The following is a 139184-nucleotide window of genomic DNA, read 5'->3' as shown; positions in this document are numbered from 1 at the left end:
TCCAGTTTCCCTGGACCTCAGTGTCCTCATCTGGAGAATGGGGTGAATGATAACTGTGATCCCATAGGGTAGTAGGAGTTAAGGAACATTACAGAGAGCAGCAGGCAGGTGCTGGCCAGTGTCTCCTCCCAGGAAGAAGCCACTAAGTGAGTAAACTGTTAGCCAGGAAATACTTGAGGGGCACATGGGAGAGAAACACGTGATCATTCATCTTTACATAGATGCCTTGGTGCTTTGGAGAGATGGCCCTGGGTTTGAAAGCATCAGGACCTGAATTTGAGCCCCAGCACCTGGGTAAAGAGCTGGGTATAGCTGGCATGTGCCTGAAAATGTTGGAGGAGGCTGCTTATTGGTTCCCAGCTGCTCAGCCCTGAAATAATCACACAGAAACTTTATTAATTAGATTACTGCTTAACCCATTAGCTCTAGCTTCTTATTGACTAACTCTTACATCTTAATTTAATCCATTTCTATTAATCTGTGTATGGCCACGTGGCTGTGGTTTGCCAGCTAAAGTTTCAGCGTCTGTCTCCAGCAGGGCTACCTGGCTTCTCTCATTCGGTGCTCATCTGGGCTCGCAGATGTCCCCCATTAAGCCCCCATTAAGCCACAGTTACTGTTTTGGCCTCCAGAAAATCTCATCGATGCTGGGTGTTTAATAACAGTGAGCAGAGAGGATGATGAGGTCTGGTGGTGCTGTGCCCAGATGGAAACACAAGGCTCCGCCGAGCGAGGCCCAGCAGGATGCTGGAAGGAGAGGCACCGAAACGGCCCCCCCAAGTGCCATCCTCACCAACTGAATCCATGACTAATGGACCATGTCCTACTAGAGCCGTAGTGAGCTGTTTCTGTAATTTCAGATAGCTTAAGTGTCCTCATTGATACCATAGAACCCAATTTTCTTTCTCATCATATCTACAAATAGTTATTTCTCAGGGTTTTGTTGTTGTTGTTGTTTTGTTTTTAGGGTTTTTTTTGTTTTTTTGGTTTTTTTTTTTTTGCTTTTGGTTTTGTTTTGTTTTGGAGGTTTTTTTTTTCCTGTTTTGTTTTGTTTTGTTTTTTTTTTTTTTTTGGTTTTTCGAAACAGGATTTCTCTGTAGCTTTGGTGCCTGTCCTAGAACTAGATCTTGTAGACCAGGCTGGCCTTGAACTCACAGAGATCCCCCTTCCTCTGCCTCCTGAGTGCTGGAATTAAAGGCGTGCGCCACCACCACCCGGCTTATTTCTCAGTCTTAAATAGATGCAATGGTCATAGGAACATTGAGTCACAGAGAGCCCCGGGGACTGATTTCTCCAGGAACAAATACATCTTTCTATCCCAATAGTACCCTGGGGAAGGGACATAGATATGGGTTCAAATCTCTATGTATGCCTCTTGAAGCTGAGTTACCCTAGGCGAGGCACCCAACCTCTCTGTGCCTAGGTTTCCTTACGTACAGAGCTGGAATGACACGTCTGAGTCAAGGTGCGCCAGTCAGAACACCTGACAGAGATAAGCCCCTGCTCATTTGTCATATATGAAGAAGAGCTTGCTACTGGTAATTGGCAATTTAGACTTCTTGGTTTTTAACCGAAGTTCAGTTTGCCCCACTTCAAATGTGTGTCTTTAAATAATTAACTTCCTTTCATGCTTTAATCTTCAAAGCCCTCTGTGCCTGCAGACTTAGCAAGGTGCTGAGTAGGAAAGCAATTAAATTCTCCCCAGAGCGGATGGTGGCTGGTGGCTGGGGGTGGGTAGCCTGGAGGTCAGACTCTTGGAGAACTGTGCCGACTAGTTTGACGTCAGCTTGACACAAGCTAGAGTCCTTTTGGAGGAGACAGCCTCAATTGAGAAAAGCCCCCGCCAGACCGGTTGTAGGCAAGCCTGTGGAGCATTCTTCTTGATTGATGGTTGACACAGAAAGGCCTATCACTGTGAGCAGTGTTCCCCTGACCCAGGTTGGCAATCCTGGATGACCAAGAAAGCAGGCTGACCAAGCAGTGAGCAACACTCCTCCATGACCTTTGCTTCAGTTTCTACTTCCTGACTTCCCTGGATGATGAACTACAAGTTGTTAGATGCAATAAACCCTTTCCTCAAGTTGCTTTTGGTCATGGTGTTTTATCACAGCAACACGGACAGGAGCCAAGAGGCCTCTGGCACAGGAATTCCAAACGACAGAGACAAGCTTTGTGGTCCAGAACTGAACAGTGGCCATGGACCTTAGGGTTAGGCAGGGTCTTATTATGCAGACAGCAGTTCTTGAACACGTTAATGTAGTTCAAAGATGGTCTTGAACTCACAGAGATTTACCTGCATCTACTCTCAAGTTCTGGGAGTGAAGGCGTGTGCTACCACACCAAGCCTGATATCTGTACTGTGTGAAGACTCTATGTGCGGGGGTGGAGGTGGGAGGTCTTTTGGATTGACCATAGCACCCTGCTGCAGGGACCCTAGAAGTCTCCCTTCCAGAGTGTCCAGAGGGCCAGACAGGGGTGTCACCCCATCATCTTCCCAGACACCAGGAATAAGCCAGCCAGGAGTGACAAGTCGGCGGGCACCCGTCAGCAAGCTGTCATCGCTACCTTGGAAAGGGAGTTAGTCCACTTTGCGAATCAGCAAATACATCCACAAATTAATTCTTCTCTCATGAAAGGATGGGACGGCAAGGCTATCTTTAAGCTACCAGTTCAGGATTGCCTGTATTCAGACTCAACACTGGATATGAAGTGTCATCTTCCCCAAAGACTCAAATGACAGAGCCTGGCCCTCAGCTGGTAGGTCAATCACTGGTAAGAGAGTGGAGGCTCAGACCTAACGAATGGGTTCACGATTTGATGATGGTACTGGAAGGGGGGCCTGGCTAAAAGCGCTAGGACAGTGAGTGGGTGAGGAGGTGGGAGCATGTCTTTGTAGGGTGTGTCTGTCCCCGAATCTCTGTCTCGGCAGCCCAGAGAACAACATTGTCGTCTGTCCCCACAGCACTCCTATGCTGTCCCCACAGCCTGCTGGTTCTGCTGGAACCACTTCCTCCAGCACCGAATCCTGAGTCAGGCTTGCTTTAAATCTACACCAGACTGTCCCCGTGTGTCCTTCCAATTTATTTCACTAGGAGGGACGTTGGGTGCAAAAGCCAACATTCTCATTGCCAGCAGAACAAGCGGGGCAAAGCATTGCCTTTTATGATAAAGAGCTCCATGTCTCCACAGAGCACGAGGCTTCAGGACGAGAAAGAGAATCAGGTCAATTATTTTACTGCTCTGGTGTCTCCGTCTTGTCCGAGTAAGTCCTCGATCTAGAACACTGAGGACAAGGACAGCAGATGTTCCCTGTGACCTTCCCCCTCCCTCTGAGGAAAAGCTCTGTCCTAGATTTTAAACCTTCAGGAAGGCAGACTCTGTCCAGAGCAAACAGCTCTCAAAAGAAAAAAAAAAAAGTACGAAAGCAAGTCAGGAGGTTTTTTTCCCAGCAAGAAAATGAGATTTGTACTCTTGGGGAGGTGAATACAAATGCACCCACATGCACAGATTCACACACACACACACACACACACACATGCACAGGCACACACGCACACACGCACACACATGCACACACGCACGCACACAATCCTGTGATCAAATATCAGAAACACCTAACATGCATTTATCTTCTTTAAGAATTATTAATAAAATGCCTAAAAATAAAAAAGAGCCTCAGGCTGCTTATCTCAAGCCCAACAGGATGCTTTGTTTACACACATGTCCTCATTCATCATTCTTCCAAAGCCCCCCAGGCGGATACTATCTGCTATCACCTTACGGATGAGGAGGCAGCTCCAGAGAAGCAGAGGAACTTGGTCCGGGTTGCAAAGGCAGAAATTACAACCTGGACATTGATCCGGGGTAAGAGGGTCCAGAGCTGAGCTCTCAATCTCCAGGAGACGCCTGAACGATAAAAAGGAGAGATGACTTGGAGAAAGCCACCTAGCGCCTGGCCCACCGTGTTCCTGCTTTCTTTGCTTACCAGACGTAGTTTGGACATTCTCTCGTGGCAACAGGTACTGGCTTGCGTTGTATTTTGAATTCTCTCGGCAGGTTTGGTACAAAAGCAAGCGTTCCTGTTATAGGAAATCAAGCCAGGCAAAGAGCTACAGTTTGCAACAGTTTGATGTCATCTGGCCTTGGGTAACCCAGCAGGGGCCTCAGGCACCACAGAGCTGAGCCAAAGCCCCTTGAAGCCCTGAGTTCTGACCCCAGAACCCAAGGCCTTCTCTTCCTAATCCGTGTGGTATGATGTTGGGTGACATTCCTGGGGACATGCGAGCAAACATTTATTCACCCCAGGTAGGGTACCAGCAACAAATAAAGGATTTTACCCAAGTCCAGCTTAGGTAAAGGGCCCCTCACAGGACCTTGGGTGACTCAAAGGCAGCTACCCCACCATGAAGAACTGAAAAGGAGTCTGGCTTTGGACACAGGGACCGAGCGCTCAGGGTAGCCGCATCCACCTCCCGGGCACCATCCACACCATGCAGCCGTGAGTTCCCTAGCACCCCACGGCCCCGTTGGTCTCCATGTGCCCTCTCTACATCTCCATGAGGCAGCTGGAGCTGGCAGAGGACATCTACCTGGTGTGGTTGTGTACACGAATAATGTCAGTACCTGAGAGGTAGAGCAGGGGGGATCAGGAAATTCAAGTCTTGACCACCTAGCAAGATGAAGGCCACCCTGGGCTATGCCAAACCATATCCTGAAAATTTAATGGAAATATTTACAAAAAGACTTTTTAAGTGCTTCTCATAACAATAAAGATGAAACACATGTCAAAATTCCATTGTACTCCTCACTGAGGGAACCCAGGGTGGTAAGCTGCTTCCAGAAGCAACTATGAATTGGACCGTTGACAGGCCCTGGAACAGAACCACGCTTTGGGGAGTGAGACAAATCTGGGCAGTGACATGTGAGTTTGGGTAGTTTGGCTGGCAAAGACAGACCAGTTTTATCTCTACCAAGGAAAGTCTGCAAAGAACCTGCTAACTGAGGAACCCAGGACTACTGGGCCACCTAAAGAACACTGGGAAACCACCATCTCCAGAGAACCCTGTAACATGAGGGGCCGGCTTGTTGGGATTTCCGTCCCGCCCGGTACCCCAACAGCCGGCAAATCCCAAAGAGAAATTACACACAGGACTCCATAGGATTATAAACTGATTGGCCCATTAGGTCAGGCTACTTATTAGCTCTTATAACTTATGTTAACCCATTATTCTCATCTATGTTAGCCATAATGGCTCCGTACCTTTCTCAGCTGGGCAAGTTACATGCTGCCTCTTCGGTGGCCTGCACAGGAGTGGCTGAGAGAGAGCTTCTGCTTCCAGAATACTCCCAGTCTCTTTGCTCCACCCCTACTTCCTGTCTGGCTTTCCCGCCTATACTGCCTGCCTGGCCAATCAGCGTTTTATTAAAATATGATTGACAGAATACAGATAATTCTCCCGCACCAGAACCCCCAAGCCGGTGGGGGAATTGTGGTAGTGTAAGCGAAAATGCCCCCCCCCCCCGCCCAGGCTCACTGGGAGTGGTACTATTAGGAGGTGTGGCCTTGTTGGAGTAGTGTGGTCTTATTGGAAGAAGTGTGTCTGTCACTGGGGGGCGGGCTTTGAGGTTTCTGTAGCTCATGCCAGGCACAATGCCATTCTCCCTGCTGCTTGCCAGTCTGGATGTAGAACCAACTCTCAGCTCCTTCTCCAGCGCCATGTCTGCCCGCATGCCACCATGCTTCTCACCATGATGACATCGGACTAAACCTCTGAACCATAAGACAATCCCAGTGAAATGTTTTCCTTTATAAGAGTTGCCATGGTCAGAGAAAATAGAAAACCTAAGACAGGAACGTGGGGAGGTGGAGGCACACGGGTACTTCCCACTTCAGTCCTGGTTTACATATCTTTTCTCTGGAGAGTTCTAGATGTGACCGCTCACTGTTTAACCCACACCAGTCAGACAAACGTTGGATGTTAGTTCCCTGAGCCACGCCGTTTGCTCCCTTCCGGTAGCTGAATGTGCACACCAGGTTTTGCCCTTCCTGCTTCTTATTCTCCACCACTGTCATCCCTTAGAGACCTTAGGCTCTGCCCCTTATAGCTCTCAATCCTCCCCGTCCCTCGTCTGCCTGCCTCTTTCATGCACTGGTGACCACTGAACCAAGACCAAGTATTAATAAAAGATACATAGAGCTGGATATGGAGCAGACACCTTTAATCCCAGTACCCGGGAGGCAAAGGTAAGCAGATCTCTGAATTTGATTGAGGCCAGCCTGGTCTACAGAGTGAGTTCCAGGACAGCCAAGGTTACACAGAGAGAACCTGTCTTAAAAAGAAAAACCAAAACGACCAGAACAAAACAAAAGGTAGAAAGCTTCCCCCAAAGCTTCCAAAGAATGAGGAAAAAGCCATTTGATCCTTACAGACAGGTGCTTAACATATCCGTGCTCTCTCAGGCCAAGTTCGCAGAGGCGGTAATTGACTGCACTATAGCTCTCTGCCACTGCGGCTGCCTCTCTGGGCAGGTACTGCTGCTCCAGAGCTGGTGCCAATTGCAGATTAAATGAACACCTCGTGGCCAAGATTCCCCAGGCAAGATGATAAATACGTCCCCGCAGCTTTACAAAGCAAAATACTTCTTGACGCGCTGCGGAGGGGTATAGGAAAAGTTAAACCGGATATGAGAAATGCCGGAACTCAAACCCCACAAGAGTTGAGTCCCTGGTTGCCATGATCACTAGGAGGCGCCTTGCTGTTCACAACACTGGGCTCCTGGTATGACAGTCTGGCACCCCTACCCTCACACTACCACCATTATCACCTCCAACCCTGAGCCAACTCCTCTCCTGGAGTCTGACACTGACTCCAAATTTCCTGTCACCACGTTAAGGGCACCCCCGAAACCCTTCTTTATTCCCTGGTGAGGCAAATGCTGCCTGGTAGACCGTGTTCCACAAACTGCTGAAGCTCAGAACCCAATACACTGAAGACAGTGCCCAATACAGAACCCAGCTGGACTGCTCAAGAGACCACAGTGTACCTGCTCAATGTGGCCTGGGAGAGGCACTTTGTGTATCAGCTGCTGGAAGGGACAGTCAGTCCAGGAAGGGAGCCTGCTTGGCTGTGCTCACCCCAAACCAGGCAGAACAGGCTCTGCCACCACTGAGGGCAGCCATGAGAGGGGTCAATGGATCCTGGGGAGATGGGAAGGTGTAAAGAATAAACCTGCCTAGCACTCTAAGGTGTGGCTAAACACCACCAATCCTTTCTGAATATTGCTGTCAAGATCATATTATCACCCCAGCTGCCCATCAGAATCCCAGTCAAGGCTTGAGAGCTGTTGCACAGTCAGGGTTTAACCAAGAATCCTGTCTTGGGGAGCCTTTCCTTGTCCATGCTGGAAAGCCACATCAGTGATGCCCAGAACCCTTTAGCACAGGAGTGCAAGAGTCTGCCCTGCACCTGCCTTCCCAGCCCTCCGCAGAGCAATGCGTCCCCTTGATATGGCCGGAGTATTTACACTAGAGTAATTGGCAAGCACCATGTTTGAGGAGGTTTTTCTCCCTACAAAACCAGCCGTGGTCAGGGTATCATATACTGCCGATCAACAGTAGCCTCGGCCTGGCTGCCCCTCTACACCCACGCTCTGTTAGCGATGATCGCACTGCTGTAAGAAGGGACAGAGACGATGCTAAAGAGAAAACTGGATCAAAACTTCTGCACCTGTATGGTGCTGTGCCAAATAATTCACTTGCTACTCGCAAAGACCAGGGAGCTCCAAAGCTAAGTCACCCAGCTGCCCTGATGCCTAGAGAAAAAAGAAAACCTGCCTTGGGGTCATATAGCTATGGCACAGCAGACCTGGCTGGACAGTCAGGGAGCACCTAATCCTAACCCTGACGGGGAACCCCATGCATGGATCACGCCCACCAAGTCTTCTCACTGGCCTAGAAATTCCCAAGCAAGTCAAGCTGGCTGACCAGCAAGACTAAGGGAGAACCCTACACACACACACACACACACACACACACACACACACACACACACTCCCACACTCCCACCCTTCACCCCTGTCTTTGCCTCCCCAACACAGGACTATCAGGCATGTATTACCATATGGGATTTAAGGGATCAAATTTAGATCTGCACGCATGTGCACGCTTGAGCCCTGATTAGCACTGAGCCTTGATTAGCATCTGGACCTCGCACGCCCAGAGAGAACTAGGAGAGGAAGATAGACTCTAAGGAGGGTGGTTAACTTAAGGAACTTGTGCTGACTTGTTTTATGTCAACCTGACACAAGCTAGAGTCACCGGAGCGGAGGGAGCCTCAGTGGAGGAAATGCCTCCCTAAGACTGGGTCATAGGCAAACCTGTAGAGCATTTTCTTAATTAGTGACTGATGGAGGAGGGCCCAGGCCATAGTAGGTGAGGCTAACCCCCACCCTGAACTGGTGGTCCTGGGTTCTGTAAGAAAGCAGGCTGAGCAAGCCATGAGGAAGAAGCCAATAAGCAGCGCTCCTCCGTGGCCTCTGCATCATTTCCAGCCTCCAGGTTCCTGCCCTGTTTGAGTTTCTGCCTTGACTTACTCAGGATAGGTAAAGCAAATAAACCCTTTCCTCCCCAAGTTGCTTTGGTTATGGTGTTTCATCACAGCAATAGTAACCCTGACTAAGACAGGACTAAATCCGATGAAGAAAAGAGAGCCCGCTCCGGGGAGGGGGAAGAGACAGGACCTCGGCATCCCTCACAAAGATGCTCATCTCTGCCTGAGGCCCCAGCAGTGACTGTGGCACAGGCAGCGGGGGATGGGGGGGGAGGGCAGTGGGAAGGCGGAGAAAACAGGCTGAGTCTCCAGTTCTTGCCCTGCCATCAGACAGGCCCCCTCACCATTTCTGCAGAGCCCTAAGGTTCCCATAATACCCTCTGAGAATCCCTGCCCCCTGCCAGCTTCTTTCTCCTGCTTCCATCCCTCCACCCCTCTGCCAGGCCACAGGGAAACTCAGTTGCTCCTTCCAGAGAACTGAGGACTGCCAGGCTCTGATCCCTCTTGCTCCTGAACCCCCACATCAGATTCTGTCTGACTTCAGTGATGGTCCTAAGCTATCGCAGCGGCTAATTAGCATGATGACCTTGAATAAGCCTCTGGGGCCCTCAGAGACAGAATGGAGTCCTGAAGGTCACTTGGCTGCAAAACCTTTTAAGAAACCGAAGGACCAAGGGACAGCAAGTCCTACATTAACATGCTTCCGCAATTTCAACCTTCGCGGTTCCCGCTGTCCTCATTTGACGGGTGAGAAAACTGAGGCCCAGAGAGGTGAGGTGACTCACCAAGGACACACAGCAAGAAACTCGCTTGTGGAATCTCCCTACCTATACACGGAGCTGAGCTCATAGGAAACGTTTGTGGATTTTATATCCTGGCAGCCACCCTCCCTCCCCCTGTCACTCATGCACCTTCTACAGATAAGGAGGCTGAGTAGGAAGGCACTAACCCAGCCATTGGAGGCTGGCCTCTGGCTTCAAGCCTCTCCATTCCTAACCCTTTATACCATTTCCCTGATACCCACCATAGGCTCTGAGGCCAGGTCAGTCTGTCTCAATCTGCAAACTTCCCTGGCATCTCCCCCACCTTAGTGCACGAGGAGGCTGCAATAGCCTGGTCCTCAGGTCCCTAGCTGCCCCAGCTCCTCCTGAGCTCAGCTCCTCCTCACAGAGAAGAGAGGACAGACACTCTCCTTGCCTCCCGGGTGCTTGGCAGAGCAGCCACAGCTCCCGCCCGCTGCCTGGCTGATGGAGAGATTAATCCTAAGCCCTTCCCGTCAGCACCCCCACCCCCCACCCTGGGCAGGACCATGCTGGCTGTTCCTGTGGGACTTGGAGCACCAAGTCCGTTGCTGAGGCAGGACGGCTGGCCCAGCTCCCTGCAGCATTCGGACCTTCAGCTCTCAGGAGGAAGGAGGGCTTCAGAGTCCTTCTAGAAAGCCACCTTGCGCCCCTGCTCTTCTGCAGAATCAGAATGAATAAACTTCTGGTCTATAGAGGAGGCCGGAGAAACTGACGCTGCCAGGGATGCTATGTTGCCAGCTGGTTTGGTTTGTGTGCCCCCCCCCCACCTCTCTGACACAAAACTGTCTCTTTCCTGGTCACTGAGAGAGACATGGGCTCCCCATGTCCGGCAGAGAACTGGCTGGGAACGGACTTCCTAAGACTAGCGGTGAGTTAACTTGGGAGGAACTTGTTTGTCCTGGGGTGGGATGTTTTAGAGCAGTGGCTGGGCTAAACAGCTTGGCAGAAGGGACTTTTGGAGAGAATTACTTTCCCCGGGGCTCTGGAGGAGTTCTGCTGGCCAGCTGTTAGGGGAGCAAAGACGGCAAAATCAGATCTGTTCAGTGGAAGGAGATGGAGCAAGATTCTGGCTCTGGGCTAACCGAACCCCAGACCAGGAAGACCAATGTTGGGTTGGATTCAGATTTGCTGTGTGACCTTGGACGAGTCCCTTCAGCTCTCTAGGACTTAGTTTTTGCTCTGGAAATTGAGAAAGCTTGGAAAGAACTCCCTAGACTCTTTGCAGGCTGCTCTCCTCCCACTGGCTGTGTGCTGTGAACCAAGGAACGCATGCAAAATAACAGAGGGTACTGCAGCGCATGTGAAACACGGCAGCCCAGCTCGCTCCTCACCGGCCGCCACAATCCAGCAGGCTCTGAAATTGGAAAGCACTTTTATTTCCATCGGCTCCTGATTGGAGTGCCTCTCTCAATGTACAGTTATAGGTGCCTGGAGACAGCTCTGGCTGGAATGAATAGCGGAAGAAATGGTCGCACAATAGGGAGGTTGAGACATAGCACGGAAATAATTTTTAAAAATATGCGAGCAAGCAAACATCAAAAACACTTGTCTTAGTGAAGCCCCTAAATAGGTCTGTGATGGAGAGAGCATTAGAAGCCGCTTCACTCCACAGATAGGAAATGACATCCCAGTGAGGGGAGTAACCACTTCAAGGTCACACAGCAAGGGTGGCTGAGGCAAACACAAAATGCATGTCTGAGTAGGAAAAAGTTGTCCAAAGTGGGAGGTGTCCTCCACCCTCATACCAGGGTCCTCTGAATGAGAGAGAAAACCAGGGGGTGAATCTTTTGTGGGGAGCTTCTGAGAAGTCGGGTGCCTCGCAATGCCGCCACGGTTCTCAGTCCCTGTGCGTTTGGTGGCTGACCCTCACTGAGCCTTACTGAACTGTATTTGCTAAACAGTGGTCAAGATGCTGGGCCTGGGTTTCCTCATCTGCCAAGGTAAACTGGGCCTGACTCCCTCATGGGACGGTTGGTATGAGTCTGCTAAAGGAACTAGCTGTGTTAGAGCACCTAGAAGTGACGGTTATGGGTGCTGCATGTGTGCATTGCTCACTGGCCTGGCCCACAGAGTGGGAACTCGAGCTTCTCCACTCACACAGACCAAGCAGAGGGTCCAGAGAGATTGAGTCACTCCTCAGAACACAGCCACACGGGGCCCCTGCAGGGATGACCCAAGGGTCAACATTAGAGAAGAGAGAAAGGAAGCCACATGTTCAAGACCCCATAGTCTGGGATGGGTTCAGGATCCATTCCATCTCCATTCTCAAAATGTCTGTGTCAGGGAGAAGGAGATGAACATGAAGTACCTCTCTCCTTAGTGTAGTGGGCAGCACACCTGTATCATGGATGTACATGCTTCCACAGGGGTAGGGACGTGTCCAGTGGCATGACCCAAGCACATAGTAACTGCCCGGTAACCAAGAAGTAAACAGGAGGTTCAGAGATGGCTGAAGCAGCTGCAGGTATAACGCACAAATGCAGCAATGTTTGTACTACCAAGACTCATGCTCCCTTTCTTCTTTTGTTCTTCTTCTTCTGGAGGCCGGCAGGTGAGCCCTGGCCCCACAGTCTGTGGCAATGCCCACGTCTTCCAGAGACAGGGACCTGCTTCCAGGACACCATCACTTTGGCTCCTGCAGCCCCTTGAGCCAGCTCTGGCCTGATCCAGAGCCTCAGTCAGTGAAGGGCCTTTACTACCGCAGGGCCCGGAAGGTGGGCTCCCTGGACGCCTCTCCAGAGGCCGACCTGAAGAAGGAGATCCTGGTGAACGTGGGTGGCCGGCGATATCTGCTGCCCTGGAGCACCCTGGATGCTTTCCCGCTAAGCCGCCTAAGCAGACTCCGGCTGTGCCGCAGCTACGAGGAGATCACACAGCTCTGTGATGACTATGACGAGAGCAGCCAGGAGTTCTTCTTTGACAGGAGCCCCAATGCCTTCGGGGTGATCGTGAGCTTTCTAGCCGCGGGAAAGCTGGTGCTTCTGCGGGAGATGTGCGCGCTGTCGTTCCGGGAAGAGTTGAGCTACTGGGGCATCGAGGAAGCCAACCTGGAACGCTGCTGCCTGCGCAAACTCATGAAGAAGCTGGAGGAGGCAGCGGAGCTGCGCCGGGAGGAGGCTATGCAGCGCCAGCAGCAGCGCCAGGCCTGCCACTCTGAAGTACAGTCCTCGCGATGGGCACGCAGCATGAACCAGCTGCGTGAGATGGTGGAGGACCCACAGTCGGGGCTGCCCGGGAAAGTCTTTGCCTGCCTCTCCATTCTCTTCGTGGCCACCACGGCTGTCAGTCTGTGTGTGAGCACCATGCCCGACTTCAGGGCTGAGGAGGACAAGGTGAGTGGTTGCCCATCAGGGACCATGGGACAGCTCAGGGACATTTAGGAAACCATTGGAGACAGGGTCTCATGTAGCCAGGCTTGTCTCAACTTGCCCAGTGAGGCCTTAAACCTTTGATCTTCCTGTCTATACCGCCTGACTGCTGGGACTACAGGTGTATGTACATCACCAAACCCTGTTTTATGCTGTACTGGGAATTGAACCCAGGGCTTCCTGCATGCTAGGCAAGCTCTCCAATTACTGAGCTATAGCTCTAGTCCTTTTTTGTTGTTGTTGTTGTTTTAAGATTGGGTCTCATGCAGTCCAGACTGGCCGAGAGCTCTCTGTCCAGTCAAGGCTAGCCTCCAATTCATCATCCTACTGCTGCCATCCTCTGAGTGCTGGGAGGACAAACATGTGTCCCCACACCCAACTAAATGTCTTCATTTAAATAAGCAGGGGAATATGAATACTATCCTAAGTGAAATATATACAGTTTTATTTTTTTTAAATATTTATTTATTTTTATTATGTATACAATATTCTGTCTGCATGTATGCCCGAAGGCCAGAAGAGGACATCAGACTTCATTACAGATGGTTGTGAGCCACCATGTGGTTGCTGGGAATTAAACTCAGGACCTTTGGAAGAGCAGGCAATGCTCTTAACCACTGAGCCATCTCTCCAGCCCTTGTATATAGTTTTAGACACCCCAGCCACAAGTATAAGTCTTTCACCTTTATTGTTAGGATGGGGACCTTTGAAGTCATTGTGTGTTCCTGGCTCTGTAGGGAACCCTGGATATTGACAAAGTCATGTCTGGTTTGGGATGGTGGGAAGAACCATCATCCACTTCCCAGGTCCTGTGATGGGGATGGAGAGTGCTGGTCCTCACTGATCTTAGTTACCTCCTCAGTAAAATGGGAGACATTTCTCTGAACGTTCCCATATTTATTGCCTTTAGTGTTTATTGAGCAACTACTTCATGTTAAGTATTGGCCCAGAACCCAGATCCCTGCACAGGAGCCAACCCTACCCCAGACGGAGACTCAACAATGCTGCATGTATTTCCTCTGGCTGAGGGATAGTTTGTAGCAGAAACACTCGGCCCTTTTTTTTCTGGTTGCCACCTCCCACAAAGTCTCTTAGTATCTCTGGGGAAGAACTCAGAGACTGGTTCTTGGCAGCCCCAACAAGCTAGGCTTGGCCGCCCATCCTCAACAGACCAAGTAAACAATAGTGAAAATCAGAGAGGTAATTAATCAATGTGACCACATTGTGGGAAGAGAAATTAATGGAGATGTCCAGTGGTCCCCAAGTCATCTTCGGGTTCCGATGTGAAGTCTGTATTTAAATTACATTGTAATTATAATTCTAAAGGGTATGTGTTTAGGCACATGTGCCTCAACATGCTTATGGTCTAGAGGACATGCATGGGGAGGTCAGAGGACAACCTGCAAGAGTCGATTCTCTCCTACCATGTGGGACCTGGGCCATCAGGCCTGGGATAATTTAAGTTAAGAAAAGCTGGCAAGAAATAAGCCAAGCTAAGGTCAGGCATTTATAGAAACGAATAAGACTCTGTGTGATTATTTGGGAACTGGGTGGCAGGCCCCACAAAGAGTAAAAACAACAAAAACAAACAAACAAACAAACAACTACACGTAGGCAGAATGTTTCCTCTGGGTCAAGGTCACTTTAGGTCTGCTAGGACCCAGGACCTAACCCTCAACAAGCCCAGTAACACTAGGGGGGAAAAGGCTTAAGCCTGGTGCCAGCCCTAGGTGGAACTTGTCTCCTGGAGAGAAATTCGCCTGCAGATCTTTCCAGCCCTCTACTTAACTCTCAGACCAGTGAGATGGCTCTGTGGGTAAACCATGGGTAAAGGTGCTTGCCAAGCCTAACAAGCTGACCCATCTACCTTCTGTCTCTGAGTTTTTACCTTTCTCTCTTCTATATTTCTTTCTTTCCTTCTTATTCTATGGCTGGTAGTGTGGCTGGGTGACTGACCCCTGGCATCCTGTTCTTCTCCTCCTTTTCTTGCTCCTTCCTCTCCTCTCTTTCTCCTTCTATTTATTCTCTCTGCCCAGCTATTGGCCATTCAGCTCTTTATTAGACCAATCAGGTGTCTTAGGCAGACAAAGTAACACAGCTTCACAGAGTTAAACAAATGCAACATAAAAGAATGCAACACTGGGGCTGGAGAGATGGCTCAGAGGTTAAGAGCATTGCCTGCTCTTCCAAAGGTCCTGAGTTCAATTCCCAGCAACCACATGGTGGCTCACAACCATCTGTAATGGGGTCTGGCGCCCTCTTCTGGCCTGTAGGCATACATGCAGACAGAATATTGTATGCATAATAAATAAATATTTAAAACAAAAGGAATGCAACACATCTTTAAATAAATATTAAACAAATGTTCCACGACATAAACAAATGTAACACGTCTTAAACTAATAATCCACCACACCTGTGCACCCCTACATTCTCTTCACAGACAGCTGTGAGACACCAAGGACCCCAGGAACCAGATGGTCTGTGTCCTGGTCTTCTTTCTGTTGCTCAGATAAGCATCCTGATTAAACACAAATTGGAGAGGAAAGGGTTTATTTGACTGGCCCTTCCAGATCACAGGTCATCAGTGAAGGAAGTTAGGGCAGGAACTCAAGCAAGGACCTGAAGCAGAAACCACAGAGGAGGAGGAAGACTACTTACTGGTTACTGTTCAGCTAGCTCTCTTACACAGCCCAGGCCCTCCTGTCTAGGGACAGTGCCACCCACAGTAGGCTGGACCCTCCTACATAAATGAGCATGCCAATAGGCCAATCTGATGAAGGCAGTTCCTCCATTGAGACTCTCTTAGAGTCTCTTGACTTTGTAAAGCCTACAGCTGAACTAACTAGAAGAATCTCAAAGCTGAAATAGGAGCCTGCATTTGTTCGGAAGGCAGATGAAAAGCTTGAAACTAGAACTAGACCTAAGGTAGAGCATGGCTTCTCTCCAACTTTACACTATAGCTCTCTTATCACCCAGGCCTCCATCTATATTAGATTATGATAAACAAGGAGGCAGATTAAAAGCACACACACATATGTTTGTATTCACATCACATGCATACACATGTACACACACACACACACACCCATCATTTCCTCACAGACTTGCCCCACACACAGTACAGCCGGACCAGAGAATCAGCATACACCTTACACAGGATAAGGTCTCCACAAATATTTGCTGTGTTTCATCTGATTGACCGTGGCGATATTCTGTTCATGATCTAACAAATAAAGCTTGCCTGGAGATCAGAGGGCAGAGCTAACCACTAGAGGCCAGGGAGTGGTGGCGCACACCTTTAATCTCAGGACTCCAGGAACAGACTCTATTAGTTCAAGATCACCCTGGGCTACACGAAATTGATCCAGTCTGAAAGAGAAACAGTTCACACAAGGATGATCCCAGCACTTACTTGGGATCACACGCCTTTCATCCTAGTACAAAGGAGGTGGAGACAGGAGTGATATGGTTGGGTGGAGAGAGGAACATAAGGCGGGAGGAGACAAGAGCTCAGTGCAGTCTGAGCAGGCAGTCTGAGGACAGGATCGCCCTTTAGGTCTGAGCACTGGTAGAGGTAAGGACTCTAGTGGCTGGCTGCTCTGCTTCTCTGATCCTATGGCTTTCACCCTCTGATAGCTGACTCTGAGATTTGTACTATAACTGACCAATGTTTTCTCCCAAAGAAAAAGATAAATAACACTCAAATCCTCAGTCTTTCCAATGGCTGAGCTCCACCCTGAGACTGGAGTTGCCACCAGGAGCATCCCCTAACCCCAAGAGTCTTTTAGCACAAAGCATGCCATGGGAAAATCTGCTTGCCCACGGGGATATCTACATGTCGATTTTGCTTCTGAAGATCAGGGTACATTATGCAATGTCCATATCCCAGTCAGGGATACCGGGTCGCAGCTGCTGAAGAATCACACATGTGTCCTCCACGTGCCTGCCCTCCTTTTGCAGGGAGAGAAGACAGTGTGGGGAGCTTCCCTGTGCAGAGGAGTGAGGGCATCGCAGGGCCTAAGGCTTTGAAAATGACTAAGAGTGCAAACCCAGGCCGGGCTTAACGCCATTGCCACTGGGAAAATCAAATTAGGGGCAGGTCACAAATTTGCAGTCCTAGGCAGCCCAGAGTTGTCCCTGAGAAACTGGCAGCTTGTCCCATGGGGTAAGAGGGATTCGTGTTCAGAGACAGCCACAGTGTCCTTGCGCTTACTCTCCGGTGGAGCCACCTTTGTACATGCTGCCCTTTCTCTGCTTTTTTGGGGATTATATTTCAGAGAGCCAGGGAGGCTGAAGCCAGGCAATCCTAAAATGTTTGTTCTTTCAAGACAGTGCCTCGACATTTACATAAAAAGCATTTGTTCTCTCTAGTATATGCCTTGTCTTTCTTATTTGTCCTCAGGGGACAGCAGGCAGGCAGAGAGAGGCTCTATTTAGTCAGTCAGCTGTTAAGGCTGGCCGGTTTCTCCTGAGGAAAGCCATAGGGCACGGGGATTTAATGACACCCTGAGGAACTCAGAGCCTGTGTTTGTGACCCATAGAAACCCAGATTCCTTTGCTTTGTCACCGCTGCCATCTGGCTGTGTCATGCTTGTTGTCCATTGGTGGATTGGTCGATGACCTTTGTGGGGTTTCCTCTTGTTGGCCAGGGTCTGGAGCTCAGTTGGAAGAGTGTTCGTCCAGCCTGTGAGAAGCTTTGATCCCTAGCAGAGCATAAACCAAGTGTGGTAGCTCACACCTATAATCCCAAAGGTGTAGGCAGGAGGATCAGAAGTTCAAGGTCATGTTCGGCTACCAGGAGACTGTGGAATGCTGTGTCTGTTCCCTTGTGCATAGTTCATTCCTCTTGTGTGTGCACATAGGCATGACCTTGCTGAGTCTTGAGTATGAGTTTAACCCCCGGAGGAGCTTCCACGTTGTTCCCTAAATTCAAGTTCCCTGTAACCCAGACCATCAGAGTCTCTCCCCGCCCCCCTCACCTTTCTCTCTCTCTCATTCTCTGTGCAGCTCAGACAACTTTCGGGAGCTGTTTTTTCCCCTTCCACCACATGGGTCCAGGCACATAGTCAAGCTTGCCTCGGCCGCAAGAGCTTTAACCGGCTGAGCCATCTTGTCAGCCCTCAGTCTTCTTTTAATCACGGTTTTCAGGCGCGCACATTGAAACTTCTTAAAAAAAAAAAACAAAAAAAAAAAAAACAGACAAAACAGACAAAAAACCACACCCCTGCAATCCCACCTTTGCCAATCTAGACTATTTTTCTCACCCCAAAATTTACTTTGGGCCCTCCCCAGTCAACCTAGGGTTCCCTGAGCAGTTGTTTGTTTGTTTATTTATTTATTTTACTTTTTTGGTTTTTCAAGACGGGGCTTCTCTTTGTAGCTTTGGAGCCTGTCCTGGAACTTGCTCTGTAAACCAGGTCAGGCTCGAACTCAGATTCGCCTGCCTCTGCCTCCCGAGTGCTGGGATTAAAGGCGTGCGCCGCCACTGCCTGACTGAGCAGTTATTTTGATGGTTGGAGTCCTGGAGGTGAGCCTCCCCTAGTCCCAACTGTTGCCTGTCTGTGGCCGCTGGCTTGCTAGGCCCTATAAGCCTGTGTGGTCTTTTCACTTCTACTGAAGCCTCCTCAGGCCTGGCTCATCTTGACTTTAGGAATAAGCAGCATTCTCCTCACTACCCCCAGAGACAAGGCATGCGCCATGGAGGCTGGTTCCCCCACTTGGCCTGGAATTAGGAGGAATCCCCAAACCAGAATTTTCTGTGCCTAATCCAGAAAGATGAGAACAGTGTAGACCAAAGTGCCCTGGCCCCAGTAGCCAGAGTCTTCCTCAGAGAGAAACAAGTGTTTTGTTTTTGTTTTGTTTTCTTCTTCTTCTCTCTTTCCTTTATATAGGCAGGGCTAGACTGAGCGTCACATCCTCAACTGGAGCCCTACATCCATCTCTTGTGTCCCAGCATGGCTGCAGAGATGCCAGCTCCTGCAGTCGGGCACCAGGCTGGTTAGCATGCAGGGCAGAGCCGGATGCAGGTGGAGTGACTAGGCAGAGCCAGTCTGCTGCAGTGCAGGGAGGGCCGACGGCCCAGACCAGGGGAGGGAGGACAGAGTGTACATGGCTTGAATAGCCAAACACCAGCACCAGAGGCAGAAGCTCAGCCTGCTGGGGCCTGCTGGGCCTCCAGAGTCACCTTCCCCAGCTGCTGGTCACTGAACCCAGCTTTCTCTACTTGCCTGTTTCATTCTCCCTTGGGGTGTTGGTCCTTTGTGGCAGGCCCCTTTACTGTCCTAGAGCCAAGAAGGGGGTCAGTGTGAGGAGCTCGCAGCCTTGATCGATGCCCTTGACCTAGCAATGCTGCTTCTATAGGTGACAAGATGTGGCCGTAGCTGTAACAGAGGCAGGAAATCCAGCTTTCCACCAGGTTGATCTACCATGTACAATAATGGACAACTCAGCCCACGGGACATAGCAAGATCAAACTGTGTCTCCGGGGCAGTGGTTTTCAACCTGTGGGTCACAACCCCTTTGGGGGGAGTTGCATATCAGACATTCTACATATGAGATATTTACATTATGATTCATAACAGGAGTAAAATAACAGTTAAGAAATAGCAACAAAAATAACTATGTTCGGGGGTCATCACAACATGAAGAACTATATTAAAGTCACAGCATCAGGAAGGTTGAGAACCACTGCTCTAGGACCTGGGAAGACGGCTTGGTGGGTTAGTCGTTTGATTGACATGCACAAGGACCTGAGTCAGAGCCCTGGAATGCACATGAAAAAGCTGGTGTCATGACATGCACCTGGAATCCCAGCACTGGGGAGGTAGACACAGGCAGATCCCTGGGGCTTGCCAGCCAGCCAGCCAGCCTAGCCTACTTGGCAAGCCCCAGGTCAGTAAGAGACCCTGTCCCAAAAGAAAAACCAAAAATCCCATAAAACAAAGTGGACAGAGCCCAGTAGGGGTGGCACACACGCCTTTAACCCCAGCACTCGGGAGGCAAAGGCAGGCAGATCTCTGTGAGTTCGAGGCCAGCCTGGTGTACAAGAGCTAGTTCCAGGACAGGCTCTAAAGCGACAGAAAAACCCTGTCTCAAAAAACAAAAAAAGAAAAAAACAAAACAACAACAACAAAAAAACCCAAAGAGGACAGAGCCTGAAGAATTACAGCCCCAATTGTTTTCTGGCCATCACACGTACGTGCGTGTGTGCCCCCCCACACACACACACAGCTAGCAAGGCTTTTCAGAGGGAAGCCCTCCTCACATACCCACAGAACCACCACGGAGATACTCACCATGCCTTCTCCACCATGACTGGCTGTTCCTCGGAAACCATGAACCGGTATAAATCCTTCCCCCTTTAAGCCGCTGTGCTGTGGTGCCAGGTTTTAAGGGCCGCTGACTAACCCGTGCTTCTGTGGCTCTCTCACCCCAGGGAGAATGCACGAGAAAGTGCTACTACATCTTCGTGGTGGAGACCATCTGTGTGGCCTGGTTCTCCCTGGAGTTCTGTCTGCGTTTTGCCCAGGCCCGGAACAAATGTCAGTTCTTCCGTGGGCCCCTGAATGTCATTGACATTCTAGCCATCTCCCCATACTACGTGTCGCTTGTGGTGTCCGAGGAGTCCCCGGAGGCCGGCGAGAGGCTGAGTGGCAGCTCCTACCTGGAGAAAGTCGGACTGGTGCTGCGTGTTTTGCGGGCGCTACGTATCCTCTACGTGATGCGGCTGGCCCGCCACTCGCTGGGACTGCAGACGCTGGGTCTCACGGTGCGTCGCTGCGCCAGGGAGTTTGGCCTTCTGCTGCTCTTCCTGGGTGTGGCAGTCACCCTCTTCTCCCCTCTAGTCTACGTGGCTGAGAATGAGTCTGGAAGGGTCCTAGAGTTCACCAGCATCCCCGCGTCCTACTGGTGGGCCATCATCTCCATGACCACGGTCGGTTATGGGGACATGGTCCCTCGCAGCGTTCCCGGTCAGATGGTGGCTCTGAGCAGCATTCTTAGTGGGATCCTCATCATGGCCTTCCCAGCCACATCCATCTTTCACACCTTCTCCCATTCCTACCTGGAGCTGAAGCGGGAGCAGGAGCAGGTCCAGGCCCGCCTCCGGCGTCTTCAGAACACAAACTCGGCCAGCGAAAGGGAGCTTCTGAGCGATGTGGATGACCTGGTCCCCGAGGGCCTGGTCTCCCCCATCCGCTATGTGTAGCTCCTACCACCTTAGGAATGCGCCATAATTTCAACTCATCCCACGGCTGAGACAAGCTTCTGCACCTCTCCGGTGGACCATATAGGGGTGTTCTCAGAATGCTGACTTCCAAAGCCATAACACCACTGGTGTGATCCTGGGCATAATCCTTGTCCTTTCCCAGCTCCCTGCCAGCTACTGGGCACAGTTCATCTTGGTAGGCTGAATCGGTGGCCTTGTGTTCTTTCCCCTCCCTTGCAGACTCTGCTATTCCATCCTGGGTCCTGGATGCTCACTAACTGACCACCGCTAATAGTGAAATACGGGGTCTGCAGATTTCCACCCTCTCCCCCAGACTCCCTGTCCTAGTTCATGTCACCCCAGAGGGCTCAGGCACTGAGACCTGTTCAAAGTTCCATGCAGCCTGCAAGGAACTTGGCTGGATCCCAGGCGGATCATGGGCTCTCTCACTTCCTGCCACCACCAGACGAGTTTTCAAATGCAGTGGAAGCACTCACTGTTCTAGATGCTCTTAGCCAAGAAGGCAGCCCTAGCCACTACAACAAATCCTGTCAGGGTCTCATGAAAGCGAGCCTACTGTCACCTCTGACACTGCTAGGGACTTGGGCTGTAGGGCCACCTGCAAATACCCAGCTGGCCAGCCTGACTCTTGGTGGACACTCTGGTTCTACAGCTCGTACTTTTGACAAGGAGACTCTGAGAACCGTACAACGTCCTTTCAGAGAACAGCAGCACCAGGAGGAGCCTCAGCTTTCCACAAGCAACTAAACATCACTGACCCAGCTCAGCAGTACAGCCTTAGGCCTGCCTGGTTCTAGCTCCCCACATCTGACCCCCACTGATGGAGGCTGGGCATTCCTGGTGACTGTGTGCGTCCACATATCTGTGTGCTCCTTTGTCAGCAGACTCGACCCTTGGATCCACAGAGGAGGTAGCGTGCTGTGAACATGACTTACAGAGATGGACCAGAAAGCAGCAGAGGCCCTGAGCAGCCGGTGCCCCCAGAGTTTCCCAAGACACCCCTGAGCAGCCAGTGCCCCCAGAGTTTCCCAAGACACAGGGTCTAATGCTGGAGGGGCGCCTGGGGGGGGCAGAGCAGACGGGGAGAAGGAGGTGCTGGATCTCAGAGCCTTACCGAAGACAGCACTGTGACTGTGCTAGGCATGAGGACAAGGACGACAGCCCAAGCCAAGGTGGGAGTGACATCCACCCAGGATGTCCCGTGGGTTCACCTCCCCCACATCACTACCAATCTGGCACAGCACACTCGGGAGACATCTCCGTGATACTTTTCAGCAGAGACACAGCTGTACTGTCATCCAGTATTGGCTGTAAGGCCACTGGAGAGAGGACACGGGGCACCAGTAAGTGGCAGTGAGATAGATGGGGCTCTGTGAGTCTGACATGGCTCAGAGGTGGCATGCAGTCAGTCCTGGAGCCCTGCTCTTACATGCCTGGCTATTGGTCCTTCTGCCGGTATTGAACTGAGCCCTTTTGGGTGCCAGGCTCACTTCCCCTGTCTGCAGCCCACAGCCAATGACTTTCCAGAGAAGCCACAACATCTAAGCTAAAGTGCGTCTTGCCCATGTGGGAACTCTCACATCCTCTGATTCCCCCAGCAGATACATACACGTCTCCATCTCTCTAGACCTCAAGGTCCGGAGAGCACCTTAGTTCTTACCAAGCTCACATGTCTCAAGCAAGCCCTTTGTATCACTCTAGGAGAGCTGATCCCCTGATGAGGCCTTGGGTATGCTGTTCTGTTCCAGGGATCAGCCAGCAGAGTCCTGGGGAGACCTGAATGTATTCTGGAAGTATATAAAAAGTAGCTATATTAATCTTTTGTACCAGTCTAATTTTTGTTTGTTTTGAGACAGGATCTCACAATATAGTCCAGGCTATCTTTGAACATGTAATCTTCGTGGTTCAGCCTCCTGGCTAGCACACTAATATTTTTATAGCTGTAATTAGACAAAACACTAAACAGTCAGTTTTTCCTTTATACTCTTAAGAACAGACAGCATGGGTACCATCTGAGGCCCAGGGGTTTCACTCTGTCTATGATTGTGAGCAGGTCCCTTTGCCTACCTGTAAACCACATGGTTAGACCAGATCTGTGGTTCTCTAGCTGAAGTTCTACAGGATACTTTTGGGGGCTGCTGTTGTTGCAGGAAGAACAGCCAAACTGACAGAGGACCCATTGACCAATGATGATCACACATTCACACAACACCTAAAAGAATACAGAAATGCCTAGACAGTTCCTCTCCTCCAAGACAGGGCTATCCACAGATCACAGACCTGAGGTATTGAGTTCACCCTGGAACCAGAGAAGAAGTCACTGGGGACCTGGCCCCCTGTCAGCTCGGCATCTGTCCCTCTCTTCTGGCTGAAGGCCTCGTCTGCATCACATGCTTGGTATGATGCTCCCCAGCACTGTGCCTAGCCCTCACCAGGCATCCCCACGGTTCTCTGTGCCACCAAAATGTACCAAGGCCAAAAGAAAAGTCAAAAGTCAGCATAAACCCATCAAAGACACTAAACGTCTCTGTTGTCTGCACACACATACCCAGTTAGAACTCCCACGACATAAGACTTGGAAAGTTGTAAGGGATGTCTTGCTGTGGGGTTTAATTTAACGCTTTGTTTGTTTGTTTGTTTGTTTTTCTTTCTCTTGGGTAACATCCTGGGAGATGGGTCTAAGTCATCCAGGTCTGGCTTTTGCATCTCTTTTGATGTGATTGGATGGGATGGAGCTACAAGTGTGTTGCTAGGTAGTGTTTTCATCCCCATTGATTGACAGGAGCCCAGTGATCCCCAGCTGCTGTGACTGTAGCCAAAGGGGACCTTTGATTTTGAGTCACCTTCCAGCTGTTATAGATGTGGCTCCTAGAGGAAGGAACAGTGTTGACTGAAGGTCTTTCCGGTCATGCAGAATTGAGCCCAGCAGTAGTATTGAGTTAGCTCTTCAATACAATGAAAGGGACTCAAAGAGGGCCCTGACTTGGGACTGTGCCAGGACTGCAGGCTACTTCCAGGGCTTCTAGGAGAGCACCATGGCCACCAGCAGTCCCATCAACAGATGATCAGCGTGCCTCTGCATGCACATGCACTTCCGAGGGTAGAGTGTCCACTGATTTCCTTTGTTTCTCAAAGGAAGACTCTCCAAACAGGATAAAGAGCTCTAATGTCAATCAACTCCCTTTTGGAAGATGGAGAGGCCAAGGTTCAGAGAGGGAAAACCACCTGCCTAAGGTCACGCACTGGCTTATCTCATTATATTCAAGTATCTTGATCCTCACTGAGTCCTTTCTAGTATATTCTGCCGCAACCCTGGGCTCGTGGGAAGCAGGGCCTGACCTTGGAGAATGGGCTCGAGAGGAAAAGAAAGCAGCAGTTTGCCACACTGTCCTGAGCTGAGGGGCAGAGACACTGTGGAGTGTCCTAGGCATATTGTACAGCAGTAGGCAGGGGGATGGGCTTGCTGGACCTGCTCTTCCTCAAATATCCCCTAGTGATCCTGCAGGAGGTTACCATAGTCCTTCCCAGCATGGGAAACTGGGCTTCTGGGAACTCACTGCAGCCGTTCCTAACCCGGAGGTGGCTGGGAAGGCCACACAGAAAGGGACACAGTAATCAGTGCGTGAATATGTCACCATCTACCAAACCTGGCCGCTCATTCCAGATTCACCTGCCCACAGAAGTCTTTTCCTACCACCCGATTTCCATCGCTCAGGTACCACACCTCACCCTTTCCCATGATGCACTGAATACCCCACTGTGGACATTCTGTATCTCCCTCCCACTCCTCCTGGAGGAATGTGACTGTGGACGCTTTCTGGGTGGTCACTGGTACCCAGCCTATGGGTTTGTAACAGTTTGTGTGGGGACCATGTCAGATGCCATGAGTCCCAGCAAATCTTCCCCACTCTCAGAAATAAAGAGAAAGGGGATTACTATCAATGAGGGGCAGTTCCTCTCTTTGGGAGGTGATCCCAGGACACACTATGAAGAGTAGAGGCTGAGAAAGGGGAGGAAGGGGCCAGGAGGGTTGGCCTGGCCCAAAGATTGAAATAAAGCAGTAACATTTGGACAGCTTACTGCTTGCCTGAGCAGGTCAGGTAGAATGTTCCAGCAAGGCTGGTCACACTGAGGGCCTCTGTGAGGAGAACGTATCCTTCTTACAGGTAAATGAGTCCCCAAGACGCAGCATCTCCAACCCTGGACAGCTTCACAGATTCTAAAGTAGGATCTTAATGGTCTCAAGGTCCCATCTTTGCCTTTGTAAGTGTGGACAGGAAGGACGAAGGAGGGGGTGTGACTTCGGAGGCAAACTGCCAGGGCTGGCACAGTCTGGCTCGGTCCAGGCTCTGGACTCCTAGCTCTAGAGCTTCCAGCCCTGGGCAGCCTGCTCTCTGCCCAGCGCCTGTCTTTATGCAGCTTTGACATCTAGCCAAGGGGCACCTCCCGGAATACAATGTCAGTTAAAAATAAAACTAAGGGCACCAGCCCTGCCCTGCAGCAGTCTGCTTCTGAGGACACTAGGGGACTCAGAGCTACCACTTAGGGACTTGCTGTAAGGAGGACACAGCCAAGGGGGGTACAGGTACCATGTGACACAACCCAGGACAGTGTAGGCCCCGAACTAAAACTAGCCTCCATTGTATTTGCACTTACCTGCCTGATGTGGACCCCTGTGAGGCCTGAGGTGCCTCCTGCTCTTACTGGGTGAGATCTGGGGACCCTGTACCCTTTTGAATTAAACATTAAATGACATTTTTTTTTAAAAAAAGACTTTATAAGTTCAAGACAAGACTGGGCTCTATAGAAAGTCTGACTAGCCTGGGCTACATAGAGACTCTGAGGCCAGCCTGGGCTATATCCAGAAGAATCCCAGCTGATCCTCCATGTTCCCAAAGGCAACCTGTGGAGCAGCCTTGAGCAAGAGTGTGTGCGACCCTGGCAACCACCCACCTCTGCAGAAAGTCGGGGCCAGGATCCCTTCGCAGTCTCTCAAGCCATCTGGGAGAGGTGTGACCACAGCGAAGGCAGCCCCCATGCACTGGTGTGATCCAGCCTGCTCGTCACTGGGCAACTGGAGCTGGAGACACTGGAGGTGCGGGGGGCGGGGGGAGGAGATCCTGATACAGAAAAGCCAAGGGCTCACTGGACAGAACTTTATTTCTCTTGTCTGCCACTCTCCTGACCCAGGAACGGGAACCGCTTTTGAAAGCACACCAGAAATCTCAGTTAGGGCAATCTGATTCCAGGTTGAAGAAGCTCCATTTGGACTTCATTAAACAAACAAGAGGATCAGTGTTAGTTCTTAGTACTGAAATCCTGGCGGACACCAGGAGTGGTTCGACCCAGGGCTTCAGGCAACCCCATCAGTATCAAACAAGCTCATTTTCGCTTCATCTTCTCCCTGTCTTTCTGGGTATATTACCTTCACCCCTAGGCTTTCCTCCTGACTACAAGGCGGCTGCACCAGCTCCAAATTTTACCCTTTCCTTCCACCAGGCCCTGAAGAGTGGAAGCTCCCTTTATCCTAGAATCCCAGGCAAGTCTTCTCTGACCACACACAGCCTAAACCTGGCTACTGTGGCACCAATTGGTTCATGAGGCTTTAGGCTCATCCAGGAGCAGAAGGTAGGCTCAGTCACACCCCTGACAACGGGGACAGTGACATCTCGGGAAAATGAGAGGGCTGCTGTTGTAATGAGAGAGTCGCTTGTTGGTTCTTGGCTGCTTAGCCCCAAAATAATCACACAGAAACCATATTATTTAAATCACTGCTTGGCCCATTAGCTCTAACTTCTTATTGACTAACTCTTACATATTAATTTAACCTATTTTCATTAATCTGTGTATAGCCACGTGGCAGTGGCTTACTGGGTAAAGTTCCCAGTATCTGTCTCTGGCGCCGGCTCCATGGCTTCTTTCCGACTCTGCCCTTCTTTCTCCCAGCATTCACTTTAAGTTTTCCCCGCATAGCTCTGTTCCCCTATAACTCTGCTATAGGCCCAAAGCAGTTCCTTTATTAACCAAGGTGTTCACAGCATACAGAGGGTCATCCCACATCAGGCTGCTCCACAAGAGAGGGGAAGAGTATGGAGTGGTATCCATGGGTGAGGAACACAGTGCCCACCAGGGATGCTGGGCTCCATGCCTTCACATGTAATCACTAGTTAATCTCACGACAGCCTCCTCCTGCTTTGTGAGAAAACTGAGGCACAAGGAGTTGAGGTAGAAATCCCAAGGTCATCAGATGGATTAGGGAATGAAGTCCAGCTTGCTTGACTCCAGTCTCTCGGCTCCTTACTGAGCCCCAGAGTCCCCTCCATCACATGTGTACCCCAGATGGTCCCCTCGCCATGGACACAGAGTCAGCGTCTAATTTCGTATGATGGACTGCAGAGCTAAGACTGCTTCTAACAATAACCAGTGTCTAGGGATGCAGCTCAATTGCTAGTTTGCCTGATGAGTATAAAGCCTGGGTTTGATTTCCCAGGACTGTGGGGACTATGTGTGGCGGTATATGACTGCAACCCCAGCACTAGGAGGCAGAGGCAGGAGAATCACCCCAAGTTTGAAGTCAGCCAGGAATATAGAGTGAGACCCTGCCCTAAAAAAACCAAAAACAAAACAACCCACAAAAACAAGATATCTGCCCAGGAATGAAAATTTAAGTTGACACAAAGTCCTGGTACAGATGCTTAAGCACTTTCTTCATAATTTCTGAGATGTCCTTTAGCAGGGAGTGGACACACACTGGTCCATGCTGGATGGAACACTCCATTCAGTACTTTGACATGGAGCTAGGGGTGGAGTTCTGGGAAGTCTACCTCTGCCTAGCTCTATTGTGAACTGGGGTCTCTTACTTGACTTGGCACTGACTGATTCCACTAGGCTGGAGTCCTGGGGATTTCCCTGCGTCTGCCTCCCCAGCACTGCGAGTGTTTTGCATATGGAGCTCTGTCCCAGCCCCACGGAGTCCTGTTTAGAACAGGTTCTGGTCTCACCCAGACACACTTCTGTGAAGAGAACCTACAAAGCTAGTTTTCTACTCACAGTTTGTCTGTGCCACACAGCACCCCCACCCCCAGTCCCAGTGCAGGAAACAATGACACGAACGGCCTCCCCTCCAGGACTGATGGCAGACACAAAGAAGCATTCAAGAGCCAGGAACAGGCCCATCTGCTCCTGGCTGAATCCCACTATCAGCTTGTAGCCAGGACCTCTGGGATTCACTTTCCCTTCCCTCGTTGGGACCCTGACAACTAGAAAGGCAGACCAGAGCCTTGGTCCCCCAAGTCCATGCTTCTACTATGTGCACACTCAGCCGCTGGAGTGAAGATGGAACCCAGAGACGGCACAGTGCAGAGACTACTGAGGTCCAGAAAAGTTCCCACAGGCCAGGCCTGCAGGAAGAGGGCTGGAAGCTGAAGGCACCCGAGAAGCCTTGCAGGAGTGTGCCAGGATATGCTGCATCAGCTCCCAATTTAAATATGCTGCTGACAGCAAAACTTCACCCAGGGGGATCAGGCCAAGAAGACTTCAACAGACTCCATCCCCCTGAGACGATAGAGTCGAGAGAAGGGAGCTGGGCAGATGGCTGTGGAGGGAAGGATCGGCAGGCCCATAGGTACAGCCAGAGGACGACAAGTACTTCTTGGCAGATCACAGCAGAGTTAATGTCATTTTGAATAACTTGTTTACTCAGTGATTATGTGATTAATGGGTCCTGCAGGCTCAGGGACATAAAACCGAAGCACAGTGGCTGATCCTGGCCACCGTCACCGCCGCGGTAAGAATAGTCAATCAACTTAAGTTGTCTCCTGGGGTAAATAGTGGGCAGTAAGTGGGCTAATGAATAGATGTGGGGTTTCTAGAACCCTCCCCTCTGGAAAATTATAAGCATGAGAAATGATTTCAAAAGCGACATGATAAAGGCTACCAGCTTCCTTGTGTCCCTTCTCTCAGCAAGGGGCCTTTGTGCTTCTGAGGACTCAGCTCTCCTCCATGGTAGCCCTTCCTATTCTTCTGCCTGTTCTATGACCTTTCCTTGCCCCATGGCCCTGGCTCTGTGACCTCTTCAAGCAGATGTGACTGGCAGGGGATGCTGATCTCCACAGCAGCCGGGAGCTGCAGAGCAAAGGCAGGGACAGCTGAGCCACGAGGAAACTAGCAATGACCTCCCCTGGTCCTCTTCTTCTAAGTCAGCAAAATAGGACTCAGAGAGGCTGAGTAATGGAATCTATGCATTAGATACACATGGATTTTCTACTATGGGTATTTTGATCTGCCGCCACTTGACTGCAGATGTGTGACCTGTGGACAAAGGGATTGGCGTCTCTCTCTGCAAGTCTACTAGTATAAACACAGGCTCAGCGACCAGCCTGGTCCTGAATAACAGCCCTGGCAGAAGTCATCTGTGTCCGTTAATGGTCAACAGAGAAACAGGACAAGAGGCCAACAGGACACACAGTCTCAGGGTTGTTGGAATGGGCAACACTGTTGTGGAGGCTGGGGAATCATCTAATTGGCTATCTGAATGCCTGGGCTGCTCCGTTTAACCCTAAAGCCCAGGAACCATGGGCTCAGGAACCAAAACACTTGTGCCCACGTCTGAGAAGAGTGCCATTCTGTCATGTACCACACATGTCCCTCTTCACCCACCCCGAGTCAAATGCCGGTTCCCAGAACTGCTTTAGATGCCCAGGATGTGTGCACCCCTTAGCCATTAGTGTTCCCACAGAACACTAGATATCAACACCACCCTTGACCAACTGCACTAGGACCCTCCATGACAGTACTCTGACCCAGGACCAGGAGAGGAGGGGGATGTGGAATGGGGGTATGGGACCAACACCAGCTCCCCAAACTTCAAAGCTGCAGCTCTCCTACCCAGGGTGGCAAGGCCCCTGGTTTGCTGATGCAGCATCTTCAGGCATATTTGCAGTGTGCGCCATCCTCCTTCTGCATCCACCGTGGCACCCTGGAGGTGAGGGAGGAAGCAGCATTCACCCTGCAACCGAAAAGTGCTGGTTTCTCCACAGTGGGCAGGGGGCTTCTGCAGCCAAGTGTCCCAGAAGAAGGACTCCTGGTGTCTGCTGCCACCCTGCACCCTTCAACATGGGCACTTAACCCACAGAACACAAGAGATGCCTCTGACTAGATGACAGGACCCATGTGTTCCTAGTTCCCTGCCTAAGCCTTGAAAGGGAAGGGATTCAGGCCTCACAGGCAAGAAAATGCTCCCACCCTGCCCTCCTGCCCTAGCATTTGGGCCCTACCAAGTCTGGTTTCGGGTGTGCAAACTGGATGACGAATTATGACAGAAAGTTCTGGAAGGCAGGGTCTAAGTGAGTACCCACCTGTGGTGGCATGAAAGGCGCCCCACAATGACCCACTACGTCAATACACCCAAACAACAGACCACAAGAAATCATTTCTTTATTCAAACTAGACATACAAGAACTTCCATTCTTCAACTATTGGGTGTTTTAGGGCCCCCCCCCGACCAATTAGCCTTGCCCTCACCCACCATGCTCTCCACCTCCCCTTGCTAGGCCCCCAGTACGTTGTCCCACTGAAGAGGTCCAAGTCCACTTGGGTCCTTTTCCCTCGAAGTCTGATCAGTGCCTGAATTTACCCACCAGTGGCTTTGAGGGCCAGGCCCCCAGCCCCTGCATGTCCAAAAGGAGAGAGAGCTGCTGACGAGCTTCCCTGTAGGGCACAGCCTGGGGACAGGGAGGAGACAGGGTGAGTGAGGTATCTGTTGAGAGGGTTGAGGGGAGAGGAAAGGGTTGGAGAGAAGAGACGTCCACCTTGGCAGCCTCATAGGTCTTCAGAGACAGGAGTTCGGGCTTCTCCAGAGCGCTGGCGACCTGGCGGAATGCGGCAAGAAAGGCCGCTTTGCAGAGGCGTGAGGGCGACCCCGTGCTGGCCCTGAGAAAGGACACACAGGAGTCACTGGGAAAGAGCAGGTAGGCCTACCCACGCCATTCACACACTCTCCCACTCAGGGTCTGTATTACCAGAGTCACAGGAGGCCCCAGTTACCGCGGTGCTCTTGCCCTGTGAGTCAGGGGACGGGGTTCCCTAGCCATGAGCTCCCTGCTAAGGCTCAGTCCCACAGGGCCCTCCTCACTCAGTCTTCACGCGTCCGGTGGCCACATCAACAACTTCGATGTCAGGATCCCCCAGGCTCCAGTTGAGGCTCAAACCACGGCAGGTGCTGGGCACCGGGTCAGAGGGGCCCACCAGGGGCCCAGCAAACAGGTGCAAGGTGGTACGGACATACGGAGAGGGAAGACAGGACCCCAAGTCACTGTCCAGTTTAGGCCGGGAATGAATGGCCCTGTTCAGAGTTGGGGGGTCATGGCAGGGGTCAGCTGTGGGCAGAAAGCACAGGACATGGCCTGAGTCACCACATCCTCCGCACCACCCAGAGTCCGTTCTCTGCCCTAGCACTTTGTGCCCCTTACCTAGGACAAGACTGGTGGCATAGAGTGGAGGTAGGAAGTGGGCCAGCAGCCCACCGCCCAGCCCAAGGACGGCCCAACGTGCCAGCTTGTCACTGGCAGAGAGGCAGCCCACATGGGTATCGCGGAGGGCAGGAGCCACATAGGATACAGGTTTCAGCTGCCCACAGACATGGGCCTGCAGGCGGAAGGCTGGTCTGTGCAGGACACTGTCTTCTGAGGACAGTGGGAGGCTGTGACGGGGAGAGGAAGGAGGCAGAAGCCTAGAATTAGGACACTCTTTACACCCCAATTCCCCCGCAATGAAACCAAGGGACTCCCAACCTAGGACACTTACTAGATATCGTGGGCTGCCCCTTTGGGGGTGTTGCTCACATACAGGTGCAGGAAGACCCCGGGCTTGAGGGCGAAGGGGGGCCCGGGCCCAGGTTGGGGAGCCAGCACTGACCGCTCCTTGCCCTTAGGACCCCCCTGTGTGGCCATCAGGAGCTGTCTGAAGAAGAACCTGGGAGTGACAGCCAGGGCGTGGGGTAGGATAATGACCCTAGGCAGCCTGCCCGCTGCAGAACCACCTGACCGCTCTGCTCCTCACCTCAGCAGGGCCCTGCGGGCAATGACCAAACCATGACAGTCGTGGAGCCTTCGACCTGAGAACTCCAGCCAGCCAGCACAGCTGCTGCTGCCTGTGCCCAGTGCCACCAGCTCGTAGGTCTCTTTGGAGTGACCATTGGTGCTTTGGACCTCTGTGCAGGAAGGGACAGAAAACTTAGGCCAGGATCCTGTGCTTGTTGGCAGAGCTGGGGTGGGGGCAGGGCAATTCCTACCCCTCTCCAGGATGACTGCTGCCACTGTCCCCTTACAGGTCTGGTACGGTGAGCTGTCACTCAGCAGGCGTTCCAAGCCGGCACTGACCACAGCTGCACAGCGCTGCTCATGGGTCAGGATACTCTCTGCACAATAACCAGAGGACAGTGCAGGACCCACAAGCCATGCGTCCCCCACTTTTCCCTCTTTCCTGAGAGCAGACACCAGGGTTCGAGCCAAGGGCCTACCTACCTATGCTGAGAGAGGTGAGCAGACACTGGCGGGGTGTCACAGGGGGCTCTGAAAAAGACAAGAGCAGCTAGTTGCATGGGTGCTGGATCTTATCCTTTGGGAAGCCAAAAAGAGGAGGCAAAGTCTCCACCAGCAGCTGCTCTTGTGCTCTCTGGCTCCAGTGTGGACCATCAGGGCAGAGGTGACACCTTTCTAGAACCATGCTGATGCCCAGATGTGACTGTAGATCCATATATGCCTCTCACGCCACATCACACATACACCCCACACACCCCAACCCCACACATCTCCAACCTCCACCATATACACACCCCACATACACACTGTACCATATACACCCCATCATACACCCCCACAAACATACCACAACACCCTGCCTACACTCCAAGCCCCAACCATATACCCCCCACATACACATCCCAACAGCCAACATCACACTTCAACCCCCCACCACAGTCACACACCCCCCACAACACCCCCCCCCCACACACACACACCATGCACCCAGTTGGGCCTTGGCTACCTGGTTTTTCCAGATGCTTCCGGATGTACTGAAGGGCAGAGAGCGCTGCCTGCTGTTTGGCTTCCAACTTGCTTCTCCCTGTTCCGGCAGGACAGACCAACCCATCCAGTTCTGCACACACGGAGAATGAGGAGCTCGTACCTGGGGAAGAAATCTTGAGGAAGGAGGAGTCTTCTGGCCTTCAGCCCCAGCTCAGCCATTTCTAGTAGGGATTTATCAACCTTAGCCTCCTCCTCTCGACACCTGACAACAGATGACAACCAGATCAATAAAGAGGTACTAGCACACTAAGGGGACTCTTCAGACAGCAGGTGGTGGATGTCTCTCCATGATATCCCCATTGCTAACTCAACCTGGCTTTCACAGGGCTTTCTGGAACAAGCATGGAAGGATTGGCACTTTGTGGGAGGTAGGATAGGACCTAGGAGGACGTTCTCCCATCCCATATGGAACAGCCACCAGACTCGGCCTTTTATTTTTCTCCACCAGGGACCCTCCTCTTAAAAGATCTTTCTGTTCAACACTATCATCTCAGGTGTAATAGCCCAAGAGCAGGTTAAAAAAAAAAATCTCATCTGATCCAAGGATAAGAGCACACTTAAGTTCCTTCAGGTGTGTGCAGCCCTTTGGGAAAGTAGCACTCCCCATGAGGAAGGCGCAGTCTCCGACACCGGCAACTGTGCCGGCACGAAACTGGCCCTTTTCACCTGGGGTAGCCAATGGAGATGTTTGCTTAGCTGTAGCCTTGAAGGCATCATATTGTTGAAGCTCTTTGCCTTGCTCCTTTGTACGGACCATACTGCATTAATTAGTAGCTCCTTCACCCTCTAACAAACACACTTGCCCCAGGTCCCACCTGTAGTCTGGTCCTCCAGGAAGGTCAGAGAGATGCCTAGGTTAGCCACGCACTGGGTGAGCAGGGCCACCGCCTGGCCTGGGGATGGGTCCTTGGGCAGAAGGCTGAGTACCTGGGCAGCCATAGGGAAGACGCCTGTGGGCCCTGCGCGCAGGACCGAGTCCCCCGGGGCCTTACGGGCCTCCCCGCGGGCCTCCTGCTCATTAGCCACCCCAGGCTCAGGGGTCTCAGGTGCCTCGTTCCCAGCCTCCGCGGGCTCCTGGCCTCCGGAGGGCTTCCAGGGTCCAGGACTGATCTGCAGCGACGCTGCCAGTCGAGGCTTCCTGCGCCCACCCTCGTCCACGCTCGCCATGGCCCGACCAGTACTCGTGCTGCGCCCTTTTTCACGTGGGGGCACGTGGCACGGAGCTGATCATAAACTCCGCCTCTGCCTGGAGCCGCCAATGACAGACTGCGGCGCTGTGATGGATGCTGCGATTAGCCAATGGAGAAGCCTGTTTCTAAGCGCTGCAGCTTGGACCTCCTACCCGCCACCCGCCAACTTGCCACACGAGGGCAGGTCTCGTGAGGGCTCGCACCATCAGCCTCTGCTCTTGACGCGTGGGAGTGGAAGGCTGAGGGTTTGCAGACTTACCACCCAGGCCACAACCTGTCCTTGCCCCCTCCCAGAAACGGGAATCCTTGTTCCTTGTACAGCCTGGATTGGAGCCTTAAAACTTCTGCTGGACCTTCTTGAAGTCAAACAGAAGTGTGAGCTAGCCCCAGATTAGCCCTTGCCCATCTCCACCTCCCAGAAGGGACTTGCGTTTGGGCTGGAAAATATCAAAAGATGTCAGTTATTTAAAACGAGTGGGAGAGGGCTGGCAATGCCCAGCAGGCATTTGCCTCTAAGTCCAGGGACCTGAGTTCAATTCCCAGGGGCCCACATGTTGAACCCAAAGACTCAGTTTGCCAGAAATTCACTGTGATCTCCACACACCTACCATGACATGTTCACTCACACACATACACACAAATGGAACTTTAAGTGAGGGGATTAAATAGAAGCAGGATGGAAAAAATAAAATGAAGGCAGAGGTGTGGGCAATTTACATAGTATCAGCTTTGGAAAGTGATGTCAATGGCTTAGAACTACATAAACATTTGACCAGGTTAGACATTGCAGGCTTGTGTGGTTTTCTGTTTGTTTGGAGACAGAATTTCTCTGTGATACGGTCCTTGCTATTCTGGAACTCACTCTATAGACCGGGCTGGCCTCAAATTCACTGAGATCCTCTTGCCTCTGTCTCTTAAGTGCTGGTGTGTACCACCACCACCCACCTAATCCATTGACTTTAAAAGAATATAGCTTGGATTACCCAGGCCAGCCCAGTGTAGCCACAACCATCCTTACTGGGAGAGAATTGTAGAGAGTATCATGAAGAGTCAAGCAGCCATTGTTAGCTTGAAGGTGGAGGGGACATGTGCCGTGAAATGCAGGAAGGTTCCAGAATCTGGAAAAGACAAAGCACAGGGCTCTCCCCCTTCTCCAGAAGCCCCTGCTCACAAGGTGGCTTGGGCCCAGTTGGGTCCGTGTTGGACCCCTGACCTCTGGAATTGTAAGGAATTGTATTGTGTTAAGATTCTCTGTGACAGCTGGGGCCCGGGGAACTGACTCGTGTGATCTTCAGGCTTTGTGTAGGCCTACACAGCTGATCCCAGCACTCAGAGGATTGAGGCCACCTGCGCTATACTGTAGGGCCTTGTCTCAAAATGAAGAGTCTGCAGTGTTTTTTTGCATATATGCACCCTAAAATAATTTTTAAACAATTCTGTAGCTCCAATTCTTAATCCCAAAGTTGTTGGCAAAATGCCTTGTTTTTTTTTTTATTATGTTATAATCACTCTTTTAAATCTGTGTCACCTAAACTATAGCAACACTGCCTTAGGTCATTTCACTTATGAAGAATGCATATTCAGATGACCTCATTGGCAAGGCTGTGCTTCAGGGGCAAACCAGTCCGCCAAGCCAGACTCGCATTCTCTCCGGAGCAGTCTGATGTCAGTTTTCAATTTGAGAAAGTGTGCAGACACTGCCCTGAGAGAACCACCTCATCTTTCTTCCCTTGTCTGACTCAGAGTTTGAGACATGTTGGGGGTTGTGCCAGACAGACGAATTCCGCCCGTGTCTTCTGATTTCTGTTTCTAAGTTTGAGAAATAAGAAAGCTGTGACCTAACCAATCGGTCAATGCGTCCATGAAATGGAGCAACAGGACTGATGGGATTTTCTTTCTTTCTTTTTTTTGAGAAGACTTGTGAAACTATAACATACCTGCAGAAGACGGTACAGACCGCGCATGCTGAATAGGCCCACGTATCATGGAATGCAGTATCAGTGTGTTAGTAATCAGGCGTCAGTACTGGCCTGGCCTTGGGGTCCTGATAAGATATGTCCTCAGCTGCAGCCACTAAGAGCACCCATGTGCACATTCACTACGTTCCCTTTTAAAATGTGGGTCTTGCCAGGTGGTGATGGCGCATGCCTTTAATCCCAGCACTTCGGAGGCAGAAGCAGGCAGATCTCTGTGAGTTCGGGGCCAGTCTACAAGAGCTAGTTCCAGGACAGGTTCTAAACCTACAAAGAAACCCTGTCTAGAAAAACAAAAACCAAAACCAACCAAACAAAAACAGTAGGCCTTGCCCACCTCCCATGTCTTTCTCCCTCCATTCCTCCCCTCCCCCTCCTCTCCCTCTCCCTCCCCCTCTAATTCTCTGCTTCTCTGTCTGCCTCTCTCTGTGTATCTATCTCTCTCCCCTCTTCTGCTGCTTCTGTCCCCAGAGGCTGCCCCCCCCCGCCTTTCTCCTTTTTATGTTCCCTTTCCCCTAATAAAAGACCCCCTCCACATGAGTTCTGTCGTAGGGCATCTTTCTCTCTCACACCCCGTTTTTAAAAACTATAATAGTATGACCATTTCCATCTTGAGGAGACCAGTTGTGATCACTTACATGCGACCCTCCCTAGATCAAGCCTGTTAAAGAGCCCTCATAGAAAGAGGCCCTCTTCTGACATTGTAGCCCTTCCCTCCCCTCTTATCCCAGCTGCACATAATCCTGCCCAGCTGCAGAGGGTCTTGGCAGGTGCTGGAGTGTCTATAGTCGATGGACGGATGACTAAAGGGTGGGGGGCTCCTATCTATGTGTCTATGCTTCAGTGGGGCTTTCGGGTAGCACGGCTGTTTAGGGGATCATTCACACACCTATAAATAACTCCAGTGAACTCACTGGTTCACTGAGCTGAACTTCAAGAGGATAATTTCTTTGGGCCTCCACTGCCTTCTTTATTGATGTGAATGGGTACAGACTCTTGGGGAGTGACCCACACCCCATGAGCGGCACTCAGTGAAGACACAGATCCCCCATCTCACGAAGCCCTTCCTCTTCCTCGTTCTCCTATTCTCCTCTCTCTCTCCTTTCTCTCTCTCTCTCTCTCTCTCTCTGGTTTTTCGGGCAGGGTTTCTCTGTAGCTAGCCTCGAACTCACAGAGATCCGTCTGCCTCTGCCTCCTGAGTGCTGGGATTAAAGGCGTGCGCCACCATCGCCCAGCCTATTCCAGCCTTCTCCCAGGGCCTCCTGCAGGGCACCCGCTGGCTCCTGGCTCCTTCCAGTTTGGCACCTGTTCTAGGGCAGCTCTCCATGAGGGACGGTACTGACTGTGCCCGTGAAAGGGAAGGTGGAAAGGGGCCATCTCATTCCAGGCACCTTCCAAACACAAACTGATAGCTGGGAGTTGACAATCCGCAAATTGATTAAAAAAAAAACAACAACAAAACAGGGCCTCATGTATTCCATTCTGGCCTCCCAACTTGTTAAGTAGCCAAGAATGACCTTGAACGTCTGGTCCTCCTGCCTCTTCTGCAGATTGCAGGAATTACAGGTATGGGCTACCACTCGCTGAAGTGGTGCTGGAACTCGAACCCCAGGGCTTTGTGCATGCTAAGCCATCATCCTCCCAACTGAGCTACCACCTCCCCACACCCCTTGCAAATTGGTAATTCTTTTTTGTTGCTGCTGTGTTTATTATTATTTTTTTTTGAGACAGGGTTTCTCTGTATAGCCCTGGTTGCTGTCCTCACTGGCTTTGTAGACCAGGCTGGCCTCAAACTCAGAGATCTGTCTGCCTCTGTCTTCCGTTGCTAGGATTAAAAGTGTGTGCCCGCACCTACCTGGTGCAAACTGACCCTGTAAAGCTGTGGCTCTCGGAGTGTGGGCTGTGGGTCAGCAGTGCTATCCCAGACCCACTAAGCTAAAAACTCCAGTGGGCCCAGCCAACTGTTTTAGCATGTCTCCAGGTGGCTCTGGTGTACACTTAAGCTGCAAGGAGAATGATGCTAGTTTTTGACTGGCCAGTGGTGTTAAAGCCACACGCGGGGAATTCCTGTATTACCTGGGAGTGGGAAAGACGTTGCCTCAAGCTCAGCCCTCACCTCTCTGACTTGGAGAAGAGATGATAGCTTACTCTTCAGATAAACATAAATGAGCACGGCCCCACGTGATGACTAAAATTGGTCGTCAACTGAATATTTGGAATTAATTGAGACCCAAACTGCTCGGCACTCCTGTGAGGGATTTTCTTAATCAGATTATTTGAGGAAGGGAGATCTACCCTAAATCTGGGCCACGCCTCCTGGCAACAGTCCAGATAAAAGGATGTGGAAAAAAAAGAAACTTTGATTTTTTTGCCTGCTCGCCCTCACTATCTCTGGCAAGACCACTTATTTATCTATGCCATTGCTGAGACATTCCTTTGCCAGCATTTGAACCAACTTCTTTGGGATTCCAGCAGAGAGTGACCACCAGCCCTCCAGGAATCAACCAGGACTCCAGCACCAGGTTGGGATTGCTGAGACATCCAGCTTCACGAACCGACCAGCTACCAGATTCTCACCTTTTTGGTCACGAGACAGCTATTTTTGGACTACCCAGATCACAGCTGTAAGCCAGTCGAATAAAATCTCCTCTATTCTATATTCATCAATCCGTTCTGTTAGAGAACCCTGACTAACACATCCAGAACCAGATTCCCCGGATAACCTGCTACACCGAGGAGACAGATTTATGAAGTTGTACTAGTTTCAGAACAAAGGAAATCATGACCCAAAGCAGTTTTCAAACACACTGGAGGGAACGCCAGGTGGGGAGGTTACAGTGAAGCAGGAGGGTCTATGTTAGGTCTCAAGCCGGGCAGTGGTGGTGCACGCCTTTAATCCCAGCACTCGAGAGGCAGGCAGAGATAGGCGAATCTGTGAGTTCGAGGTCTACAGCGTGCGTTCCAGGACAGGCTCCAAAGCTACAGAGAAACACTGTCTCGAACCTCCCCCCCCCCCAAAAAAAATCTCTCTGAAGACATTCTTGACTTCCGGGTGTGTGGACGAAAGTGGTCAGCAGAGTCAACGCATCCTAAATTTCACGTGAAAGGCAATTTACAGGCGGAGTCCATAACTCGGTGTCTCTGAGTTTGAACGTGTCCCCCAAAGCACCCAGGTACACACTGGAGTTTGAGAACTACAAGCCAATACTCCTTCCAGTCCAGGGGTATCTGTAAAAGCAGATTCTTAGAATTTACGGTCAATAAATACAGTGCGTGGCTTATCGGAGATTCTCGGTGCTTGCTGAGCGAGTCAGTTTAAGCTTCACAACACCTCTGTGAGATAGAAAGTTGATGAAGCACAGGCAGGCTCTTCCAACACCGGCATGATAAGAACTCCACACCTCAGGCGCCACGGCCACGCCTATTCCTTGTCCGCCCGGCAGGTGGCGCTGGAGGACGCTGGGAGGACTTGCTGAGGGCGGGATTTCCTGTGTCTCGGGAGCACTTCCGGCCTGGTCCGGAAAACAGTTATTTGCGGCCGTGGAGTCTCCAGCGTTTAGGGCTGAGGAACTGATGAGTGACCCTCCGGCTCCTTTCTGGCTCCCGAATCAGGTGAGACTGTCGCCGGGAACCTGCATGGTCTGCGCGCGGGGGTGATGTGAGCACGTGGAGCTTCCGCGTGGCTACAGAAACCCACGGCAGACGGGCTCAAAGCGTCCAGGACGTTTGCCATGAGGGAGGGAGGTCTCGGGACCGGGACTCCACTCTGGCACACGTGTGAGCGACTCAACCCCATACCGATTCCTCAGACGCCTCAAATTCCGGGCCATTATGCCGCACCCAGCAGGCGCTAGTGTTTAGGAGGTGCTCTTGTTGCTGGTGTTCGATTTAAGTTTTCTAAAAACGTGGGCTGAATAGCAGCTAATGCTTCTAGAGAGGTGGGTCTCAACTTCCCTGGTGCCGCGACCCTGCAGTACAGTTGTAGCGCACCCCCAGCCCTAAAGTTATTTTCGTTGCTACCCCATAACTGGAATTTCGCTGCTATGAATGGCAATGTAAATATCGGTGTTTTCTTACGGCCTTAGGCGGCCCCTGTGAAAGAGGGCTGAGAACTGCTGTTCTAGAGAGTTCCTTTTATTCGATCCACGGGCGTTTTCAGAGAAGCCTATGAGTGGGAAGACAGTAATAATGTGCAGCCCTTGTCCCTAGAGGGGTGGAGCCTAGTCTGGCGCGCCACTGGCGCGCGCACGGCGCTTATCCCAGGCCTTTCTTCACACTCTTATGTATGCTCCGTGGCTGTCTTTCTCTTTGGCGCTTTCCCTGCCTCAGAGCCTTTTGCGCTCACTGATCATTCTCCCTGGACCCTCCGCTCAGATGTGCAGAGCTCTCTTCCTGACCACCCTTAGGAAGATCTCACCTGTCCATCAACACTCCCCAGTGATGGGGGACTGAGCAGTTTTCTTGAGGCCCTTACTCCCTGGCATTAGGCTGCAGAGTCTGGTTTTTACCTCTCCTGAGGGCACCGTCGTGTGACGATTGATCCCTTCTCTCCAGGATGGATTTCCCCAGATCCCTGCGCCCCTCATTGTTTATGACTGGTCCTCTTGGCATGACTGACGGCCCTGACCTGTCCTTCATGTGCAGCTGGAGAGATGCACTCACCATGCCTGGGTCTCAGCCCCCGAACTGCGAGGTGAGAATTGAAATAGGGCCCTTCCTTTGATCGTTCCCCCACCCCTTTATCCTTCACACCCAGTGGCACAGGTGGTAGGGAAAGAGTGCCAGGCAGGTGCTGCTCCTGCTGTCCCCAGGCACCCTGCTATCCAGAGAGGGTCACTCAAGAGAGCCTGTGATTCCTCTTTTCTCCATCTCCTTCCCCAGGTTCAGCAGGTATTTATTGACCGGTGTTTCTGTGCCAGGGTCCTTACAGGCCCAGGAGCCCAGCGTGGGGAACTTAGGCAACCATTCTTCAGGAACTGTCAGTTCAGGTGGGAGAGCTTGTACCAACAGGCAGACCTGGTATAGTGTGGCCTTGGCTCTGCTAGACCAGTGGAATGGCAGGGACTGCTGGCATCTTGGGAGGGACATTGTTAGCTGCCCAGCTGCCTTGTCGAGTTGAGTACTTACAGAAGAGGGGGGTCATAGAGGGGATGTTAAGGGAGGGGGTGTTCTTGGACCTGTGTGACAAGGGAGCCTTGCTGGACCTGTGTGACAAGGGAGCCTTGCTGGTGCCTGCCGTGAGCCTCGCTAGCCTGCTGGATAGTGGGACTCCGAAGTGAGTAACGAAGTTAGAGCACAGTGGGCTCCAGGCAGGCAGTAACTCTTCCTTCTCTGGAAGCTGGTGCAAGTGGTATTCAGAATACAGATTCCGGAGGTGGCTGCCTAGGTTTAAGTCCATGCCTTCTCTTGACTGACTCTCACCTGGGGCAAGGGACGGCAACCTCGTGCTTCTATTTCTACATCAGTGAAGTGAGCAGCTTCGCAGAGCTGTCACGAGGACTGAGTGAGTTGTAGCCTGGAAGTGTACCCCTGCCGTGCTATAGCTGTTCTGTTCCCCTAGGACCCGACAGTGCCATTGGTCAGGAACCTGCTTTGGGAGCCAACGACACCAGGACCCCTCCCCCTGCTGCCTCCTGATCCTGGTAAGGGCCTCTTTCTGGGCTCCCTCCAAGGACCTCAACCCTCTCTGTCTGTCTGTCTGTCTGTCTCCAAGGACCTCAACCCTCTCTGTCTGTCTGTCTGTCTGTCTGTCTGTCTCTCTCTCTCTGTGTGTGTGTGTGTATCCACACACACACAGGCATTCCAGGCCCTGGATACCTGCAGATACTATTGTGTTTCCATGCCTCCTCAGATTCTTCTCTGACCTCTCTCTTCCCTTAGATCCCTGGGAACCTGGCATGACCCCTCAGGACCTCCTTTTCCGGGGAGGTCACCGCTACCAGTTCCGACCTCAAGTTGGGCTGGATGTCACTGAGCAGGTGAGTGGTCCCCGGGTGGGATTGTGCTGCACAGCCTGGGCTGTGCTAAGTGACACAGCCATTCCCCCACAGCTCAGCCGCTTCCTGTGGGACCATGGGGACATAGCCTTTGCACCCCTGGGAAGGCTCATGCTGGAGAACTTCAGGTTGGAGGGAAACAAGGTAAGCAAGTGCCATTGGCTGGGTAAAGGGTCGGCCGCTTCCCTGGTGGGTCCCGGGGTTGCAAACCTGACAGGCCTTCCCCGCAGGGCTACTCGAAAAAGATGACCATAGTCAGCGTGAAGAGGCTGCTTCAGGACCTCGGTGGACACCAGCCCTGGGGGCAAGTAGCCAGTGAGAAAGCAGCCATGGATAGGCCTGGCTGGTGGTGGGAATGTGGAAGGACCTAGGACACAGACCAAGGTCATGAGCCAGGAGTTCACACAGTCTCCGGCTCCAGGCTGCTTGTGGATCTTAGGCACAGCCACATCCAGGTGTTCAGAATGCTGTCAGGGCTCTCTGTTTTCCCATCCACTTCCCTCTGACTGACTTAATTCAGGTAGCAAAAGGATGGCTTCTTATACCAAGCAGTCAGTGCCTGAAGTAGCACAAATCGTAGAAAAGACTCATTGGCCTGGCTGGAGCCTCTCAGCTGTCTGTGGGCCACTCGCTAGGAGGGTTTGGGTTCCAGGAACTGGGTAGGGTGTATTCTAAGTAGTTATGACAGAGACTGTCTGCTTGTCCTTCACTGTCCCAGTGCCATCCTCTGCTGCTCTGCCCTAGGTGTCCTTGGGCTTTCCTTAGCCGCCGGCTCCGTCGCTTCTCCATCCTTGGGGGTCCTGTCCTGAGCAGGTCGGTGTCCATGCTTCTGGGCAGGCTGCTGCATGAAGAGCTGGCTCTGCGGTGGGAGCAGTTGCTGCTGGATGAGGCCTTCACTGGGGGAGCCTTGGCCTGGCTCCCTGGAAGAACAGCACGGGTTGGCCAGCTGGTCTACCCTAGTGGAGGTGCCCTGGACAAGCTGTGTATCCTTTCTCATTTGGTGGGGATCCTGAGGCCGTCCACAGTGGTCCAGGGGAAGTGTGAGATGAGTGACCAGAGCCTGATCCTTAACCAGGGGCTCAGATTTCCAGGAGGTCAGTGTGAACTCAGGTGGCAATCCCCGGGTCTTTGAGGACCCTGGGCATATCCAGCTGCGGGGACCTGTACGGCAAGTGGTGACCAGCACTGTCCAGGGAGAAAGTAAGATTCCTTCCTCTTTTTCCTTCCTCCCCTTCTTCCCTCTTGTCTAGCTGGTTACCCCCCCGCCATACACACACTGCAAGCCTGACCTTTCTGTCCTCCCCAGCACTCCTGGCCGTCCGCTCTGACTACCACTGTGCCATGTGGAAGACTGATAAGCAAGGGCCACCAGCACCCCTGAAGGTGCTGCAGGTGGAAAAGGGGGCCACTGGTGTTAGCCTCAGGTGAGAGATGTTGGCCTCTTGACAAGGACAAGGTACTGGAGGAAGGACTGGGTTGCTGGATCTTAACACAGCACCCTGTGTCCTGCAGCCCTCACCTGCCAGGAGAGATGGCTATCTGCAGCCGTTCTGGGACTGTATGTCTGTGGACCCCACAAGATGGGTAACTTCCCTTTCCCCTGAAGCCTTCCGCCCCAAAGCAGTACCATGACCTTCTGCTCCGTGACTCAGTCCTCTTTCCTGCCATCCCCCCTCAACACCCTGTAACCCCAAGCCCCACCAGGACCACACCCATGACCTGCCTTCCTCCTCAAGGCTGCAGCTAGTCTACAAGGACCCTGAGACACTTGTCTTCCGTGATCCTTCTCCCTGGCGCTGGGCAGACTTCACTGCCCACCCCCGGGTGCTGACCGTGGGTGACCGCACAGGTGTGAAGATGGTTGATATTCAGGTACTGGTGTCAGGGGACAAGAAGCAAGAGAGTTGGAAGTGATGGGCTGCGGGAGGCTCATCTCCACCCTGAGACTCTGGCTGACCATGCTGTACTTTCCCTAGGGACCCCCAGGCTGTGGGCTGCTGCTTTTTCGTGCCGGAGCAGAGGCCGCTTGCCAAAAAGGAGAGCGGGTGCTGCTTGCCCAGTACCTTGGGCAGCCGGGTACCGCCTGTACTCCTCTGCATCTCATCTGCACCCAGGTGAGCAGCAGCCTCCTCCCTGGGCTAACTCAGCCTTCTCCAGAGCTGCTGCCAGCAGGCCTGATGCACAGCCATAGGAACCTGGGAGTGTTGGGTCCCTGTGCATGTGATCTCACTAGGGCAAGCAAACTGGGTCATTTGCAAAATCAGATGAGAACCTGGGAGGAGGCAGAAGGTGACAGTAGCTCGGGCTCCCAGGTGGCACAAGAGTCTTCCATTGGGGGCAAGGTTTTCTTCATGCCTCTAATGAGAACCCTTTTGGGGTGGTTCTGCATGCCCAGGAAGTACATGTTCCAGATTTGGTAGGCCAAGTTGAGCAGGACTTGATGGCTGATGGGAGGGCCCTCCTCTGGGTGTTGGGTACTTCCTACAAGCTGTGTGGGTTAGAAAGGGTTATTGGAAGACTGGGCCAGGCATCAGCCATGCCCACTTCTCTTCCTTCAGTTCTCGATCTACCTGATGGATGAGCGCCTCCCCCTGGTGCCAATGCTCAAGTGGGACCATGGTCTGCAGTCTTCTCCCCTGTTTGCTCGCCTGCTACCCCCAGCTAGCCCAGGCTTCCCACGGCCCCTGCTACTGGGGGGCCAGGGCGGACAGCTTCAACTGCTGCATATAACAGGTCAGCCAGGAGGGAGGGAAGCTCATGGAGACATCCTGGGGCTGGGGCTGGTATACCTAGTTCTCTGTCCTTCCTCCAGGAGAGGGGCCCTCCATGCCCCAGCTGGCAGGGCCTCCTCAGTCTCTGCCCTCCGTCGTCGACTCCCTCTCCGCCTTTCCCCCACTGGAACCCAGGAGGCAGCAGCAGCTGCAGGAGCGTCTGGAGGCACCAGTTATAGGTGCGATGGGCAGAAGGGGCTTGGGGCTGCTGTGGGGAGGTGCTGCCAGGCCCTGCAGCTCTTCTCCTTCCCTGTCCAGGTCTGGCCGCCGCCCCGCCCTGCGCGTCTGTCCCAGCGCTGCTGCTCTTCCAGCTCTCGGCAGCTGGAGACGTCTTCTACCAACACCTGCGCCTCCGATCAGCCTCCGGTCTCGGAGAAGGATCACCTGATCACCCAGCACCAGAGGGCCCTGCACCCAAGGCAACAGCACCTATGGATCAGTCCTCTTGGACCCCTCAGGCCAGTGCCCGCTGCAGCCGTTGGGCGGAAGCCCTGATGGAGCTGTCCCCTACTTGTCCAGTGTGGGCTGCCCCCACCTTTTCCCACCGCCGTTTTCTGGGCCACATGGAGCAGCAGAAAAGCCAGCCCATGTCACAGAAGCTCCGAGCAGCCATGGCCAAGGGACAGCTCTTACGACCTGAGGATCTGGGTACACTCCCCAGGGCAGAGCCGCCCCCTGCACCTCAGTGCAGCCAGCAGGATGAGCTCACCGAGCGCTTGGCAGAATCCTGGGAAAATGGGGTAGCTGCCTGGTGGAAAGGGCATCGAGGTCAGACCTCAGGGTCCCAGACACAGACCAAGCGGCCTAAGCGCCGGACTCAGCTGTCCAGCACCTTTTCCTCACTCACAAGCTACTTGGACATCCCAGATACCAGCAGCCCCTCTTGTAGCCAAAACCTTTCTACCTCAGAGGCCAGGCCTCAGCCCCCACGGACCCAGCCCTCCCAGGAGTTGACACAGGAGCTGTGGACAGAAAGTGTGCAGCGTGAACGTCAACAGACACTCCAGGACATGGCCAAGCTGCCACTTCAGAAGGACACTCCAGGACCTGTGGCTACACCTCCTTCCCAGGCTTCCAGCCTCCGGGCCATGCCTTTGAGGCGGCAGGCACCTGTCCTATCTGGCTCCCATCCTCCCCGGAAGAAGTCACGGATGGGCTTCTGACTGTGCACAGCCATGCCTGAAAACCTAGCCCTCATCCTGGAGCCTTGCACTGAACTCAACCAGTATGGTCTCCAGGGCAGAGCCTCTGCCTCCCAAGGACAGTGTGCCCATCTGAAGGAATGGGGAACAAATCTGTTTTGTGTGTTTGATGGCAGGTTATTCCAGAGCTCTGGCTGCAGAGGCTCCCTCTGGGCCACCTATCCCAAGTCTCTGAGGACTCATCCAGTGTGGGCTGTCTCCACCTTCTCCCACTGCTGTCTTCAGGACTCAGTGGAACAGCAGCAGACTGGCCAGGGCAGCTCCGCCCCTCCCCCTGCATCTCAGTGCAGTGGAGCTGATGGAAGTAGAGCCCGTGTGTCATTCTTAGCCTCCTGTCCTCAGAGACAATGGTGTTGGGGGCTGAGGTGGCCTGATGTGGGTTGGCAGCTACTGTCATGGGCTGTTTGTGACAGACCACATGGGCTCTGTAGGAACTGATGCTTTGACTCTGGCTCAGGGACTGAATAAACCCGTCCACTAGCCGGGAGCTGGATGTCATATGAGCAGTGATGTTGTCTCGGTGCCTTTGCATGCTGATGTGTAAAGCCCTGCTCCCTCCACCTTGGGGATACACACAGCACAGGGTATGGGGTGGAGTCTCTGTTCTCATCAGAATGAGGCCTGACTCGCAGCCCAGTAACATGCTAACTTGTGTGGGTCTTAAAAGTGTTTATGTAATTATGGGATCTGTACCCAGGGAAACCGATGCACTGGGTACAAGGCACACAGATGTGGCAGAGTAGATGCCACGCAGGGTCCCAAAGTGCACCAGCAGTGGTACACAGGAAAGGGTGCCCTGCGTCCACTTCACCACTGCTAGCCTAACAGTGTAGACTGCCTCGGGATTCAGTCCAAGCCAAACTCAATGTCTTCCAGTCTTGCCCTGATGCTGGGCTCCTCCAGGTCCAACGAAGACTGTGCTCCATCCTCCGCTCTGTCTCCTGAAGAGATGGGAGAGGACAGATCAGTACTTGGGTAGAGCTGCCCTTCTTGCTGAGTACTGGCCCAAGAGTCCCTCAGAAATGCCCCTTACTGTTGGCCAAGAGGAACATGGGAAATAGTGCATATCCGACCCTGGGCCAGTCTCCAGTTTGTCCTGACTAGCTGCCCAGATGGCCCTGTGTTCCTGCACACAGTGCCAGGTGTGTGACTTAAACTGTCACACCATCACTAACACCTGTGCTTTTGTCACTCAGCCCTGGTGTCAGTGGTCTTCTTCCCTCTCCAGAGCCTCTGGCCTGGAACCATAGGACCAGGTGACACACCACAGCCAAATGGTCACCTGTGAACAGGGCAGAAACCCCCATCTGCTTCCCTGTCTGTGGTTCGCCTCCCTACAGTAGCCTCTGGAGTGTTACCTAGCGGGGTAGCTGCAGGTGGCTGGCTGTCTCTGGCTTCACTGGACTGGGCAGGTGCCGCTTTACTTGCCCATGTTTGGGGTGGCAGGGACTGGTTTGATTCATCTCCCTCCTCATCTTCCAGCTCCTGGATGAGGGGTCGTGGAGAGGTGGCACTGGAGACTTGACCTTGGGTTTCCAGTTCCGTTGCTGTTGGCTTACATATGTCTGCGAAAGGCAGCCTGACCGCCTTTGAGGGATCCTTGGAGATGGCAAATATGTTTGAGAGGCCTGTGGAGCCTATAGGAGTGCGGTCCAACTCGAGGAGGGAAGAGTCGTCCAGTTCAAGGTCACTGTCCTCACTCAAGCTGGAAACCACCTGGATTTGGGGGATGCCCATTTCCTGGAGAGAGAGTGAGCTGTGTCTGATTTTCCCATGATCACGATACAGGATGTGCAGGGGTAGGAAGAAAGCAGGCTGGTACAGGATGAACACCTCAACTAGTCCCCACCCTCATAGCTCTCCTATACCACCCTACCGATGTCTGGATTCTAGCCTCTGCCACACCCCATAGCCCAGCAGCTCTTCAGGACTTTGTTCCTGGACTTCAGTCTCCACAGTGTGGCGGCCTGTGGGCCTATCTGGAAGTGAAATATCATGCGGAGGTTCTCTCCAACGCTTCTCATAGACACAGGATCTGATGCAGTTGCTTCCTGGCTCCTGGTTATGCCCAGGGAGTCAGGTGCCTTACCCATGTGCTCCTACCCTCTAGGGATAGCTTCAATAGATGAATTTGGGAAGTTTGCATAGGTGCACAGCAGAAGGCAGAACATTCCCAGTTCATTTCATGCAGCCATCAATAGAGCACGCAGCCGAAAGCCCAAGTAGCTGAAATAAGCTCTCAGAGGGACCAGAGAGGGACTGCTTCCCAGTAAGGTGGACACATGGCCACTCTACTCAGAAAGGCAGTTGACTTTCATGAGAAGGAAATGGCCTGTAGGGGGCAGGTGTGGTGGTGCACTCCTGTAGGCCCAGCCCTCAGGAGGTAGAGACAAGTGGGTTCAAGGCCTGCCTGGTCTACAGTGAGTTCAAGGTCTGCCATGGGCTACACCGTGAGATCCTGTCTCAAAAAAAACCTAGGCATGTTTAGCTCATGCCTATAATCCCAGTACTTGGAGAGCTGCCATAGTTTAAGGCCATTCTGGGGTGTAGGGAAGAGTGCTGACCTTTGTCTGGTCCTCCATCAGCATGTCACTGTCATCAACGTCTTCCAAGTCGGGCAGGTCCTGAAAGCCAGTGAGCGCAGAAGACTCAGACACAGTGGGAGAAAGTATAAGCAGGGATGAGCTGTCCTAAGGGAACCATCACCAAGGCCCCTCAGTAACTCCCACCCATGCCCACCGGAAGACCTCGGCATGCTCAAAGCCACACTGCCACTTTGAGTCCAGCCATCTAACCAATGGGAAGATTGTCACAGCTCCTTCACTTTGTTGTGTCATGGGAAACCTGAACTCAAAAGTACCTCTTCTACGTTAGTCTGAGCCTCAAGTACCTCCTGAAAACCAGAAAACCACGCCACCATTCCCTAGACATGTGGCCTTGGGCAAGTTGCTTAACCTCTCTGTTTCTCCAGTTCCTCCTCCATAATACTGGGATGATAATACTCCATATCTCCGAACACTGAGTATGTACCATGCCTTAAGCAAGGTAACCTCAGAGTAAAAGCTACATCCTCACTGTGTTCTGTGTGGGCTGGTCTTGAGTGCAAAGCTTAGGCCTTAAGCAGGCAGAGTGAGGCCCCAGCTCACATGGGTTTGCATGCCCACTGAACTATTATTGTTCTGCTGAATTGCAGCTCTTGGGGCAATGTGATAATGTGGGATCTCTCATGCCTTCCATGAGGGAAATACATTACACTGTCATCCAAAGGGAGGAGCTTTGGGGAGAGGTAACATAGCTGTAACTCGACGTTTGCTGGGAGAGACATTGGACAATCACATCATGGTGAACCAACAGGAAGCCAGAGTGGGGGACCAGCCAATGAGGTGGCTGGAGCCACCTGCCAGGCTGTGGGTGTGAGGCCCAGTGGGCTTCAGTGATGTGTGACTCCAGAACCGACCACAGACTTGCTTTGCACTATAACGGTAGCATGGCTTTCACAATCCAAGGGGGTGGGGGTGGGGTGTAAATGGAACCAGCCCCCAAAACCTGAATATGAGCAGGGTAGACTGGGGGTACGCCTGGCTGGGTGTGCTGTACCTGTCCCCTGGGGAACTCTTGAGAGTCACTGAGGACCATAAAGGTGTCAGCCCCCCCCCCCAGCTTGATCAGCCCCCTGCTCACATCAATGAAAAGCCTCTCCTTGGTCTCCAGGGCAATGGCGTCTGTGTCTTCTGTTCTGGCCCCATCAGTGGAGGCCTCTGGAGATGTGGACTCTGAGGAACAGCAGTGAGAAGTTACTGACCCTGGCATGGATTTTAGATACAAAGGCCGGGGCAACCTTTGTCGCTAGAGGTTAAAGGGATTGGACAGTCACCATGATAGAAGCCTCAAGAGTCCTCTACTGAGGACAGGGCTGCACCTATACCCCCAGCTGAGGAAAGACAAGGAAGAAGCTGGCCCTGCTGTGAGTCTGCAGAAGCAGCCAAGCCAAGAGGAGACAGCCTGACTGCCCAACGAGAAAGGGATGTACTCAAGAGAACAGCTGGTTCCAAAGCCCAGAGACGCCAACCTTGTAGCACAGCCCTGGTAGAGACCTCTGCCAGCTCGCACTGTATCAGGTACAGGGCCGCCTGCTCTCCAGGGCCAGGGACCTGTGCCATTTAACACAGCAAGACTGTCTGGATGGGCAGAAGCAGTACGGTTCCTCCTCTGCCAGGCCCACCTTGCCAAGTTCCTAAGCCCTATCCTTGTGAGGTCTGTTCACTCACTCACACCTCCTGCTGGGCTAGGCACCAGGGCACAGGAGAAGAGTGGCTAAGCCAGGAAGTCCATCCTGACCTGCAGATCTGTGTGATATTTGTAGCTGAAGTTGTGGCACAGCCCTACAGGCTGATCTCAGAAGGTATTAATATGTTTTATTATCATTGGTTAATAAAGAAGCTGCTTTGGCCTATGGCAGGGCAGAATAGAGTGAGGTGGGGGTGGAGGGTGAGGGAACTAAACTAAATGCAGGGAGAAAGAAGGCAGAGTCAAAGAGACTCCATGTATCTGCCGAAGGAAAAGGATACTGGAGCCTTACTGGTAGACCATAGCCTCATGGTGATACACAGATTACTAGAAATGGGATAATTTAAGATGTAAGAGCTAGCTAAGAATACGCCTAAGCTATTGGCCAAACAGTGTTGTAATTAATATAGTTTTATGTGATTATTCAGATCTAGACAGCCAGGAAACCAACGTGCAATCTCTCTTTACATTAATGTGCCGTGTGTGTGTGTGTGTGTGTGTGTGTGTGTGTGTGTGTCTCCTATAGGACATGAGATTTACCATGGACTGTATTTAGAAAGAGAACCAAAGCAGTGGATTCAAAGTCTGAGCCATAGCTGTGTGCAGGGACAGAGACCACAGCTGTGTGCAGGGTCAGAGGTCATAGCTGTGTGCAGGGTCAGAAGCTGCCCTCTATTGTCTCAGCTGCCTTACCATCAGGACTGGCCACCAGGGATGTCTGGGTCTGAGCCAGACTCCCAGGCAGGTCTGATTCTTCCACTGCTCTGTTCACCACCACAGCCGGCTCCTTCTCTCCACTTGGCTTCTCTGGGAACAGTTCGTCTTTGGCCTCAAAGCTCTCCTTCACAAACAACTCCATCTTCTGCTGGGTTTCTTCCATGGGTGGCTCTTCCTGAGGCTCTGGGCTGGTGGAGGTACTCTCCTCACTGTCTGGCAGGGGCGTCTGCCCTAGACAAGTAAAGTTCAGAGTTGAACTTGGGAGCTGCCTGAGAGGATAAGAGCATCTCTGCATCCATGAACTTAAGAAACTGAGTGGAGGGGACTGCCAGGGGCACAGTTCATCAAAGCATTAGGCAGGCATGGCAGTGCATGCCTGTAATCCTGAAACTTAGCGGGTAGAGTCAAGGCAATCAAAGAGTTCAAGGCTATCCTTGGCTACAAAGCAAGTGAGAGGCCAGGCAGGGTCATGGAAGACTTTGTCTTAGAAAAAAAATGTGTAATCATATGATAAATAAAGGCAGATAAATGTCTCCAATAAGGGATTACTCTGTTCACAGCTCAGTGGGCAGTACTCTGCCATGGAGAGAACACAACACAGAGCCCTGAGGACATGGCAGGCAAGGATTTGGGGTCTACCCAAAGCATAGTCTACTTTTACTTTCAAATGGTTCAGGAGAGGCCGGGCACGGTGACTGTGGTGGTTTTGATGAGGATGGCCCATAGGACCATCTGTTTAGATGCTTGGTCCCCAGTGGGTGCAATTGTTTGGGAAAGATCAGGTGTGAACCTCGTTGGAGGTAGTGTGTTAACGGGGTGTGCTTTGAGGTTTTGAAAGTCCCACCACTCCAGTTAGTGCTCCCCCCACCCCACCCCGCCTGACCTCATGCTTGTGGGTCAGATGTAAGTTTCCAGTTACTTCTCCAACACCATGTCTGCCTGCCTGCCACCATGATCCCCACCATGATGGTCATGGACTCACCCTCTGAAACTGTAAGGAAGCCGCCCGTTACTTTATGTTATAAGTTGATGTGGTCATGGTTTCTCTTTACAGAAATAGAAAAGTGACAGACAGTGAGCTATACTTGCTGAAGATTCTCTACAGCCTGACATATCCAACAGTCAGCCAACAGTTCATTATGTTTCATTTTTATGTGCATGAGTGTTTTGCCTGCATGCATGTCTGTGCACTACATGGGTGCCTGGAACCATGAGAGCCAGAAGAGAGAGCCAGAGCCCCTGGGACAAGAGTTATAGATATTGCAAGCCACCATGTGGATTCTGGGAATCAAATCTGGGTTCTCTGGAAGAGCAACCAGTGTTCTTAACTTTTGGGCCATCTCTGAAGTCCCCGAAGTTGAATTCTTTTTGTAAAAACAACCGGGCATATCCATTCCACTAACATGCAAATCAACCTTCATCGTTAAATGAGAAAACGGTATGTCCAGCCAAGATTTGTTCTGACATTAATCTGTGATCTACCTGCAGGACAATGTGAACTTTGCTTCTGTTTTCGACACCAGAGTCACACACCAGCCACAGCTTGCACAGCTGCAGGCTGGGCCTTACCTCTGTTTCTGGCCTTCTTCCTCTCCTCAGCCCGCCGCTTGATCATGGCCAAGGCTTCCAGGCTGTCTGTGATCTTCTTGTGTTCCCTGTTCTCCCACTGGCGCCGCTCCTCCTTCTCAGCTGCATAGCCCCCTCGGGCCCACGCCTCTGCACACGCCCTACGTGAGGACAGGAGGGAACAGAGCTGGGAGCCGGGCATGGGCACAGGCCTATCTGCACCTGCCAGAAGGACTGCCATGAGCTAAGGCCAGCCTAGACTAAATAATGAATTCTAGGAAGTTTGAGACCCTGGGAGGCAGAGAAGTGGGAGGGGGACCTGGAAGGAGAATATAGGTCTGAATTAACTTTTTCATTTTAAGATTCATATTTTATTTTATGTGTATGCATGTATACCATAAGTGTGCAGATGGCATCAGAATCGAGAAGAGGGTATTGGATGGCAAATGTTCTGAACCCCTGAGCCATCTCTCCATCAGGCTCCTCATAACTTGTATAGGTTACAAAAATTATAAACATTCTGTCTGGCCAAATTTATATGTTCTTTGATCTTTCATCTATGTACTTGTGTGTACTATGTGGCTATATGCATGGAGTCCTGGGTATGCCCTTGGTCTTTCATCTGCAGGTACCATCTACTTTGTTTTTGAAGCCCCTGAGTAGGCTAGGCTGGTTGGCCCGAGTAGTCCAGGAACCCTACCTCCCACCTCCCGAGAGCTGGGATGACAGCTTTTTATGTGGGTTCTGGGGATCAAATTTAAGCTTTCATACTCATGAGGGAAGCACTTTATTGACTGAGTCATCTCTTCAGCCCCTTGAACACGTTCATTTCTTCAAAATGAAGGAGTTGGAGAGATGGTTCAGGGGTCAAGAGTGCTTGCTGTTCTTGCAGAGAACATGAATTCAGTTCCCAGCACCACACTGGGCGACTCACAATTGCCTGTAACTTAAGCTCACCAGGCAGCTGTACACACGTGCTGCACATGTGCATGCACATGCGCATGCATACACAAACAAATAAGTAAAAGTAAAAAGAGTAAAAGTTTTTGGAGTTCACTTACTAACCCTACATCAACTTTGGTTCATCAACTATGGTTCATCCAGGTAACAGGTGTACCCAAGGATGCAAGATGCTCATGCTGGGAAACTGGGAGAGGAGATGGGGACTCTACTCCTGCTTGGTTCAGCCCAAACTGCTCTTTTAGAAAGGTACACTCTCGTTTTAAATGAGCAGAGATTTCTCAGACAACAGATGCAAATGCCCAGTGCATAAGGAAAGAGCCACCAGGGAGTGCTGCTCACAAGCACGACGAGCCCCCACGTTGCATCCCATAGCAGGAGTGAAAATGATAGACTTTGGCAAGGATGCAGAAAACTCAGGTCCTCTTCAAATACTGAGAGGCAAAGAAGGTGAGGCCATTTTGGAAAATCGGTTGGTGGCTTCTCAAAGGCCCAGCATGACGTTGCTGTCATCTGACCCATCAATCTTATTCCTGATTATCTCAGGGGATCAAACCAGTCTGCACAAGAATGTGCACACAAATGCTCACAGAAGCATTATTCACGAGAGTTAAAAAAACAAAAACAAAACAAAAAAAACAAAACAAAAAAAAACAATAGCCAGAGAGATGGCTCAGCACGGAAAGGAGTTTGCTGCTGAGTCTGATAGCCTGAGTTCAGTCCCAGGACCAACACAGTGCACAGTGACCTCCACGGGTGTGCCATGGTACACACACACGCATGCGCACATGCACGCACACCCTATCAGGGCAAGCACTCCTGTTCCTGAGCTTGGTAGTGACAGTGCCATGGGTCTGGAGGATATTTACTGATTTGTAAAAATGCTCAAAAATCAGAAAACTTGAGCATGTAACAAGTGTGCCCGACTGGCAAGCACTCAAGCGAACATAACCCGAAGGTCTCCTTTCTTACCTGTCCTTGGGGAAAACCGGCCTGTCGTCCAGGTAAGTCAAGTTCTTCAGACGAACAGTGACTGTCCTGCGGTAGTTAGGGATATTTTTGGTCACTGGGTTTCCCATCAGGTTCAGCACACGCTGCAAAGCAACACGCAGGGCTAAACTGATTATCAAAGCCGGACAGTCGGGGCCCATGAGAGGCCTCAGCGGGTAAAGGCACTTGCTGCCAAGCCTGATGACCCGAGTTCAGTCCCCAGAACTAACGTGGTCAGAGAGAACCAACTCTGGAAAGCTGTTCTCAGACCTCTACATGCATTCCCTGCCTATACACACACATACATACTACACACACACTGCACACATACCACCACAAATATATACTACACACACTATACATACACACTGCATATGAACACACATACACAAACACTATACACTGTGCCCTCAGAATAACAAATTTTTTTGAGCAAAGTAAAACAGCAGCACGGCATTGTGGTGCGGTGACAGGACAGTGAGAAGGCTCCCTGGTGCTGGCCACGGGGGCTACACAAACTGTGCAGCTGCCCTCCTCTCTACTCCTGGAAGGACCAAAGTTCTTCTGGAACCATCCTGGAAAACGTTCCCCAAGGCCCTTGCCCAGCTCAATGGTTCTATTAGCTTTATCTCTCACTGAAACTTTAGTTAAACTCTACTGACTTTAGTCTATTTGTTCCTGGGTCTTCCTACCTGGGACCCATTTCAAGAGAATATTTGCAGGGGGCAGCAAATAAGAATCAACGAGGAAGGCCAGGCTTAGCTGCATGAGATCTTGTCTCAAAACAAACAACAAAACACAGAAAGAGGCACAGACTGGGAAGGATGTATGGACCGCCAGGAGAGGCTTTTCCTACTGGGTGCCAGACCCCCTGGGGTCAGAATGTAGGAAGGAAAATTGGTCTAATAATACCAGTACCTCTCTCCCATGGCCAGATGTAGACCTTCCGGCCTCTGCCTGAGGAAACTGAGAGGCTCATGAGAATCAGTCATTTTGTATTCTGTTTGCCTGAACACATCAGACACTGTTCATATCTAAAATGGCTTATGCTGTTGAGGAAGCATATCCATATTATATGTAAATGAGTTAGCTTTGAACTTGCCATGTGTCTTAGTGTTCTATTGCTGTGAACAGACACCATGACCATGCAACTCCTATAAATGAAAGCACTTAACTGGGGCCTCGCTTACAGTTTGAGGTTTAATCCATTGTCAACACGGCAGGAAACATGGAGGCCTGCAGGCAGACATGGTGCTGGAGAAGCAGCTTTGGAGTTCTACATCTGGATCCGCAGGCAGCAGGAAGAGAGAGACACTGGACCTGGCATGAGCATCTGAAAGCCCAAAGCCCACCCCCAGTGACACACTTCCTCCAGCAAGACCACACCTACTCCAATCCCTGCCAAGTAGCGCCACTCCCTAATGACCATGTAGTCAAATATATGAGCCTGTGGGGGACCATTCCTATTGAAACCACCACGCCATGCCCTGTTCTCATGACTTCATTGCCTTTGATGTATTTTTGAAGTACATAGCAGGAAGCAGAAAAGTATTCTAAGGGCTACATTGTATGTGGGAGATTTAAAGGAATCACGAATAATGATCAGGCAACCATTTTTAACTAATGTTGGGAGGTGCATAACTATAATCCCAGCACTTGAGGTACAAAGTCAGGAGAAGTCAAGGTCACCCTCCCAACACAACAAGCAAGTTCAAGGCCAGTCTGGACGGCACAAAATCCTGGTTTAAAACCCCAAACGATAACAAGTGACCACTTTGTAATAGACTGGTGTGTCCTGTGTTTTCCCACGTCTCCTACCCCAGCCCCCAGTTCCTTAAAATGTAACTATATTTGCAGACAAGGTCATTGACAAGCTAACAAAGTCAGTGAGGCCATTAGGATACGCCCTCCTGGCCTGACTGGCATCCTTGTAAGAGGAGATGTATGTGGAGAACAATTAGCTGAGGTTGACCTCCGGCTTCCACATAAATGCACATATATGCATATACGCACACATGCACACACAAATACAGAAGAATGATAGCAAGAATCAGCTCATACCTGACACTACACAGTGCTACAAAGCAAAGTGTTGGGGTCACTGTCAGAGGCGGTGAGAACCTCAGCCCATTCTGACCATTGCTAGGTGGAAGGAAGGAGCCAACACCGAGTCTGACTCTTCTGTATAAAATGTGGTTCTTTTTAAACACACAACAAAGGGAAAAGAGAGCCAGAGCCAATCACATGTGGCCCTTCTGAGACAGCCTGCAAAGCAGGGTGAGGAACACTGTGAGGCCAGTCAGGCACACCGCATGAGCGCTCACTGTTCCAGCTTACAGAGAGGGAGGCTGCAGGCCTGATGTGATGTACCTTACAGGACCATGCTGAGCCAGGATCTAAGCAACTCTAACTAGCTTCATCTCCCAGGAAACACCAGAGTCAACAGAGCTTATGAAGCGGCAAAGTTTTCCAAGTCCAGGTCCAGGATGTGCTACCATCAACACAGTTCCCTCGTCAAATGAATGCAAAAAAAAAAAAAAAAGGAATGCTCAGATCTAGAAATTGATGGAACGGTAACCCTGAGGAATGCCTGGATCAGTATTGGATAGGACACTTCTGAGACCAACGGGGGAACAAACAGCTTAGTCAGGGTCTCTAAAGGAACAGAATCAACAGAACGTGTGTGTATGTGTGTGTGTGTGTGTGTGTGTGTGTCTTTGACATATATATATATGTATGTGTATATATATACATACACACACACACACACACACACACACACACACACACATATATATATATATAGAGAGAGAGAGAGATAGGAAGTATTGAGTAGAACCACTGCCATGTTTTAAATAGGAGGTAGCATCTGCCACTTGAGAAACACAGCTAAAACCACTGCTCTGAAGCTATTTCTTTTAGTTCAAAGCATCCCCTCCCCAGGGAGAAGGGAAGGGTGCTGAAAAGACATAAGGAAACACACAAGGCACAGGAAGCAAACAAAACTAAAACTCCCAAGTCTCGGAAAGCTGGAACTTAAATTGTACAAGGTCTCTGCTGTCTGTTGAGGTTGTGTGGAAGATACTGAGCAATAGCTGAGAGCTGCCTGCTAGGTAGGCACCAGGGAGCTCTAGAGAAGCAACTCTCAGCAGGAGTGTCACCATGCTGGGCAGGGGGGGTGGGGGGTGGGGGGGTGGGGGGGTGGGGGGATTCCTAGTGAAAAGGAAAAAGGGAAGAGAAGGGGAGGAAGGCGGGAGGCGGTGTTTCTGAAGCACACCCTGGAGCATGCTGTCCGTGGAGTGGGCTGCACTTACCAGACACGGCATGCTCTCAAGCACGCTCAAAATCTCCGGGTCACTCAGCATGTTGTTGGAGAGGTCGAGGACACAGAGCCGCAGACACTCGCTGAGGTGCTGAATGTCTGCCACGGTCTCCAGGCGGTTGTGGGCTATCTGCAGTGTGTTCAGGACAGGGAGGCAGGCTGGAGGGGGGGTGGCACAAATGAGCAACAGCAGCATGTGCTCCCGGCCCACACTCTGGAATCTCAACCGGGACGCGGCACGGAGCAGGGCTGCCAAGCTTACAGAGGTTCTCAATGGTCTTGATGTAGTTGTTGCTCAGGTTGAGGGCATCCAGCTTCTGGAGCGGCTCCAGGTTCTCGATCTTGTGCAACAGGTTCACTTGCAGGAAGAGACAGCGCAGCTCGCTCTGGGCCTGCAGGTTCTCAATCCTCTGGATGCCATTGCACTCCAGCCAGAGGCAGCGGAGGCCTGTGTACTCTTCGAGGTTCTCAATGCGGTCAAACCCTGGTGGGTAGGGGCTGGTGAGGTTCCCACCACTGTTGGTTTTGCCTATTGGCAGAGGCTGAGTGTTTGGCTCTTTGCAAATTCTGATGTAAAAGACCATGACCTCCCATGTGATGGTATCAGAAGGGGCCTTTGGGAGGTGAGGATGGGGCACACATGATAAGATTAGTGCCCTTTTAGAGAGAGACTGCTTAGCATGGTGGCACAACATTGACCCCAGCTCCCTGAAGGCTACAGCAAGAGGATCACAATTTCGTGGTTATCTTGGGCTACAGACTGAGGGCACAAATGGAAGTCTCCTGCTGTGAACTTGGAAGCCATCACAAAGTATTGGATCTGCTGGCATCTTGGTCTTGGACTTGAGAGATTAAGATACCCACATATCTTTTCTCTTTTTCTTTTTTAAAAAGAAGTCTATTTATTTATTTTTGAGATTGGGTCATTCTATGTAGTCTTAGCTATTCTGGAGTTTGCTCTGTAGACCATGCTGTCCTGGAACTCAGAGATCTGACTGCCTCTGCCCTCTGAGTGCTGGGATTAAAGGTGTGTGACAGCTTGTACAGCTAGTAGCAACTTTTTTTTGCAAAGTCATTCCCCTTATTTTTGATTGAACCCAAGGCCTCAAACCTGATGGCTAAGTCCTCTACCACTGGGTCACACCCAAGTCTTCTTAGGTCACTGCTGGGCTAGTCTCTGTGCCTCCATGCATCTCTTCCCTGAACTCTCACATGGGTCTTTCTCTCTGGTCCACCCTCTATTCTTGTCCCACGCCTCCCCTGTCACTAGGGAAAGCCCCCTTTTCCGTCTGTCCCTCCAGCAGCAGTCCCTAGGTCAGACTCTCTCTTTTGTTCCTGTCATCTACAACCAGAAGCGGGAGTCCCTAGTGACATCTCCATTGCTAAGTTCCATTGTTGCTCTTCCTTCTTGACCTCTCTAAGACTTCTGACCCATTTTCTCATTCCTACAAGGCATCCCCCTACCCCTAGGTTACCACAGGCCTTGTGTTGATATATCGAAACGAGGGTGGCCCTGAGACGACAGTTAAGGCATGGATCCCTATTCCCATAGTATCCTTTCTTTTGGCAGCTTGCTCTATATGAAGCTGGCAGCCACTGAGAGAGACTTACATGGTAGGGAACTGAGCGGTGGTTCATAATCACCTTCCAGCCCCCATGCAGTGCTCAGGTAATTGAGGGCACTTGGCAATTCCACCAGCCCTTAAAAGGGACCCTGAGCCAGAACCACCCAGCTAGTCACACATGGATCCCTTTCTTCAGAACCTATGGGAGCCAGTGTATTTGAAGTTGCTAAATCTCGGGTTGATTTATTACCAAGTGATAGATGACTAAGGTAAGCACCTCTCTTCTGGCTCCCTGCCCTCTCTGAATCCACTTAGCTTAACATTGGCTACTCTTCCTCATCCTCCTTAGTCTCTGGTGTGGGAGAATTGTCTGTATTCTATCAATCATATTTTAATAAAACGCTGATTGGCCAGGCAGGCAGTATAGGCGGGAAAGCCAGACAGGAAGTAGGGGTGGAGCAAAGAGACTGGGAGTATTCTGGGAAGCAGGAAGCTCCCTCTGCCATTCCTGCTCAGACCACCGAAGAGGCAACATGTGAGCTGGCAGCTGAAAAAGGTACCAAGCCATATGGCTAACATAGATGAGAATAATGGGTTAATATAAGCTATAAGAGTTAACAAGAAACCTGAGATAATGGGCCAATCAGCTTTATAACTTATAGAGATCTCTGTGTGATTGATTTTCTCTGGGACTTGCCGACTGTGGGTTACCGGGCAGGAACAGATACCCCAACAAGCTGGCCCTCGTGTTACAGTCTCTGCTCCCCCAACCCCAGGACCCATTGTTCTAACCACTACTCTGCTCAGATGACAGGTGGAGAATTTTAGAGGGGCAGAAGTGAGAAACAGGTGGGGAGCCCTTCTAAACCCTATGGTTTGTGTGCTGCAGAGTCAGGGTTCCTCCCTACACAACACCCTCCTCCCTGCAGCTGCCCACTCATGCCTGCCCTACCCTACAAGACCCCTAAACCAGCCTTTCCACGTCCACCTCTGGATTCCCAGCACTGGTAAAATCCCATGCATGGAAGGCTCTCAGGAAAGATTTCCCAAATAAATAGACAAACATGAGAGATCAGCGGGTCAGTCACTTCACAAACTGGACCCCAACTCAGTCATCACTGTTCAGGATGGTCCTGGCTATGATCCTGAGCTCAGATGTAGATGTGGGACTGGACACTAAGCCCAAGTCCCTAGGATGCTACAATACCTCTACATTCTAAGGGGACCAAAGACCCTGCTCCCTTGCCTTCTACCCTTATCTTCTGTGGTTCACCATATACCCATCCCAAGGTCAAGGTTCACAACTGCCCCCATGGCTTTAAAAATTGCCCAGTCCTAAACCAGCCATGCTGACTGGACTCTGATCTGCCAGCTCTCAGCAGACTGAGGCAAGAAGGCTACAAGTTCAAGGCAAGCATGACCTATATAACAAGATCCTACCTTCCATGTGTGTGGGGGGGGAGGGGTGTTGAGAGATGCTGAGATGAAATTAATTAGTTATGTGTGGTGCAGGCCTGTAATCCCTGCGACTTGGTTGAGTGAAGCAGGAAGTTGGAAATTCAAGATCCTTCTGGGCTACAAAGTGAGTTCAAGGGCAGCCTGGGCAATTTGGTGAATCTTGTTTTAAAATAAAAAGTGAAAAGAGGGCTAGCTAGGGTGGTATCTCAGTGGCAGTGTATGAGGGTATGAGGTCCTGGGTTTCATCCTTTATATTGCAAGGGGGAAAACAATCAAGTGAGCAACCAAAGAAGCAAGGGAGGCTTGTCTGTGCGCACACAGCCCATTTATGAACTCAGTCAAGCCCGAGTTCCACTCAGAACAACATGGAAGCACAAAGGTGACCTCTAAAGCTTGCTTTCTACCTTGTCCTCCTAACTCTGGTCATGGACGCCCCTGGGACTCACCCTTGAAGTGTAAATAGAGCGTGTCATTCAGGGCAGGGGTGACGTACAGCTTGTGCTGCTTGCAGAGGTTCTGAAGGAGCTGTTTAGTCATCCTGCGGAGATGCAGAGCACAAGCAAGAAGACGCTTCAGTTTGTCGGCCGGGAAACAGACTTAAAGGTTCGTGTTTGGGTTGGGTGGGTTTGGAGATAGGGTCTCCTTCTGTCGCCCAGGTCAGCTGGGAACGCACTATGCAACCCAGGCTAGCCTCAAACTTGTGGTCCTCCTGCCTCAGCCCCGCTGGGATTGCAGCTGTGGGCCATGGCACCAGCTCAGGTTCTTTCCTACGTCCATTCTGCCTAAAGTCCTAAATCTGAAACCTCATGTTAAATCTCCCTCCTCCTCCCGTTCTCCTTTGGTATGTGTGTGCAGAGCCACATGGAAGCCAGAGGTGAACACCAGGTGTCTCCCTCCATCACAGCTGCCGTAGTTTTTGAGGCAGAGCTCTCTCATTGAACCTGCTGGATTTGGGTAGAGTGGCTGGCCAGTAAGCTCCCGGACTCCTCTGTCTCAGGCTCCCCAGTTCTGGGACTACAGATGTACAGAGATGTCTGGGTGTTTGCATGGGCACTGGGGACTCTAATTTCCGTCTTCATCTGAGCCGTCTCAGCAGCGTCTCCTCCCTTAAATGGCTCTTAGGGTTTTATCCAATACTGCTGCTTCAGCGCTCTGAAAAAAAACTGCCATGTTTGGCCTAATAAAAATACTTCCAGCAGTGTCATCAACAAAACTAGTGTGAACCAGGCATGGTGTGAACATGTGTAATGCCGACACTCAGGAGACTGAGAGTCAGCCTGGGCAATAGAGTGAGACCCTGTCTTAACTCAGGGCCAGAGGCAGAGGGGATGACAAGATGGCTCAGTGGGCAGAATCGAAGCCTGAAGACCTGAGTCTGCTTGCTGGAATCTTCAGTGGAAAGAGAGAATGGACTTCTGCAAATTGTCTTTGGCCTCCATTTTTGTGTCGGGGTACACGCCGGGGTATGTACTGCACACATTTGTTTCCATATTCTTCCTTCCACACTCATAATGAATACTTTATTATTTTTTTTTAAAAAAGCAGTAGTGGCTGGAGACATGGTAAGATGGCTCAGCAATTAAGAACACTTGTGGCCTTTGCAGAGGATACAAGACCAGTTCCCAGTACACTTCAGACAACTCACAACCTCCTGTAATTCCAGCTCTAGGGAGCCCAACACTTCCTTTGGCCTCCATGGCCACTTACACACACATGCACACACATAAATAAATACAAGTAACACCCCCTCATTCCCTTAAAGAGGTATTGCTGTTTCTATCCTGTTCTAGTACTAACTGGGCAGGCTCCGTAGCTGTTCCCTGTGCAGGGGGTTAAGGGGCTATCATCATGCACTCTCCTTGGTAGCTGTGCTGCACAACACATACCTGGGGCCCCGGTCATCCTTGTCATTTCTTGAATTGGCTAAGTGACCGTCTGAGCCGCTGCCGCCACTCTGACTGTCCCCACTCTGTTGCTGCTGACTCTGGCAGGATGCTGCAGAAGGATCCACACACGTTTCCTTGGTCTCATTAATTTCTGTAAAAGAAAAGAGTCAACTTGTAAACATCAAAAAAATTTAGGATGGGCATGGCAATCCCAGCCTGTGATCCCAGCACCCAGGAAGGCTGAGAAAGGAGACTCTCCACCGGGTTTTGAGTTCGGCCAGACTGGGCTATATAGCAAGACACCAAAACAAACAAACAAACAAATGAAAAAGTAGGCTGTCATGTTTTTGATTTATATAAATGGGATCCTTGCTTTTCGTGGAGCTTGTTTTTTTTATACCCATTTATGGTCCTGAGAATGATCCCTACCCATGGACGAAGCTGTCAGTGCACTGTTTTCGAGGCAAAAGAATCCACTGTGCCCTACAAGGACTCCCTTAAGGACATTTGCATTGCTAACATGTTTCAGATGGTAGAAACAACAACAACACAAAGAACAGATTTGCCCACATTTTTATGTTCCCCTGTGTAGTTTTTGTAGAGGATCAACCTAAAAGTGACATGGACATAGCATTACACATGCAGATTGTTGTAAAAATTGCTGTACACGGTACTGGAGAGATGACTCAGTCATTAAGAGTGCTTGAAATGCTTGCTACTCTTCCAGAGGATCAGAGTTCAGTTCTCCGCACCGACAGGGCAGCTCATAACTGCCTCCAACTCCACTTCCAGGGTATCTGACGCCCTCTTCTGGCCTCCTTGGGCACCTGCTCACCTCTCCCTTTTCACCCTCACCCCACAAAATAAAATACACTTTTTTTTTTAAAGGGGAGGACACAGTGAAAAAAATAATTTAAAAGGACAAACTGGTGTCATGGAGAATTTGGAGAATTTACCAATAAGCTTTCTTGGAGAATATCAAATTACACAGAAGAAATATTTAGCTGAAGAGTCACTGACACAGACATAACTCTAGGGGATGCTGGGATACAGATTTGAACCACCGTATTTATGCACTTGTGAATTCAAACTCAGATTAACAGGCTTGTGTTGTTAGCACCTTTACCCTGTAAAGCATCTCTAGAAGCCTCAGATGAAAGCAACTTCAAGAGCTGATGAGCTCTCTCTGTGTTGGGGAGGGGTAGCCGGGGTGGGGGTGGGGGTGGGGGAGGTGTCTATTGAATAACACTGAGCACTGGGGACTGTGTCTTACATTCATTGGAGACAAGTCCCAGCCACTGGCGGGCCCTGATTAATATTCATTGGAGTAAATAGTTGGTGTTCTATATGTGCTGGAATGATTACATTAATAAAGGTCTAGCATTCATTAACAGTGAATGGGCAGGCATGTATGCGGTGTGCTGGCTGACCCATGGCTGTGTGGATGGGCATGTTTGAGGGGTGCTGGCTATTCCGGGCTGTGTTGATGTGCACGTGTGAGGCAGGTGGGCTGGCTGTTCGTGTTGCTGTATGGACGGTCATGTGTGAGCGCTGCTGGTTACTCCCAGCTGCGTGAATGGGCATGTGTGAAGCACACGGGTCCTCGCCCCCTCGGCTCCCCGACGCGGTGGCACCTTCTTTGCGGACCCCTGGGCCCACGTCGCCGTGATCGCCCGCCGACTCCTCCAGACTGGGTTCCGCCGCTCCATCCGCCGGCGGCTCTGAGGACTCGGGGTGCATGCTCGCTCCTCGCCCAGCCACTCGGCTCCTGCAGTACGGTCCGCGTCGTTGGCTGCCCAACGCTTCCCCGGTCGTCGTGGTAACCAATGCGCACGCGCAATCGGTTACGCTACCGGGGGAGGGACTAGTGGGGGCTCCACCCAGGTGCGTGCGTAGCGGATCACGTGGGTAGCGGACCTGCGGCTGAGTCCGGGGCGGCGGCCGCGCGGACTGGTGGCGGGACGGGCTTCGGAGACCGCGCGGCTTGCTGCAGGTATTGCTCCCGTGCCTTTAGCGCCCCGCTTCCGGCCCTTGCCACGCCCCCGGGGACCCCGACCCTTGGGAACGCCCCCCACACCCCTCTGCGCGTCCAGTAGCTGGGAACTCTTGGTCCGCGCTCCCTCGGCAGCCAGAGCAGGTGTCCCGGGCCTCATCTTCGCAGCGCGGGTCGCACAGGCGACACGCCCTGTGACCGCCCTTTTGTCGGTGCCGCCTTATCCTTCTTTCCCCGCCGCTGGGTCTGAATGGGTTCTAGGAGTCAGAACTGATGCAGAATGGCAGCGCTGCTGAAGAAAGCGCGCAGATCCTGCAGAGCCGGGTGGGTTGTGCAGAGTCGCTGGGCGGCGCCCCGCGGCGCAGGGGAGGGATGGGGAACCGAGCCGGCGAGTCCCTGTTCCACCACCAGGACTCAGCCGCACCCCTGGGCGGTGACCGCAGGGGATACAGGTTCCCACGGGCGGGTCGGGGGTAGGGGGTGTCTCATGGACCACCGGCCAGGACTCTGAGCCGCGCCTGAGTCTCAGGTCTTAGCGCTGACATCCTGGGATGTGACTGCGTCCTTTTCCTCGTGTGTAGTATTGCCTGTGAGATCTAAGGAGGGCATAAAGTGAGGCCGTAGGGATAACGCACTTAGAAGCATTTTCACAAAGTCGGATCAGTACAAATAGCGGTAGCTAACATCGAACCCTGAATAATAATCCTGGCTAATGGCTACGGTTTATTGAGCGGTTGCGAAAGGCTCTGTTTTAAGTGCTTTTTATTCATCACCTCCTCTAATTCTCATTGCAGCTGGGAAGGGTTAGCCCCCTTTCACAGGTGACGGCCAGAGGACAGGTGTTGTGGTGTAACTTAATCTCCAAGGGCAGGATCTCTTTTTCAGTGATCCTAGTCATTTCGGGAATATTTCAGAAGCGCAGAGTTCAACGCTACTTTATTAGTGGAGTGTGTGTGCTGCTCACTCATGTGCGTGTGAAAGCCACAGGTTAGTGCCTATTACTCTCCGCCTTATTTTTTGAGAAAATGTCTTTCACTGAACCCAACGTTTCCTTTAGGCTAGACTGGCTGGCCTCCATGACTCTCTTGTTTATTTTTTCCTTCCCAGTACTGGGGTTACAAATTGGTTCTACAGTTGTCTACTCTTACATACAGCTGGGGATCTCAGCGCAGGTCGTCAGGCTTGCCCGGCAAACAACCTGCTGAGCCAACTCCCAGTTCCCAGTGGATTTTTTTTTTTTGGAGGTAAAATTTACATATCAAAATTCATCATTTTAGCCATTTTTGAAACGTGCAACGTAGCGCTTTGTAGCATATTTACAGTGCTAGGCAGTTGTCATCCCTAATTCCAGATAATTCCCACCACCTCCAAAAGACATTCCACCCCATCAGCTGCAGATTGAGCCCATCTTGCCCCCAGATTGGGTTCCTGATCTGTTTTCTATGTCTGTGGGTTTCCCAATTGCAAACATGTTTTATACATGTGCTGTGTCTGGCTTCTGACCCTCGGCCTCATGTTTTCATGGCACAGCGTGTACTCATGCCCTGGTCCTCTTTAGCGCTCAGTCATACCCCACTGTATTATGGTTGGGCCCCACTGTGGTCATTACTCGATGGGCATTTTGGCAGTTTCAGTTTTTGGCTAGTGTGAGTCAGGCTGGCAGGGACCCTCTTTACAGAATTTGAGTGCAAGCAAAAAAAAAAAAAATTCAGTTATTTTGGATGAGTGTCTAGGAGTGGGTTGCTGTTGCCTTAATTCCTGGTGCCTAAGTAGAGACCTGGATCTCGGGTAAGAGTCCCGGGTTCTGGGTTCTCTGTTGCTGTTCTTTTCCCTCAGTCTCACTGCTGGTTCAGTCAGTGATCAAGAACAGACCGAAGAAGATAAGGAACTCCCAAAATGTCACTGATCTGTAAGAGAATTTGCCAGATGCTGATGCGAAGTTTTTTGAGATTTTTTTTTCCTCTTCAAAGAGTGAAACTGGAGCTCTGGCACCAACAGTCTCTAAAGGGATTTACTAAGGCAATATTGTGTTTACTAAGGCAATATTGTATTTGCTAAGGCAATATTGTATGCACAGCATTGTGGTGCTGTGGAGCCCTACAGAGGATGCGTGAAAACTGGTTTCCACCATTACAAAATCGAGGATCGCAGAGTTAAATCAGAATAGCTTCTAGAAAATACTGTGAGGAGACCTCTGCCAGAGTTGCGGCGGGAAGTCAAATGCCGTGAACACGGCTGGCAAAGGAAGGAGCTTGGAAACGAAGACTTAACTATGCGAGCAAGAACTAGCAGAGAGAGTGCGTGTCTAGAGTCTGTCAAGAATTCTTGTCTTTCTGAGAGAAAGAGACAACATCGAAGGAAGGGGGCAGACGGGAATAGGCATTTCGGAGATTGAGAGGTGGCGGGAACACATATGGCTCGCAAGAGCCTTGGCCCCCTGCTAACCACTGCTACACACCCTGTTGTTGGAGGGTGAACTCTTGGGCGTTCCTGCAGGTGGCACAGAGGAGGCAGTTTGCACACCCACCTGTGAGACAGGTGAGTCACGCCTGTCTCTTGGCAAGGGAGAGTGGAACCCTCGAGGGCCTTGTGGCCCAGCAGTTCCACTGTGTGGCATGCCCCTTCGTGAATGCCTGCACCAGTGCCCAAGAGAGGTTCTTAAGAATTTGAGGGGTGACCCCAGGCTGGTAGCATGGACAGGAATTGTATGTGGGCATGACATGACCTACAGCAAAGCTGTGACCTCAGCCGGTGGAAGAATCTCCGGAGGTGGAGGACGCAGGTCAGTTCGGGACATTGGGGCACTCCTCGGGAGCCACTCAGACAGGTGGCACTCAGCAGCGCCGTGAAGTGTTTCAGACCAGAAAGCTGGCAGCTCTTTACAAAGAGAGCCAGAGTAGCAGGTTTGGGGTATAAGCTGTGATGCCAGCATTCTTGATGCTGGGGTAAGATCAAAGCAGCCTGCGCCTCAAAAATAAAGAAAAAGAAAGAGAGAAACCCCATCTTTTGGGAGGATGTGCTCTTCAGTGTAGAAGAGGGGACAAGAAGGAAGCTTGGGTGTCTTGGAATTTATTGGATGCTGCCTTTGTTGGGCTTGTCACAGAGTAGGTGTTTTGTTTTCCTTCAGACTGTGCATAGTAGGTTTTATACTTTGGAATGCGTTTTCTAGTTTCTTTTCCAATTTTTTTTTTTGAGACATGTTCTCATTTGTGAACCAGGATGCCCTTGAACTCATAGATATCCACTTGCCTCTGCCTCTTGAGTTCTGAGATTAAAGAAATGTGCCGCCATGCCCAGCCCCACCCCCTTCTAATTATGGAGGAGTTGGTTTAGGACATAGCTCCTGACCTCTGGAGGCCTGAGCTCCAGTTGCAGAGTCAGAGACAAGTGAGATAAATACTGTGTTAGAGACAGAGCAGCAGGAGAGGAGGGGTCCTCAGGCTGGAGGAGGTTGCTCCTCAACTTCCTGATGACTGGGGATTTGAACCAAGGACGGAGAGTGAATACGAGCTGGCTAAGAAGGCTAAACAGGGCTTAGGGTTCTGTGTAAAGGCAGACCCAGTGGACACACCAGAGCCAGACGAAGAGCGCAGCCTCTGGCTGCAGAGGGTAAGGAGGCCTTGTCAGTCCTTCCCAGCCTGCAGGGTCACCCTTCAGTCCAAGAGCAAAGGACTTGCTTCCCGAGAGCACTATGGTTATGGCTGAGGGACTGACAGTGCATTGTCTGCCTGCCCATCCCTTTTTCCTGGCATCTGTCCCTGTGTCCACCATACTTCCTTCTGTAACATGATTATTACTAGTTCTGCGGGTAGAGACTAAAGTCCACCTCACCACACCGAAGTCACAGTCCCCAGAAGGGTCCTTTTGGAGAACCCAGAGAAGATTGTCCTTGCCCTTGCTACCTCCCAGAGTCCTTCATGGGTCTTGACTGTGACCCTGTGAAGACTGTGGTCATGTTACTCACCGCTTCTGACTTTCCTGCCCTGTGTAAGGATACGTGGGGATGCCCAGTCATGCCCCAGGACTGTGGCTGGAGTGGGGACTGCTAGACAGCATTCTCTTTTTGTCCTAGGGATCTTACTCATCTATTAGAAGTGTCCTATGCATGCTCTGTTTTCGCCTCCTCCCTCAGCAGACCTGCAAATGCCCTGCCTCACTGATGGTCAGTTAACTTTCTGTGGGTCTCCAGGCGTAGGGCACTCCTAGATTTATTTCTGAAATTAGCTTTGGTCTGGAACATTGAGTTGCCGTTTTTCAGCCCTATTTGAATGGCTTTGTTTTCCATGTGCACTTTCCTGTATGAGACCCGCCCCCATACACACGCAGGCCAGTAACTGCCAGTGTAGGTCTTTTGATGGCTTCGTGCTTTATTCATAAACCATCTGGTGTTTGACTACATCAGGCTTCTGTGAGTTTGGTGGCTGTGGTCATGTCTCACCCTGGTCTGGCTGGGAGGAATGATTGCATGGTGTTTCTTATGTCAAGACTCCAGCACACCAGGGCTGTCAGTGCCTGTTTCTAAGGAACACCTCATAGTTGGTGGGGCCATGATCTCAGCAGTTCATGACAGTGGCAAGCAGGGGAAGGGTCTCCAAGGGGAAAATGGAGAATCCTACCGAGCCTCCCAAACCATCCCCCTCCTTTAAGCCCCTCTCCTTCCTTGCTACTTCTGCCAGCAGTGAGAAAGTGTTGGGCACCTGGGTTCAAGCAGGCCAACCAGAATCTACCAGACTTTGGGCGTGGGCTACACGGGCTGGCTGTTGTGGTGTGGAAAATTCAAGCGGGTGTTGTCGGGGACTGAGGAAGGGTCTGGAGAGAGAGAGGGTGACCCTTCCACAGGCAGGTGCTCAGACCATAGGCAGGTGCTCTTAAGCAGTCTAGATTGCCGTTGATCCCCCAGCTCACCTGGATGGAATTTTGTCCTATCTGGTGCTGTGTCCCTAAGAAGAAAAGAGTCAGGACAAGGAAGGAATGCCCTCTCCACTGCCTCCAAGGCCAGGGGACTGTCCCCAGGCACACACTCTTTAGTTATGCTTTGTTTTGAAAGCATTGATCTTAGTTTTGCATAAAGTGTTCCCAGCTGAGCCTGGGGTTTGTTTGTTTGTTGTTGGCTTCCTTTCCCCTTCGCAGCTGCCTTTAAGGGCAGAGCTGGTAGCAAGAAGCTAAGAGAAGACTGGGGCTGACAGTGAGGAGAGCAGAAACCCCTGAGGTCAGGCACCTTCTGCTGGATTTGCTGTAGTGGTGTTCAGAGTCTTGGGAAAGCTGGGCAGAGGGGCAGTAGCTCCATCCCTTCATCCCCCTCCCCTCTGTTTTCTCTCCCTCTATTTTTTTCTTCCTCCCTTTCTTTGCGGTGCTGGTGCTTGTAGTCAGGACTTCATGTTGGATAAGCCACTGAATAACACTTCCACCCCGCCCCATCCTTAGATATTTTTTCATTAAGTTCCAGGCTGACTTTGAACTTCTATCTTCCCACTTTAGCCTCTCCAGTAGTTGATTTTTTTTTTTTAAAGCAGTCTCTGTTTAGCCCTGGCTGGTCTAGAACTTACTATGTAAACCAGGCTGGCTTTGAACTCACATAGAGCCACCTACCTCTGCCTCCCCAATGTTGGGATTAAAGGCATATACCACCAGTTAGTTCAGCTGGGGGCTGATTTTTTTCTCATTTTTTATTTTTTTGGAGCAAGGTCTTACTATTTAAATAGCCCAGCTTTTTCGCCTCAAACTGGGACTCCTCCATCCTCAGCCTCCCAAATTACGTGTCCACACCACTATACAGGTTGAGAATAGCTTTCAAAACATACTGTGACGTCAGCTTGATTTCTACCACATGGTGGAAATGTGGAACTTACTGGGGAGCGTGCGCTGTGTGGTCAGGGCCTCCGCAGGAGCTGCTGCTTGTCTTCTGTCTGGCTGCTGCTCAGTTTTCTCTTCATGCAGCCCTGTGCCTTGGGAGGCCGTGTGCTCCCAGGCTCCTGCTTGGTGGTTAGCTTGTTTCATTTTTCCCTTGGCAAAACTTGATAGATCGCAAATTACATCACAGGAGACACAGAGGGCACCCACTCCTTCCCCAAGACTTGTGCCATTTTTGCCACTGTGTTGACTGTTTCCAGGACTCCCCACCTCTCACTCTAAATGGATTTCCTTCCAGAAGTCATTCCCACAAGCTTTATGTTTTCTTTTTTGAGGGAGAGGGGGTGGTATTTAAAATTGAGTTGCCTGTGCATAGCCTCCGCTGTCTTACTATGCATGTGAGCCTTCAGGCTCTTCTGGCCACCTAGTGTGCACTGGATCTGACTGCAGTGGCTCCTCTGCCCTGATCCAGGATGGAACACAGCCCTTGGTCATGCCATCAAGACCGTGCCTGGCCTTTGTCCACCTCTCCAGGGTCCCCTCTGCTCGTAGGTTAAGATATCCAGATGAGCTTGCATTTTAATTGTTAAATGCCTGCCTCTGCCTTGGATCCTTAACACAATACTTGGGACGTGTCTGCCCTTTAGTGTTTGCTATGCACACACCTAGAAGAGGTGTGTGCGACTTTCTCAAACCTAGAGGCCAGGAGAGAAAATACCAGCAAACCAAGTTAGTAATGGGCTGGCAGTGGGGGTTGGGGGGCTTGCTCTGCTGTTGCAGGAGGGCATCGTCATCTCGTGTTTTAGGGGTGCTCCTTTTATTTAATATGCATGATTTTGGGGACCAAGGTCACATTCTGTCACTACTTGTGTTTATTCTACTTGTCACTGTTGAGGTAGTAGGTCCTCTGTACTTACTGCCTGGGAAGCTGGACACTTTCCAGCTGCCATCAGTGATAATTGTGCCTCCTGCAGCTCCGAAGTAGGACACTCATGTTTCTCTTTGTTCAGACTGCTTGTAGCTCGGAGTTGGGATTTTGGGAGGAATTCCATAGCTGAGTAGTTCTGTTGAATAATCTCTTGGAAGGCCAGCACTTCCTAAGCCACAGGTGTTAGACAGTGAGGTCATGCTGTAACAGTCTCAGGTTGCGTGCCCTCAGGAGTTTTGTTGCTCCCGAGGAAGTCCACAAAATGCAGCTCTCTCTTCTTGTTCTTGCAGGTTGCCATGGCTGCTGTTGACAGCTTCTACCTCTTGTACAGGGAGATCGCCAGGTCTTGCAATTGCTATATGGAAGCCCTGGCCTTGGTGGGAGCCTGGTACACAGCCAGAAAGAGCATCACGGTCATCTGTGACTTCTACAGCCTGATCAGGCTGCACTTCATCCCTCGCCTGGGGAGCAGGCCCGACCTCATCAAGCAGTATGGAAGATGGGCTGTCATCAGTGGTAACTTGATCTCAGCTCCAGTGGTCTTTCTCTTTGGGTTGTATTTTAAGTCAGTGTTTCCAGCAGGCAGCTACAGAATTTAAGTGGAGGCTTCTGCCTCCTGCTGAGACCTTGTTCTGTGCTCTTCCCTTCTTCCCACTTCACTTCAGGGAGCCCTATCCTCCAAGGCATCCCCCTCATTACTCCAGCTCCTGTTCCCCAGCCCCCCATTCCCACCTCTCACATGTCTTTTCTGCTGTCTGTTTTGAAATTGTCCTTTGGGGTTGTCAAAGCTCTCAGAAATGCTTTATCTGTTTTGAATTGCATTGTGATGTATTTCCGTGTCCCAGAAAGCTCATCCTGACACCTAAGCAAGCCAGGGGTGAGACTGGAAGCAGATTTCACAGTATCCTACTCCAGCGGGCTGAGTGTGAGCAGTTCTGGTCTGTGCCAGGGTAGCTTGGAGTGAGTGCATGAGTGCATGCATTCGTGTGCGTGTGTGTGTGCATGTGTGCATGCGTGCGCCATGTGTACGTGTAAAGGCCTGGGAACAACTTTTGGGAATCAGTTCTCTCCTTCCACCATGTGGGTCCTGGAGTTTGAACTCAGGTCATCAGGCTTAGCAGCAAGCACTGAGCCTCTGGCTAGTTCGTGCCTGAGGATCTTTAGCATTATGGTTCACCTTACCAGTTTAGCGTAGTCCTTTACTGACAGATGTTATGCATTTCCCCCTAGTGTACGATTTTCTCTGATGAGATCAACCGTGAGCAGTTCTGGTTCTCTGTAAGGATACCATGCTTTAACACGCTCATGCCTCCTGCCTTGCCTTACAGGGGCCACAGATGGCATTGGGAAGGCCTATGCTGAGGAGTTAGCAAGCCGGGGACTCAACATGATCCTGATTGGCCAGGAAGAAGAGAAGCTGCAGGCTGTGGCCAAGCACATAGCTGACACCTACAGGGTGGAGACAGTTGTTATGGTGGCGGACTTCAGCAGAGGCCGAGAGATTTATGCTCCAATCCGAGAAGCCCTGAGAGACAGAGACATTGGCATCCTGGTGAATGACATGGATGCATTCTACCCCTATCCCCAGTATTTCACCCAGATTCCTGAGGACACGCTCTGGGACATTGTGAATGTGAACATTGCGGCTGCAAGCCTGATGGTCCACATAGTGCTTCCGGGAATGGTGGAGAGAAAGAAGGGCGCCATCGTCACAGTGTCTTCTGGCTCCTGCTGCAAGCCCACACCACAGCTGGCGGCCTTTTCTGCATCCAAGGTCAGGCTCTTCTTCCTGTGGGATGGTCAGGGAGCAGTCAGCTCCCCTTTGCTTGTGCTGGCCGTTTTCCCTGAGACGGGAATAGGCAAGTCTTTTGCTCCTGGGTTTTCTTTCAAGGTCCTTCTAGATTCAAAGTCTTCCCTTCTGCCCCCGCCCCCAGGCCTATCTGGACCACTTCAGCCGAGCCCTGCAGTATGAGTACGCCTCTAAAGGGATCTTCGTGCAGAGTCTGATCCCCTTCCACGTGACCACCAGTGTGACCACGCCTGGCAGCTTCCTGCACAGATGCCCATGGCTGGCACCTTCGCCAAGAGTGTATGCTCAGCACGCGGTGTCGACCCTGGGCATTTCGAAAAGGACCACAGGCTACTGGTCCCACTCTATTCAGGTAGCCCCGTGCCTGTGAGCTGTGCCAGGGACCGAGGGTTGGGAATCCCCACTTATACCTCACATTCTCAGTGATGGTGCTTACAGCGCTAGATGCTCATGTCTGGGGATTATTGTAACGATTTTCAAATTTTCTCATTTTCCCCCAAAACATGATATAGGCTGCTTTGGTGCGTGGGGGAATGTGAGGATACTGGGTGCTTGAATAGGGTTTCAGTGCAGAGGTGTTGGTGATGCCTGAAGGGGAAGTGCTGTGTGCGCAGTCCAGTTCAGGAAGCCCTAAGGTAGGGCCGTGAGTGTATCTCCATCATGCCAAGTAAATCTCCATGTACTCCTGGATTTGTTTACTCAGGAAACATAGACTGTTTCCTAAGATTTTGTTGTTGTTGTTGTTGAGACAAAACAAAGATCTTTTTAATTTTTAGAGACAGGGTTTCTCTGTGTAACAGCCCTAGCTGTCCTGGAATTAGCTCTTGTAGACAAGGCTGACCTCAGACTCACAGAGATCCACCTGCCTCTGCATACACCATCACTGCCTGGACAAAACAAATATCTTAAGAGTATTTGGGGGCCAGCCAGATGATTCAGCAGCTTAAGGTGCTTGCCACCAGGCCTGATGACCTAAGTTTGATTTCCGAGACCCACGTGGTGGAAGGAGAGCTCTGCTTCCCACAAGGTGTCCTCAGAGCTCTACACACACACACACACACACACACACACACACACACACACACACACACACCAGTGTAATTAAAAATATTATTTTGAAATATATGAGCTTCTGTCAGGTGTGGTGGCTCATGCCTTTAATCTCAGCACTTAGGAGGCAGAGGCAGGTGAGATCAAAGCCAGCCTGGTTTACAAAGTGAGTTCTAGAATAACCAGAGCTGTTACACAGAGAAGCCCTGTCTTGAAAAACCAAAAAAGGAAAAAAAAGAAAAATATTTGAACTTTATGAAATATTTAAAATAACGATTTTAATCACAAGGGGCAGTAACTAAAGATTTATAGTAATTTGTTTCTTATTATCTGGACTAGAAATAGGTGTTACTAGATTTAGATTTTACTGAGCATTTTTGATTATGAGTTAAATACTTTGGGGGCTACTGCCCATCAAGATAATTTAGTTTACTATGACAGAATACATGTGAGCAAATCAGCAGATAATTCTTATATTCGTCTAAAGGCTCAGAACTATAGGTTTATCTAAAATGCTGTCTTAGTAGCTCTTTCTGAGTCTATATTTCTCAAGAACTGAGCAAAGAAACCTGAAAAGTAGTTTAAAGATAGAAATGGTAGCCCAGCCATCTCTTCAGTAGGCAGGAGGATCTCAACTTAGGGTCAGTCTGGCCTGTGTAGTGAGACCTTTTCTTTCTCAAAACAAAAACAAAGCGTGAAGAGTGGCTTCAAGGCCTTGAAGTTGTCTTGGAGATGCAGCCACGAGCACAAATGATGATGAGATATTTTGACCATGTAGGAAACACCAGCATCTTAATGGCAGGTGGATCTGGTCCACGTTAATGAACTCTAGAATGTATTCTTCACCTAGGTGAAGGCTGATAATCCCGGCTGCGTTGGAGGCTGCAGCAGAAGGATTGCAAAGCCTGCCTAAAGCCTGCCTGAACTGTAGAGTGACTTCAAGGCCAGCCTGGGCAACTTATCAAGACCTTGTCTCAAAATAGAAAAAGTTTAAAGTTAGAGAGAGAGAGAGAGAGAGAGAGAGAGAGAGAGAGAGAGAGAGAGAGAGAGAAAACACAAACTAAGGATGTTGCTCAGTGCTTGAGTGCTTGCTTAGCAAGCATGGGGCCCTAAATTCTATGTATTTTTAAATGTACTTTAATGTATTTTCTGCCAAGAGAGTCTATGAAGCTATTTAGTGCCCAGAGTAGTTTTCTGTACAGAGCTGTTAAAACTTTAAGTTTTCAACCTTGCCAATCTGTTTTTTTTTTGTCTTTCCCCCCCTAAGTTTTAGGGTGATGCTCTTTTAAAGCATCTTGAAATTCTAATTTTATGTGTTTATGTATGTTTCTCTGGGTATGTGCACATGATTGCAGTGCCCACAGAGGTCATAAGAGAGAGTGTCAGGTCCCGTGGAGCTGGAGTTCTGGGTAGTTGGGAGCTGTCTGATGTTTGCTGGGAACTGAACTCCAGTCTTCTTGAAGAGCAGCCAGCTCTCTTAACCACTGGACCATCTCTCCAGCCAGCCTGTTTCTGTTTTACAGCACAGATATTCATCCAGTGCTGTCTTGACCACACTGTACTTCTCTATTGGCTCTGTCTGTGACTTTTCCCTTGTAGTTATTGCTTCCTCTGAATGCAATTTCCCAGGGTCACAAAGGGTTCAGTTTTATGAAGATTTCCACCCCCTGTCATTCTTTAGCTCTAAGGAATAGATTGGGGATTTGTCATACGAATGGAACAGTGTCTCACCCCAGTTGGCCTCCTGTGTGTTTAGTGAGAATGGTGTTCTGCATTTGTTCGTTGCTGGGAGGAGGAAGTGGATAGCAGACGTGCATGGTGGATCTCTGCTCAAGCGGTGAACAGCACGTTAGCGGTGTGTCCCGCCTGGAGATGTGTAACACAGTGATAGATCGAACAGGAGGGGAGGAAGCGTTGGTGCCACTCTGGTCCAGATGGGTGGCTGCTGGAGACGAGGTCATCAGGCATGACGGAAGCTAGTGGGACCTGTGCACAGTTGGTTGCCAGGGTCCTGGGGACTTCTGCAGAGAAGCTGAGGTGGCAGCTACACAGGTGGGCGTCCAGGTGAGGGACTTCTGCTGGAGACAGGTTTGTAGGTTGGCAGTGTTCAGTAACGCCATAGAGAGAGCATATAAGGAGAACTAGGCGAGAGTCTCAGCATGGCAGGACAAAGGAGGAAGGAGGTCTAGCCGAGATGAGGATGACTGAGAGAAGCCAGGTGGAGACGGACAAGACCCTTCCTCAGTGGCACTAGTGCACCCGATTCCCAGCAGCTCTGCCACTGGGAGAACTTGGGTTGGAAGGCAGAGCTCCTGGCGTGCAGTCTCCAGCCCTGCTTGCCTCCAAAGCCCTCCCACCTGCCTGTCTCAGTTTGGAAAGGAAGGTGGATACCTGTGTCGTCACTACTGATGTGCGTACCTGAATGTGCATGGTCACTGTCAGTGCCTTCCAGTGTCTTTCTGAACTTCATCACTTTGAGGGCCACCATAGTTTTTTTGCTACCTCAGGAGCACTGCTTTCTTAAACTTGGATGGGTCAGCACCTCTGATATGACTCAAAGGCTAAAGAGTTTTAAGAGCCTGAAGTCCCTTCCTGTGTACCTCTGCTTCCCAAACTCTTACTTCATTTGGGGACTGTCACCACCCCAGCTCAGAGTGGTTCAGTCCTTCCCTGTCTAATCATGTGAGTGCAAAGCCCAAAGCAGTGCAGCCAAGATGCAGGAGTGGATAAAGATGGACCTGCAGAGGGCGAGAAGAGTCTAGGCATCGTCTCTGGAGCAATGTCTCCCATAACAAAGGGTGAAGGAGTTTATTCAGGAAGGCTGTACATACGCATCCAGGGTTGGTCCATGCTGAGTGTAAGGTTAGAGAGGTTAAAGTGATGGACAAGGATACTCTGTGCATGTTTAGCTTTCATCATTAAGTACAGCTAAAGTGGAAGGCCAGGGCATTTTGAAGGCATCCTGACTCAGGAGTGTGCCTTAGAAGCTCCAGTGCTTGCTGTCTGGTCCCTGAGCATAAAGTTCATCACTCCTCCTCTTCTCTTCGCTCCTGCAGACGGCTGCCGAGGGAGTCAGCACTTGACTGGCCTACTGGAGCACTGTTCTCTGGTTGACTCTGCTTAGCTCCCTTCCCACTAAGTAAACACTGAAACACGCAAAACGAGTCCCCCGGCTCCCAGGGTCTCACCTGTCTCAGAGGCCATGGTTTTGTGTGAGCCATTCCCAGGGCCTCCCAAGGGACCCCCGTAAGACTCCTTTCATCTCCTTGAATGTAGATGAAATCCTGTTCAGGGTGGTACAGCTGTAGCTTCTCTTGGATTTAGAATGATTTACTTAGGACATATGTTCCCAGGAGCATGCAGAAAGGGAGTGGGCACTGATGGTGGGCATCATGATGGGGCATCTTTTCCTTGTGCTGCCTTGACTGAATCGTGGTGACTACCCTGCGCAGAAGCAAACCTCAGTATGGAAGGGGCTCAGACTCTGTTGTTTAGTGCAGTCACTAGATGTCTGTTAACAGGGCTAGATCCCACACTGATCTGTACCCTTGTTTCTTCAGCTTTGATGGTGTAGGATTCTAACCATGTCTCTCTCTTTCATTTGTAGTTTCTTTTCGCACAGTATATGCCTGAGTGGCTCTGGGTGTGGGGAGCAAACCTTCTCAACCGCTCCCTACGGAAAGAGACCTTATCTTGCCAAGCCTGAATCTGGACGCTCCGGAGAAGCTGGGCCAAGCCACAGTAACCTGCAGTATTCCGGCATTTGGAAAACACATGTAGTTCACCTGCGTATCGTCTCTTCCTGAGTACCTAGTGTGTTACCATCTTTCACGAGGCCGACTTTCAGTCTGTGAGAAAAACCTCAGGGACCACATGCGTGGCCCAGGGCATGTAGTCACGAAGCCTAAGAACAGAACAGAACAAAGGCTTCCCTAGCACTTAGAATGTGACTGGCCAGCTCCTGTAATGGAAATCACCTGGTTTCCTCTTATAGGTGATTATAGTATTGGCATTCAAATGTTCATCACTCTGGGCATGGCGGCTCATGCCTTTAGTCTCAGCACTCGGGAGGTGGAGACAGGTGGATCTCTGTGAATTTGTCTGGGCTATATAGTGAGTTTCAGGTCAGCCAGGGATATCTCAAAAGAAAATATATAATAATGTTCATCAGGAAGGCAACAGAAAAGTGTTATTTTCTAACTGTGAACTGTGAGCGCAGGTGGTATTAGCAGTAGATGTGTGTGTCACACCACATAGCTCCGTGTGGGGGCATGTGTGTGCACGCTGCCTTTCCCTACAGTTCCCCTAGAACGATGTGTGTACTGTGCGCTATGTGTGTCTGAGCAATGTTGTTGATATGTCTTTAATAGAGTCTTTGTCAGGACGAGGTAATGGGGAGCCTTACCATATTAAAGGTCCAGGTTACTCCTTTTCACGTGGTAAAAGCCTGCCCAGTTCTGTCGTGGGCTTAACCATGTTTGATGCTGCTTCCTTTGCTGGTTTTTGTCTAACTCTATGGGAGGGTTTCATTTTTAGATTGGGATACATAATGGGTTGTCTTGATTTCTAAGGTAAAAATTGTGGCTAAGGAGTGATTTCTCAGTACATCCATGTTGTAACTGCTTATAGCTGGTTTTCATACACTTTTCTGTGTAACCCAATTTCATCCGAGGAGCACTGTTGATAAAATCAAGTGTTTGTAGACTAGTGGTTAAAATAGGAGCAACTTTTGTGTGTGTTATGTGGTATCGTGGAAATGGTGTTAGAAACTCATTTTTGGCCTGTGTAATGAATGTGTACATTATAGGGAATGCTTTTATTGGTGTGAAGATAATTTACACAAACCCCCACAATATGGGTGAGCATTGAATCTTACTGTGTTAAATTTGGTCTTATAAAACCAACCACTTATAAGCGTTTTACAGCTGGCACTTGGGAATCCGTAGGTCGTGGCATCGTGTGCAGAGTGGAGGGATGTGGCGCTTAGTATTGTGGTGCTGATGCTGTGCCTGGATATGAAAATGGGTGAGATGCTGGGACTTGTGTGGAATTGTTTTAGGTGACATTCCATCATCTGTAGGCCCTGTGCGCTTTTATGTTGAATATGCGCTTTGCCCACGACATCCCCTGCGGCATTTCTAGCTGTGCCTCAGATCCAGAAGATTGAAACTCTTTCTGTCCTCAATTATGTCTTCAAAACATGTGCAGAACCCCACACTTGGAGATAATGGCAGGAGACCAGTGGTTGGAAGCTTCTGTCGTACTAACGAAACTTGGGCGAATACGTGATAAGCAACAGCAACTCCGCTTGAAACATCACCAATCATGATCCCATGGGGGTGGGGAGTGGGGCAGGAGACTCAGGAGTTCAAGGCCATCATGGACCACATAGTGAAACCACAAACACACTGTCAGTTCTGTGTGAGGTCCTGTGGTCCAGTATACAGACTTGTCAGGTACAGCGCACAGCTCTTGCTATGACTGTAGTGATGCCCCTCAGCAGGACTCAGCTAGAACAGGTGCAGACTCAGCACAGTGATCCGTGGCGCCAGCAGAAGACCAAACCAGGCATCCTTAGGTTTCCTAGCTTTCATACTCGGCCCCTTCGCTGAGAGTTACTCTTCTCACTGTGGACATGGTGGGTTGTTTGTTTGTTTGAGCCAAGGAAGGAGGAGCTCTGAACTTGAACCTTTGTAACTTACCCTGTGAATTGAAATGTACCATTAAAAGCATCACTGTTTCCTTCAGAATGTGTCACTGCCTTGTCCCTTGTAGACAGGATGAGCAGAAGTTGACACCTATGACTGTCACTGATTAAACAGCAGGGCGCACATCAATGTGCCCACTGACTGCAGAGCACCTGAAGGATCTTGCTCTTATCCGCTGATGGCTGGGTAGGTGAGGATGGGTTATGGCCTCGGCATGATGAGTGTGGGTCACTCATGAGTCATTTAAGTTTTGTGGTGGGTACAAAAGCCAGTTGTAGTAGGTTTTAAAAGTGGAAAGAAAAATGAGAACAGATAAAGTTCTGAACAGTTTTTCTTAACATTTGTTTTTTAGTTCATTTATATGTGTATTTGTGAGGCTGTATGAGTTTGTGTGCACCACGTGCATGCAGATGCTGTTGGAGGCCAGAGGGCATCAGATTCCCTGGAACTGGACCTACACATGGTTATGAGCTACTATGTAGGTGATGGGGCTCAAACCTGGGTCCTCGAGCCTTCTCTCCAGTCCCTAAGATTTTTTAAAAATATTTATTTATTTATTATGTATGCAATATTCTGTCTGCATGTATGCCTGCAGGCCAGAAGAGGACACCAGACCTTATTACAGATGGTTGTGAGCCACCATGTGGTTGCTGGGAATTGAACTCAGGACCTTTGGAAGACCAGGCAATGCTCTTAACCACTGAGCCATCTCTCCAGCCCCCTAAGATTTTATTTTTCTTTGTATTTATGTATCTGCGAGTGTGTGCCACATGTGTGCAGGTGCCCACAGAGACCAGAAGAAAGAGTCAGATGTCTGGGCAGGAGTTACCTGATGTGGGTGCTAGGCATTGAACTCAAGTCCTGGAATAGCAGTAAGTGCTCTTAACCACTGAACTCTCTCTCCAGCCCCCTGACCAGCTATTTTTGTTTTGTTTACCTCAGTGATGTAAAATCTCCATATATGAGAACTAGAGACTTGGTGTCTCCTCAGACCTGATGGTCTGCGCCCTCAGCCTCTACTCCTGTCCACCCACAGTGAGCTGGACACAGTCCCTGACTTAGGTCTGACGGTGCTTCCTATGTGCTGAGTTTTGACGTGTTTCCAGGAGAGGGGTATACACAGTTTCAACAGCCATGGCTCTGGCAGCTGTGTGGTCCCATGGTTACCCAGCAGTTATCCCCTGGTGTCTGTGTGGTGTCAGTCCCAGGAGCCCCATGGACACCATAATCTGATGATGCTAAGGTCCTTGGTTCAAATGAAATAGCGTTTGTGTGTAACTGCACAGGTCCTCTGAATGCTTGAATTCTCTCTAGATTATAGCACCAGACATACATGGACACAGTGTATTATGGACTCAACACGCCTTCCCAGTGAGAAGTCACTCCAGCAATTAGAGACTAATAAAGGAAACTCTTTAGTAATAGCATGGGACTGGTTCTGGATACTGCACAAAAGGAAGCCAGCCCGGGACAGAAATCCCCATTGGTTTCAGTAGTTTCAGGGCCCCCAGTTGCAGTTCAGTCCCAGAGTTTGGCTGTTCGGATGAATGGGGAGATTTACAATACAGCCATTGTCAGTTACCCTGAGACAACTGCTAGGCTGTTAACCAGGGCCATCCTGCCTGCTTGGCAGAAAATCGCTCTTCTGCATAAGAGGACATGAGCTTAATGAGAGCCAGTTCAGTGGCGCTGTGACCCAGTGCTGTCCCCTTTGAACGGTCCAACAGAGGCATGTTCTTTGATATGGAAGTGTTCCTGAGGGCTAGCTGTGAGCCCAGCAGTTTCCTTTTGTTATGGCTCTAATAGGTGGCATTCTTACTGAACAAATCTTAACAGAAACACTCAGCAACCCTAAACTAACAAACGTTGCTTTCCTACAGTTTGGTAAGCTTGCTGCTCAGCCTTGAGCACTCCTTTAGCTAAAGACTGCCGTGTGTAACTCAATCTTTCCTATGCAGGCTTAACAGATCCTTTATACCATCAACTTACTGTTCCTAGTTTCTCCTGCATCAGCAAGAGGCTTCTAGCTCCTGGGATCCAGGCAGTGGAGTGACTTGACCCCCTTGGGAGAGTGGTGACATAGGGAGTACTGCAGGAGGAGAGCAAGACTGAAGTTCTTGCCAGTGGGCAGGCAGTAGGGTCTCTACATAGCATCTCCCGAAAGATGGCCATCCATGGGATATGCTGGAGCCTGGAAACAAATGCAGTATGTTTTCAAGGTGTGGGGCTACATCTGCAGGCCACATGTCTGCTTCAAGATCGCCCTTTAAAAAATGTGTATGTCTATGTGCGCATGTGCACAGGAGTACAGGTGCCCACAAAGGCCCAAAACATCAGATCCCCTGAAGCTGGGTACAGGTAGGTTGTGAGCTGCCTAATATGGCTGCAGGATCTAAGCTTGGGTCCTCTACAAGAGTAGTGTGCTGTTTTACATGCACCCTCCCTCACACACAGTATTTCGAGACAGAGCTATGGCTGTCCTGGAACTCACTCTAGACCAGGCTGGCCTGAAACTCAAGAGATCCACCTGCCTCTGCCTCCTGAGTGCTGGGATTAAGGGTGTGCGCCATCGTGCCTGGTTTATGTGAATTCTTAACGGCCGAGTCATCTCTCTCGCTTCCAAACTGAACTTTCTGACAGAGCACCTGAGGAACAAGGCACAAGAAGCTCTGCACGGGGTCTCCTCTGCACCCTGCTCCAGATCCTCTTTCAGGAAGAGATTGCTCAGTTGCTGGTTCCAATGAACAATCCAATTTCTACACCAGGCTTTGGTTGTCAAGGCCCATCTCCTGAGGTTGTGAGCCTGGGACTCTAGGTTGGCTTGTGGCCTCCATCCTTTTTTTTATCCAGTTCAGTCACATCACCCAAGCATGCTGGCTGTCCACACTTAGGTTGTGCCAGGGCCAACTGTGGTCCAACTCAGTACTAAATTAAGACTGAGACTAGGTCTATCCTACTGCTACATTTTGCCAGGCAGACTTTTACACTGGCTGTTTTGTTCAAAACGGCAAATATTTGGTCTTATAAAAGCCCTTCCTGTTTTCCAAGGTGCAGACTGCCCCGACAGTAGTTACAAACCTGGCCATCAGAGGCCATCTCGGCTGCTGGATCCACGGGGCTAGTTTAGGAGAACTTATAGATTTGGTTCATCGCAACAGCAATGGGCGTTAGTTTAGGTGAGTGCATAGACCCAGGCCATTGGAGGCCTTCAGGCGCTGGGTCATGATGGGTAATTTAGCAGGATCCATAGATCCTGGCCACGAAGCTGGGGCTATCGACGTAGTTCAGGAGTGCGCGTCAACTGGATAAGGAGTCGTTCCGCCTGAGTGCACAACGGCGCGTCCCTTTTCCCACTTTGCCGGCCAGCAAACCGTCCCTCCGCCCACAATAAGACTCGGTGTCTCCCCAACGCTAGAGCGCGATCCGGCCCCGCCCCGCCCCGCCCCCAGGGCCGCAAATGTCGCGAGATCTCTGGACCTCCTCACCTCCGGTGCCCGGACGCCGGGAGCGCGCACGCAGGTCGCGGGCGCGCGGGGCACGCCAGGCCGCCGCTCCTGTCCCACCTCAGCGGCGTGGTCTCGCGAGACTTGCGAGTAAACATCCCCCAAATGGAGAGTCAAGGCGTGTTGGCCGCGGAGGCGCCGTTTCCCTCGGCCCGCCGACCTCGAGCCTGAGGAGAACGCAGGTACGTCAGCCGGCCGCGGGCGAGAGCTGGCCGCGCTCTAGGTCCGGCCGCTCGTTCCCCAGCGTGGGGGCCGCCGGTCACCGCTGTGGCTTCGCCAGAAATTCTCCCGGAGCAGGCGGAGCGGCGGCCTGGCCTGCGCCTGCGCGCCGCGGTACGCACGCGCCGCCCTCCCCTGCAGGGCCCTGCGGTTGCGAGCCCCAGGGAGCGGGCCTGCAGGTCCGTGCACGTTAAGGCTCATATTTGCATTTACTATAGGTTTTTTTTTTTCCCCCGAGTGGCGTTTTGCGGTGAAAGGAGGAACACTTGAAGGTTTGATCCTGGGTGCCAGCCTCTAGCTTAGGAAGCGAAAGAAAAGCCGGACGGAGAGAAAAGCAGTTCCATTAAAATCTGCAAGACTACTTTTTACTTGGGGGAAAACATAGTATTTGAGACAAAGTCTAATAGCTCAAGCTGGCTTTGAGCTCCTGATCCTGCTTCCTCCGCCTCTGGTGCTGGAATTAAAAACGTGCCTCTCCACACCTCCCTGATCGTTAGTTATTCACAGGTTCACTTAAGTGTTACTGCTCAGTGACTTTGCAGTCAGCACCACAAGCCACTTGGAGAACCACTCCCGAAACCCCGGGTACCCTGTTGTCGTCAGTATCCATTTTCAGTCTGCGGATCACCAGTATACTTTCTCCTTAGATTTGCCTTATGGGAATAGTCAGGAGTCGCACGTAGCCTTCTGTGCCTGGTTTCTTGGTGCACTATTTCCAGAATTCATCTTGTCTCATGAATCAGTACTTTTTTTTACGGTTGTAGCATGAATCAGATTTCATCATCTTTATGGCTAAATGATATTCCTTTGTATAACAGCCCACATCCCTCCCCCACCCCATTTATGTGGAACACTCTTTGCCAAGGAAATTTTATCCTCCAGTATGTGACACATTTGGCCCCAGAGCTGTTTTTTTTTTTTTTTTTTTTTTTTTTTCTGGGACGTGGCTACCTGAGCTGCACTCTTACCCATTAGGTCTCTGCAGTCCTCAAACGTCCTGCATAAGCAAGAGTTGGCTGTTAGTATTCAAAAAGGTGATGTAGTGTCGACAGCACCCTCCCCACTCCTGTCACCTAGGAATGAAGGAGGGTGTTTTCTAGTCAGTTTCTTTTTTCTTGTTGCCATCGTGTCCTTATATTCTTTGATTCTAGTTTGTGTGTGTGTGTGTGCGCGCGCGCGCGCCTGCCCGCACTTGTATATGGAGGCCAGAGCTCTATAGGTGTCTCATTGTTCATGCACCTCCTTAGTTTTTTGAGACAGGGACTCTGAAATGGTCAGTGCACCCCAGAGATGGTTCTGTCTCTGCCTCCCCGTGCTGGGATTGTGGGCTTGCACTAGCGTGCTCAGCTTTTTGTGTGAATTTTGGGAATCTGAATTCAAATCCTCGTGCCTCATGGACCCCACCCCCAGCTCCTCCAAGAAGTGTTTTTAGTGGTTTCTTTTGGGGAGGAAGTTGTACATCATTAGCTACTCTTTTTTTAATGATTTATTTATTTATTTTTATTCTATGTGCAGTGGTGTTTTGCCTGCATGCATGTCTGTCTGTTTGAGGTGTTGACTCCCCTGGAACTGGAGTTAAAGACAGTTGTGAGGTGCCATGTGGGTGCTGGGAATTGAACCTGGGTCCTCTGAAAGAGTAGCCAGTGCTCTTAACTGCTGAGCCATTTCTCCAGCCCCCTATTAGCAACTCTTGATTGCTACTTACTATATCATTTTGGAAGTGATATAGATGGGTTCAGAACCAGTGATCTGAAATGCTAAGGAGTTCAGATTTTGGGAGGTGAGAGTTTAAGACAGACTGAGGCAGGTTAAAAAACTGAGAAATGAGTTGCTTTTTCTTTCCTAGTGGCGCAGTCTGTTTTGATTCACAAACCCATGTATGTATGATATATATAGGTACACATGTGCCACAGCACAATTGTGGAGGTCAGAAGACAAGTGTGGAGTTGGATCTCTTTTCTCACCTAAATTTATGGGGGTTCCAGGGATCAAACTCAGGTCATCAGGCTAGCATAGTAAGTGCCTTTACTCATGGGACTGTCTGACCAGCCCTATTAATCATTTTTATTGTTATTTACTTCTTTTATGTATGTGAGAGTTTTGCCTGTATGTATGTGTGTGCACCATTTGCCTGAGGAGACCAGAAGAGGGCATCAAATCCCTTGGACTGGCATTATAGACAGTTGTGAGCGTGAGGATACTGGGACTAGAACCCCGTCCTTTGGAAGAACAGCAAGTGCTCTTAACCACTGAGTCATCTCTCCAGACTCAGGCTCTATTAATCTTGACAGTGTTTTTTTTTTTTTCCTTAAGGAAATGCATTTTAAATAAAATGAGGAGAGTAGGAAGTTTGGTGGCACAATCTGTGGTTGGCTGGTACCTGTTAAATGTCTGGGAACTAGGAGAAACTGCTGGGAGCCAAGAGCACACTCCGCAGGGACAGGCAGAAAATGCTTTGGCTTCTCGGTTCACACAGTGCTGACTGATGGCTCCTTGAGACTTCCATATGCACCTTTATTTTAAGAGAGTATCTTCTGACACTGCTTAATTGTTAGCCCGTTAAACAGTGTGAATACAGCCAAGTATGCAATCAAGTTACAAAAGGGATCGTTTTCCAGCCAACTTTTAATTAAATTGAATAGTACCCTTTCATGGTTTAAACAACCTTCACTGGAGTTATTTCAGCAAACTAGTTTATTAAGAGGGAGGACATAGTAACATAATTAAATGACTGTGATAAGGGTCATTCATTTCCTCTCATCTGAATTAGATTTTAAAGTTATATTTAAGCAAATAACTTCAGATATATTTAAATTATACCCAGAAGTATAATCTTGGTGATGTTCTCTTACTTTTCACATTGTAAGTAGAATTTCAGAGCTGAAAGGGGACATTAACTGCCTCTTGTAGCTTGCTCTCCTTCTCCCTCTTACACATTCTCCCTGCTGCATCCGTTCTTGATGTGCAGGTGTCTTCCCATTCAGTATTTGATGTCAGACTCATCTTGAGTTCATCTGTGAGTGGTGTAGTCATGCTCATGTTAAACCGTTGGTGGAAGGCCTATCTTTAGGGTGTGCTTTTTGTAGAAGATAGCCAGGTCTTCTACAAGGATGCCTGGGAATTAAGTCTGATCAACACCTGTTGGATTCAGGGGCAGCCTCAAGAGGCCCTACAAGTAAGTAGTACGCCTGTGAAGTTTCTGGAAGGAGCAGTGACCTCCCTTAGCTGGGAAGGCTACTGTAGACAGATTTGTGGGAACAGCCCTTTGGAGAGAATTAGTTTAAGATCACTCTGTATTTCAAAATAGTTAAGTCTGACGTGGTTGATTTTTGTTGTTTTGTTTTTATGTTTTTGGTTTTTTGAGACAGGGTTTCTTTATGTAGCTTTTTGTTTTTATTTCGAGACAGGGTTTCCCTATGTAGTGCTGACTGTCCTAGAACTGTGTAGACCAGACTGGTCTTAAACTCGCACAAATCATGCTTAGCAAACAGTTGAATTTTTGTGCTATCTTATCAGAAAATGTGATTTCTTTGTTTAAAATTTATTTTAAATGATTTATTAAAAATAATAAACAGTATGATTTCTCTAGTTATAAAAATAATAAAAGCTATTTCTACACTGTAAAGAAAATGTAATAAAGTGAAAAAGGATAAGTCATCCTGCTAGAGGTAGGAGTGTTGCTATCATTTTGTTAGTTATCTTTTGATTGTTTTTTTTTTCCTGTGTACATAGATGCATAAAAAACTTTTTAGATTAACTTCTATTTTTATCTTGCCTAAATGTGTGTATGTGCACCGTGTACTTGCTTGGTGTCCACAGAGGTAAGATTAGAATGATAGAGATGGAGTTCGAGGTGGTTGTGAACCATTATGTGGGTGCTGGAAATCAAACCTATGTCCTCCGCAAGAATAGCAAGTACTCTTAATTGCTGAGCTATCTCTCCAACTCCATGGATGCATTTTAGGTTTGCTGGCAGTTGGATCTCTGAGTTTGAGGCCAGCCTGATCTACATAGTTCCAGAACAGCCAGGGCTATGTAGAGAGAATCTGTCTCCAAAAATAGGGTGGGGGCAAAATTTAGTCTATTCTGTACATGAACTGATATCTTTAATACTTCATTTAGCACATTCTCCTTTTCCTAGCACTGGCACAGACTGACATGCATTTCCTGTGTACGTCAAGGTATTGACAGCTGGTTCTTTCTGGAGGCTCAGGAAAGAATCTAGTTCCTTCTGTTTATAGAAGCTACCTATAATCCTTGGCTCCTTGATTTCTTTCTATCAAAAAAACTGAACTCTGGAGTTTATCACCCCACCTCTGAACTACGCACCTGGCTGGATAGAGAGACTTATAGTGACTAGAGGATGGAGGGTGCCTTTCCCATAGGGTGGTCATATCCTGCTGAGTCTTTTTTTAAAGTCACATTGACAGATTCTGGGGGTTAGGATGTGAACATCTGTGGGGAACAATGATTCAGCCTGGCTCAAGGCACAGTTTGAAAAAAATTGCTGCAGGGTATTCTATAGTTGAAGCAAACCGTAATCATTCCCCTGTCCCCTATTATTGTATGCTTAGATAGTCTCTAATTTTTCCTCATTACAATCTTGCACCATATATCCTTGGATGTAAATAGTGGGCTTCAGGCTTACGCATGTTGGACTGAATTCCTAGGGAGCGTTTTTAAAACAGTACACTCTTTCTCTCTGAAGAATGTGAACCAGACCCTGGGGTGTCCAGGCACCTTTCCCACTCAACAACAGGATATAAGAGCAGCAAGGGCATCCCTCCTTTAGGAATCAATTTTCTCACCCAAAAGTGGGGCTAATAATAGGATGTTATGAGGGTTATGTGAGTTGTTATAAGACAATGAATTTGAATCTCAACTGCCACCAAGAAATGCTCATTGAGTGTTAAGTTTTTATTCCTAGTCAGGAATCTTTCTATGTCAGTATTAAGGTTTTAGTGCATATTGACAAATGGTTTTGAGATTTAAAAATCATTAATTACATGAAAATATTTGCTGAATTTGTTGAATTATTAAGTATGAGTTGTATTTTAGGTGCTTAGCTTTTTTTTTTTTTCAGAAAGAAAGTTACTTGGTTTTTTGTTTTTGTTTGTTTGTTTGTTTTGGGCTTTTTACAATGTAAATGGTAAAAGCATTAAAGCTAGTTTGTACAAAATGTTTTTGACTGAAGCCTTTCAGAAAACAAATCAGCTCTGTAGAGTAGGAGATAGGGTTTGCACTCCCTCCCCAGTGTCCCAGTCCCTCGTACTCAGCCATGTGATGATTGAAATTCTTTGGGGTATTGGAGAGATGGCTAGTGGTTAAGAGCACTTGCAAGGAGCCCGGGTTCTGTTCCCAGGTTCTACATAGCAGCTCACAAACCAACTGTAGCTCTAGCATCAGTGGATCCCATGCTGCCTTTTAACCTCCATGGGCACTGCATGCTCATGGTACACATGTACATAAACATAAAATACTTGTACACGAGATAAAAGAAGACTTTTTTAAAAAAACAAATTATTTGAGATATGTCTGTACTCTGAGGCAGAACCATTTAGCATTTACATTTTTGTAGGTACTAAAAGTAATCTGATATAAATCGTAGAATGTGGGTAGGTGTGCACAGTTCTGTGAAAGTGCTGTGCTATTTTATATAAAGGGTTTGTATATTCTTAGTTTAGGGGCCGGGGGCTGGACCCTCAGTATATCTCCATGGTCAGCTGCACTCCACATTTCATGTTAGTCAGTGTTAGCTGTCACCCTGTTCTGGGTGACACTGCACAACCCATGAGTGTTAAGTTGCTGCATGAAATGGCCCTTGGGATTCATCTGATGCCTCCTCATGATTTGATTGCTGCAAAACTTTGGGGGGAACCTCAGAAATAGGCAGGGCTCTTCTCAGTGCCTCTGCTGGGGGAGGGGGTGGATTGGGCCCCTTTGTCCCTGGCTGGTTGGCTTGGATAATGTGGTGAAGTCACTCTTCTTCTTTGTAAATATGTATTTTAGTGGGCGGCATTTGAAACTATGTAAATAGAAGAGTTTTCCTTAAGCTTCTACTTTGTGTTGAAGACTGTTTTCCCGTTTTGACTTTTCAAGGAGTTATGTTCTGTTACTCATATATTGTGAAGCTTGGATTGTCCCAGATTTTGCTAGGGAGAGTTCCTCCACCCTGGCTTCTGGCAACATATTTCCATTCTCTGAGTGAGCACTGCTTCACTGTCTGGCACAAGGGGTTCCACAGTCATCTCATCTAGTCCCACCCACCCTTGAGCTGTCTCGTCAAGGATCCCAGCTTCTTCCCTGGAGAGTGGTACTCAGCCAGCTTCCTTCTTGGGGGTACAACACATGGCACTGCTGCTGTGTCCTCTTGGTAAATGGGATGTGTATTCAGATGTGCCTGTGTTTATTTTTCCATCTCTGAGTACATCTGAAAACCTTGAGCTCACACCAGCCTTTCAGTTTCAACTCATACTGAATGGCTCATTCATTTTAGTTTTTGGTGGTGTTTTCGTCACACACTTTTCTTACCTGCTTGACTCCAGCTCTAACTGGGTCTCTCTGGCTTCCTTGTCCTCAACATACTAACTCAGAAAGTAAAGGACAAGTTAGTGGCTTTCTTTCTCCCTGTGTGTGAACCTATGCATACACACTGTCTAATGTCTGTTGTGGTGCTCCTGTTTGCCATTAGCTAGTGAGCATGTCTTGGGGCTCCTGTTTACTGCTTGGGGTCATAGCTTGGACATCATAGGTTGTTGATACAGATGACTAGGTGTGTTACAACTCTCAAAGTGCAGTCTCTTCTTTAAAAGCCCCACTGGATATGTCTGTGGACTAGGATCTCTCTGGACACAGGCCCAAGAGCGCAGGGGTTAGTGGTAAATGATTGGCTTCCTGTGCCCAGGCCCCATGCACTGTCTTCTAGCAGTTGAGTTGTGAATTAAAAGCCATAAAGGAAAATGATTTGCTCCTTTTTCTAGGATTGGGAACCTGTAGAAACCTTCGACTTTGTAATTTTCTACCTCATACCAGTCACAGTAATGTCTATATCTAAGAGCCTGGACTTCTCACTTTTGAGAGCAGTAAGTAGGTTACCTGTGTCTACACAGCAGAGCTGTTGTCATTTTCACCTTGCTCATTTATCTCAGGAGACTTTTGTACCTGAAACGGCTTCCTTCTTTCCTTACTTCCTTCTAGCACTGGGGGGTGTGGAGAGCAAGTTCCTGGAGTAGATGGGATTTAGTGGAGTGCAGTCAGACTAGGGCAACTCCTTCATTTAGTGTGACCTTTTTCTGGAAGAGTTTAGTAACATTTTAAAAACATATTTATTTTGTTTGTATGGATGGGTACTGGTGTAGAGATCAGAGAGGACATATGTGGGAGCTGGTTCATGCCTTCTATCATGTAGGTTCCAGGAATGGAACTCAGATAGTCAGGCCTGGCAGCAGGTGGCCTTATCTGCTGAGCTATCTCCCTCTCCCTCTAAAAGCTAAGTCAGTAGACTTATTCCTCAAGGAAGTCTGATTTTGGCTTTCTTTCAGTCTCTCCTGTTTCCTGTTGTCTTTCCCAGAGAAGAGGTGCTTGTGGCCCAGGATTCAGCCAACCTCTGCTTGCTTCCCAGTGTTGTTGAGTATCCTAAGCAGAGGTGCTCACAACTTATTTCTCACGTGAGTGTTCCCCTGAGCCGGCTTCCATTTAGTCTTCATCTCAGAGGCAAAAGTTATCCTTGTAACTTTGATTCCTTACCTGCATTCTCCCACCTCTTGCCATCAGGAGTTTGTTGGCTCTGTCTTAAGGTCCAAGTCAGCATCTTCTCTCCCTGGGTTGTTTATACCCACGATTTTCCACAGGATCTCCTGTCCCCTATGTTCATTTCTCCTAGAAGACTCAGTGGTCAGGTGTGTCTTCCTTTCCCTTTCAAAACAGAAGCTGAGATTCTTTCTGATGTTCAGGATTGTCTCTACTCCGTCTCCAGTTTCTGTCCCCAGTTCTTTCATGTCCCCCTCCTTTCCCTTTCTGGATTCTGCTCAGCCATACTGGCCTCTTTGCTTTTCTTCTCACTCCAAACTACTTCCTTTAGGTTCCACTTAGAAATACCTTCTCTGGGGTCTCTGTGGCATTCAGGCTGATGGTGCATCTCTCTTAGCTGCCCTGTTCCTTCTTTTCTCTGCTTTCTAAGCACAGCACTTGCTATCAGCTAAGCTGTATTTACTTATTTCTTATCTGCATCCCCACACTGGAAGATAAGCTCTGTGAGGTCAGAGGTTTCTACCATGGTTTGTCTAGTACTCTGATCCTCCTGTCTGTACAGTGAGGAGCTCTGAGCAGTTGCTCAGCAGCCTTGTTCTCTGGCTGTGTATGCTCACTCCCCTTGGCTACTGATGCCTGCATTCTGGAATGTCCTGCTTCAACCCCCTTCCTCCTCAGACAGGATGCTCTATTGGTCCTTGTGCATATTCTGTGTTCTCCTTGTCCGCATATGCACCACTTCTCCCTCTATGGTGCCTTGTATGTTCTTTCCCCAGCTTAGCTTCTGCACAAGGAAATAAAAGTGTCCTCTTGTCACTCCTAAAGGGACTCTATCTCAGCTTAGGTGACCTCTTCTCTGACACCTTCCTTTTCTGCCTTTGGCCTGGTGGTTGGTTTGTGGTTGGCTTCCTTTGCTTCCTCATACATTCAGCACTGTGTCCCTAGCTTTCTCTGTTTCTCTCCTTTTCCCTCTCCCTTTCCTCCCCACCCTTTCTCTCCCTCCCTTCCTCTCCTTGGGGCGTACCTTACTGGATAAGCCCTATAAAATGGTATGGCATAGTGAGTAATAAAGACAGAGTGCCCTTTGATGTTGGGTGTGTGTGTGTGTGTGTGTGTGTGTGTGTGTGTGTGTGTGTGTGTATCTGTCCCATTTCCCAGAACTAAGATCAGAGTGCAGTGCTAAGCCACTAGAGGCCATGCAGTGGTGGCACACACCTTTAATCCCAGCACACAGGAGACAGGCAGACAGATTTCTGTGAGCCCAAAGCCACCCTGGGCTACACTAGATTGACCCAGTCTAAAAGAGAAACAAAGCTCACACAAAGATGATCCCAGCACTTGAGATCACACACCTTTAATCCCAGCAGTAGGTAGGTGGAGACAGGAGTGATATGGCTGGGCAGATAGAGGAATATAAGGCAGGAGGACACAGGAACTCAGTGCAGTCTGAAGCAATCAGTCTAAGGATTTGTTAGAGGTTAAAGGTCTCTCTAGTGTCTGGTTGCATTGCTTCTCTGATCGTCAGGAAAGCTTTATTTTTTATTTTTACTTATTTATTTATTTTCTTTTAAAAATATTTATTTATTTATTATGTATACAATATTCTGTCTGTGTGTATGCCTGCAGTTCAGAAGAGGGCACCAGACCTCATTGCAGATGGTTGTGAGCTACCATGTAGTTGCTGGGAATTGAACTCAGAACCTTTGGAAGAGCAGGCAGTGCTCTTAACCTCTGAGCCATCTCTCCAGCCCCAGCTTTATTTTTTAAAACACAAACATTTGTAAACTCAACTATCTCTTCTGCACAGAATACATCATAATAGAAATTGACTGTCTCTTGTGGGAGAGTTATCAAGGACAGTGTTAGAAGTGATTTACTGCAGTAAGGCCTATGATGCTCTCACAAGTATTGCTCACTAACATTCACATTATATATTTCTACACTAGCTTACAGATTCTTTCTCTTAAGGCAGAAGGGTTTAAGAGATTATTTTTGTTACTCTCTTTTTTTTCATTTTTAAAATTTTATGTGTACAGGTGCTTTGCCTTCGTGTGTGTCTGGCACCATATATATGCAGTGCCCAGGGAGGCCAGAAGAGGGCCTTGGATCCTTGTCGCTGGAATGACAGATGGTTGTAAATTGCCATGTGGGTGTTGGCAATCAAACCTATAGCCTCTGGAAGAGCAGTCAGTTCTAATCACTGAACAATTCTCCAGTCTCTTTTGTAAAGTGCACACTTACTACAGCGTTAGAACTATTACATTACTTCAGTGACTGACTGTATATTCTTTGACCAGTGATCTTTAGGGGCTATTTTCTGAGACTCTGTTCCCTGATGGCTCTGCTAGGGCTTCTGACTTTTGCAGAATGTGTAAGGTGGTTTAGCTGACCTCTGGTCATTCTATTGGGTCTTTGTTTTACTTTTTTGCTCTTGTGGTTGCCATTCTCATTGTTCTTCTGTTGAGATAAACGTCGTTATTTCTCCTGTGAGTACATTCCAGCAGCCCCGGTCTGTGGTGTGGGCTCTAGAGTGGCTGGTTTTGCAGATTATTGGATAGTGCAGCAGTGAAGGTCCTACTGGTAAAGTTTAAACATCTGTTTAGGTCCTTTTCCCTCAGTACTGTTCCGTCCCTTTCCTGTTTCAGAAGTACAAACAGGCAGTTGCTGAAGCCAAAACCTTTTCATTACTCTAAAGTACCAGTTTCTGCCAGAAGAATCTGAGTTTAACTGACTCATCTTGGTTGATGGTAGCTCATTCTCTGTCTGGTTTTGTTGCTGTTATTTTGCTTTTGTAACAGAATAAGGGCCTAACTTATTCTCTGCCCCCTCCTCCAACTTGATTGTTCCCCACAGATATGATGGTGAGCTGCATTTACTGGTCACCTTGTGGCAACTCAGCCCTCACTGCTACTGTTGTGAAGAACAGCTGTTCCTCCTGTACTTTAGATATTTTGAGAGAGATATAAGTCCACGGGAAACTTTATACTCAAATAGCATATAGTAACATATGTTATTTATATTGTTTTATATGTATAACAATAATGTGCCTCACAATCTGTTCTCTATTCCACTTTCAGTAAAGAGCTAATCTGATTTTATAATAGATTAAACTGGTTTAAGTTTGATGCTTCAGGTAAAATAAATTTAATGGCTGCAGAAAACTCTGTGCCCCTTTCGTAAAATTGGTAGAAAGTATTTTAAAATATGACTACATTTCAGCAATGTCTCTTAACCTATTAAAATGACTTATTTAGAAAATAGTTTGTACTTAGTTACAATTTACAGCAGAAACTAAGGACCTATAGATTATGCTTTTGACTGAAAAATTGTAGATGCTGATTGGTTAAATGCCCTGGACTGTGGAGAGCTTCACATGTTGAAAAACAGAGTCTGAAGCAGAAGCTTAGGGTGGAACATGAAGGATGGCTTTTCTTGTTCCTTTCTAGCTAGTGTAGCCTGCCCCATGCTCCTTTTGCTAGCTGGTTTGCCCGTAGTCTCTTCACTTGCCTCACTTTCTTGGAGAACTGTCTTGAAATGTTTCCAGAAAAGCAGTGAAGTGTAAGTAAATCTAAAGGAAAGAGTGGGGACTTTGTTGTATTCTCATTTGTCTGTTTTGTAACTGGGGTACTGACCCTTCCATTTAAGTTGCAACTGTAACTGTCATATCTGGCTTGTTCGGGATACTTATGATGTCTCTGTGTGCTGTTTTGTTTCAGATCGGCTCACAGAGTGGTTGCTTGGGCATCCCCGCTAGATTTGGGCCTGTGGCGCAAATGGAGTTTAGGACTTAATCGACTCTGTCCTAATGAGAGAAGCCTCTGTCCAAGATGGAGAAGAAGCGGAGAAAGAAATGAAAGCCTCTTTTTGGGCCAAGCTGTGGGTGACTATGGGACTGAGGTTTTCTTTACGTTGGACAAGTCTGTAGGGTGGCTGATCAGTAAGGTTGCAGCTTTTAGCCAAAAGAGGAATTCACTTCTGATCAAGGAAGAACCTAGTGCGATTTGAATTTATGCAATTTTATGACCGTATTCACTTAGGACCATGAAGCTCATCAACATCTGGCTTCTTCTGCTGGTGGTTTTGCTCTGCGGGAAGAAGCATCTTGGTGATAGGCTGGGGAAGAAAGCTTTTGAAAAGGCCCCATGCCTTAGCTGTTCCCACCTGACTTTGAAGGTGGAATTCTCCTCAACTGTGGTGGAATATGGTAATGAACTATTTTTATTGTTGGGCCCTCCCATCTTACTGTTTTCAAACTTAATATAAATATTAATTTCTTTTCCACTTCTGTGGTAAATTTCAAATGGAATGAGTGCACACTGTGTAGGTATTAACATTTGGTTAAGGTGTTTTCCCATTCTGCCATTGTAGCAGGAGGGTGCTGATGCAGTTACTGAGCATCACTTTGGAAGTCAAGTCTCGGGCAGAGGAACCTTTGTCTTTGTCTTTGCCTTCTGTAGAACAGACAGCTGTATATTCTCTGAACTCCTGTCCCCGTTGGAAAACTACATTTCTTTAGTGTTGTCAAATTTCTATAGATATGGGAGTTTTGTTTTATTTTATTTTTCAATTTACAAATGTTTTATTTGTATGAATGTTTTGCCTGCATGAATGTCTGTGGACCACTTGACACTTGTGGAAGCCAAAGGAGGGTTTTGAATTCTGTGGAGCTGGAGTTACAGATGGTTGTGAGCCATTGTGTGGGTCCTGGGAACTGAACCCAGGGTCCTCTCTAAGAGCAGTAAGCACTCTTAACCCTTGAGCCATCTCTCCAACCCTCCATCCTCCCAGTTAATATTTCTTAAGATATATTTTGATTATATATGTGTGTGATATATACACATGTGTGCAGATGCCTATGGGAGCTAGAGGTATCAGATTCCCTGGAGCTAGAATTATAGGTGGCTGTGAGCAGCCTGTCTTGGGTACTAGAAACTGAAGCCAAGTCTTCTGCAGGATCTTAACTACTGAACCAGCTCATCAGACCCATACTTACGTTTAAAAAATACTCAGGTGTTTGGGTTTGAACTGTATATTTTGTGTGATTTAAGATTCATGTATGTCAGCTTTACCCAGAAACTCTGCATACTATTGTCTACAGTTTGGATTTTTTGTTTGTTTGTTTGTTTGTTTTGGTTTTTCAAGACTGGGTTTCTCTGTCTAGCCCTGGTGACTGTCCTAGAACTGACTTTGTAGACCAGACTGACCTTGAACTCTGCGAGATCTATCTGTTTCTGCCTCCCAAGTGCTGGGATTAAAGGCAGTTGCCACCACCATCCGACTGTGTATGGCATTTTACACTTATCTTTCTGCTTGCTTTTGTTTTGCTGTGGTCTTTGAGGTACATTGTTCTTTTGCCAGTGAAGATTCAGATTAGGTATACTCAGCTATGTATGTAAGTACTTACTTTTATTGTGACCATTGATTTCAGAATATATTGTGGCTTTCAACGGGTACTTCACAGCCAAAGCTAGAAACTCATTTATTTCAAGCGCTATGAAAAGCAGTGAAGTAGACAACTGGAGAATTATACCTCGGAACAACCCATCCAGTGACTACCCTAGTGATTTTGAGGTGATTCAGATAAAAGAGAAACAGAAGGCTGGGCTGCTCACACTTGAAGATCATCCAAACATCAAGCGGGTGACCCCTCAGCGGAAAGTCTTTCGTTCCCTGAAGTTTGCTGAATGTAAGTATGGTGAGCACAGGCCATACCACTGCTTGACTTTCACCACAGAGTTGCTAAGGGTGATTTGGAGACATCTGTGTTGTTTTTCACATTTCTCCAGTGGAGAATGTGGTCTTCTCAGGCAATTTCTGTGTTTTGTTTTCTAAGACAGTTTCCTGTAGCTCAGGCTTCAAATTCACTATGAAACTTAGGCTGTCCTTGAACTTCTGACCATCCATGTGTTCATGCCTCCACCTCCAAAGCAGTTCCCTAACAACTCAGGAAAACCAGCTCAAGCTTGGTACATTTAGCCAGGTGCCTACATACACTATCATTCAATGTGGCTTCCTGTTCATTTTGGTTCATTCATCTTTGAGAACTCTAGAATGTTTTTGGAAACTTAGAGTTGCCTGATTCTAGTCATGAAGCCTAGGCCATCCTTTTGGGTTCCTTTCTTCAGCATCTGTCCTATATTGTGCTAGCTATAGTCTTGAGCAGGAAGCTCCTTTTCACCATAAGCTTCATTTTTCTCTCCTAACAGAGAGAGGTACTGGCCACTCACTCTACTGGTTCTCAGAGGTTGAAGTGAAATAGTGCCAGGGTGTAGTGCTTAGCAATGTGCTCACAGCATGTGATAGCAGCTGAGTTCAGGTTTTGCTTCATGTTGATGTTAGACTGAATTCTGTCTTGCTTTGGATCTTGTTGGGTTCTGTCTTACTGGCCCTAAGATAAAACTCTTAACATCTTTTTCGCTTGAGATGTTAATGACATCATAAAGATGTCCACTTGTGGTGGCTAGTTTTATGTAAACTGACAGAAGCCAAAGTCAGCTAAGAGGAGGGAGCCTCAATTAAGAAAATGCCTACCAAAAAGAAAAAAAAAAAGGTGGTGGTGGTCCATGCCTTTAATCCCAGCACTCAAGAGGCAGAGACAGGTGGATCTCTGTGAGTTTGAGCCCAGCCTGGTCTACAAGAGCTGATTCCAGGACAACTAGGACTGTTAACACAGAGAAACCCTGTCTTGAAGTTTCTGTCCTGCCCAGTTCCCGCAGTTGTTAAGTCCCAAAGAAGTCACACAGAGGTTTACATTAATTATAAACTGATTGGCCTAGTATCTCAGGCTTCTTATTAACTCTTGTAACTTATATTAGCCCATAATTCTTGCCTTTGTTAGCCACGTGACTTGGTGTAGGGCATTTTCTTAATTGCTGATTGATGTGGGAGGGCCCAGACTATTGTGGGTGGTACCATCTCTGGTCTGGTAGTCCTGGGTTCTATAAGAAAGCAGGGCAAGCCATGTAGCAAGCCGGTAAGCAGCACCCCTCCATGGTTTCTACATCTGCTCCTACCTCTACCCTTTTTGTGTTCCTGCCTTGACTCCACTTGGTGATGGATTGTCACCTGAAGTGTAAGCTGAAATAAACCCTTTCTTCACCAATTTGCCTTGGTGATGGTATTTCATCAATAGTAACCCTAACTAGGATATTATCTGTTCTTTGCAGATGTCTTGCTGTTCTTCTCATCAGTTTCTTCTGTCCAAGATAATGATCCCAAGTTCTCTCAGTGGTTATTCATATGACATGATCTGTGCCCCTCACTATTTTATTTTCTTTGAGTGCTTTGTTCTGTTTAAGGTCAAGCAGAGCAGACTGTCTCCATCATCTAAATGTTCTTATCCAGTGTCTCTGGGATTGCCCCTTCTATTGATTTAAAGACTAGAGTCACCTGGGAAACTCAGTGAAGATAGATTTGAATTGGACTGTCATTTTAGACATTTGCTTCATGGCGTTGACAGCCTCGTTTTTCCACATTCCATACTTTCATGGGTGTGGCCTGGAAGGCTTGAGAGCAATGAGAGTCATTTGCTTTAGATCTAGTACTGTTGGAGTAGTACAGGCTGCTTCTTAAAACTGATTTGAGGGCCAGCAAGGTGACTCAGTGGGTGCTTGACTGTCAGTGACAATCTGTGTTCAATCCCAGGGACCCATGCAAAGGTAGAAGGAGAGAAGTGACTCAGAGTTGTATGTGCTTTCCCACACTAATAAATGAAATTAAGATTTTTAAAATATAATTTGTTTTTCATTATTACATAGACTTTGAAAAGTAAAATGAATACTTATAATATTTTATTTTTATTTCATTCATTAATTCATTTTGGTTTTTTGAGACAGGGTCTCTATGTAGCTTTGGAGCCTGTCCTGGAACTCACTCTATAGACCAGGCTGGCCTCGAACTCATAGATTCATCTGCCTCTGCCTCCCGAATCCTGGGATTAAATGTGTGTACCACCGCTGCCTGGCTATTACTGTTTCTTAAATGAAGGAATTTTTCAGGTATTAAAATTCATCATTTAGGGGGCTGGAGAGATGGCTCAGTGGTTAAGAGCATTGCCTGCTCTTCCAGAGGTCCTGAGTTCAATTCCCAGCAACCACATGGTGGCTCACAACCATCTGTAATGAGGTCTGGTGCCCTCTTCTGGCCTGCAGGCATACACACAGACAGAATATTGTATACATAATAAATAAATAAATAAATTTTTTAAAAAAAAAATAAAATTCATCATTTAGGTATACAATTTGACAGATCTTAGCAAAAGTAGACAAAATAGATCCAGAGTATTCTCTTGCCTCAGACCCTCCTCTAGCCCTCCTGGTTCTTTTGTTTTTTGAAAAGGGAAATTAGAAAAGGTAAAAAAAAATTACTGAGTTTTGTTTGAGCAGAACATAGCTTAAAGTTCCTGTTGAAGTGTGACCAGAGGTGTGTTCAGTGAGGGAAGACAGCCTTTTCCTGTCCATCGTGCAGCGCTGTAAAATCTGCCGGGCTTCCAGTGGCCAGCTCTTGGGTCATTTTCTGGCCTGTTGGGGGCAGGCCACTGGTGAGAATGATTTTTATCTTTAGTGTTTTAGTATTATAAAAGGTTTATTTATGGACTGATGATGGTAGCACATGCCTTTAATCCAGCACTCAAGAGGCAGAGGCAGGTGGATCTCTGTGAGTTCCAGGACAGCTAGGACTATTACACAGAGAAACCCTGACTTGAATTTATTTAAAAGAAAAAAAGTTTATTTATTTATTTGAGATGGAGTTTTGCAGTATAGCCTAGGTAGCTTTAAACTGTTTTAGCCTTGCTAGTGTTGGGGTTACAGATGTGTAATGCCTTGACCCCTAGCAGGGCTTCTGTAAAAGTTACTTTAAGTCTTTTTCTGCCTTCCCTTTGTTATAAAATTGTAAGAGTCATTTGGGTGTAATATGGCAACTGAACACTCCCATAGTTGTGGTTGCCTTGAGGAAAGTTTCTGAAACATGATTTCAGGTGACCTTGCCTTAGAGCACGGTATGTGCGCTTGTCCTCTTGGTTTCTGATCATGCTCTTCCTTGCCACTAGCCGACTCCATTGTGCCATGTAATGAAACCCGGTGGAGCCAGAAGTGGCAGTCATCACGACCCCTGAAAAGAGCCAGTCTCTCCCTGGGCTCTGGATTCTGGCATGCAACAGGAAGACATTCAAGTCGACGATTGCTGAGAGCCATTCCTCGACAGGTTGCACAGACATTGCAGGCAGATGTGCTGTGGCAGATGGGATACACAGGTGTGTACTGCAGACCAGGGACTTGGACAGTCAGCATCAAGGGAGGCTGCCTTCTAGGTTGCTTACGCGATGAAACTTAGAACCAGTGAGAATCCCTTTCTTTTGCTGACAAGAGCAGAACAGCCCTGTTTTCAGTAGTGTGTGAACTTACCTGTGAGCTCTGTCCTATGCCAGGGCCTGTCGTTGATTTCCTGTTTCTGTGGCTCCCTCAGAGGAATGGTGTTTTATGGGTGGAAATCAAGAAAGATTATTTCTCCCAATATGACTGTTTGCTATTTTCTCTTTTTGGAATAAGGTGCTAGTGTCAGGGTTGCTGTTTTTGATACTGGGCTCAGTGAGAAGCATCCACACTTCAAGAATGTGAAAGAGAGAACCAACTGGACCAATGAGCGGACCCTGGATGATGGTAGGTCCCAGTCAAATGAGGGCAGGACTTTTGATCTGGAGGCCAATATTTGTGAGTTGTCTTGTGGTTTCACAGTCAAGCCCAAGTACTAAGAAGCTTTGCTGAAGTAGAGGCTAGGAATGAAGGAGGTAGCTGTTGAGAAAGGTTACCTGTGGAGTTGCCCACAAAGGAGAGTCGGAACAGTGGTGTCGGGAATATGAGGGGAATACCACAGCAGAGGCTGCTCATGTATTTCCAAGACCAGGAGTGTATGGTAGTGGTTTTGAGTGTTCTACCTCATTGTGCATTCTCAGATGTCTCACAAGGCTTCTTTTCTTGTGGCTGCAGGGCTGGGTCATGGCACATTTGTTGCAGGTGTGATTGCCAGCATGAGGGAGTGCCAGGGATTCGCCCCAGATGCAGAGCTGCACATCTTCAGGGTCTTTACCAATAATCAGGTAGGTGTTTGAGGGGCCTTGAAACATGTGATGGTCAGGGCTGAGGTCTGACGGAAAGTACCATTGTGCAGCCATTGCAAATGCACACTGGAGTAACAGCCTTCCTTATTGTCTCACACTGTCCTGTCTTCTGTGTGTCCTTCCCTCAATACTGCATTCATCAGCCTACTGCAATCCTGCTGACTGACCTTCCTCCAAGGCCACTGTGGTTCATTGATCTGTTTGTTCTTCACAATCAGGCTTGCCTGAACCCTCTAGGCTATGGTCTCGGTCTTCCATGATGGACTGATGGCATAGTTTATGATATACATACTGTCCCACCCCCATTTAGTTCCTACTGCTGGAGAATGAGGACTTATGTTACAGACCTCTGTATTAGTATTCCAGCACCTAAGTTTGCTGCTTCGTTCCTCATTTCATCTGGAAACAGGAAGAGGCTGCTCTCTCTGTCTCTGTCTCTGTGTGTGTGTGTGTTTTAGTTGTGATACTCATTTATGTGTGGAGGCTATGTCAGCCTGAACACCGCCCACCTTGAGTTTTGTTTGTTTGTTTGTTTTGTTTTTGAGGCAGGGTTTCACTGTCTTTCCTTTCTGGCCTGAAACTTATTATATAGACCAGTCTGCTCTCAAACTCATGAATTTAGCCTCCTGAGTGCTGGGATTAAAGACCTGCATTACCACTACTGACTTCTACATGTTTCTTGTGACAGGATCTCTCATTGGTACTAGATAAAGAGAAAGAAGAGAAGCAGCAGTTGGTCCAGGAAATTAGTTCCTTCATAAGATGCCATTCATTAAGAGAGAGGGCCTTACTGTGTGAGAGAGAACATTAGACATCCAGTACAGTATATGGAGATCTAAGCATTATGGGACCTTAGAAGGAAAGAGAGCGGTTCTATTAAGAGTGAGACTAAGAGATAAGGAAAGAGGGAAAGATCACTGCCAGGGTGAAGTCAGAGGAATGTCTTTGAAAAGCAATCTTCTAGGTAGGCAGCTATGGTGACACTCGCCTTTAATCCAGCACTTGGAAGGCAGAGGCAGGTAAATCTCTGTGATTTCGAGGCCAGCCTGGTTGGTCTGTTACCTCCAGGACAGCTAGGACTGTTTGTTACACAGAGAAACCCTGTCTTGAAAATCCTCCCCCCCCCCCAAAAAAAAAAAGAACGCAAGCTTCTGAGCACTTGCATAATTAGCACATCCCAAGAACAAAGAAATTATCAGGCTGGCAGTAAGTTTTAGATCATGTGATTTAGTTCAGTGTAACATGCAAGGCAAAGAGAGAACAATAAATAGAGAACTGTCAAGTCACAGTGTAGGTTGCTTAACTTTTTTCTAGAGAGAGTTGAAGGGAGGCCTGGCCAGATTCAGGTTATTGGATCCAGCTTAAATGTGTAGGCTCATGTTCAAACTACTGGGACTTACCCATTAGGCTAATCTGGGTGGCAGAAAAGCCCCAGGGATCTGCCTCCCCTAGTTCTGAGATTTCAGGCATGTGCTACCACATCCAAATTTTTATGTGTGCATCAGACTCTTTCATGTTTGCATAGTAAGCTCTTGACCTGCTTAATTTTTTCCCAGTTGCTGTGACAAAATATTCTGTCAAACGCAACTTAATAGAGAAAGAATTGATTCTGGCTCACAGCTGAAGATTTTGTTCCTCATGGTCAGGATTCTGGGTGGCATGAACTTTGAGGCAGCTGGTCACAGAATCCACAATCACAAAGCAGAAGAGCAATGAATACAAACTAGTGCTGTGCTCTTTCCCCTGCGTGTCCTGCTCTGTGAACCCACACACAATTGAAATGGCTTTTTCCATGTGAATTAATATAACCCCGGGCATGGCCAGAGGCCCATCTCCCAATTGTTCCTAGAGTCTTCAAGTTTACAGTTGACCCTAGTGGTCACTACAGGGAACTGTCTCTTCAGCCTGCCTGCCTGCCTGCCTGCCTCCCTCCCTCCCTCCCTTTCTTTCCTTCCTTTCTTTCTTTTGAGATTGATTTATTTATTGTGTATGTAGTGTTCTGCCTACATGTATGCCTGTATGCCAGAAGAGGGCACCAGATCTCATTACGTATGGTTGTGAGCCACCATGTGGTTGCTGGGTGTCAACCTCAAGACCTCTGAAAGAGCAACCAGTGCTCATAACCGCTGATCCATCTCTCCAATACCCCAGCCCTTGTTTTTAAATTTGATTTTTGAGCTTTAGCACATCAAAAGGAAGCACAGTGATGACACCTGTTCCTTCCAGTGGCTTTCAGCTCACTCCCCAACCTCCCTGTGGGGAGTATTCTTTGCTTCTTATGTTACCTCCTAGGATTTCTTTTGCATGTCAGCATACAGTTTAACTTTTTAAAGAAGGCTTTCAAAATACTCTTTCTTACCGCCCTACTCTGCCCACTGTGAACTTGGTTTTGTGTTTTTGTTGTTGGTTGGTTGGTTTGTTTTTGCTTTTGAGACAGTGTCTTATTCTGTAGCCCTAGTCTAGTCTGGAACTCACTTTGTAGCCCAAACTGGCCTCAGACTCAAGGGAGTCCTCCTGCTGCAGTCTCTTAAATGCCTGGGTTACAGTTGTGAGCCACTATGCCTGGCTTAGCTTTTATCTAAACAAACAAACAAACAAACAGCAGAAGTAGTATTTTGAAAAACAGTTTCATTTACATAACATAAGGAAAACAACACTGGTGGTATGATACTGTGATGCAACCGTGGTTGCTCCTGTTTGTCCTTCAGTCTTTTAGGAATGAAGGGTGTTAGACGGATTCTTTGAACTGTAGAAATGCTTGACGTGACAGCAGTGTCTAGAATGGGTCCTTTATAAGGGCAGTAAGAAGCTCAGGTTGGTCCTAGAAGGCATGCTGTAAGGTAGACAGTTGCCTGTTACCCTCTGAGGGGAGACACAGCATACAGCACAGTCCTCTTCCTTGGATCTAGTTAGAGAACTTAGTTTGTGGGTATAATGTTTACATTCTAAAGCATTTTTACTTGGGATTTGTCCCCATGCTTTGAAGAGTATGCTTGTCCTTAGAAAGCAGAGCAGTCACAGCTCTTTACACTTCTGCTGAGACCCTCAGAGGACTGTTTCAATTTAACCAGGTGTCTTACACATCTTGGTTTTTGGACGCCTTCAACTATGCCATCCTAAAGAAGATTGACGTTCTAAACCTTAGCATCGGCGGTCCTGACTTCATGGATCATCCCTTTGTTGATAAGGTTGGTCAAGTCACCATGCAAGGGCGGTATGTTGTGTGACAACTACTGTGCTTTTATATCCTGAGGTGTACAGTCATTCTGCTGAGGAAATACCAGCTTTGTGAAACAGATGGTTAATGACATGAACTTCAGAAACCTGCATGTTGCAACCCAGGGTGCTAGAGGCCTGGGAGCAGGTATATTTAAGGAGCATTGCTGCTTCCCTGGTGCCTTGATGCCTTTCTTTTAAACCTGCGCTCGGTTTTCCTGAGCCTGGCCTCTGGGCCAATGTGCTGTGCATTGGCCAGCCCCAGGTTCATGGGGTTGTCCTCCAAAACTGTCCCATTTGCCCATCCCTCTGAACCTCCCACTACCTTAAAGGGGGCTCCTTTTTTCGGCGTACTTGAAGAAGTTCCAGTTTCTAGGACATTGACTTGTTGATAGTAGGGTTAACCAAATTCTTGGTATTTTTGTAGGTGTGGGAATTAACAGCTAACAATGTAATCATGGTTTCTGCTATCGGCAATGACGGACCTCTTTATGGGTAAGTAATCCCAGCAGGATAACCTGAAAGATTCTTAGTCTTTAGTTTGTGTGTCTTTGTATGTGTCCTTGTTTATATCTGTCTGAAGTTTGTTAAATTTTTAATTAAAATAAAAAAGAATTCACAGTGACCCCTTAGTCCTTATCACCTGCTTCAACAATTGTAAATGGAAGCTATTCTTTTTTATGTTAATTGAAAACTTAGCTGTAGTTTAGAGGCCTGAAAGTTCTATTCTACCCTTCTCCCCTCAAAATAGAATGGATCTGGGGAGATGACTCAGTTGACAAAGGGCTTGCCACATCAGCATGAAAAACTGAATTTGGATTCCCAGCACTTAAATAAAAAGCCAGGTGTGGCTGCATGTACCTATTACCCCTAGCAGTAGCGTTAGGAATGAAGAGAGGATGATCCTTGGGGCTTTCTGGCCAGCTAGTCTAACCAGTTGATGAACTTTGGTTCATTGAGAGGTCCTGCTTCAGAAAATAAGTTAGAGAACAATGGAGGAAGACCCTCACTGTTGCCACCTCACCTCCAGCAACACATGTGAGCATGTATATCTACATACATACCCACATGTACTAAAATGTACATATGTCCTACACAAAGCACAAAAGTTAATTGGGAGCCTGGGCATGGTGTCGTATACCTGTAATCCCAGTACTTGAAAGGTTTCAGAGGCAGGAGGATCAGGTGTTCAGATTCAGCCTGGACTATATAAGACCCTACTTCAAAGAAAATAAGACAATAGTTAGGATAGTGGGTTTGTTAGGGACAAGTGAGTTCTGAGTATTTTTTGAGACTGTGTATAGCACATTGGTTAAGAGGTAAATAGATGAATGTCTGCCTGCCCAAAAGAATGAGTGTAAACACAGCCAGACTCATGTGCTGGGTGCCTGATGCAAACATGGTGCCATTGGGGTTGACAAGGTCAGTTGGGAGAACAGCAGAAGATAGAGTCAAGGTGTACCATATGTCGGTTCTTGGAAATTAAAGCAGTGTGCAATATGAAACACTCCCCACTGCAAAATTCAGCCTGCTGGGTGTGGTGACACATACTTTTAATCCCAGGCTAGTGGATATCTGTGAGTTTGAGGCCAGCCTGGTCTACATATTGAGTTCCATGACAGCCAGGGTTATGTAGACAGACCCTCTTTTAAAAACCCGATAAACAAACAAACACACCTGGGGTCTCAGTTCTCTCCCTATTGCTCTGGCTTTCCTTCTATAGAGGACATTCGTAAGCAATCTCTGGGCACATTTCTGTTGTAGAATGCTTGTTACCTTCAGCCACAGGCTACTCTGGATGGGTGCAGTTCAGTACTGGAACCAAGGGTATAAGGTGACCTCAGAGAAAAGAGAAGATGCCAGGGGTGTGATTTATGTGCCTGTGTACAGCAGTGTATCCATTCGTTTGTTCATACTTCATTCGGTGCTCTTGCTGAGGGAGGACAGGCTGTCTGTAGGACAAACCATCCAGAGCATAGGACAAGGTCTGTGATGTGAAGCTGGTGCAGCTTGATGTATACACCATCCCTTCTAAAGGTCCACAATTCTTGATGTGCTGTAATTCATAAAATGTTAAGTGGCATGAAGGACCCTAAGTACCTTTTCTGTAGCAAACACCAGCTCTTAGGGCATCTGGTGTCAGCTCCTCTTGTTCTCTTTTTATGTGTTCTCCCTGATGCTACTTCTCTCATTTTGACAGCCCTAGTCAATTCAGAATCACCTGTGTTGTCGATTTCCTGGACCCTCTTCCTATCTTTAGACTTTCTTACCCTGACTGTTTCAGCATGGACAGGAGTGGAGCCTTAGGCCTGACCAGACAGGTGTGATGGGGCTTATCCAGGCTGAGCACCTTCCACTTTGAGCCTTAGCCTTACTGCTTGTCCCAGGGTCCTGAGCCTGCTCTTTAGGTGCTATGCAGGTGATGCTGACATACAAGGAAAGCCCTGACTGGCAGCTGCTACTTCTTTCCTTTGGTCTGTTTTATTGCTGTGTAAGCCAATATTGCAGCAGTTTTCTAGTAGACAGATGTACCTAATGGGCAAATACACATTGTTCTTTGATAGTCTAGCTGGGATTGGCAAACTTCCTCAGAGGTCAGAGAGTAAATAGTGTAGGCTTTGTGGTCAGATGGTCTCATCACAGAGGCGATGAGAAAACAGCGGGGAGATGGGGAAATGGCCAAGCTTGGCCATGTCCTACTAAAGCTATGTGTACAGAAACAGGTGTGGCACCTGATTTGCGCCATGACAGTTTGCCTGCTCTTTGCCAGAACTTTTTGACCCATGCACTCCTCCTTGGGTCTGGTTCCCACCTGTGTCTCCAGTAGAAGCAATTGAAGGTTCTCTCAACTGTCCCTGCTGCTGATCCTCCTGTTGATACTGTCTGTCCTTTATTATGCTATTCTGACATTCTGACTGCCTTATCACGCAGGCCCTTTCTGAACCAGAGGGTAGTCACCTCTGAGAGCTTCTGACCTGTGAGTTGTGAAATTAGTATAGATGAAAAGGAAAATTTTGTGGAATGGCCATGTGGGCTTGTTGATGTGCTCACAGTACTCATGGACATGGGCATCTTCTCTCCCTGTGTCCTAGTTCATGAAAAGTTACCATTTTACAGCTTGGCTTGGGAGGAGTGCTCCCGTTGCTAGTCAGGATGGAAGCATGTCCTGGAAGTGAGGTGGGCAGCCCCTGTTTTCTTTACCAGGAGCTCTGGATTCTGCACTCTTAGCCCTGAGACTTAAGAAAGTTAGTATACAGCTGAAGTCACCCTCCTTTTCAGTCCTAACAGGGCTTCTTTATTTCCTGGCCAGGTCCTCTCAGTGCCTCATTTTTTTAAGGGTTGAGATTTAAGGATTAACACATTGAGGGAGATGGGAAGTGGCGATTCTCTGCTGACTTCAGCAGGAGGTCCTGCCATGTGCTTTTGTTAGCCTATGTTCCTTACCGTCATGGAAATGTACAGACTTGCAGCATCACTGGGTGAGAAGCTTTCTGCTGCCTCTGAGTGGCTACTTGGTTACAGAGTAGCATTGACTGAGCTTTGAGCCTCTGAAAACTCATGCTCTAGGATCTTGCTGCACATCCCTGAAACCCCTGGGAATCAGTTGTGATTTGCATTATCGGGGTTCTTGGAGCAGAGTTGTCATGTGTGAAGCTCTTAAGTGTGCCTGCTTTCCAGCCAGCTTCATCTTGACTTTGTAATATAAATTTTTTTAGACAGCTCTAGCTGGCCCAGAATTCACTGTATAGACCAGGCTGGCCTCTACCTGCCTCTGCCTCTTGAGTCCTGGAGTTAAAAGGTGTGTACCACCATGCCTGGCTATGACCTAAACTTTTTTGTCAGTTGTTTTACTATAGCTTTTTGTGCAGATCTACGGCCATGAGGTTCTGGCATATGTCTGTCATCTTAGGGCTCAAGATTGCATGGTGATGGTAGCTGTCTTCATGTTCTCTTGAGGAAGTGGCATGCATACTGTTGGTCTGACTGGCAACACAACCATAGATCTGGGCTATCTTAGGTAGTGTCTGTTCTGGTGAAAGACAAAATAATCAACTCCAGCGTGGTGTGAGAACATGTAGGTGAGTGAGAAACTGATGTGTGTATTCTGGAGAAGTCCATAGTCAGGACAGATCCAGGGACACCAGGGAGGAGAAATCCTCAAGATGGGCCCATCCGTGAGTTAGGTGGCAAAGAGAGGGAAACAAATGGCCTTCCATATAAGTGGCTACAACATGAAAGTGCAGCACTGTGGCATTTCACAGGACAGCTCTAAGGAGCAGCCTTCCATCAAAGCTGTACACATTTTGTGCAGAAGAACCTAAGATATGGCCTTGGATTTTTCTGGGACTGCTTGACCTGGTTTGAATTATTCATTTTAAATTATTTTTCTCCCTCCCCCCTTTTTCTCTTTTTTTTCTTTTGTATGTCTCAATTTAGCACTCTGAATAACCCTGCTGATCAGATGGATGTGATTGGAGTGGGTGGCATTGACTTTGAAGATAACATCGCCCGCTTTTCTTCCAGGGGAATGACTACCTGGGTATGCTTTTCTATATTAGCCTAATGTGACTCACAGAGTCCTTGATCTATCAGCCCTGACATGTATTTGTCAATGCACAGGCAGAGAAGTAGCCCAGGCTATGGTATGTGCACACAAATACCTAGCCCACACCTACATACCCCAGCAGCAGCAGCAGCACACATCAGGCTCCTTTGAAGTTAACCACCTTAATTCAGTGAGTCGAGTTGCCTTGAAGATCCTGGGGAATTCTGAGGGACAGCAACACTCCTTAATACAAGCTCAGATTTATCTTTGGTCTTAAGAAGTCAGTTCCAAGGACGATGGGAGAACATTGGCTGCCAAGTGCCAGACCTCAGGTTCCATCCTTAGCGTTACAGTGAAAATGAAAGCCCAGTAAGAATAGCTAGTGTCCGTCCTGCCGACAGCGTCATTGCGTTTACCCTCTCTCATGTTAGTGATTCATCGATATCAGAATGTTAGTGACTGAGCTGCATGGGATTTGATTGTGCGTCACTTGACTCTCCTTTTCTTCAGTGTGGTTCAGAATTAGATGTTCCCCCAGAGCACCGCCCCATTGTGTTAACCTTTAATAGGTGTCTGGGGAGCACCTGTCCATAGAGTTTTATGGGGTCAGGTCATGTCTCGTTCTAATTTGTGCTAAGCTCTGGGAGATCTCAAGAAGGACCCAGAAAGATTCACACCTTTCTCATGTCAGCATCAGTCTGTAGCTCCCTGGGTAAGCACCTTACCAACTGTACATGGTGCCCATGTCCTTGGTCTCAGTGGCTACCGAGAAATCTGTGGAGCTGTGGCCAATGGTGTCTTCACCCTTTGCTTGTTCTTATACACTCCTTTTGTGACTGATTGCCTGGGAAAGGTTTTCATTTCAAATAGGGTAGGTCACTTTTTCTCAACAGAATATAATAAGTTCTTGGCCAGGCATGGTGGCACATACTTGTAATCCCAGCACTGAGAAGACTAGAATAAAAGATCACAAATAAGTTTAAGTCTAGTCTGGGCTGCCCAGCAAAACCATGAGAAAAACATGAGAAAAACCATGAGAAAAACACAGAGAGAAGCTGCGGCGGGGTGAGAGGGGGGAATTGGTTTAAAATTCTTTTGTATTTTTCATACGGGCCCACTTTTTAGGGACTTGAAGGAGTGAAGTCTGAAGGATGCTCGTCCTCAGTGGTGCCTTACTCTTTGAAATAGCAAGTCATAACCATATGCTGGTTTTTCTTATGAAGACACTTGTAAATATTTTTAGGTTTTAGTTTCCCTATTCTCTGATGTTGCTTAGGTTATCAGAAGGTAGAGCAGGCTGCTGGTTCCCGCACTGACAAGTCAGTGACTGCTTTCTGATCTGAGCAATTATTAAAATGTCAGCAAAACGTTTTTCTTTGCTGTTTTAATACTATACTTTTTGATTGTTTTCAAGACAGCGTTTCTCTGTGCAGCTCTTACTGTTGTGGACCTTGCTTTATAGACTAGGCTGTCCTCGAACTCACAGAGATCCAACTGCCTCTGTCTCCCAGGTACTGGGATTAAAGGCATATACCATCACTGCCTGGCTAATTTTAGTATTATAAAACATACTAAAACTTTTTCATTTCTGTGTGTTCACCAAAGCTTGTTTTCAGGTCACAGTGTATTTCAGACTCAAATCAGCATCTTCTTGAGAAGATGACTGTTTAAATCTAACTGGTTTTATTCACACATAACCCTCCATGGCTAAGGGCTATAGATGTGATAAGAAACCAAGCTACCCTTGTTTGTAGGAACTACCAGGAGGCTATGGTCGTGTGAAACCTGACATTGTCACCTATGGTGCCGGAGTGCGGGGTTCCGGTGTGAAAGGGGGCTGCCGGGCACTCTCGGGGACCAGTGTCGCTTCCCCCGTGGTTGCTGGGGCTGTCACCTTGTTAGTAAGGTGAGTATTATACAGCTGACCTTTGCTTCCTTTGCTCTCTTATTTCCCACAAGAGGCAGGATTCCCTCTGTGTGCTAGCTGGAAGCTGGAGTAAACCAGAAAGCCCTGAGGGATACATATCTATTGCCCTCTATGACTCCGTGATGGAGATATGTTTGTATGATGGGCTGGACTTTGTTCTTGTAATATGTGTGTATCAGGCAAGGACATGAAGTATGCAAGTTTCCTTGCTGAACCCTCCATTTCCTTAGCAAGACATATTTTTTTTTTATTAAGTAAGTTCTGTGCAGATCTACCTTATATAGCATTATATCATGGGACACAGAGAATAACTGGTTTCTGCTGGGAAGCAAGTTATCATAGTCATCACCTCACATTTTGTTTCCGTGCTCTTAGCTAAGGAGCTGTGAAGCCACTTAGGTCCTGACAGCCAGCCACTTTCCTTGATGACTGACGAGTGTCTCTGTGCCACGCATTCTCTCGTGTTGAATCTCATCTGTAGTTGGAGTGGAGCTTAGTCCTCGGCCCTTCCTCCTGCAGGTGATGAAACTAGAAGCAGTTTCTAAAATGTGGTAGAACAGTGTTGAAGCACGCCCCCGGCGTGTGGTCAGATGGGCCATGCTCCTCTTTTCTTAGTTATGGCTTTGAAATGCTTGCATTTCCTGACATTAGGCTTTCACCTTCTCTAGTTGAGGTCTTTACTGAGGTATTATATTGTAATAATGCAAACATACATATACACAAACACACACAAACCTCTACATATTTGAAATTTGTGTTCTATGCTTATTTTATAATTAAGCAAATTTCATATTGGTATATGTTATTAATAATGTTGACAGGAGCAATCTGTCTCTTGCCTTATCTTCCCTTATAGGTCAGAGCCAGGTCTTTGAAAGTGATAGCACTACCCAGAAATAAGTGTGTGCCTTCTGGAAGCACTGCTTCCCTCCACAGTGAAATAGCAGAAGAGGGAAGGCAGTCTTGCACTTGCCTGGCTCACTCACACTTTTATATGTCCTGAGTAAAGGGAACTGCACGGGTTTTTGTTTCTAGTGCTGTGGATTCTAGAAACAGAAAATACTGGTCTGGTTTTTCCTATCGCATAATTGTTAGCAGGAAGCTTGGCTTCCCACTTCTCTGTAGAGTCCATCTGTCTCTGCCAAGTGAGTGGGAAGGCGAGTAGGCTGTGTTTGCCATTCCCAGTAGCAGCTCTCAACACAGGTGGGTTCAGCGTTGAGGGAGCCTTCACCTCACTTCTTCACATCAGATGCCATTGTGGTTATAGGAGCCTGTAGTGTGGTAGATGCTGCCCAGTGAGGAAGTGGAGACCACTGACCTGTAACTTCTAGTAGTACTCACTCCTCATGAAGAGCTGACCTCACTGTCTGTCCTGTCTGGTTGCCTCTCAGATCAGCCTCCATCACTAGTTAATATTTAGGGTTCTAAGTAGGAGACTTAAGTTTTCCATTTTTACCTGCCAAATGCTCCCATAATCTAGTCACTAAAACTTACTTGTATGTGACACACAGGTAAGAAAACATGAACATTTCAGAGTTATAGTGAGCCAAGCTGGCCAAACAAGGCTATAAGTTAGTGTGTTGAGATGCAGTTTAATGATGACTTGTTCACAGTGACCTGAGGCCTCCAAATCTCAAACCAAAAACAAGGGCTGGCCCTGGAGGCAATGGCCCTCCTTCACCCTACACCTCCTGCTCACCCCACATTGGGTCCCTTTCCAATATCTACCTGTGTTTCTTTCCATCTCCCTGCCTGCTGGTGTCCCTCTCTTGGGACTCCACACCTCTTTGATGGTTTTGCCTCCTGTAACCTGTGTGACTAATTTATTCAGATTATCAGGAAACTTTATTATTCATGCATTTTGTATAAATAGGCAAGAGCCTACAAAGTTACAGCTGAGGAAAGTTGTGTGGAGATTTATTGAGTGGTCAGGCCTGACACATGACCCGTTGAGGTCATGGTATTATTCTCATCTCATGGCTCCACTGGACCAGGAAGTCCTGCTAGATATAAAATATACTGCAGGCTCCATCCTTTTGCAGATTGGAGGCAGTTTGGTTTTTATCTTACACTAAGAGAAAAGTGATCAAATACTGTTTCTCTTCCCCCAGCACAGTGCAGAATCGGGAGCTAGTGAATCCTGCCAGTGTGAAACAAGCCCTGATTGCATCAGCCCGGAGGCTTCCTGGTGTCAACATGTTTGAACAAGGCCATGGCAAGCTGGATCTGCTGCGAGCCTATCAGATCCTCAGCAGCTACAAACCACAGGCAAGGTGGGTATGTGCTGGCATCCTCAATAGCGTTTTCTTATCCTAGGCCCTTGGGACTCCTGTGCACAAAATAGTAGCCTAACATCAGGAGTGATGGCCCCACACTCAGGCTTAGTTGTAAGGTTGTGAGCTGCTTCTGCAAGGTGCTGCCTGCAAAAACCCTGGCTTTGTTAACACAGTGACACTATATTACCTTAGTGGATGTGGCAAAAGAATGTTTTCTATTTCTTTTAACACTTTGGAAACAACCTAGGTTTGTAGAAAATTTGCAAAAATAGAATTATCATATACTGTTTGCATAGCTTCACCGATGAGGCAGGGATAATAGCTTAGCTGAACTGACACAACTATTGAAAGTCATGTGTAACACTGGCTCTGTAGATAAGGTCTCCATTTACCCTTGTGTTCTTTTCCTGTTGGGGTTCCAGGTCCTACAGTGTAATTTGTTAACCTGGTCTCTGGCCCCTGGCAGTTTGTGTTTTGTTGTTTATGCTTTGATTCTTGGAGCAAAGAGCTAGTTGCTTATATTGCAGATTGTCTCCAATGGGTTTATCTTCTGTTTTCTCATGATTGGTCTGAGGCTATTTTTCACCAAAATTTTTTTTCACCTTTTATTTTGAGACAATTTTAGATTTATATCAGAGTTTCACAAATAGTACTGAGAACCCAGAAGTTCTCCTTCCAGCTTCCCTTAATGTTGGCATCTTAATGGCACCAGCTCAAGCTGCCCAGTCTGGAATGCCAGTATACTGGGTCCCACACAGGCCCTTCTAGTCCAAGGCCTCTTGGAGTACTTTTGTTCTCTGGACTCCCGGTGTCAGTTCACTGCTCTGTCTACGTGCCTCTGCCACTCTGTTCTCTTGAGAGCTGTTGTTTGTGTTTTAATGTATGGTGGTGCTGGTCTCTTATTCATCTTCTTGGCTCTTCTTGAAGGTTTTTTTCTTTGACTTTTCATAGGAATTTGGCTCATTTATAAGAGAACGTGATAGCATTTTTATTGGTTTACAAGCTTAAATTAGCTAAAGAGGAATGCTTTGTTTTAATATGTCTTTAATTGTGTGTGGGGATTGGGAATGTTGTGCATGTGAGTGCAGTTCCCACAGAGTCCAGAAGAGGGCATCCAATCCCTTGTAGACAGTTGTGAGCTGTCTGACATGGGTGCTGAAAGCCATTCTTTTATGTGAATGGGTATTTTGTCTGCATGTATGCCTGTCCACCACTTGTGTGTAGTTCTGTGAGGTCCAGAAGAATGTGTTGCGACACCTGCAACAGGAGTTACAGACCTTTGTTAGTTGCCATGTGGATGCTGGGACTCAAACTTGGATTCTCTGGAAGAACAGCTGGTGCTCTAACTGTTGAGACATTTTTCTGGTCCCAGTATTTGTTTATAATGGCTGTGCCATGTTCTCAATAGCTGTACCATGCTCAGAATTACTGTGCCATTTACTCAAGGTTTTGTATCTCCCAAGAGATTTTACAAACTCCTGTAGGTCTCACATACTGCTTAGTAAGTTTAAGTGTTTTAATCTTTTTTATTGTCATTATTGCTGGGCTTTTCTCATTTGTTAAAACTTCTAGCTGGTTGATGTAATTTTTATAATTTAATATCCTGCTGTCTTATGAATTATGTCTTGATTCAGTTTGCTTGTTGATTCTCTAGTTTTCCAGATATACTAACATGTCATGTAGTTGAAAACAGAGGTACATCTGTCTTTCTTACCCACTCTTAAGCCTTTTTTGGTACTAGAGATGCTAGAGATATAGCTCAGTATTTAAGAGTGTGTAGTATTCTTATGAAGACCTGAGTGTGGTTCCCAGCATCCATATTGGGTGTCTGACAGTTGTGAGTAACTCCAGCTCCAGAGGGATCTGATGCCTAGGTTCTGCAGACACCTGCACTTGGTGCATACCAACACACAGTCTCATGCACATAATTAAAACTTTCTTAAAAATTTAAGGTCTTCGTTGATTGTTGTGTAATGTCTCCAGTATAGTGCTGATAGCTTTGTCTGGGGGCAGTTGCTTCCCATGTTGTAGCAAGGCAGGCCGGCTTGTTGGGGTATCTGTCCCGCCCGGTACCCCACAGCCGGCATATCCCAAAGAAAATCATGCACAGGACTCCATAAGATTATAAACTAATTGGCCCATTAGGTCAGGCTTCTTATTAGTCCTTGTAACTTATATTAATCCATTATCATTATCTATGTTAGCTACAGGGCTCAGTACCTTTCTCAGTGTGACAGCTTACATGTTGCCTCTTCAGTGGTCTTCGCAGGAATGGAGAGGGAGCTTCCTGCTTTCCAGAATACTCCCAGTCTCTTTACTCCACCTCTACTTCCTGTCTGGCTTTCCCGCCTATACTGCCTGCCTGGCCAATCAGCGTTTTATTAAAATTTGATTGACAGAATACAGACAATTCTCCTGCACCATTTCCCTCTTTTTTTTTTTTTTTTAAACAAAGGAAAATACCCATAGTCCATTTGTTGGGAATGTGGGTGTAATATTTCAGGCTACTTCCTGCTGGTTGGAGGCGCTGATAATCTAAAGAAAATTTAGAGTTATAATCAAGTCCTGACTGGAGTATCTTGTAAGTCTTGATCATCTCAGGCAGCAGTCTTGAATCTGTTCTGGATGTAGAACTCTGTCTTCTGGGCCGTCTGTTTCTATCTGAGATTTCTCAGGTGGCCTTCTTTTATCGAAGCTGATATTTCTTAACTCAGAATGAATCCACAGCCTCTCATTTTCTGTGGAAACAAAAGCACAATTTCTTCTCCAAAGTAGCATACCTTTTGACTTCAGTTTTGAAGCCGAGGTATTTTCAAAATACTTATCTTGGGTTAGTTCAGCAGCATTGATAAACAAAAGTCTTTTAGCAGCTGTTGCTCCTTCCTCAGCATTCAAACAATTCAAAGAGAGCATAATAGCATACAGTATCAAGATTCTTTGTATATTTTCCATCTTTATTTTAACCTCTATTTCTTCTATTTTTACTTTTACTTTTTGAGACAGGATCTCTGTATATCTTTGTCCTGGAATAACTCTGTAGACCAGGCTGTCCTTGAACTCACAGGAGTCCCACTGTCTCTGCCTCCCCAGTGCTGGGATTAAAGGCGTGTGCTACAACACCTTGAACTCATAGAGATCTGTCTCTGCCTCCCAGGCATTGGGATTAAAGGTGTGTACTACCACACCATGAAGTCACAGAGGTCAATATACCTCCACCTCCTCTCCTGCTCTCCTTGCATCATTTCCACTCCCTGTCTGGTTTTCCCTCCTGCCCAGGCCAATCAGCGTTTATTTAAAACATGATTGACAGAATAGAGACAATTCTCCCGCACCACCATGTGGCTCCTCAGTTTCTTCACTGTATTCAGTGCTGCCTTTGGGACTCAGTGTAGGTTTTATTGTAAGAATTCCTGGTTGCTGGTTTTGTAGTGTTTCACACTCAGACCATGCTTAGAATTTTGTAGACTGGTTCAGCATTGGTAAGATGCCTGTAGTTTAGACTTCCTGGCATCAAATCATAAGTCTGTTGTTCCTAAAACTGTACTGTTTGGCCGTGGTGTGCTATTTGTGTGTGTGTGTGTGTGTGTGTGTGTGTGTGGTATTGTGCTTGTTCATGAATTCTTAGTTGAATCATGCTAGTTGGTTTTTAACTGTTCATGGAGTATAGGTACTTTTACAACTCAGACAATAGTAGCCATACAACCAGTCCGCAGGAGTAAGACTAGGTGGTACTTATTAGAAATGGCTAAATGTAGCCAGGCGGTGGTGGTGCACACCTTTAATCCTAGCACTCGGGAGGCAGAGGCAGGTGGATCTCTTGAGTTCCAGGCCTTAGGACAGCTAGGGCTGTTTCACAGAGAAACCCTGTCTAAAGAAAATAAAAAAGAAAGGAAGGAAGGAAGGAAGAAGGAAGAAGATAGAAAAAAAGTGGTTAGATGTAACACCTGTTGGTTATAGTTCTCCACAGAAGTCAGAAAACCCTTAAAGATGTTAGGAAAACTAGGGAAATGACCCAATCTGTAAAGTACTTGCTGTGCCAACATGAGATCATTCATTCAATCCCCAGAAATATATATGAAAAAGCTGAATGCAGCGGCCTACTCAAAGACTCAGGAAGATCCCTGTAGCTTGCTGGTCAGCCAATCTAATTGAATCTGTGAGACTCAGGTTATGGTGAGACACCCTACCCCACAAAACAAGTTGAACATCCATCCATCCATCCGAGGAACACTATCTGATGTTGACCTCTGTTCATATGCATACCCACATGTGCTCTTGAACATGAAACCATGTACACAAAGATAGTGTTAGGATTTTACCTATCAGTTTGCCCCATATGTTCAAGATGAGTGCACCATTATGAGGTAAACAAAGCAGGGAATAGAGCCATATGTTCACTGTGTGTCTGCTGTATCCACTTCCTGTGTGTCTTCTCACCTGCACAGATCTCTGACACTAGTGCTTGCTAGGCATAGTGTTAACCATACACTGATGCCTTTTAGACACAACCAATGAAAGTAAGTGCAGGATCATTGTGTCAGCACTTCTGTACTGTCTCAGCCAGGCCGGGACCTCTCCAGACTCAGCACTTTACTGAAGACTTTATGGGTCTCAGCTGAGGGTGTCTGGTACAGCAGAGCAAGAATACAGAGGGACCCTGCTGTAACCAAGGAAGACAACTGGTGAGCAGGGTGGAAGAATGTAGGCTTAGGCTTCCTATGCTTCCCCCTCCTGCCCAGCCCCCAGGCAGGGTTTCACAGAAACCCTGGTTTCTACAGGTTTTCAAGCAGCAGGCTGCATCAGTACATGGGTGTGTTTCTACCCAAGAAAGCCTCTTGCAACTTCAATCTATGGTTTGCTGCCATAGCAGCTGACAGAGCCTTTGACTACAGAATGCGGGAGCTGCTTACTACTTACCTCTGCTGTTGTCTCCAGCAGTCAGGGAGCTGCACAGTGAGCACACCCCTAGGGCCAGCCAGGACAGCCATACAGTATGCAGCTCCACTGTGCTACCTGTGCCCAGCTTGCTGCCTGCTTCCCCATTGCTTTCTGATGTGGTCTACACTAACACTCTCTTCATTGTTTCAGCTTGAGTCCTAGCTACATCGACCTGACTGAGTGTCCCTACATGTGGCCCTACTGCTCCCAGCCCATCTACTATGGAGGAATGCCAACAATCGTTAATGTCACCATCCTCAATGGCATGGGAGTTACAGGAAGAATTGTGGATAAGGTGAAACTTCTCTGTGTAACATGGCCCAGACTTTTGTACCTTAGTTATCCCTCCTGAAGTTCAGAAAGGGTTAAATTGGGTGTGGTGCACACCTTTAGTCCCAGCACTTGGGAGGGAGAGGCAGGTGGATCTCTTAAGTTTGAGGCCAGCCTGGTCTACAGAGTGAGTTGTAGGACAGCCAGGGCTACATAATGAGACCCTGTCTTGGAAAGGGGGAGGGGTACTGCTTTCACCTGCTTAAGCTTCAGAGTGGTGGTGGACAGCTCTTTCTCATACAGAAAATCATACCTGCTTCTCTACAGAAAAGTTGAGGCCTTAATTTATTCTCTGACTTTGGCACCTGAATGGCAGAGAACATTTTAGTTTTCACAGCCGTTGACTGGTGAAAATAACTTTGTTCCTTAGTGAACATGAATAGGCCTTCATGTTTAGAAGATCCTTGTTTTGAATTTCACTTTCATAATTTTCTAACAACTCACTGTGTGGACATCACAGTAATAAAGGGTTGAGGGGGAGCATAGAAGACTGACTTCCACCTCCAGTACCCAGCTATTGTTTAAAACATTTTCTTTACCAGACCTTATTGCAACAATATGTCATGTTGTCATGTGCAGTGGGCAAAAATTTATTTCAGTTTTTCCACTGTAAGCATATGAAAATACACCAGTGTACTGTCAGTGTCTCAGCATGATGGGGCGTTGGCTCATCATTTGGTTACTTGTGCTCTTGCTTGATCAGTTGTGTGTCTTTTATATGTAAATATTTTGCTGTTGCACACAGAGTTTTCTTTTCTTCTGAGTTATTTCTTTAGCTTGTAGTCCCTGGATGAGAATCTTGAGTCAGGGTGTGAATGTGCTACAGTTGTTGGTATATGCACCAAATTCTCTCCAAGAGAGCTGTATCTGCTAGACTGCTGCTGTGGTGTCTATGGGGCGTCTGTACCATGTCAGTTTTTTTTAAAAAATTATTTATTATGTATACATTTATTTATTATATATACAGTATTTATGTATTTATATAGATTTAAGTATTATGTATACAGTATTCTCAGTATTCTGTCTACATGTATGCCTGCAGGCCAGAAGAGGGCACCAGCTCTCATTACAGATCGTTGTGACCCACCATGTGGTTGCTGGAAATTGAACTCAGGACCTTTGGAAGGGCAGGCAGTGCTCTTAACCACTGAGCCATCTCTCCAGCCCACCATGTCAGTTTTGTATATCATGAGAATCTTTTCCATTGTTAGTGTGTTGTTAGTATTCACATGATGATGCCAACATTACATTCAAGGATGTTATTGTCACCCCTAAAGACACTCACCCATCAGCATTTACTATGTCTCCCCTCCCCGGTTCCTGTGGCCGTCAATCTGCTTTTTCTTTTTTGTATTAGAGATACATTCTGTATTTGTCTCTCTGTGTAGCCATCACTGCCGTAGCCAGGCTGACCTCAGACTTACAGAGATCCACCTACCTCTGCTTCCCAAATGCTAGGATTAAAGGCCACACCTGGTTTAGTTTGCTTTCCATCTCTTGGTTTGACTACTCTGCACAGTCCATACTAGAGGATTCATTTGTGTCCTGCTATGACTGGCTTTTCTCACTGAAAATGTTCTCAAGTTTCCTTATGCATCATTCAGTGATTTACTCCTTTTTATGGCTGGGTGATATCCATTGTGTGTATATTGCCACCACTTTTTTTTAGTGTGTGTGTGTGTGTGTGTAAGAGAGAGAGAGAGAGAGAGAGAGTCTTTTAGAGAGATAGGTGCTCTGGTTAGTGAAGGTAACCCAGGGATTGGGTACCTCTAGTGTGTTTTCTAATAATCGTCTCTCAGTGTCAATTACCTTTGTGTTTCCTTTCCTGCTTTTTACTGGAGTTTGAGTTTCCCCATTGCTCTTACAGACTCTCTGTATCGTGGAAAAGATAGCTGTTGCTATGTCCCAGGTTTCTTGTTCTTTGATATGACTTAATGTGCTTGTTTTATTAGTCCACACTTCTGTAAAAGTTTTGTATTTTGATATAGTTGAATTTTCATCTTTTGTTATTTTTTTCTGTTGTTTGAAAAATTATAAACCCCTACATAGGTATATTAAAGTCAGTTTTATATTTATACTAATTCTTGTTTATAGGATTAAACATTAAGTTTGTTCATCAGTTAATGTTTGTTGCTTAAGAGATGGATGGGAGTTAAAGAATTTTTTCTCAGTTGCCAACCAGTAGCTTCCAAGAGTAGTCATTAAAGCTGGGATTTGTGGTGTTATATCCTACAGGCTCTTCTTTTCCGGAACTTTATTTATTTAGTTTTTAGCTATGCTGAGTCACTTAGTCAGTTGCCCTGACTCTGTGGCTTTATGGCTTGTGAGGGAGTCAGTGACTTAGGTCTGTCTGTATGGTTTCCAGGTGATCTCTTCATGCCTCCCTCTCCTCTCTCTTCTGACCCATGGTGGGATGTGTGTATTATACAACAGGGCAGTCTACAGCCAGTGCGTGCCCCTTCCGCCAGGTGCCCCTCACTAGCTGCACGGTTTGGGTGGTGGCATCTGTGACGCTTCAGTCACTGACTCTGAGGACAGGTCTGAGGGTGTCTGTTGCTTGTGTCAGTTCTCGTCATCTGATGCAAGTTCTTGGAGAACTCGTGACAGTTGCACCCTATTTCTTAGGGATGGTGGACTTTTATAACCTTGTAGAATATCCATAGCGGTAGTCTTGGGGGCTGCTGGTGTCATGTCTGTGTCCAAAACTCCCATCTACCCTGTGCACTGAAATAGTTCTCAACACCAGGTTAGCTCACTTGCATCCCCCACAGCTCACTTCACCCTTGGCCTGTTTTCTTTTTCCTACAGCCTGAGTGGCGGCCCTATTTACCACAGAATGGAGACAACATTGAAGTGGCCTTCTCCTACTCCTCCGTGTTATGGCCTTGGTCAGGCTACCTGGCCATCTCCATTTCTGTGACCAAGAAGGCAGCTTCCTGGGAAGGCATCGCACAGGGCCACATCATGATCACAGTGGCTTCCCCAGCAGAGACAGAAGTAAGGGTGCACCAGAAAGTAGCTTTTTTTTTTTTTTTTAAATCCTTTCCTGCCAGGAGATGAGAGGCAGACTCAGTGTTGAGGGTCTCCATTTAATGGACCACTGAGGTGACTGGATTAGCCTCATTAGCTATGGCCCAGGGCCTTCAGAGCAGCTGTGTTTAAATCCCACTCTGTGTTCCATGCTCTGCTGCTGTCTCACAGCAGACAGGACCTTCTTGGGCCCAATTTCAAGATCAAAATTAGTGCATCTGAAATTCGTCTCCCAGGAAACAAATATGGGGTTGGTCTTGCACTGCTTCAGTGGCTTTTAGGAACAAAATACCTGAATTTAAAGTCAGCTCTTAAGTTTGACCAGAATTAATTGCAACACATGACATAGGTTATTGTCATATGTTCTTATATTTAAATTATGTGGGTTAGATTGGTAAATAGGAACAACCTTTGTAAGCACAGTGTGGTACTGTCACATGTAATTTCAGCATCTGGAAATTAAGAAAGATCCTGAGTTTGAGGTTTGGGGTTTTTTGTTTGTGTCATTTTGTTTTTTAATGAGCATTGGTGTTCGGTCTACATGCAAGTATATCCTTGTGAGGGTGTCAGATCCCCTGAAACTGAGGTTACAGACAGCTGTGAGCTGCCATGTGGGTTTTGGGAATTGAACCCAAGTCCTGTGGAAGAACAGCAAGTGCTCTTAACCACTGAGCCATCTCTCCAGCACCCGAGTTTGAGAGCTTATCTAAAAACAAAGGAAAGAGGGGGAAAAAAAAATTTTAAATACGAGCTGAGAGTTTTTCAGACAGGGGGTGCATTTCAGGTTTTTTTTTTTTTTCCATTTTCTTTTTTAGTCAAAAAATGGTGCCGAGCATACTTCCACAGTGAAGCTTCCAATTAAGGTGAAGATCATTCCCACCCCTCCTCGGAGCAAGAGAGTCCTCTGGGACCAGTATCACAACCTCCGCTACCCACCAGGCTACTTCCCCAGGGATAACTTGCGGATGAAGAATGACCCTTTAGACTGGTGAGTGGTAGCTTTGTCTGCGCCCTGTCACCATAGGACTGTGTCCTTGCTCCTCCCACTCTCGGGAGCTGAGCTGTGTTGTGAGGACAGCCACTTCTCTGGACATGCACTTGTGCAGCAGAAACTGACATCATCCTCTGTTGTCTTATTTCCCTGTCTACCACTGAGTCAGCTGGCAAGTCTGCTCAGTCCCACTGTCAGGCTCTTCCTGTCCTCCCATGTGTGGCCTTCCTTTGACTCTGACTGAGGCCTGGGTGTTGTTCCTGTTCTTTTGACAAGTCTTTCCTCTCTGCATTCCATTGGTCATATGTAGACCACCATGGTCATCTGAAAGAAGACCCTCTCCACAACTCACTCCAGTCCATCCACTTCTGTCTATGGGCTCCATGGTGAAATGTGGGAGAGAAAACTAACAAATTGCAAGACCCTTTTTTGTTTTTCAATACAGTGTTTCTCTGTGTAGTCCTGGCTGTCCTGGAATTTGTAGACCATAGTAGCCTTGAACTCAGAGATCTACCTGCCTCTGCCTCCTGAGTGCTGGGATTAAAAGGCATGTGCCACCATTCCCTGCTTGACCAGGATTCTTACAGAGTTGGATTTGCCTTTTTAAAATTTATTTTAAAAATTTTATATGTATGGGTGTTTTATATGTATGTATTTCTGTGCACCACTTATAATCCTATTGTCTGCAGAGGCCAAAAAAGGGCATCAGATCCCCTAGAAATGGAGTTGCAGGTGGTTGTGCATTGCCATGTGGATGCTGGAAATTGAACCTCTGCAAGAACAGCCAATTTAACCACTAAACTATCTCTCTAGCTTGAGATTTGCCTTTTAAAGTAAAATTTTTCTGAAAGGGAGCATGGTGGGTTCCGATCAGAGACAAATGATAGGAATAGGGGAAACTGACAACAGGCAAGGCCATAGACCTGCGCAGAAGCCTGTCAAGTGGGCATGGCTAAAGAGATGGGCTCTGGATCTTTCTGCCAGCATTTAGGCAGATGTGCAGGGAAATCGAACATGTTTTGAAAGGAAAGCAACCAAGGTGATAGGGGATCTTGTGCTTAACCTGCAGAGAGTGCACTAATGTATGCATCTCTGAGGTGATTCTCACGTGCAGGTGGCTACTAGCAAGTTAATGTGACCTCTAAAGTACTGCTCAGGACAGCTTAAGCCTTGTTTTTGCATCACTTTATCATCTGCACCTGCCATGCTCTCTATTCTATCCTGTTACCACTTTAGCTTGTCTAACCAAATGATGCACTCTTGAAAAGGCTAAGATCAGCTCTGGCCTCCTTTGGTAACCAGTGGAGAGTAGTCATCTGACTGCTCTGGTTGTTGCTTTTCAGGAATGGCGACCATGTCCACACCAACTTCAGGGACATGTACCAGCATCTGCGCAGCATGGGTTACTTCGTGGAGGTGCTCGGGGCCCCATTCACATGCTTTGACGCTACACAGTATGGTGAGCAGCCTTGCTGACCAGGTTTTCAGCTCACAACATATATTTATTGAGTTTTCCCAGTGTTCACTGATGGGCCAATAAAGGGAGCCTGGGAGAGTCTCTGTGACCAAGTGGAGGTGGAGAATGAGGCTCTCCACAGTGCTCGTGGTGGCTGTAGTTCTCAGCTGAGCACAGAACTGATTGTGCACAGAGATATTTGTAGTCTTTTTATTTTTTTTTTCTTTACTATTTTTACCACTTGGAATTTCCTTTTTCTGGATCCTGGGGATTGAATTCAAGTTTGGTGGAAGGAGCGTTTGTGTTCCACCTCACTGTTCCAGTCCTTTTTTTTTTTTTTTTTTTTTTAAATGCTATCACTTTCCTAAAGTAATGAGAAATCTTTACATTAAGCAAAGGTGAAAACCAAAGAGCACACACAGTTAACTGGTCCTTGTGACTTGCTGGGCCCTGGCCATGTGTGTCTCACCTCCCTCTGTAGTCATGCAGGGTGGCACCAACCAGACTCCTAGGTGGGACACCAGTGAGAGGTGGCACTTGTGAATTGTCCTCTGCTACTCAGATGTGATGGTTCTCAGACTGTAGCTCTTCTTCCGTCAGGCACTTTGCTTATGGTGGACAGTGAGGAGGAGTACTTCCCTGAGGAGATTGCTAAGCTGAGGAGGGACGTGGACAACGGCCTCTCCCTTGTCATCTTCAGTGACTGGTACAACACTTCTGTTATGAGGAAAGTGAAGTTTTACGATGAGAACACAAGGTACAGTTGCAGTTGACATGTGCATGGCGGTATGGCTCTGGGGTTAGAGTCCCCCTAGCAAGCTCTTGTGTGACTGTCTTAACTTGGGGTGGTCTTTGTAGGTAGTGGACTGTGGGTGAAGAAAGCTCCTTGTGGAGACAGAGGTTTCTGGACTCCATGCTAGTTGGGGCCGTTGTCTCTGCTCGCTAAGCTGGGACACCTGTGCTTTGGTTCTGTTTGGTGCTGTTCTGTCCTGCATCCTTCAGACTGAGCATAAGAAAACTGACATCCACCCGAGGAACTGTTACTCAGAGAGACCTGTGTAGTTAATGGCTGAGTGCTAGAGTGCTGTCAGCGCTGTGTCGTGTTACAGATTGTCTTTGGCAGAACCTCTCTTACTCCTCCTCCTAGTTCTGGCGAGATCTAGACTCGACTTGTCTGGGTTGGATGCCAGTGAAGTTCTGATTTTAATTTCATAAAAGAAAGCTTGAATGTGTTCTACACATTTACTGGAGCAGTAGGTTTTATATATTGCTCAAACCAAACAGCTTGTTTCAGTTGACACTTTTGTATGTATGTGTGGACTGGATTGTGACAGAAGATACCATGTTTTGTCAGAGAAAGAGGAAGTGTATGGGAGGATTTTAATTCTTGCCTTCTCTGTGCTTGCTGCCACTTTTACAGGCAGTGGTGGATGCCAGATACTGGAGGAGCCAACATCCCAGCTCTGAACGAGCTGCTATCTGTGTGGAACATGGCGTTCAGTGATGGCCTTTATGAAGGAGAATTTGCCCTGGCAAACCATGACAGTAAGGCTTTGTGTCTGTATGTTAGAGGCATGCAGTTGGCAGAAGGGTCAGAGTTTGAGCTACATGCTTTTGAAGAAGAGATGGGATTCAAATGAGCTGTAGTTTGGAAAGACTTAATGAGTGTCTTTGAAAACCACATTTGTGACTGGAGCCATAGGTCAGTGGCCATTTGTCTTGCATGTACAAGGATCTAGGTTCAGTCCCATCAGAGCTGAGCCATGTAGCTCAGTTGATAGAGTGCTTACCACCTTGCACAAAGCCCTGGGTACTCTGTACATAAATTGGCCATGGTGGCTCATGCCTGTAAATCCTAGCACTTGGGAGCCAAGAACCTGAGCCAGGTGTTTGAAGTCACTCTGGGATATATAGCAAAACCCTGTTTCTAAGAGGCAGAAGAAAATGTTTATTTGTATGTTTCTTAAAAATTTCTTAGAAACTGTATGTCACCAACATTTTTTACTTGGAAGTTTGAAGTGATTGCTTCTAGTTGAAGTGCAACAGGCAATAGCCATTTGTCTCTTCAGGTTAAAAAAAATCTTTAAAAATAAATATAAGTGATGTAGGTCATCTCTGAAATGCGTGCTGGGTCAGTGAGTCGAGGGTTGGGCATTTCTGCTCCGTTAATGGTGAGCAACTGTTTTCCAGTGTATTATGCGTCGGGTTGCAGCATCGCCAAGTTTCCAGAAGATGGTGTCGTGATCACACAGACTTTCAAGGACCAAGGTAAAGAAAGGGTGCTGTTCATAGGCCTCTAGTGTCCTTTATCCCCTCTCACTCCCCCAGAGATTTACTGTGCATTTCACTCTTCTCAAGTGTCTGCTTCAGCAGTGTTTGGTGCATCCTTGTGTGCACCTCACAGCCCACTTCTGCATGCTTGTTGGGTGTTAGGAATGCCGGTAGCAGTCCCAGGCTTTCCCTTCCATCTGCTCTGGTTCCTGGTAAAACTCATTGTAGTAGTATTTGTGGACTGTGGCATGGACCCTGGAGGATTCCAAAATGAGTATGACAGAGTCTTGCTGATAATTTGAATATGTGTGTATAGTCTGCAAAAGAAATGGGGTTTCTCCAGGTCAGGGCTTAAAATTGTCTTGGTCACAGTCTAAGGGTTGTTCTGTGATTGGTGTGCTCTGTTATAGCATGGTCTTGATGGGTTTGAGAGTTCTTAACCTGATGAAGGCTCTTCTTAAAAACACTTACCTTTCGCCACCAGGTGGTGGGGACACACACTTTTAATCCTAACACTCAGGAGGCAGAGGCAGGCAGATGTGAGTTCAAGGCCAGTCTGGTCTACAGAGATAGTTCCAGGACAGCCAGAGTTGTTACACAGAGAAACCCTATCTTGAAAAACAAGCAAAACAAAACAACAACAACATCTTCCTTACTAGTGGGCACAGCAGGCATCCCTCAAGTCTGGGCCAGGCCCCTAGTATGGATAGTCTGCTGAATGGAGCAGGGACAAACTAGGCCGCCTCTGGTTCTAAAAGTTAGGTGCAGGACAGTAGGACAGGACCTTCTTATGGCTGTCACTCCAGAGCTGGGATTCTGAGCTGTAGGACGTGTCTCATCTGTGGTAAAGGCCAGGAGACTGACGTGCCTCCTGTGACAACTTGTGAATGTGGAGCCATTTTCTCCTAAAATCTGATGGCCTGTCTTCAGAGTGACCAGCCACACCGCCTTCAAGGTAGCTGTTTTTCTGTAAAGGAGAGAGAGAGAATTTTATCAATTGAAAACATGAAACAATGTTTCTCAACTGTTTGTGGTCACATTAAGCACCAGGTGATTTTACTCTCTCAGCAGCCCCTTGGCCCAGCTCTAATAAGTTCGTGCTTTCTAAATGCCACTCTCACAGGCTTGCCACTTCTGGAGCTAAAAGTCATGGCTGCTTAGCTGGCTTGCAGCCTCCTACAATTCAGTGTTTTGGCAAAAATAGATTTAATGATGTATACTTTATTTAGTGTTTTAATATAGTCTAAAAAGTCAGCTGCTTAACTTAGATAGTCTGGGTATAAAAGGTAGGACGTTGAGAGTACATGTCATGTTAGAGCAGAAAAGGCCTTGTTGTCAAAGCTGACAAGGTGGTACAGACTTGTCATCCTAACTACTGATAGCAATTGAGGCAGGAAAATCATAAGCTTGATGCCTGCCTGGGTGGCTTAGCAGGGCACCCCATCTGATCAGAAGTTAGAAAGAAAGGGATGAGGGTATAATTCAGTAGTAGAGTGCTTACCTAGTCCTAGCTTCAATCAAGCCTCAGTTTCACAAAAAAAAAAAGAAGAAAGGAAGGAAGAAAAAAACAGGGAAAGAAAGGGGGGCGGACAAGAAAACTCTTATGTGGCTTGGGGCTAACTGTAAAGTGCATCCATGGCCATCTGTTTCTGTCCTATTAAATCCCTTATTTCACTCTGCAGAGGCGAGGCATGTGAGAGCTGCTACAGGCATAGTTGCAGATTCTGATGGTGTCTGGTAGTAGGGTAAACTTAAGATTGCATGGGGTAAATTTAGTGTCGCTATGTTGCTATGCTGTTGGCAGCTGCCAAGGGCACTAGTACACTTTTACATATTGATTCATTAAATGTTTCGTGTGCCGTCTGCTTGGCAGTTCAGACGTGCTGTTGCTAGAGTGTGCGCTTCGTCAAGTCTTAACACTAAATGGCGTATGGATGGACGCACATCTTAAAGTTAGCTGCATTTGACCCACCCTATAATACAGCACAGAACCTAAGTGTCAGTGCAGGCTGAACTTGTGAGAGCTGGAGTTTATTAAAATCAAATTAATAATGCTTAAATACTGCTTCCCTGTTCTAAAGATTTACACTGTTTTGTTGAATGTTGTGTTTTGCTGGTCTTGTGTCAGGTAGGTCAAATTTCAGGCCAAGCGGCAACTAGAAAGTCAATAATTCCCCCAGAGAACTCTCACCGCTGTTCTTGTTTACTGTAGGATTGGAGGTCTTAAAACAAGAGACAGCAGTTGTTGAAAATGTTCCCATTTTGGGGCTTTATCAGATCCCAGCTGAAGGTGGAGGCCGGATCGTGTTGTATGGAGACTCCAATTGCTTGGATGACAGTCACAGACAGAAGGGTAAGAAAAGAACACGCAGGAGGACTGGGGCTGCAGCTCAGAGGTAGAGCACTTGCCTCGGACATACAAGGCCCTGGATTCAATACCTAGTGTGGTCATAAAAGAAAAGGAGAGGCACACAGGCTTAATGGTTTGGGTACACCATCCTCTTTGCTTTGCTGGAGAGATGCTCGACAGAGCTGGATGAATAAACAGGTATGTGCCCACAGGAGCCAGTCATGGGAGTGCCGGGTACTTTGATTGCTGGAATATTTCTGCAAATACCTGAAGGCTAACACATAGGATACAGAAACCTCTACATATCTCAGTACCTGCCTCTGTTTTCCCATCTCATGGGCATGAGTCACTGTCACCTGTTTAGTAGAGTTCCTTAACCTAGTTGACCCATGTTCTGCCCTTAGGCTTCTTGCTAGGTTGTGTGAACTCATTAGTATATGTTTTTCTGGTCTGACTTTTCTTCCTGGCCGTGTGTCTTAGAGTCCTTGCTTGTTGCTCTCCCCTAAGACTTGAGAGTTTGGGGTGCTAAGAGCTTTTATCAGTCCTCTGTTATTTTCTTGAGGACAGGAACAAGAAGGCAGAGCTAGTTCTCTGTTGTGCCTCCTGTGCAGCTGTCTCTTGTGTCCTCCAAGTGTGCAGCTCATGTGTTCGGTATGGACCTTGCCTTCTTACTTTAGGGAAGGAACAGTGAAAACGCTACAGGGCTTTGGGAAGATGCTGGTAAGCCAAGCTTGTCTCGGACTCTGCATCCACCTCAGACAGTGGTGCCATAGGCACATGCCAGATGCCACATCTTTCCTCAGTTGCAAGTTGATGTTCACTGGACTTCAGTAGCTTATGTAAATCCTTAGACTATGATTTTTTTTTAAAAAAAAACAAAAGTAAGGTTTAAAGTCACATCAGATAGGAGATTAATGTTTTATTGCCACAGAAATTCTTTTTAGGATCTGAGCTTTCCTGTTAAGAGTCTTTATTAAAATTTTAAGTGTCTGTGCATATGCATTTCAGCTCTTTGGGTCCTCGGGGGCTTTTGGTACTTGACCAGAAGTGCATGCTCTTTCCAGAGCAGAGTACTTAACAACCTTTCCCACTCTAGAAGCTGCTGTGGTCCAAATAGGTGTTAATGGGACTTGGGCTGGGTACATAGGGGGTTGAAGGGAGGGAGTGGACAGAGACCAGGTCTAGGATGGGAGTATCTGCAGCCTCCTTAGGAGGGGGACTTTGTGCAGTTCTTAGTGAGAGTTGCTTGTGTTTTTAGACCTGGACTCTGAGGTGTCCAGAAAAGAATTACCATCTTGGTTAGGACCACTGACTCAAGTAGTAGATGCTCTCCTCTGATCTTTAACTTGCCTTCCCATGCGTGTTCCCTCATAATTCAAACCCCACTACCTGTTCCCAGGATGGCTTCAGGTCCTTAGCAGCAGCTCATGTCCTTAGAGCTCCTTTTGTAGAGGCTTTTTTTTAGTGGGTGTCACATGGTCTTGCCTCTGAATGAACCCCTGTTCTGTCTTTGCCCATGAGCTGTCTGGAGCTGTGTGAGACTCAGGCAGATGGTCCAAACAAGTCACAGTGGGGCTGAACTGCCCAGAGCCCCGAGACAGAGTAAACTCTACCTACAGTCACCTGGTACTGGAGCAGACTGCTGGAACCCTGACCAATAAAATGCCTTCTTCTCAAGAGTAGAGGAGTCTGGTGAGGGTATCAGCTTCACATTGACCTAAACTTCTGACTTCTGAAGTGGTGTGCCTCTTGACTCTGCAGACTGCTTTTGGCTTCTGGATGCCCTCCTTCAGTACACATCGTATGGCGTGACCCCTCCCAGCCTCAGCCATTCAGGAAATCGGCAGCGCCCACCCAGTGGAGCTGGCTTGGCCCCTCCTGAAAGGATGGAAGGTGAGTATCTCTTATGCCTCAGCAGGACTTGAGCCAGCTCAGTGCTGCATCAAGACATAGTACTACCAGCTAGTACGGGGACCTACCCTTCTGTGGGAGCAGTGAATGTTTCTCGGTGTTTGCTGGTAGCACGGCTAGCAAATGGATGGACAGGATGGACAGGAATTAGTGGGCCCTGTATGTAGGTGCTCGAATCCAGTATCTTTTAAAATATTTTATTTTTGTGTATGGGGGTTATGTATGAGTGCCTGGTGAGGCTAAAAGAAGGCGTTAGAGCCCCATAGAGCCGGAATTACAAGTAGTTGTAAGCTACCCAACATTGATGATGGAACTCAACTGTTTTCTGCAAGACAGTAACACAACTTAGACACTGAGCCATCTCCAGCTCCAAGGCCCAGCATCTTCAAGCGCTCTCTTGAGCACAGGCACCAGACTGGGTGTTTTGTAAGGATTAGCTCATGAATGCCTTTCAGTGATTTTATAAAAAGAGATAGTATTATTCTTGGTGTACAGATGAAGAAACAGGAGGAAGAGAGGTTAAGCAGCTACCGGAGGTCACTTGGGCCGTGTGATGTGAGCCTAAAGCTCCCTGCCCTCCAGGGTCTGTGTGGATTGGTACTTGTGTACTCAAAGAACGGAATGTTCTCTTCCTTGCAGCTCTGTCCACAGAAGGATGTGAGCCACAGATGTCGTTTAGAATTTTATAGTAGCAGCCGACCATGGTGGTGAATGTCTATAATCCCAGCTCTTGAGTGATGAAGGGAAGGGACTAAATGGAGGCCAGACTGGCCTGTTGATAGCAAGACCCTATCTCAGAAGTAAAGGAAAGACAATACTGAAGAAAGAGAAATCCCAACAGCTACATTAAAATATGAGGAGGACTGGGGAAGTGGCTCAGTTAACAAAGTATTTGCCAGAGAAGCATGAAAATTTCAGTTCGAATCCTTCCTCAGCATCCACATAAACACTGAGTGTGGCAGAGCATGTCTGTGACCCCAGCTCTGGGTGAACTAAGACACTGGCCAGCCAGTCCAGCAGAATCTCTGAGTTCCAGGTTCTGTGAGAGTAATGTAGAGTAAGGATGACATTCAACGTTGATCTCTGACCCACACACACACGTGTACACACACGAACTTGTATGTCCATGTACCCCACATACATATAAAGTAGGAAAGGTAAAATTCATTTTAATAATGTATTTCAGTCTGGTGCTTTAAAAATTGCTAGGTGTGTAACACCTATTTCATTTGCTCAATTACAGTGTGTAGCTGGTGGCTGCAGTGTGGAGTAGCACAGATTTTAGAAATGTAATTGGTTTGTTTACTTTGCCAGAGATTTAAGTATTCCAGGAGAGAGGTTTTTCTGTGTTACTGCCCTTAGTAACCTTATATGTATGATAGATAGTCTGCAAAGACACACTGCCAGTGTGGTCTTGATGAAGGGAACCAGGCACCATAGGTGAGGTCCTAAAGCATGTGGGGGTAGTTGACAGAACACAGTGAGCTATTGGCAGAAAGACAGTTACTCAGCGCCACCTTTTCTCTCCTGTATTTTTATAATGGTGATCACCTCTTCTGTTCTTACTGATGCTAACCTCAGGAAACCATCTTCATCGCTACTCCAAGGTTCTTGAGGCCCACTTGGGAGACCCGAAACCTCGACCTCTTCCAGCCTGTCCACACTTGTCATGGGCGAAGCCACAGCCTGTGAATGAGACTGCACCCAGGTCAGTGTCTCCCTGTGCTCTCCTCGCTGTTCTCCAGAGCCTGTGACTCATTCCTTTTTTTATAGGAGAGAATGCAATTTTGCTGACATCATTGTTGAATAATCTGATCTAGCTTGTCATTTTCTGACAATCGTGGAAATGAGCAAACCTCCATACTGATCTTTAGAAACGTGCTTTGGTGGTGTCCTGCAGTAGAGTGCTCTGGAAAGGAAGCTGGGGTCCAGCCAAGTGCTATCTTGAGCAAAAGCTAAGCTCGGGCTCCAGTTGGGGATTTGAGAGCTGTCATGAAACTGTGCTCCCTGTCCAAACTGATGTATATGGAATGCAGGTAGTTTTGGATTTTTTTTTTTCTGCAACCAGGACTGAAGCTGCTCCTAGGAGGTGGCTTTTGCTGTGGTAGCCCAGCCAGAAGTACCTGCCATGTAGACTGTAGCCTTGGTCCACAGGAGCTGCACTGCTGTGTGGCCTTGTGTGGCTCTGCCCCTCTATCTTTCACCCTACATCTTTTTTTTTAAATATTTTTTTATGGTTTATTTAACTTTATTTTTATGTGCATTGGTGTGAAGGTGTCAGATCCCCTGGAACTGGATCTTCAGACAGTTGTGAGCTGCCATGTGGGTGCTAGGAATTGAACCCCGGTCCTTGGGAAGAGCAGTCAGTGCTTTTAACCACTGAGCCATCTCTCCAGCCCCTCACCTGACATCTTAATCTGCCTCATTCCCTTCAGTTTCTTAGACCTGAGTTCCCATTGCAGTTTCTCTCCAGCCAGGCCATGCTGAGCTCTTTCTCCAGCTTGCACCTTCTCATTTTTCTCTCTGGCTTTGTGCCTAAGCAGGACAAAATAGGGAAACTTAGCAGGGCAAGTGTCTGCTCCTTTCATCTCCTTCTGGCATAGGCTTCCTTTAGGACAGTGTCCCACCTCCCTTCTTCCTCCCCTTTTGTGGCAGGCACTGTGCTTGGTTCAGTGATGGACAGGTGTGGCCTAGCCAAGGGTAGGATCCACATCCATTCTGTGAGGAGACAACCTGGCCTGTTGCCTGCATACTTTACCGCTCCATGAATTGAGGTTCCTCAGTGTTCTGCTCAAGGACCATGTCTTAGAGTATCTGTCACAGAAAGCAAGAAAGGTGGCCCCATGGAGATGACTTAGTAAAGTACTTGTCATGTGCTGAGTTTGACCCATAATAAAAAAAAAATCTGGGCACAGCAGCACGTACTTGTAACAGCAGTGCTGAGGAGTGGGAACAGAAGAATGCCTGGGGCTCGCTGGCCACCACGTGTCATGAGAGACCTTTTGTCTTACATAAATAGAGAACGAGTCATACACCACCATTGGCCTCTGTGCTCCAATTGCATAGGCACACGGATGCATCTGCACATAGAAAGTTATACACATCACTTGGTCTTTAACAGCAGGTTCTTCCCAAATCTTTAATTGAAGAGTGCTTTTCCATTTCAGTTACCTTGCACATTTAAAACTTGTAGTATATTTTCATTTTTGAATCTTTATTTATTTAGAGCCTTCTGTTACCTTAGACTTTGTGTTCCAGACATGATCCGCAGCTCCTGCTTAAAGTGCTTAAAGAGCTGCCAGGTCAGCTAGAGTTCCAGAAGCTCGTTTTTTCTCCCCAGTGTGTGCTAAAAGCTCTGAGAATAGATAACAGTACCCTTGGTATCTGGCTGGCCACATCAGATAATCCCTCCCACTCTGAGTCTATCCAGGGTGCTGATAATGCTCAGCTCCTAGAATTTAATTTTGTCTTGCTCTTGGCACCCCCTCTCCTTGCCACACCATTGCCCTGCTCTCTTATCTCACATTGACATCTTGAGGGAAGTTATTCTGTCTTCAGAGACTTAGAGTGTAATATATTTTGAGTCTCTAGAAGATTCTCTGTCTATGTTAGACAGCTGCAGGTAGCCATCAGCCATGCTGAGGGTAAGTTCGCATCTCTGTGAGGTAAGGCTTTTTCCCAGGTCTTGGTTGGGCATCAGGTATTCTTAGGTGTCATTGCTGTGGGAACATTGGCTCAAGGCAGCCCCTCCATCTCTGAACAGGGTGCTGTGAGACTGCAGTGCAGCATGAGCACTTTTACCTCAGTGCTCCATAAGAAGTACAGCGAGCCCCCAGGTCAGCTCCAGAACACAGGACACCACTAGAGTGTTCACTTAGAGAGCTTAAGACACCATGGGTTCTAGGTCTTTCTCAGTTTTTCAGACAGATTAACCCTGAGCAGTAGCATTAAGTCATGCAGAACAGGCTGGAATGCAATTTTGTTGGAGTTGGCCAAGCTGTGCTCAGCTGGGAGCCTCTTGTGGTCTCTCTCACATCCCTCACCAGTGACAAGCTATGCTTGGCTGTTGCTAGGACTGGTTGCCTGTACCTTTCCCCAACTAAAGTAAAGACACTGGCCAATAATTTCTAGGAGGACTGACACAGAAAGATAAGGAATTCTTCATTTCCAGATACCTTCCTTCCATTGGTGACTTTGGCTCTCCCCAAGGTGTCAACAGGCTGCCCATTACTGTTCGAAGTGCCTCAGCCACTGTGATCTTTAGCTCTAATTGCTTTGGCCCGACCAAGTTCCTCAGACCTAGAGAGAAACAGTGATGAGCTCTGCCTTACTCCCACCCGAGTACCCACAGTTCCAGCACACGCTTTGTTGGTTGTCACTACAGGCAGGCAGGTGTTCCTGCTCACCTGTTCTTCAGTACTGGATTACTTACAAATCTGTCCTATTCTGATTGCGGATGCTGGTCTCTGAGTCCACCAGGCTGGTTGGTCTGAGACCATTTCCCGAGTGTGGAGCTCCTTCACTACAGTGCTCTGCATTCAGAAAGCAAGCTGAAGCCTAAAAAAAAAAGCCTTCCATGACATTTTGGTCTCTGCGACTGTCCTCTTGCCTTGCCTGGCAGTGTTCCCAGTGTTGAACAGAAATGATCTTGGGTGGGATATTTTATAAATCCCCTAGGACAGCTCTTCCTTAGGTACTGTGGTCTCAGAGCATGGATCTGACTTTTGCCTTTCTCAGGACCTGGATGCAGGCACTTTCTCTGGCTGCTCTGTTGCCAGTCAGGCAATCAGAGTTGGAGGATCTCACACAGCCCTGTATGTTGCTCGCAGTTTGTTGTGTGTCAGCTAAGCGTCCAAGTGAGGATAAGTGCTTATCTTTTTGTTCTAATCTATTCCCGGAAGTAATCTTTGGAAACATCAGAAGCTGCTCTCCATTGACCTGGACAAAGTAGTGTTACCCAACTTCCGGTCAAATCGCCCTCAAGTGAGACCTTTGTCCCCTGGAGAAAGTGGTGCCTGGGACATTCCTGGAGGTGAGTCCTTAAAGGCATCTTTCTGGGTTAGATCTTGCTGAGACTTTCCAGTGTTTCCCCTCCCCAAGGAGAAGAGCCTGGCCTTCTTGCCTTCCCAGGCATCCCTTGCTGTGGCAGTCCTGGCTGCCTTTGTAGTACAAATTGGCAAGGCTAAGAGTGGATCTAGAGATGAAGATGCTGCTTCTCTTTAAAAATCCTATATACACATTTTAACTTAAAAGGCTTATTTTTATGTGTATGAGTGTTTGCCTGAATGTATATTACATGTGTGCCTTGTACTCTTGAGGGTCAGACACCATCTTCAGATCCTCTGAACTAGAGTTACAGATTGATGGTTGTAAGTCACCATGTGGTTCTGAGAAGCAAACTCAGGTCCTCTATAAGAGCAGCAAGTACACTTAACCACTGGGCCATCTCTCCAGCTCCTCTATATACATATTTTAAATATCAATTTTTAGTGTGTTTGCCACATGGTACACCTAAAATTTTCCACAGTAATTTGGATGCTCTTTGTTAAATTTCTGCAAGCAGATGTGAACTGTGGGCACCAGGAAACAACTTTTCTCTACTGGGTTTCTGTTATGCTTGTCCCTGGGGTCTTTAGGTCCTCTGTAGCCTGTCTTGACAGCCGACTGAGCTGTAACAGGTGATCTAGCTTGTCCTATGCACAGTTAAGACCTTTGGCCTGAACAGACTTCCTGTCCAGGTTTCAATGTTATAGCTGGGAGAGTTGGTCCCAGATCCCTACAGCTCAGTGTGTGTGGTCCTTTAATTCTGATAGCTCCCAAGAGGGTGGGGTTTCTCTGGGTTTCAGGAATTGGCTGGGAAAAGGTACCCCAGCCCTTGCAGGCTAACCATGGGAACATCATGAGTTGAATCCAAGATCCTGAAGTGTAAGCATGGAGTACGCCAGTGATAGTAAGCTCTGGAACTCTTGGCACTGATAGTTACAGAATCGTTGGCTTTTAATCTGATGCTCTTCTGGTGGTCATTCCAGGACATATTGCCACCTGGGAAACACGGCCAGCAGGCCTCTAGTATCTGTCTGTTTGGCTTCCTCTTCCTCAGCTAGCAGGACTCCAGCACTGTCCTCTTCCCCTCTGGATTGAGACTAGTGTGTCTTCCATTGATCTGTGAGAACCAAGAACCTTCTCTAGACCCGCTGATGTAGGCTGGCTGTGACAGGATTGAGGCCTGCATGCCCACCTACAAGCCAAAAGGATAAGCCGCTTCCCCATACACATAGGGATGCTTGGGATCAGCTGATGAAAACAGCTCTGTGACCCTCTCAGCAACACTATGGTTAGCAGCCTAGGCTCCTTAATTCTGGCTCAGAAGTGATGTCTGCCCTGCCACCCTAGCTAATGGAGTCAGCGTTTGATCTCTGATGTACTGGTTCTCAGAAAGGCTGTAGCTATAGTTTTGTGGCACCATTGACCAGTGATTGTCCTCTTGCAGGGATCATGCCTGGCCGCTACAACCAAGAGGTGGGTCAGACCATTCCTGTCTTTGCCTTCCTTGGAGCCATGGTGGCCTTGGCCTTCTTTGTGGTACAGATCAGCAAGGCCAAAAGCCGGCCGAAGCGGAGGCGGCCCAGGGCAAAGCGTCCGCAGCTTGCACAGCAGACCCACCCACCAAGGACCCCGTCAGTGTGATCATCACAGTGGCCTGCCACAGGAGCCAACAGGCCTTGGACCACTCTGATGGCCACAGAGGGCATCAGAAGAGCATTCTGGGAGGTGCCTGTTTCTAAGGAACCCATCTCCAGCTTGTGGCTGGGTTAGTGTGTTCTCTCCAGGCATCTCTGAGGTACATCCTGAAGTACTTCATTGTGCTGGGCTCTGACAGGAGGGGCTCAATAGCTCAGCCTCCAGTGGCATCAGGCCCATGACAGTGCACCAAAGACACAAAGCCTGGAAGGGCTGTCGGGACACACTTTCTACATAAAGCTTACAACCCTGACCAAGCGAAGACATGCTTGTTACAGGCTATTTTCTATATTTATTATGGGGAGAGTCATTTTAAAGACTTATGCTATTTGGAAGCAACGTTGTTGTTTTTGTTTGTCAATTGAGTGCAGTTTTCTGCAGTGACATCATAAGGAATCAGATTCCATGACCTTTTTAATGAGAGGACAGACTGAACTGAAGGGAATGTGCACAGATCTGGGAAATGCAGGCCTTCGCTTTATTTTTATAAGTATCAACTGCCATCATGTTTTGTAATTTGGGGTCTTGATTTCACCATTGTTGGTGAAGGAAATTTTCAATAAATATGCATAACCATACAAAGCTGGAACGTGTTGTATACCAGGCCCCTGCCACCCTCCCATTCTCTCTGACAACCTCTCAGACCCTGAGTGGGGTCTGAGTTAGCTGGGTCAACACTGTAAAAATATCCATGTCAGGCCATGAGCTCCAGTGTTCTCACTAGGTAATGTGGCCAGCACCATTTGACTCTTAACTCCAGAACATTCTTATCACCCCCAAGGAAAGCTCAGGCCTGTTAGCAGTTGCCTGTATCTTCCCCCATCCTGCAACTAGCCTGCTTTCTGTAATTGGCCTGTTCTGGTGTGTTCTATCACGGATGCACATGGTATGGTCCTTCACAGCTGTTCTCTCTGTTAGCATCCTATTGTCACACTCCACACATGGTGTCATGGGGGTCAGGCCATTCCTCTCTATGCCTGAACAATATCCTGTTGTGGGTAGACCACTTGCCAGCAACTGTGGATAGGGTTGTCATTCATGTGCTGTTGAGGGAGTATTTCCCTTGGGAGTCTTCCTAGGGGTGATGACAGCTTGGAGAAGCTGTCAGACTTCCCAAAGCAGTGCAGTATTTGACACATTTGCTGGCAGTGTGAATCCTGGCTTCTCTGTGTCCTGGCCCATGCTTGTCTCTACTGTTCTAATCACAGTGCTGGAGACTGAGGTGGAATGGCCATTTGTGCATCTTCCTTGGAGAAATGCTGTCCCTAGCCCGTGCTTGGTTTTTAATGAGGTCATGTGAACCTTTGTCACTGCCTTGCGAGCTTTCTTTACATGTCCAGGTAGGCATTCCTTAA

The 139184-nt window shown here is 48.3% G+C and overlaps 6 protein-coding genes and 1 long non-coding RNA gene across 12 annotated transcripts; 4 read left to right on the top strand and 3 right to left on the bottom strand.

Annotated features, from left to right (window-relative positions):
- The first annotated feature begins 9492 nt into the window (after positions 1–9492).
- Kcng4 (potassium voltage-gated channel modifier subfamily G member 4) lies at positions 9493–23472 on the top strand. Of its 2 annotated transcripts, none has more exons than XM_048437382.3 (3): positions 9493–10220; positions 11904–12684; positions 20159–23472. In XM_048437382.3, exons 2-3 carry the CDS (start codon positions 11932–11934, stop codon positions 20927–20929), a joined length of 1524 nt encoding a protein of 507 aa, XP_048293339.2. In that variant the 5' UTR covers positions 9493–10220; positions 11904–11931; the 3' UTR covers positions 20930–23472. The 2 variants fall into 2 exon arrangements, with proteins under 2 accessions (XP_048293339.2, XP_085537918.1); XM_085681792.2 differs by having other exon boundaries at positions 11896–12684.
- Positions 23473–30368: 6896 nt separating this feature from the next.
- Positions 30369–34231, bottom strand: Adad2 (adenosine deaminase domain containing 2). Its single transcript, XM_048437010.3, has 10 exons — positions 33852–34231; positions 32996–33136; positions 32473–32520; positions 32241–32366; positions 32009–32159; positions 31754–31921; positions 31420–31649; positions 31083–31326; positions 30760–30880; positions 30369–30672 (listed from the first exon to the last, which is right to left on the bottom strand). Exons 1-10 carry the CDS (start codon positions 34201–34203, stop codon positions 30568–30570), a joined length of 1686 nt encoding a protein of 561 aa, XP_048292967.3. The 5' UTR covers positions 34204–34231; the 3' UTR covers positions 30369–30567.
- A 5472-nt stretch (positions 34232–39703) lies between these two features.
- On the top strand, positions 39704–46666 carry Taf1c (TATA-box binding protein associated factor, RNA polymerase I subunit C). 5 transcript variants are annotated; one of them, XM_048437376.3, is made up of 15 exons: positions 39704–39811; positions 40754–40892; positions 41760–41841; positions 42080–42177; positions 42250–42339; positions 42426–42499; positions 42940–43178; positions 43279–43395; positions 43502–43619; positions 43708–43779; positions 43932–44067; positions 44172–44309; positions 44754–44928; positions 45008–45145; positions 45225–46666. In XM_048437376.3, exons 2-15 carry the CDS (start codon positions 40755–40757, stop codon positions 46127–46129), a joined length of 2520 nt encoding a protein of 839 aa, XP_048293333.2. In that variant the 5' UTR covers positions 39704–39811; position 40754; the 3' UTR covers positions 46130–46666. The 5 variants fall into 5 exon arrangements, with proteins under 5 accessions (XP_048293333.2, XP_048293334.2, XP_085537915.1 ...); XM_048437377.3 differs by lacking the exon at positions 39704–39811 and adding an exon at positions 41081–41187 and having other exon boundaries at positions 40764–40892; XM_085681789.2 differs by lacking the exons at positions 39704–39811; positions 40754–40892; positions 41760–41841; positions 42080–42177; positions 42426–42499 and having other exon boundaries at positions 42264–42339.
- Positions 46667–46817: 151 nt separating this feature from the next.
- Positions 46818–64709, bottom strand: Dnaaf1 (dynein axonemal assembly factor 1). The gene is made up of 12 exons (XM_087900462.1): positions 64554–64709; positions 62920–63070; positions 61480–61571; positions 58273–58494; positions 58003–58169; positions 54671–54792; positions 52742–52899; positions 51149–51403; positions 49850–49941; positions 48733–48792; positions 47527–47908; positions 46818–47109 (listed from the first exon to the last, which is right to left on the bottom strand). Exons 1-12 carry the CDS (start codon positions 64657–64659, stop codon positions 47015–47017), a joined length of 1902 nt encoding a protein of 633 aa, XP_087756588.1. The 5' UTR covers positions 64660–64709; the 3' UTR covers positions 46818–47014.
- Hsdl1 (hydroxysteroid dehydrogenase like 1) lies at positions 60071–80300 on the top strand. Its single transcript, XM_087900463.1, has 6 exons — positions 60071–60131; positions 61545–61636; positions 71981–72206; positions 73019–73464; positions 73625–73852; positions 78158–80300. The coding sequence occupies exons 2-6, from the start codon at positions 61580–61582 to the stop codon at positions 78254–78256; spliced, it is 1056 nt and encodes a 351-aa protein (XP_087756589.1). The 5' UTR covers positions 60071–60131; positions 61545–61579; the 3' UTR covers positions 78257–80300.
- LOC146890178 (uncharacterized) lies at positions 70554–78162 on the bottom strand. The gene is made up of 2 exons (XR_014999051.2): positions 76282–78162; positions 70554–73479 (listed from the first exon to the last, which is right to left on the bottom strand). It is a non-coding gene; the product is annotated as an uncharacterized LOC146890178 (long non-coding RNA).
- Positions 80301–83784: 3484 nt separating the features above from the next.
- Mbtps1 (membrane bound transcription factor peptidase, site 1) lies at positions 83785–138411 on the top strand. Its single transcript, XM_085681788.2, has 23 exons — positions 83785–83943; positions 95446–95933; positions 97158–97415; positions 100779–100982; positions 101278–101388; positions 101716–101825; positions 104918–105034; positions 105490–105557; positions 109500–109602; positions 111363–111514; positions 113647–113808; positions 118900–119044; positions 121888–122076; positions 122925–123097; positions 124444–124559; positions 125157–125313; positions 125977–126101; positions 126747–126824; positions 129040–129180; positions 130939–131070; positions 132670–132796; positions 135990–136120; positions 137579–138411. The coding sequence occupies exons 2-23, from the start codon at positions 95771–95773 to the stop codon at positions 137773–137775; spliced, it is 3159 nt and encodes a 1052-aa protein (XP_085537914.2). The 5' UTR covers positions 83785–83943; positions 95446–95770; the 3' UTR covers positions 137776–138411.
- Positions 138412–139184: the final 773 nt, after the last annotated feature.

The sequence above is a fragment of the Myodes glareolus genome, chromosome 22, assembly GCF_982192425.1.
Source record: "Myodes glareolus chromosome 22, mMyoGla1.1, whole genome shotgun sequence".
In the NCBI taxonomy this organism is placed as follows: domain Eukaryota; kingdom Metazoa; phylum Chordata; class Mammalia; order Rodentia; family Cricetidae; genus Myodes; species Myodes glareolus.
This window is presented reverse-complemented; position numbering and strand designations above follow the sequence as displayed.

Excerpts from the sequence above, each read along its gene's own strand:
- Kcng4 (XM_048437382.3), top strand. The coding sequence starts at position 11,932 with ATGCCCACGTCTTCCAGAGACAGGGACCTGCTTCCAGGACACCATCAC. Across the intron at positions 12,685-20,158 it reads TCAGGGCTGAGGAGGACAAG|GGAGAATGCACGAGAAAGTG; the intron begins GTGAGTGGTTGC and ends CTCTCACCCCAG.
- Adad2 (XM_048437010.3), bottom strand. The coding sequence starts at position 34,203 with ATGGCGAGCGTGGACGAGGGTGGGCGCAGGAAGCCTCGACTGGCAGCG. Across the intron at positions 32,160-32,240 it reads AGCAGTCATCCTGGAGAGGG|AGGTCCAAAGCACCAATGGT; the intron begins GTAGGAATTGCC and ends CTTCCTGCACAG. Across the intron at positions 31,327-31,419 it reads TGCCACCAGTCTTGTCCTAG|CTGACCCCTGCCATGACCCC; the intron begins GTAAGGGGCACA and ends TTCTGCCCACAG.
- Taf1c (XM_048437376.3), top strand. The coding sequence starts at position 40,755 with ATGGATTTCCCCAGATCCCTGCGCCCCTCATTGTTTATGACTGGTCCT. Across the intron at positions 43,179-43,278 it reads AGGTGCCCTGGACAAGCTGT|ATTTCCAGGAGGTCAGTGTG; the intron begins GTATCCTTTCTC and ends CCAGGGGCTCAG. Across the intron at positions 44,068-44,171 it reads TGAAGATGGTTGATATTCAG|GGACCCCCAGGCTGTGGGCT; the intron begins GTACTGGTGTCA and ends TACTTTCCCTAG.
- Hsdl1 (XM_087900463.1), top strand. The coding sequence starts at position 61,580 with ATGCAGAGCACAAGCAAGAAGACGCTTCAGTTTGTCGGCCGGGAAACA. Across the intron at positions 61,637-71,980 it reads GCCGGGAAACAGACTTAAAG|GTTGCCATGGCTGCTGTTGA; the intron begins GTTCGTGTTTGG and ends TTGTTCTTGCAG. Across the intron at positions 72,207-73,018 it reads AAGATGGGCTGTCATCAGTG|GGGCCACAGATGGCATTGGG; the intron begins GTAACTTGATCT and ends CTTGCCTTACAG.
- Dnaaf1 (XM_087900462.1), bottom strand. The coding sequence starts at position 64,659 with ATGCACCCCGAGTCCTCAGAGCCGCCGGCGGATGGAGCGGCGGAACCC. Across the intron at positions 49,942-51,148 it reads CCTGGTGGCCAGTCCTGATG|AGTCCACATCTCCAGAGGCC; the intron begins GTAAGGCAGCTG and ends GCTGTTCCTCAG. Across the intron at positions 47,909-48,732 it reads TGATGGAGGACCAGACAAAG|GAAATGGGCATCCCCCAAAT; the intron begins GTCAGCACTCTT and ends CTCTCTCTCCAG.
- Mbtps1 (XM_085681788.2), top strand. The coding sequence starts at position 95,771 with ATGAAGCTCATCAACATCTGGCTTCTTCTGCTGGTGGTTTTGCTCTGC. Across the intron at positions 97,416-100,778 it reads TTCCCTGAAGTTTGCTGAAT|CCGACTCCATTGTGCCATGT; the intron begins GTAAGTATGGTG and ends CCTTGCCACTAG. Across the intron at positions 129,181-130,938 it reads TGACAGTCACAGACAGAAGG|ACTGCTTTTGGCTTCTGGAT; the intron begins GTAAGAAAAGAA and ends TTGACTCTGCAG.